Genomic DNA, 127,215 nt, shown 5'->3' with positions numbered 1-127,215 from the left:
TCTCCAGACTGAGGCTAGTGACTGTGGGGGGCTGGGGCTCAGAGGGAGCAGCTTGCCTGGAGGTATGCAATATGTGCATAATTAAAGTTAATTTAATTCAGTACATTTTCCTTTTAAAAAACTGGTTTCCCTCCCCGTTACAGGATATGCCCAAGCTGTATCTCCATTGCTGTGTCCATTGTCACTTCAATGTCTGTTGTTGTTGTTTAGTCGTTTAGTCGTGTCCGACTCTTCATGACCCCCTGGACCAGAGCACACCAGGCACTCCTGTCTTTCACTGCCTCCCGCAGTTTGGTCAAACTCATGCTGGTAGCTTCGAGTCTAGATGACATCATTTCACTTGCCATTGTCGTTCATTCAGCTGCCCTTTTAATCACCTGACAAACAGCAACTTCTATTTAATCCTTAATACATATAATCCATGACACATGTGGTATGTTGTTACAAGTTCACTTCTTTGTCTGTTTAAGCACTCATAAATTGGGGTTGCTGAATTAGTAGAGATTGCTACAAAGGTATGGAGACAGAGAGATAATGTGGAAGTAAAGGAAGCAGAGAAAAGGCAGACGCACTTGGCGGCAGCGGCATTTCAAGACAAAGGATGTCGGGGGGGGGGGGGGCCTCAGCCCAAGGTTCACAATAGGCGACCCTCTCCATGAAAACCCCTAGGGCCCAAACGGTGTGCCTATAGTAAGGAGCAAGGGCACTGCAAAAAGAATTGTCCGCTCAGGAAAGGAATCCCAAGGTCTTGAGAGCAGTCAGGTTAGAAGAAGAGTTGGAGGAGTGATGGGGACCAGGGTCTGGCACCTCCCTATGGCAAAAATTTGCCAGGCCACAAAAAAGGAAAAAGAGATTCTCCCTCTAAGCGGGCCAGGAAGCTTGCTGAGGGGAGTCCGGCAGAGGACAAGAGGTGTGGGACCCGCCTTTTGCTTCCTGGTGTAGCAGGAACCCCCCCCCCCAATCATTCAGTTTGTACAAACTTCACACACACTCACACTCACACACTACATACGCTATGCTTCTGTTATAAATTCATAGAAAATCAACCATACATCGGATTTGCACTGTTCTACTTTTATTTTACTCCATGAAGGAAGGACTACAAAATGGGGAAGGTTTGATACAGGGCAGCCATAATCCCTTCACCATCCCAGCACATCCACAGGAGCCCTGCCCAGTTGCTATGCCAACCCTGATGGTCCTAGACAGAAGACCATCAAGATCACAAAGAACTTGCATATGGGAGTGGATTCAGCATGGACTGAAACAAAGGGCAATGATCAGATCTTCCCTCAGGGGGCAGGAAACTGCCAACTCCCCTTTGTCTCCTGGAAGTGACTCATGGGGAGGGGGAGAAGGGAACCAGCCAGGTGACAGGACACCCAGGTTGCCACCACAACTCCTCCCTCAACCCCTCCTTTCTGTAATGTATGCATGATGTTTCTGGGGGTGGGCTTGACCTAGAGGAGGGGAATTTCAAAAGTTTTTATAAGGCCTTGCACACCATTTTTCTGTGTCTTTCCTCTCACCTGCAAGTGAGGGGAGCACCCTGTTGCAACAGTCAATAAAGGCCAAGCCTACAGGCTGCTGATTTGCTCCCATTTACTCTGGTTGGTGTCTTTACTTTTTGTCCAAGGGAGCCCTCGGATTTTTCCGGTAACACTGGCAAGCAGTGGCGTAGCAAGGTCAGGTGGTACCTGGCGTGGAAAACTTCTTGTCACCCACCTAAACACACGCATATTGAAATTATTAAAAGAAGGAAACAGAAGATACTTCCTCAGTGGCGTAGCTAAGCTTTTGCTGCCCGGGGCAGTCACTGAGTTTGCTGCCCCTCTTGTTGTTCCTCATGCAGGATTTGTCACAGTCCTCCCCTTCCCTCCAACTGTACTTCCCTTCTCTTCCCCCCCCCCCCCCACTTCCCAAAGGTTGGGAAGGAACTCAGCTCCTGTCACCCCAGACTCCACCTCTTCTTTGTTTTACTTAATGCAGGCATGTCCCCAAAATCCGTTTAATCTGGCCCCTGTTGCAGTTAATTTCCTGGCGTAAAATCCTAAAAAACCCTCAACACCTTCAATCCTAAAAAAAAGGCTCAACAACTTTGGAGTTAAGTCATTAAAAAAGGTCAAGAAGTTTGGTCAGCCTCATCAAATCTGGCCCTCTTTGAAAAAACTTTGGACACCACTGATAATGCCTCATCATGTTCTTTGTTTCTCTTGCTTCAACCACAGACAGAGCTCAAGCGCCTATTCCTGCCTGGCAAAAGCACCCAAGAATAGTGCAAAGTAGGAACAATAAAGGAGGATGTAATCTCTCATACCTGCATGCTGCTTCTGTGAACAGCCATAAGTACGGTGCTCAAGTACAGGGGATTGAGGTGGTATCATAGGTGCCCCCCCATGCCTGCAACAAGTCCTGTTGGGCCTTTTTGTAGCCCCCCACAGGCATGGGAAAGCCCAATGGGGCTTGTCACAGGTGTGGGAAGGCCAGTTCTGGGCACCACAATATAAGAAGGACATTGACAAGCTGGAACATGTGCAGATGAGGGCAACCCAGATGATCAAGGGTCTGGAAAGCAAGCCTTATGAGGAGTGCTTGAAGGAGCTGGGTATGGAAATTAAGAAACTGAGAGGAAATAGGACAGCCATCTTCACATTTTTGAAGGGCTGACACATGGAAGATGGAACAAGCTTGTTTTCTCCCACTCTGGAGGGTAGGAGACAAAACAATGGCTTCAAGTTACATGAAAGGAGATTCTGACAAAACATCAGGAATAACTTTTCTGACAGCAAGAGCCTCTCAACAGTTCAACAGACTCCCTTGGGAGGTTTTGCACTCTCCTTCCTTGGAAGTTTGTAATTGGAGGTTGGATGGCCATCTGTCATGGATGTTTTAGCTGAGGTTCCTTCCTGCCTCACAGAGGGCTGGACTAGATGACCCTTGGGGTCCCTTCCAACTTTACAATTCTAAGATTTTATGAAAGGTCCTTACAACATAATGCAATTTAGTCCCATATGATTAAGCAATTATAAATAAATGAGTCCCCCCACCCTGAGAATAATGTACTCAGATAAACTGGTATGTGCAGATCTTTTTGGGTAAGATACTTTGGTCGTAATAAAAGGCTACATTCAATTAAATCCTAATTAGGGCAGACCCTTTGGTAATAATGTTTGGATTTTGAATTCATTTCAGTGAGTCTACTCTGAGTAGGACTAGCATCCGAGGCAACCGTGTGTGAGAGAGAGGGAGGGAGATATGTAAATTTACATACAAGAGGAGGGTAAACGAGGGCTGAGAGCAAATATAAAAAGGATGGGACAGTTGCATATTCCTGCATTGCAGAGGGTTGGACTAGATCAGGGATGTCCAACACGTCTAACGTGATAGACAGGTCGTGGTTGACCGTGGTCTCACTCTCAATCAGCAATATTGAAAAATAATGTATGAAATATACTCAGAGTCGAGAGTGGATTTCATGCTCTTTATTCAGCTCATAGAGGTGAGGAGGAATGGAAGTTCCCCCAGAATGTCTGTTTTATACACATTATTTACGCAATGGGCCCCACGTGACTGGCTAATTCTGGGATTCACCTGTAGGCCACTTTGGTTGCGGATTCACTTCCACCTGGAGATGGATTGGGTGGCTCCTGCGGACCAATCAGACTGCTGCATTCTGGATTCTATTGTTCTAGGACCAATCAGACTGCTGCCTTTTGGATCCTATTCAACTCAGTACATAACAATGTAGCAAAAGTCCCCCCTCTCCCCCCCCCCGTCGCTGTGTTCCTCCATTGTGTAAAATGGGCGGTCTTTAATAATATTTTGCCTACAAGTTAGAAAACGGAAGTAGTCGTTACCTCTGCATCATTGTTTTGTGTGTCCAGAATTTTTATATTGGGAGTAGAACACAGTCTCTTGTGAGTTGGATGTGCCTCGACTAGATGATCCTCAACCGGGTCCCTTCCAACTCTACAATACTATAATTCTAGGGAAAAGGATCCGAAAGGACAAAATTGCTGCCCAAAAGTGTCTTTCCATGTGGGAAAGGATTTAAAGTTAAGCAGGAAGATGTGGAAAGGTGGGAGGGGGCAGAGAGAGAGAGAGAGAGAGAGAGAGAGAGAGAGAGGAGGAAAGAGTCGCCCTGTTAATTTGTTTGTAATTTCAAAAACACAGCCCATTACTCAGGGAAAGAAACCCATGAATACTTGAGTGTAGGCAGGCACAGCGTGAAGACTTTACACAGAGAGGAACCCCACACGGTTTCCCCGCACGTAACGTAACAGGCAGGGAGCCAGCTCAGATAGGGAGAAAGGCAGCAACCATTTTATTCCCTTTTTAAGCGTCGCTTCCCTCACACTTCTCCTCCTGTGCCTTCCAGGGTTTGGGTCCTGAGTTGAGGGAGCTTTTGCTTCTCTCCTTCCAGGTCCCCAACACAATGGGACTTCCTTTTGAGAAGACAAGTCTAGACTTGCCCGATAAACTGCGTTCTCGGGAGTGGTGTCTTGTGTCTGTGTGAGAGAGAGAGAGAGAGAGAACGCATGTTACAATGGTGCAGCCAGCCGTGGTTATGTAGTGCCACAATTTCTTACAAGGGAGTATGAAATTCCAATTTCCAGTACGTGTCCTTTGTGCTTGGGGAATTAATCTGCCTTGAATATAGAAAATATTAATCTTTAGGTGGCTTCAATCAGATATAGGTACGCCTTCACTGAGGAGCGTTATTAAATCCAGTAGGTCTGCGTCAACATACTGCATTTGCAGCGCCACCCCCAAAGTGACCCTTTAAATCCACTTGACAGTCCAGCTGTAGGCGATCGTCTTCCAGGCAGAATGAAAGGTGCACCCACCGATCCCACTTCCTTCCTCTCCCCTTCTCACCTGCCTCCGTTGTTCGCTCGCCTGCCTCCTTCCTGTCCTCTCCCCTGCCTGCCTGTCTGCCTCCTCCAGTCGGGAGCAATGGTGCACCGAATGTCACCCCCCCTCAGGGATGACACCTGGGGCGGCCCACCCCCACTGCACGCCCCTTCCTCCGCCACTGCTGGCAAGGAGGCTGGCAAGGCAACCTGAAAGCCATCGGGAGAAGTGGCCCAGCCTAGCGGAAGGCCAACCCGAAAGGAAGAAGAGGAGGAAGGTCTTGCGGAGAGGGTCCTGTTTCCACCCTTTCCTGGCTCGCCTTCTGCAATAGGTGGACTCTCCCCAGGGAAGTTTAGAACATCAACTGGAAACATCAATTATTTGTGCTTAGTAACATTAATTAATCATGCTAAATATCTGCTTCTGTATATCATTGCTTGCTGCCTGCTTTTCTTAAGGTACATTTGTTGACAGGACACACAGAGGGAAGAATGTAAAGGAACTGAAGGAGACTGAGGTCAGATAAGATTGGTAATAGAAATGTAACAGTATGATGGACCAGTAAAAGCAGCATCGGCCTTTCATTATATTTAGTTTATTTGTCAAAAGGATTACATTGTTTTAAATGGGAAGATTGTTCCAAAAATGTTTAACTTTATAATGCCCTGAACATCTTGGTGAATCTTGGGTTAAAAAAGGTAAATCACTTAAAATACACAACAAGCCATGTGCACTTCAAAAATATTCTAGTTTTTCAAGCAAACAAGACTCAACAGAATGTATGGCTTTACAGTAACATCAATTTGTCAACTAAGTTGTAGCAATAAATACTTTAAATCTCTACCTACAGACTTACATTTTGATCTGGTTTAAACAGTACAGAAAACAAATAACAATTGAAAATCTGCTGAAAAATGCTGAACACTCAAAAATCTTTAAAAATCATTTTTCAAAAACTAAAACCAAAACATTTAAAGGGCATTACAGATGAACATGGAGAAACATGGAGTTCAGATATGTTTAGTGTGAAACTGGTAGGGGTTGGTAGTGGGGGCTGGGGGGAATTATTGGGGAATGGGGGGCTGGAAAGAAAGCATATAGCCAGCATGTTAGGAGGAGGGAAGGGGTTCAATGGCGGTTAGTTCTTTCTTCTTCTACTACTTTGTTGTTGTTGTTTTCCTTTTTCTTCCTTGGGTGGAAATCTGAAAGGCAAGCATGGGCATGACTCAGAATGACAATATAGCACTCTATATTGTTATGGGTTGCTGCTGCAAAGCAGCTTTGCTTTGAGATACATTGGGGTGACTACAAGAAAAGGGTTAAATCCTATCTGATTAAAAAACAAAACTTTGAATCACCATGTTCAATCAGAAAACCAAGATCTTTTACCCCTGTATATTGCATCCTAATCTTGGCTTTCTTCTGATAGCTTTCCTCTTGGCTCATTTGTCTCCAACGACTACATTCTCTGCTTTTTAAAATTTATGGTAGCAGAAGAACAATCCAGCATTCAAGGCTGGGTGATGCTGGGAGTGGGGGGAACTTCTGAGCATCAAGTTTGCAGTTATCTTGCAGGTAGTTGTGTAAGCCATAGCCAGGGGCAATAAAATGAAAACCCATGAATGCAACAGTCATTTTCTTCTGTAGATTTTACCATGTTTCTGCAGACAGTTTATTCTTCCCTCTTCTTTGGTTGTGCAAGTCTTTCCCAAAACGAGGGGTCAAATCTGCTTTTCGCCTTCTCTGGCAGAGGGGCTGTTGGAAACAAAATGGTGGGGGTAGAAGGAAGCATTATTTTGTCTTGCTTCAACACCAGATTGTGGCCCCTTCGGCTGGAGTGTTATGCACTAAGCTTGGATCCTAGAACAATAGGCAAGTAGGATCCTAGAATGCAACAACTGATTGGCTTGCAGGAAAAGACCAATTAGGCTCCAGGAGGACGTTAATCCGCCTATTAGGCTGGTAGGATCATATAATGCAACAACTGATTGGCCTGCAGGAAAAGACCAATCAGGCTCCAAGAGGGAAGCAGAATCAGCCAATCAGATGGCACTCATTGTGTAAATAATGTATATAAAAGCCTGAGGTTTGGGGGGCAACTCAATCACTGTTTTACAAGCTGCAATAAAGAGCATGACATCATGATAGGACTACATTTCATGAAGGCTTTTCTTCCAGTGCCAGAAAATATGTTTCTTAAAACACCAGTGGGGTACGAGGTATTTGTAGCAAATCAGTATTCCCAGACTGACTCAGTTCAATGCACCTTCTAGACCCCTGGAGCCTCTGGGTTGAGTTGGAATGAAATCACTCCACTCCTGACGGGGAAGAAGGCAGCTGGCCAGCCTGGTTGAGCTGGGAGATCACTACAGGGAAGGGCAGGAAAGGGTGACCAGTTTAGCGCAGCAGAAGAGCCCTCGGGATCTCCTCCTGCTAATCCCCTCTCGTCCTTCCCAAATGCAATCACACTGTGTTCAGCTAGCAAATGCTATGCAAGCTCTTCTGCAGATTAAACTGCCTGTTGATGGCGAAAGAGGAAAATGAATGAGACGCCCTACTTTAATGTGACCAGAGAGCTGCGGCCTGCTTTCTCTTCATTTGTGCAAGGAGATACAAAAAAGCATATTGCTGAAGTTCAAAGGTGAGTCACCATTGCCTCTAAAAGCTGACCTGCAGGTGTTGTCGCCCACTAGCCATGTTCGGTGAGCCAAAAGAGGATCAATCTACTTCCTTGTTTTGCAGCCTGTTTGGGAATGAAGGAGCTCCCCATGGGCCGCAAGGCAGAACTGATGGATTCCAGTCCACGTGGTGCATTGTAATTGGCACAGGCTTGCCTGAAAGGGAACCTTTGCATTTCCCAGGCACACCCACTCCTCTGCAATAAATGTGACCAACAGGCTGTTAGAGTGTGAAACTGCCCCCTGAGAGATTGTCAAGGTTGGTCCTTTGGCAGCAGAGACGCCACTGCAGATTCAGAAAAAAGCATGTACAGTGGAACCTCGGTTGTCAAACTTTGTGACGTTTGCCCGTTCATTTAGAGCTTGTATGTACAGGTGGAAAAGAAAGGGTTAAAAATGTAGACCAATAGGAAAGCTGGAGGCGGAGCCTACATGTGTATAAAAGGGCTTACCCCAAGGTTTGTTAGAGTTATTGGTGGGCAGTTGGTTGGTCTTAGTGGGTTGGCTGGGAAAGGCAGTTGAAGAAGTGGTTGGCAGGCAGTTGGGAATAGAGAGACAGTCAGGGCAGTGGGTTCTTGAGTGAGGGGAGGGAGAAGAGATAGAGAGAAGAAAATAAGACTAAGAAAGTAAAGAGTAACAACGTTTGGAATGCCGTAAAAGTTTGTGTCTGAAATAAAATACACTCATCTTTATTAACTTGAGAACCTGACTGAGACTGAAGTGATTTTACCAGGGAGGACCTGGTTGGTGTACTGGTCAATAGTCCCAACAAAATTGGTGGCAGCGGCGGGATAAATCAATACGCCCGTGATGGAATAAAAGAATACGCTCGTGGTGGGATAGATTTATACGCCCGTGGCGTAAATTCTTTTTTCTTCCCCCCGGCCCCGATAGCCAATTTTCATAACTTCATATTCAAAGATCCCAAAATTAAAACAGGCCTGCGCTTTCGGGGGGGAAACTACAATAACCAATATTATTTTAATTTTTAAGATGTACAACTTTGTTTCATTAATTTTTTTCTATTACAGCTATGGATTGTAGAAAAGTTGTACAAAAGGGCTGCCCAGTAGCCACCCCTCTCCGATGACCAAAATCGTAAAATTTTCGTTACAAGGACCCCCCCCCCAATAAATTTCATTCTTTGTCGAGGAACATGTCTTTGCAATAATTTTCAACATCAAAAACTTTTGCTTACATCATGCCTACACACTCTAAATTCAGGTTTTCTAAACCTAGTTTTTCCACCAAAAAAACTAGGCTACAAGTGCATTTATAATTTTTTTTTAGGCATTTATAAAATATTTTGAGTGTTGGTGTATTTTTTTCTGGAATCCTCATCATTTTATTGAGCTCTGTGTAAAAATTCAAAGAGATCTGATCATTGGTTATGGAGGAAAAAAATAAAGTGTACACAAGGGTATCTTGTCCCCAGGGTCTCAAGAGGGACAGACAACACAGATTTAACAAAACTTTGAAGTGCTATAAAATTAAAACTGTTTGAGATAGAGGGAAAAAAATTAAGGGGGTTTCTTTCAACCATATGGGAAGGGTGTACACCAAATTTCATCAACATTCGAGATGGAGGGTGACATGACCTAATTGAAATGACGTGGAATGCCCCAATTACAAACCATTTGTGCACTGGAAAAATCCCAGCTGGATTAATTTCTGTTGCATTAAAATATCAACAAACTGAATGAATCTCATAAGATATCACAGAGCCCCAAAGTGCCAACAAACAAAACAAATTCAGCCACCAAACTATCACAAAGCCCAGGCAAAACCTACTGACTACTGTAATTTGCTCTATGCGGGGCTGCCCTTGAAGCTGTCCCAGAAACTCCAGCGGGTGCAGAATGCTGCAGTGAGGCTCCTCATGGGGTCTCTGCCATGGGAGCATATTCACCCAGTGCTTTTCCAGCTACACTGGCTCCCGGTGGAGTACAGGGTCAGGTTGAAGGTGCTGGTTTTGACCTTTAAAGCCCTTCACGGCCTAGGACCCTCATACCTACGGGACCGCCTCTCCTGGTATGCCCCACGGAGAGCCTCAAGGTCCATAAATAGCAACACCCTAGTGGTCTCTGGCCCTAAGGAAGTTAGATTAGCCTCAACCAGAGCCAGGGCCTTTTCAACTCTGGCTCTGGCCTGGTGGAACTCTCTGCCTCATGAGACCAGGGCCCTGCAGGATCTGATTTCTTTCCGCAGGGCCTGTGAGACAGAGTTGTTCCGCCTGGCCTTTGGCTTGGAGCCAATTTGATTCCCTCCCTCCCTCTCTCTTTTTTTCTTTTCCTTCTCCTCCTGCGATGAGGCTACATTTAAATATTTTAATGTTCCATTATTTTAATGTTGTATTTTATTTTTGTTTTTAAGTTGTAATCATTCATCGTGTTTTTATTATTGCTTGTAAGCCGCTCTGAGCCCAGCCTTGCCTGGGGAGGGCGGGGTATAAACAAACAATTATTATTATTATTATTATTATTATTAATGCCCCCCTCTGGCGCGGCTCTCCTGCGGGTCGCTCCAGAGGCAGCTCCCGCCCGCCCGGTGCCGCCTTGGCTCCTCCCTGGGCCCGCCCTCTCCGGCGGTGGCTTGCCGGGCTGGTTGGGCGCCGGAGCGAGGAGGCGGAGAGCGCAGGGCAGGGAGGCAGAGGCGCAGGAGCGGCGCGCCCCTAGGCCCCAGCCCCACCCGCCGCCAGCAGCCCCGGGATCGCCCCTCAGCCGCCGCCATCATGGTGAAGGTGTCGTTCAACTCGGCGTTGGCGCAGAAGGACGCCGCGGGCCGCAAGGAGGAGGACGAGAGCAAGGAGGGCGGCTGCAGCCAAGTGCTGATCTTGCCCCCCGGCGCCAAGGTGAGCGAGGGGGCCGGGGCGGCGGCTCCGTCGCCAGGCCCCTTCGGGAGGGAGGCCTGCGGGGCCGAGAGCGGCGGCGGGTTCCCGGCCCAGCGCCTTGCCAGCGCCGCGGAGAGGCGAAGGAAGAGCTCGGGGCGGATCTAAAATGGCGGACTGGGGAAGAGCCGCCGAGCTTGGCCCCCTGCTCTTGGGCGGCCTCCTTTTCTCCGGGCCGCGCTGGGAGCTGCCGCCTCAGTCCGGGGGGCGGCGGGGCCCTTGGTTGGGGATGCCCACGAGGGGGCCTCGGTCCGCCCCGCCGCAGTTGCCTCGCTAGCCGGGAAGGAAAGACGGGCGCGGGCAGATCCGTCCTGCTGGGGTCGCCGCGTCTCTGGCAGCAGCAAGACGGAGGAAGGTGAAGCGTTTTTGTGCCAGGTTTCCAGACGGGTAGGATGTTGCCGCAAAAACAGCGAAGACAAACAGATCTATTATGTCGGAAGCTTCATGGCTGGCATTTCCTCCAAGCGCAGGGAGTGTCACCGGTTTTCTTTACACCTATATTTCTGCCCGCTGAAAAGCACACTGAATGTAGCTGATGAAGTAGTCTGTAATCAAGGAAAACCTATGTGAAAATTAATAATTGCTCTTCACATTGCCACGTGATAGTCATATTGTACCAAATTGTGATGACATCAAGTAAATCATTAGTTTTATGCAGTGAAGCAATGAATTTAATCTCCAATAAGTCAGTGGACGAGCCCTTTAATTTCCATAATCCCAGTCAAGTTAAAACTGTCTCGCAGCATTCTGATAAGTTTTAGGTTACCATTTTATAATGATGGTACATGGTAGTTAAAATAGTCTGGCATTTTCAGACTTTCTAAAGACTAAACAGTTCATATTTACACTTTATAGTTTTCTAAGCTGCAACTATACGTATATACATTACTACAGCAAAGAGGAAATAGGATTCATCAAGCTATTGAAACTTGCCATGGTTCCAAATTTGGCATTCCTGGGTTTAAGCAGTTTGGAAAACGGATACACAATTGTTCTTCAAAATGGAGGGGAAAATTAATTATGAGATTAGTGAGTTTTATTTTTTAAAAATGTTTTCACTATCAATTGGCACAGTTAGATCTGCTCAGTATGCTGTGTTAGATTCCAACTCTATCTTCAGTTCCTCTGATATTTTAGCTGCAGTAGACCAAAGATCTTTTGCAAAGTTGGTGCTGTCATTTGATGTGGAAATTTGGTCTTTGTAACAGCTGTTCAAGAAGCTGCTGCTTCCCCCCCACTGTTCCTTACTTGGGATCCAAGATCTAAAGAGTTTATTGTGGGGTTGAGATAGGGATGACCCTTTTTTATTTCCCTTGAGTTGCTGGTTTGTGTTATCCAGCAAGGGCCTAGTATTAAGGAAATTAAAGGAGGAAATCAAACATACAAATTTTCCTGGTATGTTGGTGTTGTTTCACTCTTCCTCTCTTGACTCAATTTTATCTTGATTCATAACAAGAGCTACAGAATCAGCTGGACTAAGCCAAAAGCAATCCCCCTTGCCCAACACTTTTCACTGTTTGCCTTGCCTGGAACATTACCTGGAAAATGAACAGATTTGATGCCTACACTTCTGTACAGTGGGCCTGCCACTTACACAAGAGTTCGGTTACAGGGGTCCGCGCACAAAGGCAAAATTGGGAACCTCCAGAACCGCCTTCCAGTGGGGTAGGGGGCTGCATACTGGGGTCCTGGGAGGGCCCTGAGCGCTTTCCAGGCCCCTCATGTGACTTTTCCAGACCCCAGTAAGTGAGGTGGTGCCTCCTTTACTGGGTTTTGGGACATTCCCAAAGCCCTCACTCTGCCTTCACCAAAGTCGGGTCACTGAGGGAAGGCGGCATGAGGGCTCCAGCCTTGTCCCACAGTCCTGGCACCTCATTTGCAAAGTCTGGAGACTGTTTACTTGGCTTTGGGAAGGTGGCTGAAGGATTTCTGCTCTCCATTCCACAACAATACTTTTTAAAATGTTCAGCTGTTTCAGAGATTTTTCCTGGGGGGTGGAGTCTAAGCTATGTAAAACTTAATTCAGATAACATGCTAACTGCAGAGAGAGGCTTGATTCATTAAAACATCAATCATAATCAATACCAAAATACATTTTTATTAGCACAAGCTAAATGATGGATTACCTTGACTGGGCACAAGTGACCCTATCATTGCCATAGCATGGCTCAGATTCGCTGGTCTCAATTAGGTATTTACATATGATTGCTGCCAGGAAATAGACTAGGAGTACAGTGGCATAGCAAGTAGATTTTGACCCATTTGCTGTTAATTTACTCAGTACAGTGGTACCTTGGTTCTCAGACTTAATCCGTTCCAGAAGTCCATTCCAAAACCAAGGCACACTTTCCCATAGGAAGTAATGCAAAATGGATTAATCCATTCCAGACTTTTAAAAACAACCCCTAAAACAGAAATTTAACATTAATTTTAGTATCTAACGAGACCATTCATCCATAAAATGAAAGCAGTAAACAATGTCAATGGTTTTCTTGCCTTTGCTGCTTTTATTCATTTCCGCAGTCGCACAATCAATCGATCAGTAGCTGAACAGGGTTCTACACAGTTACAAAAACAAAGTCACAAGTCAGCCACAAAAATGAAAAAGCCACACAAACAAAAATACAAAAAAGAGCAAAAACAAAAGCAGGAAATATAAGATCCAAATATCACTTCAGAACACCTCAGAAACAGAATACTTCTTTTGGAATGGTAGGGCGCAAATTAGCAGCACAATACTAAAACTGGAAGAGGAACTTTTCAATTACAATGGTAGGACACAAATTAGCAGCGCAACACTAAAAATGGACGCTCAGGACTCAAAGCGGAGCATGTTCGGCTTCCAAAACAAAGTTCGAAAACTGGAACACTCACTTCCGGGTTTTCAGCATTCGGGTTCCAAGTAGTTCAAGAACTAAGCTGTTCAAAAACCGAGGTACCACTGTATATGGGGTTAGGTAAAGAGACACGGGTGGCACTGTGGTCTAAACCACTGAGCCTCTTGGGTCAGCAGTTCAAATCTGCACAATGTAGTGAGCTCCTGTTGCTCTGTCCCAGCTGCTGCCAACCTAGCACTTCAAAAGCACGCCAGTGCTTCCCACTGCAGCGGGAAGGCAAATGACATTTCCGTATGCACTGGCTTCTGTCACAGTGTCCCGTTGTGCCAGAAGCGGTTTAATCATGCTGGCCACGTGACCCAGAAAGCTGTCTGTGGACAAACGCCAGCTTCTTTGGCCTGAAGCGATATGAGTCCCACAACCCCATAGTCGCTTTTGACTGGACTTAACCGTCCAGTGGTCCTTTACCTTCTTACCTTTACCTATCTGGGGTAATCCACATATCCTGACCTCCTTTAAAACAATCCTGCGGAATGCATGAATGTATATACTCTAAATGAAATATTGTATGAGAATAGTGACTTCATATATTTTTACATGCTCCAATTTAGGTTGCTGTCCTTATCTACCTGGCAGTGTAGACTCAGTACCATGCTAACAGTGCTGAAAACTTACTGGTCCACTTTCCATGTAACACACTAAGCCAATTTAATGAGTTAGTGTGAATGTACTCAGCAAAATTTACAGCTGCTTCACTTTTCTTGCAATCCTGCTGCTGCCATGTTATGAATGGGGCAAGACAAAGAGAGAAGCAAAGCAGCTTTAACCTTTGCTGCTGTGCCTGCACTCTTTCTCATTCACACTTAGCTATGGTTTGATTTAGCAGAAAATGCAGATGAGGCCACAGACCTAAGTCATGCTTAGAACAGGCTGTTTGAAATTGCTAACTTATGAGTGTAACATGTTGGGCACGATGCACTGGATCCCAACACCTTTCCATTATCTGAATAATATATGTTGGTGATGCAGTTCCATTCAGGTGTACCTTTTGGAAAAAAGTTATGTGTAGAACTATAATAACCATTGAGACATCACTACCTGTGCTAGGCTACAGCCCAGTGAAGTAGATGCAATCCATCTTCCTTGTGTTGAGGATTCTTTCAGGAAACAATCCCCAAAGAATACGAGAAAGCTTGGGTACAGCTTGTGGTTAGTGAGCAGTTTCACCAAGAGTCCTGGCTTGAATAGCTCAGTTGGTAGAGCATGAGATCCAGCTGAATTTCCCAGTAGAGGACGGCAAACTGCAACATGGTACTTGCTTTGTGGATATGGAGATCTGCACAGTGTACCTAACCAAGGATCCTGTGGAGACAGAGACTATCAGCCTACGTTTTGGAAACATCCCGGCTCTCTAGGTGACTATGGTGAAAAGTGGGGAAGAAGAAGAGAAAGAGACATAAATATCCTGTGCTGGATGTTGGAAGCATCTGGGTCTGTCTGACTTGCAGGTATAGGGCGATATACCACTGCAGTAGTAAATAAACCGTTTTGACCTCTTGCATTTTCCTGCAGAGATGCTTTAAATTCAAATCAGGTTGAGCACCACTTTGGGAGATGTTTGTTTCTTTCAGTGTTAGTGTACATCAGGGGTGGCCAACTCCCAAGAGACTGCGATCTACTCACAGAGTTAAAAACTGGCAGTTCAGGTCAAACGGGGGGGTTTAGGTCAAAGTTGTTGAGCTTCTTTGGGGGGGAGCCACAGGCGTCCCAGTGATCTACCGGTAGATCGCAATCTGCCTCTTGGATGTGCCTGGTGTACAGTGGTGCCTCGGGTTACATACGCTTCAGGTTACAGACTCCGCTAACCCAGAAATAGTACCTCGGGTTAAGAACTTTGCTTCAGGATAAGAACAGAAATAGTGCTTTTTTGTGGTGGTAGCCTCTACAGTCGTACCTTGGAAGTCTATTTGACTTCCAAAACATTTGAAAACCAAAGTGCGACTTCTGATTGGCTGCAGGAGGCTACTGCAGCCAATCGGAAGCTGTGGAAGAAGCCCCGTCAGACGTTTGGCTTCCAAAAATAACTCACAAACTAACACTCTCTTCTGGGTTTGCAGCATTCAGGAGCCAAAATGTTTGAGAACTAAGCTGTTTGAAAACCAAGGTATGCCTGTACTCTTAAGAGAGGTTTATTTGGGTGGGGAGCAGTTTGAATGATGTTCTGTGCTCCTTCCAAACCTGTGATCCTATGTATGGGGCAGAATATATAAGAGGAAACAAGCCAAACCAGTTCCTTTGTTAAGGTAATGACTTTGGTTGCCTGTTTAAGTACTGCAATTTACCAGTCTAAAGAGGTTGCCATAGAAATAAATGGGTGGGTGTCAACACCCCACCTGGCTGGAAGATAAAAGTAGGTACAGTGGTACCTCTGGTTAATTTGTTCTTAATGTGAAACCGTACTTCTGGGTTAGTGGAGTCTGTAACCTGAAGTGTTTGTAACCTGAGGTTTTTGTGCTGGAGACAGAAAAATGTTTGCTCTGTGCTGGATTTTGGGGGCTCCCTTGGAAACGAATGGGGAAGCAAGAGCTAGGTAATTTTAATCTGCTTCACTATGTTAACTTCTGTTTGTTTTAAAGTAGGGTTGTGATTTTTTTCTTGATTTTACTGTGTTATCATTTTGTAAACCACTTTTAGGGTTTTACAATCAAGCAATGTATGAATTTTATGAAATAAGGGAATATAAATAAGATTTGCTGCAGAGCTAATGCTGACCTTCATTCAAAGAAAACCAAGCTTTGGGTAAGCGCAGGAACCCCTGGATTCTCTCACTGCTTAGAGATTGGAGTGGCACGTAACAGTACATTTCCCTCACTAAATTCAGATTTTCCCAGTCTGAAGATAATCTGATATGGGAAGAAAATCAAATATAAAGTTGAACGTTGTCTGATAGTAGACACCGTGGAACATATAGTATTGGCGGGTTCTTTTTCATATGTGGTGGCCTCACCCGCTCCTATTTGAGTTTCATCAACCCAACAGAAAGGATGCAGCTTTCTCTTTTTATACTGGCTGTTGCTGAAGGCGTATTCATAGTGATTGTTGTTGATTTTTAAAATCTCTTTTGCACAGAACTGCTCTTGCATGAAACAACTGTATTTTTTAATTTTAAAAATTGCAGGAAATGGAGTCAGGAAAGGAAAACAAGGGGTGCACGGAGGTGACAGACTATTCTGCAAGTAACTCCAAGTTCTTGGCTGCTTTGCAGTAACACACGTGCATGCACACACACACAGTGATGTTAAATTCTCAAGAATATTCTCAATTACTGAGAATATTAGAGAATTTTCATTTAAAATAGGAGAATTCACCTTTCTAACGTGATGGCACCGGTAATTGTCATGTTAAGGTTTGGTATAAGGAAACTCAGTAGTTAAATCATATTTTATTCTTCCATTAGAACGTGTACATGTTATAGGACAAGGCAAAAAATACAATTGGCATGTTAAGGTTTGATACAAGTAAATTCAGTAATAGGCTATCCTGTGCTTCTAATAGCTCTAACACTTAAGTGTTTTGGTGACTAAAACACAGCTTGATAAACAAAACTTTATGCATACATATAAAAAGAAACCATTAACATTAAATATATTATCATTATATGATAATATATTTCAGTATGTCACTCTCTTTTAAATGGCACTGCAGAAACCAGTTACTGGCACTAAATAATAATATAGAAATGAAAAGCTGTTTAAATCAAGGCCACCTCATATGCTGTTACACGTAATTTTATAGGCCTGGGTACTTTAAGTGTATAAAGCATTAAAGCTACTTTCTGTAAAAAAATCACACTGTATGGCCAGGGGTATGGAATTGCTAAGAATAAGGTCACACCAAAATAGAAAAAGGCTGTTACATATAGTTGAAATACATACGAATTCTAATGTTTATCAGATTAAATGAATAGCATTTTTAAAACTAAAAAAATGTTTTCTGTAGCTCAAATTTCAGAACTGTCAATGGTGAATGACACAATGCCAAACAATGTAACTGGATAAAAAAACCCCATTATTCATTACTTACACTGGCAATATCACAGCTTGAGTTATTATTTACTAGATTTTTAAAATGTGAGTTGTAAAACTGGTTCTTGCATCAGAATTTACAGTTTGTGGAGACTATTCTCCAGAGAATTTTCTAGCAGAGAATATTCTCACCTCGCCTCACTACACACACATACCTTTGCAAATCAGGTATATTGAAAAATGTGTATTAAAAAAAGGAAATGTTTGAGTGTACGCTTGCTTTCTAGCTAGATTTATCCCTACAGTGCCAGTGATGCAGCCAGCATAGCTTTGTGCATGTGAGCAAATGTCTAATCAGCACAAGCTTGGAAGTGGGGGATGGGCCAGCTTGGCAATGATTATACGCTTACAGAGTTGTGACCAATTTTCAGTTACTTGATGTTCAAGACAAAGCATCTTTCTCAGATACTTGCAAGCATGCCCAAAGTGCACCTCAGGTTTCTGGAATTTAAGGAGGGCAGGAAGGGCTAATTGAATGGAGGGGACAATAGCATACAGTGCAAGTACATCCCATAAAGCGTTGCCCACTAGTGTGGATGTTGAGATAAAAATTGCAAGCTGTCATGTGTGGATGAAAGTGTGCACATGGAAACAGTGACCCATGTACAATGAACAGCCTAATCTGGACACAACCCATGCCATTGCTTTTTCTGCACTAAATACACTTTATTATATGAACAGTGTGTGTTCATTATATAATAGTATTTGCTGTGATTTTCCACCCTAATTTAGAGGGGGAAATCCATTTCTGCTTCTTCTATTCTTCCCCCACCCCCCAAGAAAAGCACTTGAGGTTTGATAGCTGTTCCATCTGAGTTCACTCCAAATTGTACACAGAATCCTTTCTTTCTCAACACTCTTTCTGCCAATTTAGGATGTCTCTTGATCTCTCCGTCCATGGCCTTGTTGCACTCCTTGGCTGTTTCATTCCTCCTAGACACTGTGTGAAGGACCTTTCCATTTCACCATTATTGCTGTCAATTATACCATTTCACTCTCCTATTCTGGCAGTCATTTATCAGTCTTGTTTTCCATAGCCTTTGAGTCCTCTAATTCCATTTTCTATTTCATCCTGCTTTCATTTCCCATTTTATCATTTCAGCTCTAATTTCTCTTAATTGCTCATCCAATAATTGCTGTAAGATGCCAACAGTCATTGGAATGCCCAGCAATGTATTTGCCATACTGAATGTACTTGATCTTGTTAATGGTTCAACCCAGCCACTCCCTTAAGATATTCACAGTTTCTACCGTAAGAAATTCAATCTCCCACCTCCACCATAAGATCTTCACAGCATTCTCCCAAAATTCATTTCCCATGGGAGGAACTGTTAAGTAGAGAAATTACTTTCCATTTCAAGGCAAATCTTCTGTAGGGAAGTAGAAAATTAAAAACAGAACACTTAGAGCTCCTTTGCCCATTTAAAAACTTCATTGGATTAAAAAATTAAAGCATGCTTTTTGTTTTGTCTTTAGCCTTTTATAATTGACTCTTCTCAAAATCAGAAAGTAGCTTACACACCAGATGTAAATTTCCACTGACAGACAGCTAAACCTCTCAATTTCAGAGATAATTCATGATAATTAGGAAAAGGGAGGCTTTCTGACCTTAACTGCAAGTGACACCTCCGGACACAATGCTGGTGCCTCCCTCTTAAGTCCCCCCCCCCAAAGTCTGGGTTTCTAGGAGCTGGCAGCTTCTCAGTCTTCTGACTCAGGCAGCAGCTTTTTCAGGTTAACCCCCATTTACTCTTTATCTCTAGAGTGAATTTCAATAACCAGGATTGCTTTGGCTTTCATCATTCACCATGTAATTATCTCTGTTGGTGAGCTGTCGATAAAAGTTGGTCAATTTGCCATGACCCTCCCCAGAAGGCCATGACCCTCCCCAGAAGCCCCCCCCCCCCGGTTATACAGTGGTGCCTCGCAAGACGAAAAGAATCCGTTCCGCGAGTCTCTTCGTCTAGCGGTTTTTTCGTCTTGTGAAGCAAGCCCATTGACGGCTTAGCGGATTAGCGCTATTAGCGGCTTAGCGGATAAGCGGCTTAACGGCTTAGAAAAAGGGGGGGGAGGAAGTAAAACCCGCAGGAACTCGCAAGACATTTCCGTCTTGCGAAGCAAGCCCATAGGAAATTCATTTTGCGAAGCACCTCCAAAACGGAAAACTCTTTCGTCTAGCGAGTTTTCCATCTTGCGAGGCATTCGTCTTGTGGGGCACCACTGTATAGCAATTTCAATATTAAAAAATATACAAGATAACAATTCAAAGCTCTCATACTAATCACTTTTACTTAGAAGTAAACAGTGTATCTACTTTGATTTCAATGAGTGTACTCTCTGACTGTGATTTAGTTTGGTATCACCCTATGCCTTTACAAAGAACCACATATCCATGCATCTATATGGCCTTATAAAGCTTGATGGACACAACTGATTACTGTTTCCCTTTCTATATTTCTAGGATCCAGAGGGCGTGGTACCTATCGCACAAAGGAGGGCTTGGTGTTGGTGTATGTGTTTTGGATTAGCTTTTATGCTTGCTGTGGTGATACTTGGGGGTGCCTATCTATACAAGTATTTTGCATTCCAGGTAGGTTGAATATATTACTTAAATGAGTAAATACTTTAATTGTTCTCTTGCTACTATTTTGTCAATTTTCTGCTAGTTGCTCTTTAAAAAAAAAGGTGAAGGTAAAATCCCCAACATATTTTAACCGCTAGCCCTTGTATACTTAGAGCTAATTCACATGTTAATTTTAATCTTTTTGTAAGGAAAGTTCCTGCATTTAACATGTATGGCCAGGGATCATCAGTTTGGGGGGACTGGTTTTACTTGCCAGCCCCAAATCAGTTGTTGTTAGGACACTTCTTTCCCAAAGCTAGGTCTCTGAAACTTTGCATGAGCTCAGGGATAATAAATCTGCTCCTCTTTCCAGCTTCAAGCTTGGAATTGAGAGCTGAAACAAACCTTCCCCCAACAAATTAGAGATAGAGGGAGGATAGAGGCTTCTTCTGCATCTGCATCTAATGGCTGCTGCAAGCTCAGCTACAGATAGGTGCTTCAAGCTCAGAACTGGGAGAGTTGAGGCACTGTCAGGCACAGATGCAAGCCTGTGTAAGCTCTCTTCTTCCATTAAGCACCGAGCACAGATTGAGGCAGAGGCAAGATGGGAAGGCTTAAGGCATGGGTAGGCAAACTAAGGCCCAGGGGGCCCAATCGCCTTCTCAATCCAGCCCGCGGACGGTTCAGGAATCAGCGTGTTTTTACATGAGTAGAATGTGTGCTTTTATTTAAAATGCATCTGGGTTATTGGTGGGGTATAGGAATTCATTCATTCCCCCCCCCCTTCAAAATACAGTCCAGCCCCCCACAAGGTCTGAGGGACAGTGGACTGGCCCCCTGCTGACCCCTGGCTTAAGGGTATGAGGGAGTGGGGATTGGGAGGTGATCTGTTTCCCCCCCCCCCAATGAACTTTTCCATTAGAAAAATGAGAAAATTGAGAGAAAATAAAAAATAGTGCAAAAGTTTTTCAAAACTATATATGAAATCCTCTTTCAATCATTGTTTTGAAATATCTTTTCAGCCAACTCACTGCTTCAAAACAACTAGATACAAGCTTCAAAGGCAATAATGTTAGTGATTGGTGATTGAATTCTCTGAATTGCTAAGTAGGGATTCGGTGCTGGAAACTACTTTAAAAGCTTCAGAATGCAGAACACTTCAAGTATTTGATTAAAGGAGTAGTCTCATATCAACCATATGGCCCCTGCAACATGACTACAAACATATTTACACTATAGCCTATAACACCCTTCAGATTCCTCCATATTGTGCATCAAATGAAAAATGTGATGTATGTTTGAAAAATGCATATGTGCAATCAGGGAATAAACTTAACATGAAAAACTGGGTAACGTCTTTCTTTCTTTTTTTTTTCAAATCTTTGAAGCTCAAAGTTAAAGTTCAAAATCCAAAGCTATACATCTGAAAGATGATGATTGGATGAGACAAAATAAATGAGTTATTCTGTTATTTTCAATTCTATATTGAAAATTGATGGAGTAGGATATAAATAATTCAGGTTTCAAGATAACGAATCAATTATGTGCATACATGACATCAGCTTCCTGTTTATAATTATGCTATAGTAATATCCAAATTTATTGCAGTTCTTTCAATACATTGAGTTGAATCCAGACTTAGTCAAAACTGAATTAACATCTATTGATTTCATACTTGAAGCATGACTAATAGGAATATTTTTTCTATAGGAAAACACTTAAGTAAAAGAATATTTAGAATTTTCCCCTCTAAAAACCAAAGTTTCTTCAGCATAATGCTGGTCTAAATATTGGTTCCAAACCTTCATAATAAAACTTTTATTTATTTTCTACAGTGTTCATAGTTTCAATTTTAAACTGTTAAATTTTATTTTTAATCTAAATTTTCCTGATAAGAAAATAGGATATAATAAATATTTATAGCAAAGCTTCCAGGGCATTTTGCAAAAACACAGTAAGTTATATGTGATATTTTATTGCTTTTAAGAACATGCAATAATAATAATTTTACCCCACCCATTTGGCTGGGTTGCCCCAGCCACTCTGGGAGGCTTCCAATTCATAAAAGCATAATAAAAATCAAACATTAAAAATGTAAGCTTAGGAGATGTAAGTCTAGGTTTGAGAAGAGAATCCATAATGTATGTATTTCTGTTTTCCCAAACCACTCCCACAGTATTTTAATTGACTTTAAAACTTCCAGCTATTGTAATTTATTTCCCCCCAGAAATTTCCTGTCTCTAGCAGGACACATGGACCTGCCTGGGTTACACCTGCCCTTCATGCCCTGCTTTCCCTTCACTATGCTTCTTGAAACAGCTTTGAGATGAAAGAAAAAATAGCACTTTAGTGCATAAGGAAGGGGTCTGGTACATATTAATGGTTTAAGGGTGATTATAAGTGCCTGAAAGCTTGCATAATATTTGCTTCACTTTTAACTTTGCCCTTTAGGAAAATGGCGTTTACTTCTGTGGAATAAAGTATATTGAGGATGGCTTAACATTAAGTGAGCCAGATTCAGGCGCCCCAGCTCCCCGTTACCAGATCATTGAAGAGAACATTCAAATCCTCAAGGAGCAGGAGGTGGAGTTCATCAGTGTGCCTGTTCCAGAATTTGCTGACAGTGATCCAGCTGATATCGTTCATGACTTTCACCGGGTAAGGGGCAGTCTGTAATGCGAGTGAGAGTTTCTTGCCATATGCTTGTTTGTAGCCATGGATTGGTTGTGTTGACTTTCAAAAGCAGGCTGTAGGGCTGTAGTTCAGTCCCTGACAACTCTGACAGGGCTGGGAAACGCTTGTAGCTGAGACCTGGAGAGCTGCTGCCAGGTGGCATAGACTAGGGTAGGCAACGTATTTTCACCTGAGGATCTTATTTGTTCCTGACCAGTCTTCTGGAGGCTGCATGCCAGGAGAGGGCAGTGCCACCATGAATAAGGCCACTGCTCACATGCATCCACAAGTGACACAAAAGCAATGCACACACTCAAGCAACATACACATACCAGCTTCTCATGTGCCATGCCTTATGTAGCCTTTGGGAACTGGCACATCAAAGTGCTCCAGGAGCTTTGGGATGGCAGCTTCATGCCATGAGTTATTGCAAAACACTCCAGCTGTCTTCTCTACCCTTTCATGATGGAACTGCCACACTCCTGATGAGTTCATTGAAGATCCAGTGCTCAGGCTATATTGGAAATGATGCCCTTCTGCAGTAATGCTCAGATACTGACACTGATTGCTGAACGTTCTGGCACAGAGGTTGTATTGTGAAATTGGAGAGAGGCCAGCATGGGGCAGGTGAAGCCAGAGGAGGACCACTAGCCACTGACAGTTGACAGAACTTGTTGTATATTTGATTTTATTGCCAGTGCTACAACGCATTCAAAATCAGGGAGTGTCTCGAGCCCAGATAAAAACGCTCAGGCCGTTCATCATCCTTGTGTAGTAGAGAATATTTGAGCTAGCTGGACTGATGATATGATTCAGTTTAATACAGCTTCCTATGTTCCTGTGCAAGAACACAGTTGCAATAACTGCAACCACTGAACATGTTCTAAAGCCTGTGAACAACAGGCTTTTTTAGGAACCTGGAGTTTGGAATGTGGCAGGTATGGAAATGGGAATTTTCAGTACTTAACAAAAGTCCTGATTTTCTTCCCTAATTCATGTCCCAGACAAGGAAATGATGGATCCCCACCAGTGATTTTTGTAAAAAAAAATTATGATGTGAGTACAAGGGGGCCCTGCAGCAAAAAGTTGCAGTGCATCTTACTCATATAATCATAGAGTTGGAAGAGACCACAAGGGCCATCAAGTCCAACCCCCTGCCAAGCAGGAAACAACAGAAGTACTGTTCTAGGCTTCACCCAGCCTGAAACAGGAACCTTGCACTGCTTGGAATTTACCATGGGCACTTCCCACTTTTTCCTTCCTGTGCAAAAGTGCTTCAGATTGGTGTGGAACAACATTTTATTGCTGCATAGTGTAGTGAGGAGAGTAATTCACTGCTTGCCATGATGCTTTTAAGGGCCTGTGCAGGTAACCATCCTCACCCCCTTTTTCATTATCTTTTCTGTTACTACCTTTTCAGCGTTCCATGGTTTATCTTCCCACAATCATCAGACTTGCATCATTTGCCCAAATTCCAGTTCTTTAATCTCCCTTGCAGTGGAAGTGAGAGCTGCCCAAAGAAAGCAGTTGGAAAGCAAATTATTTTAACATGGCTGTGATTGAGTAGCACTGTTTATATTGTCACCCACCCACATTGTTTAGGGAAGTTTTTAATGATTGATGTTTTAATGTACGGTACTTTTAATCTTTTGCTAGAAGCCGCCCAGAGTGGCTGGGGAAAAATAAATTATTATTATTATTACAGTGGTGCCTCGCAAGACGAAATTAATTCGTTCCGCGAGTTGCTTCGTCTTGCGATTTTTTCGTCTTGCGGAGCGCAGATTCCCCGGGTATTAACGGTTTTACAAAAAAGGAAGCAAACTCACAAGACGTTCCCTCCATACAATCAGTTACATCCAGCAGCTTCCTTCCTTCAGAATGGGAATGGGGATGCTGTGATCTTCAGGTGTTGCCCTCCAACTCCTATCAGCCTGAGCCAGCATTCTCAGTGGTTAGGGACCCTCACTGTGGCCTCAGTGTACTTTCAACTGATGGGATATGTGGCTATTTGAGTTTACTCTTAGATGAAATTTTCCCCCTTCTCTCTCTCTCTCTCCAATTCTTTTACTGCTCTAGAAAAAACCCTCAAATTCTGATTTGTCTACCTTGCATAAATTGGGTTGTCTTACTGTAGTAACTGAAATTCCAACACATAATTATAGAACCCTGCATATTAATCTGATATTTATTTTAGAGTGTTGAATAAGGAAAATCACATTAAGCATACTTTGAGTGTCATCTACCATTTTGGATAGTTTGCCTATGACTTGAGATGCCTGGAACTTGGGGGTTGTACTGTATAATAACAATTCTCCTCCAAATAGTTTAAATCACATGCCCAGAAAACCATCACATTTACAATTTGAAAACATTTAGTGCATAAAAAGTACTAGGTTTTATTGTGTTTTGCACTTCTTAAATTAGGCCTGGGATATTCATGCAGCAAAATGGGGTGGTGGGAACCTCAGTTGGCAGAATGGTTTGTGCCACTTCAGGTAATTGGATCACATTTTTTTTAGTGCTTCCCAATGTGGAAGACACTGCTCTCTCCCCCCCCCCCCCGCCCCTGCAAAAGGAAGAAACAACCACAGAAAACTAGCACAGAAGGCTGGACTTTTCTTAGTGCTGGTTTTGTTTTATCTGAAAGGACATTACAAATAATATCTGCAAAGGCAGGCAGGCATAATAATAATAATAATGATAATAATAAATTTTATTTATATCCCGCCCTCCCCAGCTGAAGCCAGGCTCAGAGCGGCTAACATCAAATGTATAATACATTAACATAAAATCAGACAATCAATTAAAATACATCCTCAAATCAGATCAGGATCAGAATAAAATCCAATCAGATGGCAACTCGCAGATTAGGGTTGGGGATCTTCAATGCTCACCAGGCCCAAGTGTTTGTGCTGAACTTATATGGGCCTGTGAGAAAAATTGGGAGGCCACTTTCATGCAAGTTCTTATGAAAGGGGAGGGGGAGTCAGACTGAACCCCGACCAAAGGCCTGGCAGAACAGCTCCGTCTTGCAGGCCCTGCGGAAAGATGTCAAGTCCCGCAAGCCCTAGTCTCTTGTGACAGAGCGTTCCACCAGATTGGAGCCACAGCCGAAAAAGCCCTGGCTCTAGTTGAGGCCAGCCTAACCTCTCTGTGGCCTGGGACCTTCAAGATGTTTTTGTTTGACGACCAGGAAATTTTCAGCAGGAAAATGAAGTAGCAATTACTCATACATAATTTTGTATGTTTACAATTACTAACATGCTATTTGTGACATCTTCTCATCAGAGACTTACAGCTTACCTTGACCTCAGCCTGGATAAATGCTATGTTATTCCTCTAAACACATCAGTTGTTATGCCGCCTAAAAACTTTTTGGAGTTGTTGATCAACATCAAGGTATGATTAAAATTCACGTTTCTTTTTGAATATATTCAAGCTAGATCATTAAACTTTCATACTGGAGATATAAGTGTATGTAAACATGAAAGAGCAGCAGAATGTTGTAACTTCATTAGCTAATTTTTTATTTATAAGTCATTTTAAGAATTTAAAAAATAATAATTACACTACACAATTCAAAAGCATAACTTACATTGTTTGAAGAATGTGGTTTAAGTCTACCTTGTCTATAATCAGTTAATTTTTACATTATAGCATATACATAAAACTTGTTTACGCATTCAAACAACTTCTCAACAAGAATGCTGTTTCACAGAATAGGGGAAGTCACGCTGAAAGCGATGCTTGGAGCTGGGGTTGACAAGGCTTCTGATACTTTTGATATATCAAGGATAAACTGTCCAGCAGAACACAGTGACTTACTGAGTAGATAAGAGTTAAGGGGGTCTCTGAAGTAACCTGGTCCTAATCAGTTGTTTTGAAGAATCTTAATACAAATTATTAATATTCATTTTTTAAAGTAATTTTGTCTTGAGGGCCATTTTTGCTAGTAGCCCAAACCTTTCAGTTTAAATTTGAGTTCCCCATTATGTCCAAATTGAGAGAACTGCAGTTAACTTTAGTTATGGAAGGGTTGCCATACGTCCGGAATTTCCTGGACACATCCAGAATACTCCTGTCTCTAGCTGTGTCTGGGCGGAAATCGGTCAAATGTCCGGGAAAATCCGGATGTATGGCAGTGCCTTATCGGTAGTGCCGTTTTTGCTTATTTTCCTTAAAAAAATTGGCCAAAAAGCTCAACAAGTTTGGCCCAAAAAAAGTATAACAACATTTCTGTCTGGATTTTTACTGTTTGAAATATGGCAACCCCAGCTATGGTTATTTTAAAAAATAGTGTTATAGTGGTAGCATTAAGCCAAAAACCTTTCGGCAGCTTTGAGTAATCTTAAAACTGCCCTACATTAGCCTTGGCAGAAATATATGATTCAATAGTTATCTATTATTATTTATATCAACTGTCCATCAAAATGTGGTTCACCATTTCTCCTCTATTATGTTTTATTGTTTTCTAAAGTTTGCAAAATTGATAGAGTATTTTTAAAAAGCAGTTTCCTTCTACCTTCTGCAAAAAGTCCCTCCCCTCCAACACACATTTTGCAGAACTGAACTTTTTTTTCCGCAGAACAATTGTAAAAACGACCCACCTGACATCATTAACATTATTGAGACTATACTGTTGCACTTTTATTTGGGTTGATGCAGGCTGGAACATACTTGCCTCAGTCCTACTTGATTCATGAGCAGATGATAGTTACTGATCGTATAGAAAATGTGGATCAGCTGGGCTTCTTCATCTATCGCCTCTGTCGTGGCAAAGAGACCTACAAATTGCAGCGCAAGGAAATGCTGAAAGGTATGGTTGGCATGTGGATGGGAAAAAGAAAGGTACCTCAACTCTGTTGAGGGTGATGGCCCTCCTGTTAAGTGCCATATAAAATAGTTCCAGTTACAGATAGGTAGCCGTGTTGGTCTGCCATGGTCAAAACAAAATAAAAAAATTCCTTCCAGTAGCACCTTAAAGACCAACTGAGTTAGTTCTAGGTATGAGCTTTCGTGTGTGTATCTGAAGAAGTGTGCATGCACACGAAAGCTCATACCTAGAACTAACTCAGTTGGTCTTTAAGGTGCTACTGGAAGGAATTTTTTTATTTTATATAAAATAGTGAAAGTGTAGCATCCCAGTGCTCTGTATTCATATTGTGACAGCCTGAGACTTTGCAACTTTGCTGCAGTTCAGGTGTAATCGCATGCGTTTGTTGGCCCTCATGCTAAATAGTTACATTCTCACATGGCAACTCTTAGCATTCAGGACAGTTTTTTGTGCCATTGAATTTTTTTTGTGTGTGATTTGTACACTGTTGCGATATCAGTAATTGCATGTTTAGCACTGTGATCTGATTCGGAGAATATACTTCACTAAGAACTGTAATAATAAACGTATAAATGGAATGGTGAACTCATGGACAAAATACATAAAACGTATTTCATGTGGTACTTCATTATTTAGTTTAACCAGTTTGCCAGTTTGAATCATGCTACTTTTATGCATCAAGCACTTTGCATAAGATTTAACAACAGTGCAGTGGGCACCAGTCAGATGTAAGCCAAGTCACCATTATTTTCAATGGGTGACAGGCATGAGCTTAAACATTTACCATTCAAATCAGGGGACTAAAAATTGCTTAACTTGGGCTGAATCATGAGTTGTAGCATCTCGTGGTATGTTGGAACAGAATTGACTAATTTTGCTGGAGCATTGTTTGGGACACAGAACAATGAAGACTAAACTTGATGTGGATCTGAAGAAGTGTGCATGTACATGAAAGCTTATACCCAGAACAAACTTAGTTGGTCTCTAAGGTGCTACTGGATGATTTATTATTTTTTAAATTTCGACTGCATCAGACCAACATGGCTACTTATCTGAATCTTGATTACTGCTTGCTTTAAAGGAACCAACCGGACAGGAGCCACTTACACTCGTGTAAGCGGCTCCTCTCCCCTCCCGCTTTGCTCCTTTAAAGAAGCAGGCTCTCTGTCCCTCTCTTCTCCCCACTCAGCGGCTCTTCTCCCGCTTTGCTGATTCAAAGCGAGCCACGGAGGAGGGAAGGAAGGGGAACCATGGATCCTTTGCTCACGACTGCAGCAGATCCCCCTCCCCCCGCCACCCTTAGGCATTCCCTCCATAACACGCACAAACATTTTCCCTTACTTTCTAGGAGGAAAAAAGTGAGTGTTATGGTGCAAAAAATACAGTAACTGTTGAGGCTTTCACCACAGCTCTTCAGTTGGGTAGGAAGAATATGACAGGGATGGCTGATCTGTGGCTCTTCAGACATTGTTAGACTCCAGCTCCCGTCAGCCAGAACCAGCATGGCCAATGGTCAGGGATGATGGGAGTTGTAGTCCAGCAATATCTGGAGAGCCAGTGTTAGCTACCCCTGGTATAAGGTGGCATTTCTTGCATTTGCCTGCCTTTGGCAGCAGAAACTGGGGCAAAACTGAATTTAGGGGTAGCCTGTTCTAGAGCCTAGATTTGTTATACTTGGTATGGCGATCCTGATTAAAGGACAACAATATCAGATGCATCAAGATGGTTCAACAAGAACTGTACATATGAGCAACTCTCTTGCGATAAGACTGCTCAGAGCAAGTCTTGAGAGAGCCGCTGTGTCTGCTTTTTAGTTCATTAAATGTCTGCAGCTCCCTGCATCATCCAACAACCGTAGATTTGCAGAGAGATTTGCAGCCTCCAGCCTTCACAACCTTCCTATCTTGACTCTCCTATGTAGTTTATATGTGTCTTGCAGGTGCTCATCAATGCCCTAGTGCAGCTGAGGGGCCTGAAGGAAGGTGGTGGTTTGAATTCTTGAATTTAAGTCATTTTCTCAGGGAAAACAACCCCCCCCTCCAATTAAAAACAGAACTTTTATTTTTAGAAAAGCAGTTTGCATTCAAAACATTTTCACCAGCACTTTGAATAGTTTCTGCCTATAACTGACCTATCAGGTAATAAAAAGTCACAGGGAATCTCTTTGAAGGCCCAGCACCCATCAGCTGGGAGCAGCTCTAAAGGAAGTTGCTGTAACAGTTCCAGTCACCTCCTTTAAACTTTGGCATACACCAGGCACACGTCATTGTGATGCCAGCCTATTGATGGGTGGGTGGTCAAAGCTGGGGGTGGGGGAGATACGGAGCTGGCTTGTTGGCCTGACCCAGTTCCCTATTAATGACCTACAGAGTCTCCAGTTTGACAGAATCCCTCACAACAGTTTTCACAGGAAATAAAAGGCAACTATCATTTTTTTTTAATCTTTATATTCTATTCACTTTCCCACAACAGGAATACAGAAGCGTGAAGCAAGTAATTGCCGAAAGATTCGACACTTTGAGAACAGGTTTGTCATGGAAACACTCATCTGTGAAGAATAGACATACTGTTGTGACTGAAAATACACACATTGGCCCCGCCCTTTATATTATGTGCAGTGATCTTTATTTTAAGTCATTTATGTAAGTAGTGGACAAGGCTTTATAGCTGAATGCCAACACTTTTTATCTTACAATAAACCTTTTTAACGTTTTCCCATATTTTGAAGCATGGTGCCCTTTTTATATGTTTGAATAGCTGCTATATAAAGTCTTAGTTGTTAGTACATTTCATGTAATGAACCTTTAAGTAATACCAGGTCAATAATTTATCCCATTTTAGAGTAAAATTGGAGAATAATTCATCTGAATTTATTATAAAGAATACATGCACAAATGGACTGCAACTCTTGAGATTTTTAATAGCATATTACTTGCAACATTGGGGAAGCATTGGGAAAACAATTTGTAATAAAAGTGCAATTCATTTTCTTCTTTTAATACAGTCTCATTTAAGTTTGATTTCCAAGTCGCTGTTCTAGTATAAGCATCTGCTGTAACAAAGTTAAGCAGTAACAGAATGTTACTGACGTGTATATATGCTATGTATGTGCATTGAAAATAAATATTACAAACCTGTTTGTCTAAATGTTTTTGTAACTTTTCTTTGAGCAATTTTCTTTATGTGCACAGTATCTCTGGGAATGTTTGAATTACTGGATTTTAATGCTAATAATATTTTAGAGCAGACTTGACACTAAAATACTACAAATCACCTTTATGGATTAAACAATAGAAACCATTATTAAATGGGAAATCCTAACAAGTAAACAGAGAAAAGTGCTTCATGTTCTCAATTTTGGTTGTCCTTTTTCTACCACAGTTAGTTGCCCCAGTTGCCCCAGTGAAAGGGCCTTGCTGGGTTGCCAGTTGTGTTGCTAGAATGTGCCCCAAAATCATCCAAGTGACCTCAGTGAGCATTTTCAATGTCAAATACTCAAATACTCAGATTATTTCTACTTTTTATTTAGTATTTTTATTTATTTACTTGATTGGGGAGGGCAGCTGTCCTCTTGGCTATGCCCATGTCAATGTATTTATGTCCACAGCAAACTTGTAATTATCCAAAAAAGAAACGAGATTTGTCTGGCATGGCTTGTTTTCAAGAAACCCATGCTGGGTCTTAGTAATTGCCACATCCTTTTCTAAAGTGCCCACAGACTAACTGTTGAGATTAGCTAGGTTTTTCCTTACTACCTCATTCCCTGTCTTGGGCTGCAGCTCCCTTCTGTTATCATTTATTATGTTATCACCAGATTGGGCATTATTTTCTTTTTGGATGAAGATGGAGGCAAAGTAGGGTGGAATCTACACACATATAAAAATTGCTCTGAGAATGCTTTTTTATTTTTTTAAGTGTTCTTAAAAATACAGTACATTGAATTTTCCATAAGGCTCATGATCGCCATCTAGTGTCTCATCATATATCGCATTTAAAACACACTTAAATTTTTTTTTATTTGCAGCTGTATAGCTGTCCTAAGTGTTGAGGAGTTTTGCCTTCCAATAGCATTTCTTTGTCTTCTCCACACAAATGACTTACCACTTGCTTGTTCTTCCTCTTGCTTCAAACACAGGCAAAGAAACCTTTATTATTTAAACATCTCTTTCAAGCCTGAGCTCATTCTGAGCTTTAGCCTGGCTGACCCTGCAACTGTTGGCTTCTCATGTGATTTCCCCTTTTTTCCATTTTTATACACGCCCTTCTTAAATCTCAGCTCATCTGTAAGCATTCTTTAGATGCCTCCCACTTTCTTGTTGCAATTGTCTGCATTTGGGCCTTCAGTATTTCACCTTTAAGAAACTCCCATCCTTCTTGGACTCCCTTCTCTTTGAGTATTTCTGACCATGAGATCTCACCCAGTAGCTACTTAAGCTTTTTGAAATTGGCCGCCTTAAAGTGCAGATCACATGTGTGACTAAATGCAGCTCCCCCTTGCTTCTGAATCATGAAACCCAGGAGGACTTGATCATTCCCTTCTAAGTTTCTGAATACAGGTGGTGACTATTTTGTGCATGGGTTCTGCTCCTGGTCCCTGCATGCTCCACCCTGCTCCCGTTCTGGCTTCTTCCTGGTCCAAAAGGACCTACGTTGGTGGTCACACATCAATGGGGTGCACACAATATGGTTGCCATCTTTACTTCCACTTTGTCAGTTCCTCCCTATTGGTGAGTACAAAGAGGGACCGAAGGGTTCAAAAATTTATTTCTCCAAAGTGAGTGACGGGGTGGTAAAATTTCAAACAAGTGCAAAATGATGCATTTGGGGGGGGTATTTTTTGGGGATGCAGGTGGTGCTGTGGTCTAAACCAGAGCCTAGGTCACTTGCTGATCAGAAGGTCGGCAGTTTGAATCCCCGTGACGGGGTGAGCTCCTGTTGCTCAGTCCCAGCGTCTGCCAACCTAGCAGTTCAAAAGCACATCAAGTACAAGTAGATAAATAGGTACCACTCCAGCGGGAAGGTGAACGATGTTTCCGTGCGCTGCTCTGGTTCGCCAAAAGCAACTTAGTCATGCTGGCCACATGACCCGGAAGCTGTACGCCGACAAATGCCGGCTCCCTTGGCCTATAGAGCGAGATGAGCACTGCAACCCCAGTCGCCCGCGACTGGACCTAACTGTCAGGGTTGCCTTTTTATTAATTTCACAGATGTGATGGTGTTTGAACTGGTGGCGTTGGACCAGGAATGAGACCTTGGAGTGGTGGTGGATAGCTTGATGTTCACCGTTAGCAGCAGCAGCAGCTGTTAAAAAGGCAAATTCCATGTTTGTGAGCAAGGAGTTGAGAATAAAACTGGTGCCCAGTCACATTCTTTCACCTTTGGTGGACATGCCCAAAGATTAAGACCTTCTGGGAGATGATCTATAATGAAATGAAAAAGGTATTTAAATATACCTTCCAGAAGAAACCAGAGGCCTTTCTCTTGGGCATGGTCGGCCAATTGGTGCGAAAGGAGGATAGAACTTTTTTTATGTACGCCACAACAGCAGCAAGAATACTTATTGCAAAGTATTGGAAATCACAAGATCTACCCACCCGGGAAGAATGGCAGACGAAGGTGATGGAATATATGGAACTGGCTGAGATGACTGGCAGAATCCGGGACCAAGGAGAAGAGTCGGTGGAAGAAGATTGGAAAAAATTTAAAGCTTATCTTCAAAAATATTGTAAAATTAAGGATTGTTAGAAAGATGTTGGAAAAAGAAAATTATGTGGTTTTGGCAGAAATGACATAAAGGATTAAGTAAAAATGAATTGATGAAAGAGAACGTAAAATTATAGTATATTAAAACAAATTATTAAGATAAAAACAAGGTTGGAAGGATTTGCTGAAATAACAATTTGAACTAGAATACAAAAATGGGAGGTGTGAGGAGGTCAAGGAAATAAGTAAAGGAAAGAAAGCTATGTAAAGGTTTGATTTGTTCTTTTTTTTTTTTAATTGATTGTATTTTTTCTGTCTTTTTTATTTTTCTTTTTTCTCTTTTTTCTTTTTGTAACCTTTAAAATTTTGAATAAATATTATTTTTTTTTTAAAAAAAAAAGGGAATAAAACTGGTGCCCAGTTCTGGCCCCACCTCACTTGGAAAGGGTCGGGGCAGAAGGAATAAAGTGCCTCTGGGCGCACCGTCCCACTCGAGGCCCCGCTTCTACGGGAGCAGCGCTGCGCTCCCTCTGGCCACAGGCACGCAGCACCAGCCTCTGCCCCGCTCCGAGCCCGCCGCCGCCCCGGCATGCTTTGCGAGCGGCAGCGCCTGGGCGGTGTCCCTCTGCCCCGGAAGTGACGCAGGGGGCGGGAATCTGCCGGAAGGAGCCGCGGGCGCCGGTCGGAGGCTCGTCCGCGCTGGTCCGGCTGTGGCGGCGGCGCCCGGGATGGCGACCCCCAGGAAGACGGAGGCGCCGCCCGCCGGCCAGGCGACGCCGGAGCGGGACAGGTGAGGCTCGCTGGGAGGGCGCGGGAGGGAGGCGCGTCCCGCTCGGCCAGGTCTCTCCGAGGCGGGGGGGGGGGCGGGCGGCGCGGCGTTTTCTCTCCTCTGTGGCGAAGGGTCCCTTCCGGCGGGGCTGCGCGGGGTCCGGAGGGTCCGGGGCAGCCGGGGCGGGGCGTGGAGGATGCCCGCCCGCCGGTCTCCCTCCCTCGCCCGCCCGCCCGTTGCTCTGGCGGGACTCGCGGCGCCTCACCTGCCACCAGGAGAGAGACCGGGCAGCGTTGTCCGTCCCGTCCCCCCCCGTAACTCCCCTGCAGCCTGAGCAGGTATTCCGAAAAGGAGGACGGTGTATGTGAAGCAGAGAGAAAGGAAACGGCACCAGGGACACCAGGCAGCAGGAACCTGGCAAGGGAACAGAGATCCCGAAATGGATCTCCTCTCTCTCTCTCTGCCCGGCAAGGAACTTTTATTCTGACCCAGTCCTGTCATGGGAGTGAGGTGAGGATCCCCCTGGCATCCCTGCTCCCTCCAGCTCCCACTTCCGCCTCCACCAGACTCCAGATGTCTCTTCCTAGGGCCCCAGCTGCTGCTGCTGCTGCTGCTGCCATCCTGCCAACTACGGCAGTACCTCGGGTTACATACGCTTCAGGTTACAGACACTTCAGGTTACAGACTCCGCTAACCCAGAAATAGTACCTCGGGTTAAGAACTTTGCTTCAGGATGAGAACAGAAATCGTGCTCCGGCGGTGCAGTGGCAGCAGAAGGCCCCAGTAGCTAAAGTGGTGCTTCAGGTTAAGAACAGTTTCAGGTCAAGAACGGACCTCCGGAACCAATTAAGTACTTAACCCAAGGTACCACTGTATAGCTAACACATCTGCATTCCAGCACACTTTTGATCCTGGTGACGTCCGGAATGTCATAGAGATAGGTTAGAAAATGAATACAGTGGTACCTCGGGTTATGTACTTAATTCGTTCCGGAGGTCCGTTCTTAACCTGAAACTGTTCTTAACCTGAAGCACCACTTTAGCTAATGGGGCCTCCTGCTGCCGCCGCGCTGCCGGAACCCGATTTCCATTCTTATCCTGAAGCAAAGTTCTTAACCTGAAGCACTATTTCTGGGTTAGCGGAGTGTGTAACCTGAAGCTTGTGTAACCTGAAGCGTATGTAACCTGAAGCGTATGTAACCCGAAGTACCATTGTGGAGTTCCCTTGCTCCATGTCATGCTCTATCACTAGAGGTTTAGTTATAGGAAGATGGGACGTACGGTTGGCCAGAAATTCAGATCTTATGGATGCCGTCTCATGCCTTTCTCCTGCCAAATGGAAATGGATAAAATTAGTGTCTAATCAGAAAAGCTTGTTCTGGCCCAAGGCAACACATGTAGTGCTTCAGGGGGAGTCCAACATGGCAGCCATATTTTGGTCACGATCCACCTTGGGTACCAGCCCACTGGTTGAGGATCTGTGCCTTGTCCTGAGCATAACCTCTAGGACTTGTGTCTATTTCTACCGTTCTCCCTTGGCTAGGTTTAATCAGACATGAAGGGCAAGGCTTGCAGCAGCACATTGTTAGGTGCATAGTCACAAGTACCTTGTCAAAAATAAAAGGCTGCAAAAACTGAAATGAATCCCATAAAGCATGATTTGATGAATCATTGGAAATCTCACTTGGAGCTGCATCAGTCATTCATACAACCAGCTTTAAAATCTAAATCTCAAAAATTATTTCTGTCGGGTTGGAACTTTTCTTGTGAGCCAATAGTACTGTTTGTTTACTATAGCTATCATTTTGCACAAAAGTTACTAATTTGGTTTTGGAATCACTGAGACCTCAATTCCATCTGCAAATGTTTACAAGGAATTTGCACGTTTAATGGCAGCTCTCAGTGCAAGACTTTTCTTTAGATGACTGCTTGTTCTATTCATGGAAAGATTTTACAAATTGAGTAGAGTGTTGTCCCAATAAAACACACCAAAAACCCCCCAAAAAGCATCCAAAAACTAATTATAATCAAATGGGTTCTGATATTTGTAGATTTTAATAAACTGCAGCTGATGTTCTTTAATGTATTTACCAATAAATGTATTTGATCAAAATTGTTGTCCATATTTTGTAATATTGGTTCAGGAAAGCAATGGGTTAATAATACTCTATTCTAGAGAAATAGTGGTTCTTTTTTGTTTTACCACCTGTTTGACTTAATCTCTTTTTGAGGGGGAAATATTGCATTACTTAATTTATTTCTTCTAACAAATTATATGCTAATCCCTTAATAAATGTTTTGTAATATTCTTCTGTAAAACCATCTGGCCCTGGTACGGTGCAATAACTTGATAACATTCAGTAATAGTTCCCAGGTTTCAGTATCTGTTGCAGGCCCATCTGCACTGTACATTTAAAGCAGTATCATACCACTTTAAACAGGTATGGTGTCTCCCAAAGAATCCTGTACTGTATACCTGAAAGAGCATTTCCACCACCAGCTCCGAGGGCCTTCTGGCGGTTCCCTCATTGCAAGAAGTGAGGTTACAGGGAAGTGAGGTTGCAGAGGGCCTTCTTGGTAGTGGCACCCTCCCTGTGGGACACGCTGCAAGGAAATAAACAACTATCTGACTTTTTAGAAGACCTCTGAAGGCAGCCCAGTATAGGGAAACTTTTAATGTGTGGTGTTTTACCATGGTTTTATCATTTGTTGGAAGTCGTCTAGAGTAGCTGGGGCAACCCAGCCAGATGGGCGGCATATAAATGATTAAATAAATCATCCTCATCATCCTGGGAATTGTAGTGGTTTAACATTTAATCCTTCCCACGGAACTCTTGAAACCGTAGCTCTAAACAATAGTGCAGTGCAGCTGCAGTATATAATTTGTGTTTCTTGTTTTGGTGTAGAGTATGAATACTGTTGATAAAAGCTGGTTCATTATGTGCTGATGTTGCTGCAATACTACGTGGTCTGAAGAATGAACTTTATGATTGCCCAAAGAATCCTGATACTCTTCATCCTGATAAATAAAGAATAATCCATAACCCACCTTAAATTTAGGTTATGGTCATTCCCCCCCTACAAGATTACAAAGCAAATGGAGGCAAGATGGGGGATCTAGCGGAAGATGGAATGAATGCTGTGCACAAAAGAAAAGTTCTTTAGAACACAGAAGCAGTCAAGTGGGAAAGCAGCCTAGAAGAGATGGGACTGCAGTTCCATTCTAGCAAATGTAAAAACCAAACATCTCTTACTCCGTTAGAAGGAGTAGTTTGGCAAAACCTGTATCTCTATAAATTTGTGAACAACTTTGCATAGCCAACTTATTTGGTTCTTTTTGAAATCTGTGGTATTTGAAGGATTGTAACCAGCCATAGTAAAACAGTTCATACAGAGAGCAGAGGGGGACTTTAATATAGGAATGTATAAGACAGTAACACCCAGTGAACTTCAAGGCTGAGTGGGGATTTGAACCCACGTCTCCCAGGTCCTAGTCCTACAGACCCTCTAACCGCTCGCTGGGGAGAACCTTTTTCTTTCAGTTTGCAAAGTCACAGCTTCTGTGATAGGTGGAGCTGCCAGTGAGGGACGTTGACTCATTCTGTACATTCATACCCGCATAGCATGATTATTTAAAAATTTTAATGTTTTTATTTCTGTAAACTTCCCTGTAAATGGTACAGGAGCAGTGGTGTAGTTGAGGGGTGTGGAGCTGGGGGAGCATGGCCCCCAGGCACATTTTTTGGAAGGGAACTCCCCACCCCTGCAAAAATCCTAATCCTTTTTGTCATAGTTTCCCATCTGCCCCCCATGCTAACCTGCATTCCTAGAATGAAAAGATGCAACAGTTCCAAATAAAGGGAGCAAACCTTTATTCTTCCAAGCAAGCCAGTAAAAATAATATTATGAGACGAAATGAAAGGCAAAGCAAGAGGGATTGCTTTACTGCTAGAACCATTTATTTTTGAGAAATAAGATCACCATTAGAAGCCCCTTAAATCATCAGCCAGCACAGGAATCAGCAGCAGAAGCCCCACAAGCTTGTTTGCAAACCACAGCATGTCTCAGCGAAAGATTGGAGAGGACGGGTGAAAATCAGTCAGATTTTGATACATTTTTCTTCCTTAGGCTTCCATTTGCTGAAAAAGCATTTTTTGCCCTATGTGATGCCTTGCATGTGACGGACAGTGTGCGAGTAACCGCTTGGAAGACTTATGAAAAAGTGTCTCTGGATGGAGTTGTAGTAAGTATATGATTTGTTTCTTAACAGATCAATGGCCATTTATGTTAGAATGTGCTCAAGATATAAAATAGTTATGAAGACTGAGACAATAACACTAAACCAAAAACTTTACTAGCCTCTCTTTATACTCAAAACATTTTTTTTCTGCCTCTGTTTCTATTTCATCTTATGTAGTTGAGGTGGTTTGCGAACAAACAGTATTGGTAGAAATCATGCATATGTAATGGTCTTCTAAAAAATGATAAATTTAGTGTGAACCTTAGATATTTCTGAAATTGCATTAATCAAATGTAGGCATTTATGACCAGTAACTTTGAAACGGGGTTCACTTCTTTCCTGTATAAGCACAACACTCATGTGCATAAAGACCATTTCCCCTCCCCACTTGCCGTGTGCAGCTGGGCCCTCACCATACCAAGCAGGTCTGGGAATGGGAATCCTAGGCCTCCTGCCGTTCCCATGCAGATGTTCCAAGCTCACATTGTTGAATAAGGTGGAGAGGAGAAGCTGTATGGGCATGTGGGAAATGTTTTTGTTCCTCACCATGTCTAGATATGTCCTGCGCATGTGTCTACAGGTACCATGAGGAGGGAAACCTGGGCTCTGGTGTGCTCTGTTGGGCCACACGCATGGGACACAATCCCCTTCTGAAGTGTTGCCCTGCCAGTTAGACTGCTTCTGTTTCCTATTGATGTCCATGGGAGAGCCTGGGATGTGCTTAATTTTTTCACATTGACATGAATGGAGTTTCAGTATCCGAATCTTAAAATCTATCTTAAAAACCAATTCCACTGATTCTGAGGGGGTGCAGGAGAACCTCAGCTATTTGTATATCAATCATATCCATTTGACATTTGCTTCTTGGTATCATTTGCCAAATCATACTAGCATATGCATATTCCTAAGAAAACGCTTTGTCTTAAGAAACAACATTGACTACTCAGTTCTACTTCTGATTTACAATGAGCATGAAAACTACTCTTTGTTTTTTCTAGGAGAGCCACCTTAAAAAAGAATGGTGGGGGATCTGTATTTTTACAGCAGCCATTGACCTGGACGAGGTGACATTCACTTTTACAGAGCTCCTGAAATGCCTAGGTATTAGGTAGGTTTGTTGTATCAGCTGAGTTTGATACAATTCAACAGGTATGGAATAATTTGTGTGTGTATTTTGTCGGAGGCTTATTTCCCGACTACTGTGAATGGGTCTGTTGCTGTGGTTTTGCCTAAAGCAATGTCTAACCAGGGTCTAGGATTTAACAAGATAAATGTTTCCTCATTTCACTTGCATGAAGAGGGGTCTGAGATCAGTTTTTGTCAGATTGTACTTGAGACTGTTAACCTCCCTCCCTATTTTCCATATTGAATCCTACCCTGCTGTGGAAGAATACAAATCCCGGCATTTCCTCCCGGCTGCAAAGCTTAATAGCAGCTTGGTGGGTCTGCACTTTTGGTCAGGGAAGTGCTGTGCTACTACCCTGATAACTTTTATCAAGCCCTCCATGCATTGCAGCTGCATTTAAATAACGGCTGGTGGAGTAGGGAATCGTGATAGCAGCTTTGCCATCTCATGTCTGTTTTAGGCCAGGGAAAGAGAGTGGTGTGAATTGGCTGAAGGCTGAATTGCGATGAGATACAGGTTTTTTTCTTTGGGACTCCAGGGTGAGGTGCTGGATAGGCTGCCTGGGGCCAGGCTTGGGGAGAAAGCAAATATTTAAAAGGCCCTAGAGAGCTTCACTGCTCTTTTAGCCGAGCAAAGCTTAAACCCTGTAGCATTGCTCAAGGAAAGTTTGGTCCTTTTTGAGAAATTGGCTTTTAATATGTGCTTTGAGCCTTATGGAAATATTTGATTATTGACTGTTACGTTTTCCTTGCAGCGTTTGCAAATTTGTGTACATGATTAAAGAAATGGATGTCAACATGGACACCATTAGTACTAAAGTGGAAAGTACTATATCACACCTAAAGAAAAAATACGATGTCCTGCTTGCACTATACCACAAGTTGGAAAGGTAAAATGCTTATTGTTTGCTGCGTTCTAAAACCTAGTTTAAATTTAAATTTACTGTTTTGAGGGAATTACAGCATTAAAATGAACATTGTATTTGGGGATTAAGAATGGTGTAGTGGCTGGAATGTTGGTCTGTGACCTGGGAGACTGACGTTCTAGTCCCTACTCAGCCATGAAGCTCGTTGGGTGACCTTGGACCTGTCACTGTCTCTCAGGAATGATAGGTCAAGATATCCCTGCAACCTCCAGCTTAGTCTTTCTATTATTGATTGACATATCCCCCCCAAGGTTCAAAGAATTGACAATCTTTCTGTTTAAAACAGCACAATCCCAAATCACACAGATAAATGAACAGAATATGGTTTATTGGGCTTTCTGACCGTCTCACTTACCATGCCAAAATTATTCAAGCCACTGCTAAGAAAGATTGTTTTGAGTCTGTCTGGTTCCCCTTTTAAGTTAAGATAATAACAACCTAAATGTTAAACCTACAATTGCTCAAATCTTACTGTGGAGAGGTTTAGTTTCTCATAAACCAAGAGGCTTGACACAGGTAACATGTTTATGATCTTAGCTTAGTTTATCTCTTTTATTTCATTGTAAAGGCAATAAAAACAATTTGGGGAAAAATCTCTTTATTATCCTGTGTTTGACTGTAACACAGTATGCATTGATGATATGATAAAACAGAAAAGCAAATAAAAATTGATTTTTTAAAAAAGAAAAAAAGTTCACAATTCAGCCAAATTAATTCAAAATTACACAAACACACACAATGTACAGTGGTGCCCCGCAAGACGAACGCCTCACAAGACGGAAAACCCGCTGGATGAAAGGGTTTTCCGTTTTGGAGGCGCTTCGCTAAACAAATTTCTCTATGGGATTTGCTTCGCAAGATAAAAAAATCTTGCGAGTTCCCGCGGTTTTTTTCCGCTCCCCCCCCCTTTTCCTAAGCTGCTAAGCCGCTTAGCAGCTGATCCGCTGATAAGCCGCTTAACAGCTGATCGCTAAAAGCCGCTAGACCGCTAATAGCGCTAATCCGCTAAGCTGTCAATGGGCTTGCTTCGCAAGACGAAAAAACCGCTAGACGAAGAGAATCGCGGAACGGATTCTTTTCGTCTTGCGAGGCACCACTGTATTTTGAAAATTGATAGTACAACAATGCTTGTCTGGATCATGTACTACTACTACTACTATCAAATTTTTATTTGTATCCTGCTGTCTCCAGTCGAGGCCGGGCTCAGAGCGGCTAACATTATAAAAACAACACAATATGCATAAAAACAGACATCAATTAATTAAAATACATCTTAAAATTAATTCAGACAAGTTAAAATCTGGGCAGGTGGCAATTATCAGGTTAGAATTGAGAGTGGTTAATACTTGCCAGGACCAACTGTTTCCACTGAGCACACAAGGACCTGTGAGCAGGTTGGGGGCCTCCTTTGGGCTTGTTTTTATACAAAGGAAAGTAAGTCTGACCTATAATTATGTAAATTATTGTGCTACATTTGAACTTGCATGTTTAAATTTGTTCATACAATAAAGATACTGGTACCATACTTAAGATTTCAAAATAGTCTACTCTTTATTGCTCTTGGATGGCCATCTGTCGATCCCTTCCAGCTCTGCAATTCTGTGTTTCTAATACATCCTTTAGCAACATCATTCCACCACAAATTTGCAGCATTGAAATCCTCCGGGCTGGGAGGGGGTGTTTGAATGGTGTGAAAGGGAACAAGGAGGAGAAGTTTAAAACTTCCTGTTAAGTCTCCCTGTAAAATACTGCAGGGAGTATCAGCATCCAGTGGTACCTCTGGATGCGAACGGGATCCGTTCCAGAGCCATGTTCACATTCTGAAGCCATGTGTGCACAGGTCACGATTTGCCGCTTCCGCACATGCGCGCGACGTCATTTTGAGTGTCTGCACATGCGCGAGCAGCGAAACCCGGAAGTAACACATTTCGTTACTTCTGGGTCGCTGCGGAACGCAACCTGAAAATGCTCAACCTGAAGCTACTTTAACCCAAGGTATGACTGTACTACAGTACATAAAGGGAACAGAACAGTTCCCTCGAGCTGCCAGTTACTAGCATGTCTCTCAAGCTGAGTTAAAGAGTTTGGATAAGGGAGAAGAATGAGCAACTCTACTACACAAACACAAAGTAAAAACAAAAACCTGGTATCATTCCTATTTGGGGCTTTCACAACTAAGCGGTGTTGTCCAAGAATATCCAGGTAACTCTGAAAAGGCGCACCCCAAGTTACTGGACATGTTTTGCTTTGTGTGCAAGGGATCTCCCTCCTTCCACAGCCCAGAAGGGCTGCATATCCACACTGAGCTCTTCCTCGGGGGGGGGGGTTCCTGGACCCTCACAAAGCTCTTCCTGCTCGCCTGCACCTCCTCTGCCCCACTCAGCCTGAGGGGACGTAATCAGGGCACTTCTCGCAGCCTCACACAGGAGAGATCCGTTCCCTGGTCTGCTTGCCTTCCCCGGCTCCCTCCAGCCTTGGGAGGCCTTTCTCCCCCCACGGCCTCAGCGCCTGCAGCCACAAGTTGGATCTGAAATCTTAGGCGAGGCACAATGCGACAAGACTTCAGAAACTGCTCACAATCATAAAATTTCTTGTTGCAGAATGTGCCTGCCGCCATGGGCTTTTCAGGTGCTTGTTAATTGGTACATATATTATGTATAAAATTATAGTGTATAGTATAATACTATATAGTATAGAAATAATAGTAGACAGATTTTAGCATTCATATGATAGTATAAGTTTCAGCATAATTGGAAAAACCGCTGCAGAATTTCATTTTGCATCCCTTTGGCTCCTGCTAAAAACCATCTAGGATCCAACCCTCTCCCAGCAAACACATTTTCTTCAATACCCTGGGTGTGCTGAGTTGAAATCTTAAGTTTTAGAGTGCACTGATACGCCTTTTTTCTTTTTCTTTTTAAAAGAACTTGTGGACTTATCTATGTTGAGCATCCTGATGATCAGTAAGTTTGTCTGTTTTCATAAAATCAAAGAAATGTTGATGTGTGAGCTGCTGGATAGTGCATAGGTTCACAAGATAGCAGTTGGCAAAGGGTAGGAGTATGTTTCCTATGTTAGGTATTTTTATATTGTAAACTGCCCTGTCATCCTCGGATGAAGGGTGGTATAGAATTATTATTATTATTATTATTATTATTATTATTATTATTATACAGTAACTGTATTTTTTGGCTTAAAAAATCACAGCCACACAGAGCATTAAACCTTTGGTTTAAATCACTTAGCTGCATACCTTTTAAAAAGTGTTTTAAAGCAGGAAATGTAGAATCGTCACTGTAATGTTTTTCTCTTCTATTTGTAGAGTTTGTGCTGAACTAAGTTCTTCACTAGTTCTAAAACTATGCTGGATCATGTTTCTTTTGGCAAAAGGTAAGTAGTAGTATCCTTCCGTGTTTAAAAGAAAAAAGAACCCCCCAAAATTGGTTTGACTATTTTGACTCTTAAGCTTTGCATTAATATTATAAGCCACCTGGAGAATGCTGTTACTGGGACCATATAAATGCTGTAGGTAGATCAGTCAATCAGTAAAATAATTTGAAATCTGAGAAAAGCAAGCATAGGGCTGGTTCCTTCTGTGTGTGTGTGTGTGTGTGTGAGAGAGAGAGAGAGAGAGAGAGAGAGAATTGGGTGATATTCAGCTGATAAAGTGATGACAGCTTATCTCAGGAATACAACTGAAAGAAAGAAAAGCAGAGGAAGATACTTATTAACTATCATCTGAAATTTTTTTCTAGGTATGTTTGGCTTAGTTAGAGAATCTTCCTGTCATCTTTACCATATAGTTGCCAAGCTAAGCAGTCATATTACCAAGCTGAATTCAGTGCTGCATTTGTGCCAAAAGGGATCACCTGAAATAAACCACCTGATCATGTATAGTGGAGCCCTTTGTGTAATACCTTGGTGTGCTACTGTTGTTTAGCGTGGGCATATCCTAAAGCAGCAGGGGCCATTTTGGATAAACCGTGATGACCTGCCAGTGACCTGATGTCAGGCGCAAGAGAGTTAAGGGGATCTCTTATTTCAAATCTACATAAGCACCATAGCACTAAGGTTGGAGGAAAAGGTAGCAATGAGATCTCTTATCTCTTCTAAGCACCACAGTGGTCAGATCAGAGAGAAGCTGTCAGCTTAAGGGAGAGGTTTGTGGAAATGCTGCATTTTGCTGTCGTTCTTATCCCTGTGGTGCTCAGTCCTCTGGAAAAAGCAAGCAGAGGAATGGAAGTGGAAATGCTAAACGTGTGTGTGTGCGCGCGCGCGCGCGCGTGTGTGTGTATGTGCGCCTGTCTGGCTGCTTGCAGGTCTGGTGTGTGGGAGAGGGAGAGAAATGTGTGCTTAGTGCGCATGTGTGGGACAATGGAAGAGGGAAAAGGCACATACATTTTTCTTGTTTTTGCCTCCTTGTCTTTGCCTTGCCAAGTTTTGCCCTGCCCACCATGGGAACGTGCCCCTCAGAAGGTTGGATAAGCTCTGATCTGGCCCTCAGGCTGAAATAGGTGCTCAGTTCCTGTCTTAAAACTTTATTTGAGCAAGGTCTTGAATACTAGGCACTGAAAATTGTTCATGATTATAAAGTGTTTGGCAACCTAGATAATTTGCTGAAGAGGCATAAGATACAAAGTGTTGCATCCAGATTGTCTCTTCTGCAAAAGGAAGAGCTCCTTTCATTCACAGAAGGAGCTGAGCTCCAACAGAGGCCTCTGCTGGAGGGAGGGGAGTCAATGTCTGCTGATTCCCCCAGTCACCCACCCACCTTTCGCTGTTCTGGAATGTCCCCAAACTCTCCCTTGTAGCTTTTCAGGAAGCAAAAAGGGCTGCAAGGGAACATTGTTGTGCAACAATGGCCACCCTCTCTTCATTCAGTGTCCCATGAGCTCTAAATCTACGCCTAGAGGGCGGATTCAGCCACCTAGATCCATTTGCAGAAGCCAGCCCAAGGGCTCCTGCTAACCCAGTAGGGTTTTGCCTCATGCCCAGATCTGCTCTGGAGGATTGGGAGAACCCTCCGGAAGAGCAGGAAAGGGGAGATCCTTATGCTGAGCAGGCAGAAATGCTTGCACTGACAGAACACTCTCCTTAGTCCTCTCTTGAATTCCACCCTATGTATTTCCAGCCTAGTTTTCCCAAATGTGAAACATGATACATTTTTCACTTATGGTTTGAAGAGGTGTTGATTGAAAATGTTCTCTCATATTTCTAATGTTTTCAGGAAAAATACTACAGATGGAAGAAGATTTGGTTATTTCCTTCCAGTTGCTGCTTTGTGTCCTTGATTATTTTATCAAACTGGTGCCTCCAGCAGTGCTCAATGAACCATACAGTAAGGATTTAAGCTTTTCATTGCACACAACAGTAAACATGTTTGTAGTCCACATAAGAGATTGTGTGTTCTGTCCTGAAAAGATAAAGAGAACTGTATAAGTCGTTTAAACTGACCCCACTTTCATTTATTGTGTTGCTTATATTTGTGCCCCTTAGTGCATTCTGTACCAGAGCGACTGTTCAGCCCTGCAGATATATGTTGCTACAAGGAGCAGCAAAAAAGTAAAAGCTTACACTTAATAATATTTGGGAATCATGTTTGAGTATTGAAAACAATAACTGCAATATTTGCATTTTATAATACAATACTTGCATAACTTTTGTATTGCTGCAATGCCCTTTAGAATCATTTCCCCATATTCTCTACATCTCTGAAAGACTTGCCGTGGTCACGGACAGGACTTTCAAAAAGAAATGCATAAAGTACATTGTAATTGTACATTCCAAATCCAAAGAGGGTTTTTACTGAAAATGACACAAAGAAAATTGAAACGTCTGTTTTAATCTGAGTTTTGTTCTTGTATTTTTGCATGCTGCTTAAAAATATTAAAATATTGTTTACAAATCCTTTTTTTAAGGTAAATAATAAATATTTACCTATGAAAGTTTTATTTGTAATTTACTGACTGGCCTGGTGGATGCTTGAATATATATTAGATTTTGGTTTAAAGCATCCCTGAAATCTTTCAGAGAGCTATGTCATGTTTAAAAAGGTTTTTTAAATAAAATTGTTTTGTGAATTTGCCCTAGAGCTCTGTATAAACTGATATTCTGGCATCAAAAATATATGGTGATACATACACTGTGAGTGCACATGTCACGTGAATGTGTGCTCTGAATTTTGTGCTGATCCGAGTCAGACTCCATAGGAAGCCAACCTTTTTGGACCAGTGGGCACATTGCAGGTTTTGAAAGAGTTCTGTTTTGCAGTAACAAAATGGCTACCATGGGGGAGTGGCATAACATTGCAGCTCACTTCAGAAAGTCAGCCAAAGTAATTGCTGCCCAATTACAACAGAAAGCCTTTCCCAGTACCAGGAAAAATGTACACAGTAGCCACAATCACTTCTCTCCCTCGCACACATGCCACATATGCAGACCACAGACACACAGGCCTCTCTCTCTCTCTTGCGTTCACACCCCCTTCAGGTACACAGCCACACGTGCCACCCTTCCTCTCTCTCTCTCTCTCTGGCCAAGTGCATCTCCTTTGTCTCTCTTTCTCTCTCTTGACCACGCAGTCATGCACCCCCCCCCCATCTCACACTGCACACATATCTCTCCCCTGCCTCTTCTCCCCCACCCCAAATCTTTCCAAACCAGCCAGAATGCAGTGGGGGGGGGGCTTCCAGTTCTAGCAACCACTCCACACTTCTGCCATTCCCGGTTATTTAATTTTTTGTGGGTTACCTGGACTGGGCGCCTTTGAGCACAGGGGCCTGGGGATGCCAGGGAAGGCCTTTGTGAGAGCCATGGAACCCAAGGGCACCAAACTGGTGATCCTCACAGTAGGCAACAGGCCCCAGTCTATAAGGCTATTGTTTCATGCTGTTCTTCATTACTGTTGAAAGAAAATCCTGAAATAGTGCCAGTTGCAGAATCATTTTAGATTTCAAGATGAGGCAAAATTGTTTTGGTTGGTGGCTGAAAAACCAGGCACATTTGATTCAGAAATACTAAATTCTATTAATTCCTAAGTGTGAGACTAAAATAGTGTTCCTATTCGTAGAATGACATAGAAAGAAACACAATGATGAGTTCTAGAACTAACTATCTAAAATGCATCACAGATATTTCTAATACTGTTTTTATGTTTAAATATTTATTGCAAAACCCCTAAAAGGGACAAAAAAGATAGATATCCATATTTTAGGGGTTTTGCAAGAAATATTAAAACATAAAACCAGTATTAGAAATATCTGTGTTGCATTTTAGATAGATCTCGAACTTATCATTGTGTTTTTTTCTATGTGATTCATAGAGAGAGAGAGAAGGAAGAAAAGCTGAGGGATGGATGTGAATGCAGTTGAGTGTAGAGGATTAAGGGCTTGTGCCAAAGTTTCAAGGATATTTTAAGAAAGCAGGAGTCTTCGGAGGGTTATGCATAGTGAGAGTTACTTCTTGTTTAATAGGTGTTCTCATTTCCTTTTCAGATATACAGATATAGTTTTTAAAAACTTATTTTCATATGCTTAAAATATTGCTTTTTTGCATTTTGCTTTGACTTAATGATGTATGATTAACAAATACTTGCCTTCTTCCCATAGAATCCCTGAGTGCAATGTCTGTTAATAGCTCAGCTCGAACTTACAGGAGAACTCAGAACAGGAGTATACGTACTTCAAAAACAGATACAGAAATAAAGGTTATCGAAGAGCTTTGTAAAGAACATGATTGTAATTTGGATGAGGTAAAACCAAATTAGTGTTGTTGTTGTTGTTGTTGTTGTTGTTGTTGTTGTTGTTTGTTTTATAAAAAAAGAAAACAGTTTTCTGCAATGTCCTCCCCTGCCCCCCCCCAGGTGACCCACTCCCTTCCTCAATTGCCTACGACCCCCCACTTCTCCTCTTAGTTTCTCAGCCTGTTATGGCTTGTGTCCCTCTCCCTGCGATCTAATGCCTTCTGAGCCCTTTTATGTTTGTCCTGGTAAAACGGATTTCTCCCACCGCTTAGAGAAGCTGCCCTGCCCTGTTGCCGGCACACCACGGACGTCTCTTCTCCCTCACATCTTGACCTCAGCAGTTAAATATATGTGAATGTCCCATAACCTCATAGCCCCACAGTCAGTGTATAAGAATGAGTTGAAGTCCAAGAGCAACAATCTGTTATTTATCTATTACAGTTTCATCTGATGTATCTACTCCTAACATCAATGACATAATAGCATTTGGCACTGAAGGATTCCCTTTCTTTCCTCTTTGGAGATTGAAACCTTTGCCTTGTTTTCAGTGTGGTGGGGTCAGGAAGAAGTGCTGTTGAACAGTGTCTTGAATTTAGCTCTCAAAAGTTAAAGCAATTGAAGATACTTAAAGTAATTTAAAAATCTAATGTCTGGATGTGGGCAACTGCTCAGACCTGGAAATACCAGCAGATACCGGTACATCATAGTTTTTCAATAAGCTTGTTTTGCTATATTATGCATGAAACTAAGACACCACCTAATAGTGACACTTTTATATTTTTTTTTTACCTTTTTAAGGTGAAAAATGTTTACTTTACTAGTTTTATTCCATTCCTGAACTCTTTGGGTATTACACCTTCCAGTGGACTTCCAGAGGTAACATTAGTTTAATTTTAAAATCTTTAATTCAGGGTTGTCACAGTGAATTCTAGTTATGTTTTTGTTAGTTTTATTCTGTCTAATTCTTAGTTTATATAGGAGTAGCTATTTCACAGCTTTTTGATATGATAGGTCCTTGGAACTGTCAGATTAAAGAGATTAAGAAGAACTTTAAACTGACTATCAAAGGGTGGTCATATAGATGATGGAGCAAATTTATTTCCTCTTGTGCTCAAACCAGTGAGTTCAGTTACAGGAAAAAGGACTTAGACTACACATCAGGAAGAACCTCCCGATTATATACACCAGCAGAATACCTTGCAAAGAGCTAGACTATTGAAAGTTTTGAAGTACAGTGGTACTTTGGTTCTCAAACGCCTTGGTACTCAAACAACTTGGAACCCAAACACTGCAAACCCGGAAGTAAGTGTTCCAGTTTGCGAACCTTTTTTGGAAGCCAAACGTGCTCCATTTTGAGTGTTACGCTTCCGATTTGCGTGCCACGCTTCCGTTTTGAGTGTTATACTGAGGTCTGTCTGTTTTTGTTATTTATTTTGCATTTTTTGGTAGCTCTTTTTGTTTTGTTTTTGTGACTGTGTAGAACACAGTTCAGGTACTGATTAATTGGTTGTGTGACTGCAGTACATTGTTTATTGCTTTCATTTTATGGATCAATGGTCTAGTTAGATAGTAAAATGCATGTTAAATTGCTGTTTTAGTGGTTGTTTTTAAAAGTCTGGAACGGATTAATCCATTTTGCATTACTTTCTATGGCAAAGCGTGCCTTGGGTTTGGAATGGACTTGCGGAACGAATTGAGTTTGAGAACCAAGGTACCACTGTATAGGCTTTGTATGCTGTAACAGTAGATTTTGTTCATCAGTAGCAGGTTGGTGGAGTACATTAATTTGGAAGTCTCTTCCAACTGCACAGTCCTCTAATTACTTTCAGGAATGAATTGAATTGCAAATAAATAGCTTGCATATGAATAGTTAGACAATTGTGAGCCTAGGTCTCAGTCTTAGTTTTTTCCTTTTGTCCCCTTTTTGTTGAAACCCAAGGTTGAGAATATGTCGAGCAAATATGAAGAAATGTATCTGAAAAACAAGGATATTGATGCCAGATTATTTTTAGAGAAAGATGAAACTTTGCAATATGATCACACTGAATGGTAATTTTTTTAATTGCTTTTTTTTTCTGCATTGTAGTAAATTCTACTAATTCTTGAAGCAAAATGGAAACTTGGGGGGAATGCTTCTTAACTAATCTATCTTGCAGGATTTTTCCAATGATAAATAAGAGCTGTAAAATTCTATGAGAAGCGCTATGTGAGAACAAATAGTAAGGCTTTAAAACCGCTGCTTTAGAATATGACTTCTATGGATAATAATATTTGTATGAGTTCTTTCTAATCATCCTCCTTCTCCCAAAATGTCCTGTCATCTTTCCACTTGCTTTAATTAATACATTTAGAGCTGAGATTCTCAAATATTGATAACAAGCTTCTCTTCACTGAGTTGTCATCGTGGACCTCAGCTGGAGGCCTGATGTTTCTTTCTTGGAGTTGCAGCTGGAGTCTGGCATGGCAGCAAGTGAGCGCTCCATCCCTGTGTGCCCGAGGAAACTGGCCTTTTCCCAGCACTGGCCAGCAGGGGAAAGCCTTCTCTTCCCCTGTGGACGGATTGCTTGAAGTCCCACCTGGCTTGACTTTCAGGGGAGTTAAGGCTTTCAAAAGATTTCATGTCGGCGACACACTTTTTAGATATGCATCATTTTGCAACACAGTAATTGAGTTTGTACTTTGTAGTTCCGCTAGAAGTGGAAAGGCCACTTTTTAAGAAATATTCCCTGGGTCCCGAAGACTTAAATAACTATCACCAAGTTGCAAATGTCCCCTTCCTAGGCAAGGTTTTTGAGCAGGCAGTTGCTAACCAGCTCCAGGCTCTCTTGGGAGAGACTGATTTTCTAGATCCATGGCAGTTGAAGTTTAGGCCTTGTTTTGGCATGGAAACTGCCTCTCCCGTCTCTTGGGGAGTGCAACCCACCCACCCACCCATCCCTTCATCCAGGGCAGTTTACAATATAAAAAGACAAAAATACACACTGTAATAACAGACAACAACACCCCCCCACACACACACTCACAGTTTAAAAGGGCATAGATTAGATAAATTAGATGAAGGCCTGGGAGAAGAGGAACATTTTTGCCTGGTGCCTAAAGGAGTCTAATGAAGGTGTCACACAAACCTGCCTCAGGAGAGCCTTCCACAAACAGGGAGCCACCTCTTCACTGGAGCAGAAGTGAGCAAACCACAAGCTCATGTATGATTCAATGAAACCATGGCTTCATATCCTGGCTTGTTTGGATATTTCCTGGTTTGAACAAAATGGGAGAGCATAGTTAATGAGAAGACTTCCTGGTTTGTTTGCTCATGGACATAAAGGGTAAAGCAAGGAGGTTTTGTGCAAGATCAAAGTGCTCATTCATACCTACCTACCAAGCCAAGAGTTTGTTGTCCAAATGCAGGCATCTTGGCTGGAATACATCAGGCTTTTATGCAGACAAGTTAACATTTTTCTCATGTTAAGTTTACAGTTGGAGAGAACACCAACCAAGAATAACCCAGGTTATGATCCTCTTGTTGTGCTTCCACAGACCCCGGTTCGGTAAGAATAATTGTCCTAATTTTGAATTTAGTTGAAAAGGTTTAGAAAATTATTTCTACGGGTACAGGAAATACGGTGAGTTTATCTGAAATTCTGTTTGTCCTGCAAGTGCTTCAATTCTGATTTAATGCTTCTGCATAAAAAAGCATTTGCAGAGACCCTACAGACAGGCTGAATGGTATCAGTGGTCTTTCCATCAAAACCAGCCTTCAAGTTCAGCTCACAAAAGTAGACAGTAGTCAATGTCTTCTCTCCACAGTTAGAATGTGTGTCAATATTGCAGGTCTTTAAATCAGTTCAGCCACTGCTCCCCAGAAGCTTAATCAGAACTTCCACAACTGCCGCAAAATTAAGTTCATAGACTGTATAAAATGTTGCTGAAAATACTAGTGATATGAATGTAAGGAAGTACCAGCCCTGTTTTTAATCATGTTCCAAAGAAGGTTATTTTTGGTAGTTGTGTTCAGCTGATCAAATCTTGGCTTACTAACCTCTGGGTCAGTAAATTGTGTGGAACACCTCGCTACCAGGAAAATACCAAACTCTGCCTCCATTTTCTGCCATTTGGTGACTTCTGCCTCTGCAGCACCATTTTGTGATTAATGAGTTTCAGTGAGTTAGTGTGTCCTGGAGGTAGAATTTTTGAGAAGCCCTCTTTTAATCTGTCCTCATGCAGGAGTTGCTCCAGCCCCCTGATCATTTGGGTGGCTCTACTCTGAAACTTGCCCAGATCTACAGTATCCACATTGAGCTGAGGCATTTTCATATTAGCAGATCTATTTTAGATCCCTTTTCTAGTATGATCCCTAGGATGGATTTTGGTGTGGGCAAAGCACAGTGCATTACTCAATGCTGCCCTTCGCATTTTATTTATATTATTGTGATTTTATTGTTATATTGCTTTATTTATCACTTTAATCTCCTGGTTTTTAGTGTATCTCTGGTTTTTATGGAAGCCGCCCAGAGTGGCTGGGGAAACCCAGCCAGATGGGCGGGGTACAAATAATAAATTATTATTATTATTATTATATGGTTATAATAGGCATTATATACCGTAACTAATTTAATAAATAAATAAATAATGCCCTTGCACACAAGCTAGGAAGCTATGGTGAATGACTTCCAAACAAGCCTGAATATAAAGGGATAGTTTGACATTGGTTGCATCTCTTGGTTTGTTTAGAAGCCATTAACCGTAGTTTCCAATGTTGATGTAACAGGAAACTACTGTCACGGCTCTGTCAGACAAAAATGTCCAGAGTGAGGAATTAACTCTTTATTGTCAAAAGTACACTTGCAAGTTAGGGGAAGGCAGGTCTATCGGTCCACGTCTCAGCCGCTACAAGGTGTGCACCGCATGAGGCAGTTGCCGCAACAGAGAGTCCTGGCCCCCGACCTCAGCTTATGTATCTCCCCGATCTGAGCTGTGTGTAAGCAGGTGCAGACTTGGCCTGTGTGAACCTGCTTCTGCTCCTCCCTCTGCAGTCCTCTTCTGGACCTGGGGAGCTGGGGGCAGGAGGAAGCGGTGTGGAAGCCCTGGGCTCTCCACCAGCCTCTTCCTTCTCTCCCTACATGCTCCCTCAGATCACTGATCCCTTCTTCCAAGTCAGTCCCAACCCCCCTCCTCCCAGTGCCCACTCTTCAGCGTCTAGCCAGTCCCAACAACTACAATTTCTCCTGCTTTCCAGGTCCCTTCCTTGCGGAAGGAAGGAAGGAAGGAACTAAGCATGCAGGTGTAGGAAGCCTGTTCATATTGCTGTTCGTTATGTAGTTATTTGATGTCCAAATGTGGCCGATGTATCATTTTATGTGGTGATTTTTTTCTGTTCGAAGGCAGTTTTTCATTTCAGAAAATAGTAATAAAAATACTTTCCCCCTCTGTAGTGCTGCGATGAATACTATCCAACAGTTAATGATGATTTTAAACTCTGCAAGTGATAAACCATCAGATAACCTTATCTCATATTTTAACGTAAGTAACATCATTTTAACCAAAGGGACTGGTTTGAATGCAGTATAAAAAAATCAGAATTTAATGTTATTTTATGCTTCACAAATGTTTCATGTTCTAACATGCCCTTTTCATGCTACTTCCCCACCCCACCCCGGCTTCAGGTATTATAGCCCTATTTATCTCCAGGTCTCCAGAGGCGGAGCTAGCTGTGCCGCCGGGGGCAGGGCGAACTGCCTGCGGGGGCGCGTGGCGCAGTGATGTTCCCCCCCCCCCAGGGTTGACACCCAGGGCGGGCCGCACTCACCGCACCCCCCTTCCTCCGCCAGTGCCAGTCTCTATAGCTTTTTCTAACTCAGAATATTCTAAAGTAGTAGAAGGAATAGGTGATAACTTTTAAGTATCATATTAAAGCTCTACTAAGTATGCTAGTACGTTTGTTTTGCCAGCAATGTAACTTTAATTCCTTGGCAGGACATACAGATTTGGGTAAGAGAGGAATGGGGCAGGGGTAGTGGTTGTTCCCAGAGATGATAGAATGATCCCATCACAAACACGCTTACTAAGTAGACTTTAATGTCTTTTGAATAATGGAGAGGCATTTGTGAATCTAGATATGGTAGTGAGAAAACCCTTTTTTGCAGTGTTTTATTTAGAACCTCCTTGTTAGGTGGTAGTCTCCTGAATTGTGGTAAAGTAATTGGATGTACGTATTTAGACTTTTGAGGATTTCATAGAAGCCTTTTTTGCTGCCAGGAAAGATATTAGCCCATTTTCCGCTCTCAGACTTCTTTGATAGTTGGCTTTCTTTCTTTCTTTCTTTCTTTCTTTCTTTCTTTCTTTCTTTCTTTCTCTCTCTCTCTCTCTCTCTCTCTCCCTCTCTCCCTGACCTCCCAGTATTCTCACTGACCTCCCAGTATTCTCACTGAAAATCAGTTCTTCATGACATAGTAATTCCATAAAGCATGAGCACTAGCAGAGGATAGTTCTTGTTTATCCAATATATTATATCTGTTCATCTAAGGGAAAGCTTCCCCCATCTCATTACAGAACTGCACTGCAAATCCTATGCAAAGCATATTGGAAAGAACAGAAAACCTGAGCCATGTCTTCAGAGAGAAATTTGCTGAAGCAGTTGGGCAAGGATGTGCTGAAATTGGATCACAGGTGGGGGTTCTCTGTGGCTGTGCAGGCATCATCCCAGCCTGTATTTGAACGCACATTCAAACTGCCCGTTTTGCAGGACTCAAGGAGGCTCTGCCACTGCTGCTGGTCTCACAGCCCAAATGTAGAGCGCTTTTGCTTTCGCTCTTTACACACAGCTGAGATAGACCAATGCCTGGCCTATGCAGGCTGTGCTGATTTAATTTCTCCAGGACCCGTGCCACTCTCTGGACTGTACATTTGGTATCCAGCAGGAAGCTTCTATCTGAATATCCCAGGGCTGGGGTGGGGAGTGTACACTCTAGACTGGACAGTACAGTTTACTGCAATTATGAGGCAAACTCACGACTTTTCATTTCAGATTCTTTCTTGATGTATCATTTGCTTCTAATTCTGTGACTAGGAATGCTTAATTGAATGGATATTATGCAAAAATATTACATTAGGCTTAGTGAGCCATACAAGTCCATGCAGAGCTTGCTTGAGTCTTGTTACAATAAAGTTATGAACTCAGACAAAAAAGCAGCTGTTCCCTGGAGGGCCCCCGCTTACCTCTGCAAGGTCTGGGGCAAGTGGTGTACCCCCCCCCCCGCCCCATACAGGCCTGGAGCCATAAGGTGGGCTGAGTTGCAGGGCCATAATGTCTTGCCACTTGGCATCTAGCACCCTTTCTCCTGAGAGTTTGCTTTGATTTCCAAATAGTGTGTTCCAAAAAAACCATGCAACAAAAACATTTGTTGGGGATGGATTTCTACAAATATCCTAGTCTTGGATATGCCTTTTTCTTCTTTTCTGGGGTGCGCGTGTGTCTGATGTAGTAGAGCAGTTCTCTCTAAATAGCCACATTAAACCCATTAATCACAAATAATCTGAAGTGTATTACAGAAGGTTATTCTCTTAAAGCAAAGTATTGTTACAACTTATTACATCAGCTTTTAAATTGTTTTCCCCCTAGAGGTATAGGCTTGGTGTACGGTTATACTACAGGGTGATGGAAGCCATCTTAAAGTCGGTAGGTGTTCAACATACAGAATTTTTAATATTTATATTCCCTTTTTAATGGGCTAAAGTATATCTTCATTTATTCATTTATCTTAGGAAGAAAAACGCCTATCAATTCATAATTTTAGGTATGTTTGGCAAACCTACTTCAAAGTTATATTTTAAATACATCTAAAAAATGTTAATGTTGAAATGCTGAAAGACTGTCTTTTTTCTCTTTTTTATAGCAAACTTTTGAATAACAACATCTTTCATACATCTCTGTTGGCCTGTGCTCTTGAAGTTGTCATAGCTACTTATGGCAGTAAGTTGTATATCTATGCCATATTATGGAAGGGGCTGTTTCATCCATAGTGATCAGTCATGATCCTTCCCCCCTCCCTTGCCTTTTCCCACACAGCCTAGACTTCCCTAGTATTTACTTTGTTTCACCTAATGCTGGTAAGAGTCTGTTGTGGTGTTTTGTGTGTGAGTTTTATCCTTGCGACAATGCTTTTAATATCAAATTATTAAAACTGAGTCATTTACATTTGAAATACTGATTACTACATTATTTGCAAAAGGAACACCAGACAGATTAATGCCAGAAGGCTGGGGGGGGGTTAATGTACCCAATTTCCAAAACTGTTATAAAATTGCCACCTTTTGTATAGCATTCCTTCCCCAGTCTCAAGTTAACAGACTTCCAGTTTCCTTCAGAAACACTGAACCATTAGGGCATGTTGAATTTTTCAGATTCCTTAGAATGAGAGGTGCTGAAACACGGCTTGGGAATTCAAAAGATATTTCAGTTAAATTAATATAATTTAGTTTTGCTTGGTAAGTAAAATGTGTGTAAAATTGTGGGTGGCGCTGTGGGTTAAACCACAGAGCCTAGGACTTGCCGATCAGAAGGTTGGCAGTTCGAATCCCCGCAATGACGGGGTGAGCTCCCGTTGCTCGGTCCCAGCCCCTGCCAACCTAGCAGTTCGCGTTTCCGTATGCTGCTCTGGTTCACCAGAAGCAGCTTAGTCATGCTGGCCACATGACTCAGAAGCTGTACGCCGGCTCCCTCGGCCAGTAATGTGAGATGAGCACTGCAACCCCAGAGTCGGTCACGACTGGACTTAACTGTCAGGGGTCCCTTTACCTTTTACATAAAAAATGATTGCCAAGCACTTGCAATAATATTCTATATTTTTTATTAATAATAATATTTAATATCATTTGGCATTGTGCTATATTTTCAGAAGGTAAAATTAAAATTATTAGATTTTCTGAAAACAGTAAATGTAGACTTACCAAGCTAAATGTGGTCCAGTTACCAAAAAATAGCAGATTTGAATTCCTCAAACCCCAAAATTATTTTTAAGACCAGACCACTCACTGAATTTCCCCCGAAATAAGTAAGTTTAACCTCCTAAAATGACATGCTCTAGAACCATAGTTTCTTTGGGAATTTGTTGTCTGATCTCAGATCTTAAATGCTGGAGCAAAACCTGTTTTCAACAGGACTTCCTTGCATCTGGAACTTTGAGAATAGGGACATGATAAATGGCACATCTCAGTGTGTAGGAACAATTTATTGAGGACTTGCGTTATTCAACAAAAGAATAATCAGTTGTGTTCTCTTTAGCCTCAAGCAATGCTTCACAAAGTGAAAGTATGAATATGGAAACAGATTTATCTTTCCCATGGATTATCAACATATTTGACTTAAAAGCCTTTGACTTATACAAGGTTATTGAAAGCTTCATTAAAGCAGAACCAAACTTGACAAGAGAGATGATAAAACACCTGGAATGCTGTGAACACCGTATAATGGAATCCCTGGCATGGCAATCAGTAAGTTGTCTTCTCCATTCAAATACTAGCAAGGTCTAAACCTGCTTAGCTTGTGACCTCAGGCAACATCAGGTGTGTTCAGGGGTCTATGGCCTTAGGCACTGGTAAGTTGCTTTCTAAACATAAAAATGTAGTGTATGACAGGAGTATAGATACATAAAATATATGTTATTTAAGAAATACCACCATTTTATCTCTGTCCTATATTTGCACTTGTCTGTCATCTCACTGGCAATGTAGTGCCCTCTCAAGTTAAAGCCCAAGAACCCCTTGGCCACCCTGGTGCCCAAGGCTCGTTGGCTTACAGTTGGGTGAGGGGAGCAGCCGCTGGCAGTAGTGGTGGTTGGAACTCCAAAGGGTAGGGACATTGTGTACCTGGCTTCTGACACTAAGCACTAATTCTTGCCAGATGGGTAGCGGGGAGGTACAGGGACCTCAGTTTCATGCAGGCACGGCAGCAGAACCAATCTGGTTGTCCTGCTGCCGCCCCCACACCACGTGGATCTCCCTGTGCCTTGCCCACTCCCTCTTGGTATGCAGCAGCCCCATCTTCACCAACCTCCTGGTTGTTTCTGCTAAGTGACCTCTTCTCTGGGGGGGGGGGGTGAGGAGGAAGAGGAGGCTCCTCTGGGCAGCCACTCCTGGCCATCAGTTGGGCTGGGCCATACCAGCTTTTCAACATTACGGTATATTGCCAGCCAAACATTGCAGTTTGGTCATATTCCACGATGTTGAGAAAACAAGCTGCATTGGCCTTTTCCCATGAGGCACCTGGAGAAACTGCCCCTGCTCTCACCTTGGGAACTGTGGTGGTTTCACCCAGGCGCTCACAGGCTGGAAAATTGCAGCTTGTTTGCACAGCTCAGCTGGGAATCAAGAAGGTTCCCCCTCCCCAGCTGAGTCAGCCCTGGTGCTCCCCCCGCTCCCCTAAGCTGAACAGTTTCACGGAGCCCCCACCCCGCTCCTGGGTCCTGGGAGCTCATTTAAGTGCTTGGCTGTTTGTTGCTGCTGTGCTTACAGCACCACCCGGCTCCAGTTCATTCTCCACCAAACTTTGATATAGATATGAACTGTGGAAAGGCTTTCTGCCTCAACTTCAGTGTTTCTTTGTGGTCACACACCATTCTAAGTATGCCTGTTGGTGGAATATTTCTTTGATTTCTATTAGTTTGTTAAACTACAGAGCCTAAGACTTGCCGATCAGAAGGTTGGCGGTTCGAATCCCCGCGACAGGGTGAGCTCCCGTTGCTCGGTCCCAGCTCCTGCCAACCTAGCAGCTCGAAAGCCCGTCAAAGTACAAGTAGATAAATAGGTACCGCTGCAGCGGAAAGGTAAATGACGTTTCCGTGCGCTGCTCTGGTTCGCCAGAAGCGGCTTAGTCATGCTGGCCACATGAGCTGGAAGCTGTAAGCCGGCTCCCTCGGCCAATAAAGCGAGATAAGCGCCGCAACCCCAGAGTCGGTCACGACTGGACCTAATGGTCAGGGGTCCCTTTACCTTTACCTATTAGTTTGTGACTTCTTCCACATATTATATGGCTTTTGTTTATGAATTAAGAAACAATTGATCATTTCATCAATATTGCCAATACATTATTAGCCCACGTGTTGCCTTTTGTTGATCAGATCATCCAGCTGCACACTCCTCAGTCAAGGAGGTTAAAGATCCCTCTGCATCATAGGAGGACAGAGTGCGATGGCAGTTTCACTCCCCATTATATTGCTGATGAAACTGCTACCGCTCCCGAGTCCCTCTGCTAGCAGCGCCACTGGAGGAAGGAACTCTAGCAGAGGGACCCAGGAACAGCAGCAGTTTCACCATCAATATACCGCTGAGTGAAGCCGACACCACGGTCTGCTCCTCCTCCTGGACCTGGGCAATAGATTGATATGTCGCCCAGGCCTAGCCATCAGTCGCACCTTCTCTAGAGCCGCAAAAGTAGCAGGCCTCCTTTCCACTCTCTGTGCTGCTTCCAGATGGGCCTTCTCTTCAGGATATATGAATTTTTGTTGCTAAGATGGGCTTCCTCACAGTTGGTTATTTTGCAGTAGTGTGGGGAGCAAAAGGAAATTCTATCAAAATCATTACAGATGGAAGGAATTAGGACTGTTATTCTTAAAATTAATTCCTGTAAAGCACTGGGGCCAGATTGTTTTCCTGTGGGTGGTACGATTCATATCTAGATTTCTTGCACGCTAAGCTTCTTTCTGTTTATGAAAATGCCTTTGAGGCAGGTACCTGTCAACTTCAGTGTCAATGTATGAAGCACATATGTCTCTGAAACCTGGCAGAGTGCACACTAATGGTGAAAATATAGACCAACCTCTTTAATTAATGTTGGTGTTAAAATGCCAGCAGCAGTTCTGGCTAATATATTGATCAGTGATTTCAACAGTGTGTTTCATTCAGCAGAGAGCTGACCATCTAAGATGGGAAACCAATTTCGTGGCTATATGTAGTCTTTGAATGGTTCTGGCTGCACTTACTTCTTTGGGTGCTATAAAAGCATTTGACAAAGTATATTGGCAGTTTATGTTTGTTACTTTGGAAAAGTTTGGATTTCCTCAAGAACTTATAAAGTGGATTAGAATTTTATACCAAGCTCCTAAATCTTAAGTAAGGACAAATGGAATTATTTTTGATCCGTTATTTGGAGAAAGTTACAAGTCAGTGTTCTCCTCTGTCTCCAATGATATTTCCAACCCTACAATTCTGTGTTTCTGTTATGTATCAGTCCACATTTATCCAATGTTGTAGAACATTGAGTTAATCAAAAGTTGCTTACAGGATCATCTTCATCCTCCCAAAATAAAAACAAAACCTGTTCTGTAGTATATTACCTGTACTGTATTGTTTAAGTTGGCTTCTCTTGACTGCAAAATTATTCTGCCCAGTAGATGTCAGGCTTTTCCATCTTACACTTTATAGTTTCAGGCATGAAAAACACTCTTTCTCTCTTCCTTTGTAGACATTACAGCTAACCTTGGTTGTATCCTTCCTTCTCCACATGGCAGATGCGATACAGCTGTGATACCTTACATCTTGCTTTCACTTGCTTTCTCCTTTACTGACTGTTTCTTTGATCTTTTCTATTATTATTTTTTCTACAACAAACCTGTGAGGTCGTTGAGCTAAAAACAAGTTCTTTGCACAAGGCTTTCCTGGGAGCCTCACGGCTGGGAATGAATTTGGCCTTACATTGTTTTTCACTGCCCTCATTCACTGCCCTCTTGGATTGCATACCACCCCCCACCCCCCACTGTCCTTGGCTTGAGAGCCTTGGGATATGGAAAAGTATGAGTTTCTTTCTTTCTTTCTTTCTTTCTTTTTTAAACTTGGGGTTGCGTAACTGGCTGTGCTGGTGAGGCACTCTGTCTCGCCCTTAAACAAAGGGGCGTGCCATTAAGAATGAAGCTTCTTGCAAAGGGACATGTTCTGGGAAGTTCATATGCAGCTATTAAATTAGCCATGGTTAAAAAAACATGGTGGTTTGGTAGATGAGCATGTTGCAATAAAATTCTCCTAACTTCAGCCTTGGTATCTTTTGATAAATATTCTGGGTCATAACATAGCTTGCAAATGGAAAATAAAACTGAGGCCTTGAAATAAAAGTCAGTATTAAAATGTATGTGTGTTAGTGGTACATGATTCAGAATGTGGAGGCCACTAGTAACGTACGTTATAATCAAATGTCAACTTTTTGCGCAGGGGGGAAAGGCTAGGCAGGAGAACAAATACTGTTCTGTTGAGCACCGGCTCCTATGGGAAGCATCATTTGTTCATTTCCCACATCCACTCTTTCCTGAGAGATGTTAGCAAACCTTGCAGCTTGAGTGAATTAGATTGGAATAATCACTTAACATTTATCGAGTTCAGAGTCTTTTTTCACTCAGGAACTTTTTACAGAATGAGTGGAGAGGAATAGCAGTCATTTTGTTTGACAAGAACAACAAAATGGCTCAGCATTTAGGGATGGAGTTAACTTACAAACAAACCATGTCCTCCTGCTACTAACTCAAGAGAAAGAAATGTATTTGCTTTTCTCCAACTAGGGAAAGTCTAAAAGGAAGCATGTGCTAATAGCCACTAATTTAGTGTACTCCACACACCTCCAGAAGGCATTGCCAGACTCTCTCTCTTCCCCAGTTGTCCTGTCTGAGGGTAAAGGCTGGAAGGGAAGAAGGTGTAACTTCTAGCTACCTTTGCTCTTCTGGCCTTGCCTGTGTGAAGTACCAGATGGTGGCTGGCAAAACCAAACTTCACTGAGCTAACTGTAATCGTTGTAATAGAAGGCTATGTGTTTGTAGCATACATTCTGAAATGCTTATATTTCTCAGCTTCGCTCTAAAAACGTTTACAAACAGTTATTGTACCCAGTGCACTGTTTTCTGTTGAGGCCAATTAACAGAGCTTTCTCAATGGAAGTACACAATGTAAACAGCAAACTGTTTGCATTACATGGGTGAATTCATAGAATGACTCTCACGGGGCTAAAGTATCAACATTTCCCCTTCTCTGCCTACATAATGCAAGGGGGGATTTATGGCAAATTTACTTTCAGTTTCAGTGAACTGCTTGCTTGTGAACCAGAAATTGTGTTTTAAAGTAAACGATTACCTGCTAACAAACCAACTTTATGCCGTGAATTACATGAAGCTGCTTTCTTTGATTTATATGAACCTAACAGTTTGCTCCAGGTTGCTGAGACTCAAGCTCCATTTGTTCTCTGTTCAGCATGTAAAAATAAATTCTGAACCAAAGCAGCAAGTTCCTTGACTAGCAGAAGCATACATTTCAAGCAACATTAATCTGTACACTTAATTACAAGTGTAATTAAATGTTGTTTGCAAAGAAGTGAAGACTAACCTGGATAATTAATTTAGCATTAGATCGCTTGTGATCAGGCCATTCCCCGTCAGAAGGATCAGTCTTTTTGTGTCTGGGGGTCTTACAATAGGTAGGATTATTGTAGGTATTAATCTTCAGAAGATTCTTTGAGCCTCTGGTGTACACAAATTTGCTACAAGAATATTGAAAATAAATGGGATTGATTATCTTGCCAAGTTAGGTTTTAAACTTGCAGTGCAGCCAGTGTTATGGTACAGTCACCTTTTCTGACGTAGAAAATAGAAAAAATAATGCAAGGTGAGTGAGAATCACTTTTCATGTTCGTTATTCCAATAGGGATAATATTTGAAGCTTTTTCTCATTAGAACATAATTTATAAATTGTGAGAGGCTAGTTTTAAATAATTGCTTTAATCAATATAATCTTCATTGTTATATGTACAAGCAACTCCTTATACAAAGAAACAAAATACCTACAGTTTTTTTTAAAGGTTCATTCTGTCTCTCCCATTCTCTCGTGTCCATTTATATTGCAGATTCACTGTCAAATATTCTTGTTTTTATGGTCTGGAGGCCATGTTGAACCAATTTGTCAGAACCCTTAGTTTCAGGGAATCTGTTATCATATCTTCTAGTCGACCAGCTCTTCATTTTTATTGAATTTTGAATAGTCTCTGAAGTAAAATAATAAACTATGGGGTCAAAGCAACAGTTTGAAACTGCAATACATAGAGTGATTGGATACATAGTCCTGACAGCAGCAACTACTGAACAGTTAATCCACGTTTGTGTTCTGATCAGGGAATAGAGTATTAGGGTGATGTTATATGGCACAAAACAGAAGCAGAAAATCAGCAAATGAACAAAAATCATTTTAAGGACTTTTTTTTTGCTTAATTTATTCCGACTTAGTGTAGCTGGCTTATTTAAAGTTCTTAAAACCATTGTGGAGCAAGTAACATTCAGTATCAGTGGAATTAAAAATCCTACAATTTCAATGAAAATTATAATCCTTGAAAGATAGGTTTTCCAAATTTTTTCAGGAAAGTTTTCAAAACATGTCCTTTGGGGGAGTCCTTCCATGCTGACATGAACATTGGTGGATTGGAAAAAGCTCGCTGGGATGCTCCCTCCTATCACAATTATCCAGACAGCAGCGCAGATGATCTTGGCATTTCTTCTTGTTCGAATAGCCTTCGATCGAAAGGGGTGTACGATAGCTAAAAAACGGTCAATGCTTATGCTAGTCAAAAAGAAAATGCTTCCATACATGTTTATATAGAAGAGTGTGACCGAAATCTTGCAAAGTATGTCTCCAAATGGCCAGTCTTTGGATGCAAAGTAATAAATCCTGAAGGGTAAGGTGAAAACGAAAAGTAGGTCTGATATTGCTAAGTTAAGCATATAAGTGGTTGTTTCATTTCGTACTTTCAATACGCAGGTGAAAATGTATATAGCAACGCAATTGGATATTAAACCAAGAACAAATACCATACTAAACATGCATCCGTACAAAGTATACTTGAAGGAGTCTTCAGCAGAACAGTTAGAGCTTAGCATTGTCATGCAATGAACTGCTAAAACTAGCTGCTTCTTCAGTCAAGCCGTACCTTGTATTTTGTTGTAGTCTCCGTGAAATCCTCAGATGGTGCGTAAAACCAGTCCTTGAGTGATTTCATATGGGTCCAGCTTGACTTTGAAACTTCACAGCTGAATTTCAGTATTAAACAGAGAAGATACCATTCTGCTGGTCACTGGCAAATAATTATTTTCTTCCAAATGCCGTAGTAGTTCTGGATGATAGGGAGCATCTCCTCATCCACAATGAAGGTGTAATTAAGCTTAACTTCTTCACATATTTCTGTAGAGGTTGATCCTTCCTGTGGTGCTGTAGAAAGCACTTCAGATAAATCCGTTTCAAAGTTACGTTCTGAGTTAGGTGGGAACAGACTTCTTGTGTTAGCACTATGCTAGCATTTTTCTTTCCTTCATGCTGTTGAGTAAGTTCTGACCCCACAGGGTAGAAAGCAAGCCAGAGAATAAAATTCCTAAGCAAGTATTTTCTTGCTGATCTTAAGCTCTCCCCGCAGCTGCCAATTAAATGGTGTCTTTGCTTGTTCAGAGAAGGCAAACTAAAGAGCACGCAAACCCAAGCCCCACCCATGCTTACTCAGCTTGGTAAATGACATGGCAGGAAGAGGAGGCTGGGCTTCAGAAAGGAAGGGTTCAACTGCAAATTCTTAAGGAAAAGTATTTTTTTTTAACCTTCCATGCTAGAAATATATTTGAACTGAGAGCCATGCAAACGATGACTACCTGGCTCAGAGTGGTAGACCAAAACCTTATTAATACTTTTAAAAGTTAGGTGTGCCTTAGGAAGTATAATTAAGTAAGCAGTTTTTAGTTACATTTCATTTTTATTTCTATGGCTGTCTATCATTTTAATTAATCATTCTGTTGATTGATCTGTTATTAGGTTTAAATACAGTGGTGCCTCGCAAGACGAAAAGAATCCGTTCCGCAATTCTCTTCGTCTAGCGAAGCAAGCCCATTGACGGCTTAGCGGATTAGCGCTATTAGCGGCTTTTAGCGGCTTAGCGGATAAGCAGATAAGCAGCTTAGCGGCTTAGAAAAGGGGGGGAGGGGGAAAAAGTTGGAAAAACTCGCAAGACATTTTCGTCTTGCGAAGCAAGCCCATAGGAAATTTGTTTTGCGAAGCACCTCCAAAACGGAAAACCCTTTCATCTAGCGGGTTTTTCGTCTTGCGAGGCATTCGTCTTGCGGGGCACCACTGTATAAGTGAATTTCCATTTTAAATGCTCAGTGTAGGTGTTCGGGGACATTGCAAGAAATGTAAGAACTTGCAAAGTTGCTTAGAAGTCATCTTTAATGTTTTCTTTTTCCGTTCTCTGTTATAGTAACTCAAAAATCAAAATAGTAATTTTCTCTCTCTATTTTTAGATTACACTGAAATGCCATATCTTTTTTTACCTCTTGAAAGTAAAGTGAATCACAGCGTTTCCTTTCAGAGGAAACGCCCAGTAGTAGAGAAATGAAACAGAAAGCGCTGTATTCCTCTGAGGTGTCCAGCTGTTCCACATGCTTTCAGGCCCTTGCTACCAGAGAGTGCATTCATAAAATGAATCAGGCCAGCATAGGTAACCCTCCGTAATCCAAAGTGCAAAGCAAGCATTAGAAGGTAGTTTAGAAAGCATCTACTTTTGAGAAGAGATCACTCTGAGGTTCTGGTCCTAAAGACAAGTTGTCAGTGCTTGATGGAACACAGTTACAAAGCTACATAAATGTATGTTACTACAATATGCAATGGACCTTTAGAAAGCATCTTCCCACTGTGAACTCACCCATCCCTTAAATACCTTTCTCACCACTATGTATGTATGCGTCTCCTAAATTAATGGATGGTTTGACAAGTATAGAAATGCTCATAATAGACAAATATCTCTGCTGCTTTACACCCTAATTTCAAGTATGATTTCTTGGGAAATGATTCCTGTTTCTGGGATATGTCAAATCTAAAAAGGGCATGTGTGAAAGGCTAGCTAAATTTAACCCTCTATATGTTATTGTGATTTTAATGTGCTGTGTTAATCTTCCAGTGAAATTAATCTTGGGTGACTCTAAAAACAGATTGCATTAGTGAAAATTGATGATGATATTTGAATGGAATGTTTAATAAGAGAACGACTTCATCAGTATTATCCCTCCAATGTAATTTAGCAGCAACTGTTCTACAGACTTCAGCAAAGAAGTGGGACTACAGAGCTTCTTCATCGGCTAACCTAAGAGGCCAGCAACTTTTGGCTCTTCTGCTCTTTGATTTCTTTCTTTCTGTCTGTCTGTCTGTCTGTCATAAATTTATGCCCCAGTCTTCCTCCCAGGCTAGCCCAGGGTGGCAAACCACAAAATCGAGCTCTACAACAGCCTATTTAGAAAGACCTAAAAGCAACCCCAAACCCTCACAGTTGCTAATTTCAAGGCTGTCAACCATCTAATGGCAAGGTGATAAAAAATGTTTTTAAATTTCTTCTAAAAATCTCCACACCTCACCAGGGAGGTCATTACGCAAACAGGGAACCACTACAGAGAAGGTTGTGCCATGGGTCAGTCCAGCTGGACAACAATCAGAGGTGGCACCACCAAGAGGGCCTCCCCTGCCAACCATGGGGCCCAAGATGGTTGGTTTTGGGGGAGTCCTTAAGTCCTTGGTCCCAAACCATTTGGCATTGCAGCACCTTGAATTGGACTAGTGTGGGGCCTGGTGGCTGGTGGCTCCATCAGGCTGCCCCGTTTACCAGCCTGGCAGCCACATGCTGCACTAGCTGTGTCTTCAATGGCAGCCCCCCCCCCCCTCTGGAGCACATTGTAGGCTCAATGGGAGGCCCCTAGACCAGTGTTTCCCAACCTTGGACCTCCAGCTGTTTTTGGACTACAATTCCCATCATCCCTTGCCACTGGTCTTTCTAGTCAGGGATGATGGGAGTTGTAGTTCAAAAACAGCTGGATGCCCAAGGTTGGGAAACACTGTCCTAGACCATGAGCACCAGAGGTCAAGCTGTCTCGGTCCAGGAGTGGCTAGAGCTGGCAAACCAGCCTGAGCTGGGCCTAAGCACTCCCAGCCACAGAAGACTCAAGTGACAAGTTGGAACCCTGGACTACTAATAGTAGTAGCAAACTATTTTGAAAGCATTTTTTCAGCTGAGAGGGGTGCAAAAATTGTTTAAATTGTGTTCTTGGTCCTTCTAATCCTACTTCCATAACTCCTTGTTGGTGTGAAGAGAGTAAGAATGTCCTCAGAACACAGGACTTAGTGATGTACCTTTTTAAAACAAAAACCAAAAACTTTGGGGGATTTTATTTTTGTGAGGAGTTTGACTTGTATCTTAAGATAAATTTCTGAAATAAGTGCCTTGAGCTCAGTTCACGGAAAGACAGTTCATCTTTCCTTCTATGAACTGCCTTAATGGTGTAATCTTTTGTGCCTACTCAGAAGGAAATGCCAAGAGTTCTGTGGGATTTATTGCCACGTAAATGTGCATATGATTGCAATCTTAAGACTATACCCGCTGACCTTTGAGTGACATTTTTTTTATGGGTGGACATTCACAGACTGATTGGGCTGTCCACTTGTGCTGTGTGAGAGACAGACAAGGGCTTGCATTTCAGCATCAGAAAAATGTAAAGTATGCAAAATATAGTGATCATTTATTTCTTTTTGTATTTTCTTCCTGAACCTAATTGGAAAGACTATTCCTGATGTTCTCAGCTGACATCCCGAGGCTTTTATTTCAGTAGGAATTGTTTGATTTAGAGGACAGAATAATATTCAGTCTTGTGTTTTGTGGCCAAGCTACCTTGGGCCTTAGAAACTGAACATTTCTTTTAAAATTATCAACAATTTGGCAATCTTACTTGCAAGCATAGGTAGTGGTTAAAGTGCCTTGTTAGGATTCTTTTTGTCTTTTGACTTCATGGGTTAGAAGAGTGAAGAAGAGAGGCATGCAAGTAAGATGTGGGTTTTCCAACTCCTGTGTGTGCGTTCTGGAGCAAGCCACTTACTAATCTGTAGTTTCCTTATCTATTAACTCTGACTATATTTACCTAACTGAGCTGAGGCTTAGAGGTTGACTCAAGTGGAACTTTGAATTGGACTACTTTGCAGTCAAATGTTGTCCTGTAACAGAAGGTTTAGCAAAAATATTCCATAACTTAAACAATTTCTTTAAAATAAATCATGTTTAAAATAATGTGTAATTTGGCACCCTAAAGTGTCACTAAAAAGCTTTGAAAAGGAATTTAAGATAATGAAGTTTACACAAAAACCCCAATCAAGTAATATTTTCTGTAGTTAGAAGTGCATAGAATGGGTGTACAAAGTCCTGTTTTGTGGGCGTGATAGTGGACTCTGCGTTATTCCTCTAAAAGGCTTTTCTACAAACTGCAAAAGGTCTCTGGTTCAGTCCCTTTTGTCTCTAGGTAGCTGAGAGGGTTTCTGTCTGCAACCCTTGGTGGAATTATTTACCAACTTAACTAAATACTTCAGCCTTATTAGTAGGAAGAAATCATATTTCAATGGAAGTTACTTCCAGGTAACATTAGAGGCTGCATGGAGAGGCAGCACTTTCACTGTTGAACCTCTCTGACTGCTACCATGAAGTGAGCCTGGCTTGTGATTTCCTTCCAGAAGTTCCTGCTTCAAACACGAGGAACTTGAACAGTTCCTCATTTAACAGGAAGTTAATGGTGCATTTTAAAACAGCTAAAACATTGAGCCCAGTTCTTTTCAGATACAGCATTCTTCTGTCTTTGTCACATACTGGTTACCTACATTGAACTGTCAGTCCACCATTACAGAGAAATAAAGAATTGTTTGAAAATAGTTTTTAGTATTTACCTGTATGGATTCTTAACTGAAAGGTTGGAAGGGAGCAGCTTGAGAAAACTGGAATGCTTCTGGTAATTCTGTATTTCTGATGGGCAGCCAGACCAGTTAGAGTTTAGTGAAATCGCCAAGTTCTGTCAGGTTCCAAGTTCATAAGGGTATTGTTCTAGCCAAAGGCCGTGACAAACCTGTAGCAATAATACAGAACATACAGCCATAATAGAGAGAAGGTACCTAAGACACAAACAAGATTAAATCTAGGTTGATTTCAGATCAACCCCCCAATCACCCAAACAACATACAGCTATTTTATCTAAAGCTTTTTCCCTGATTTGTTTTGCAGCTCGTGCATAGACAGCTGCTCTGTGTATTACAAAGCTATTATTGTCACTCAAACTCAACCGTTTATGCAGAGGTGCACCTGCTTGCTTATGCAAATAATGATTTCAGAAAGCGATATAAGGGCGAGGCTAACAGATAAGGAGTGATTGCTTCCACCTGAGATTACAATCTAAATACAGGCCTACTATTGTAGTAGACTTTTTCTTTTCTAGTTATTTTCAGCAATTAAAAAACTTAAGAGAACTCCAGTACAGTAACTAATCAGATTCTTATGTTGCTGGCATTTGTTTTAGGATTCACCATTATTTGAGCTCATAAAGCAGTCTAAGGAGCGAGGTGGGCAGGCTGACCAACCTGACCCTCCCAACTGTTTCACTCAGCCTCTTCAGCATAACCACACTGCTGCAGACCTGTAAGTAAAATTATGGGCAGAGCCCTATGAGACTGTAAAGATACTCACTTGGTCCATTGACTCTTTGCCTACTCTGACTGGAAGCAAGTCATCTACTCCATTTAAGTTCACAGGCATAGGCAGTGATCACATATGAGATAGCATCTCCATGGGGTTCCCACGGGGCGCACCTTTTCCCAACTGAGCTGGCCAACCTGCCACTACTGTTTGACCAAGGGGTTCCACACACCGGCAACCTTGAGATTGCATTACTGCAGCGGTAGGGCATGTTGAATTTTTCAACTTTCAAAGCTCAAAATTGAGGGGTGCTAAAAAGTTGTAACGTGACTTGGGAATTCAAAAGATATGTTGGTTAAATTAATATAATTTAGTTTTGCTCAGTAAGTAAAATTGTGTGTGTAAAATTGCATAGAAATAATAAAAATGACTGCCAAGTGCTTGCAGTTACAGGTGAGATCCGGGGTACCTTATTGTATTGTGAAAGAGCTTTAATACAATTTTATGGAGAGAGTCCCTCACTCGTTCTGTTAGTGCCTCATTGGCCCAGGGCGTGGGTTCTCTGAGAGCCTCCCTTGAGCAGTGTCTCCAGGGCTTCCTCTGTCTTCAGGCAGGAGGAGGGAAGCTCCTCCAGTTGCTTCAGTCCAGGGTGTCTGTCTGGCCTCAGTGTCCACCCACATGTCAAAGATTTCTTGGAGAAACTACACTTATTTCTCCACTAAGAGTACACAGATCCCCTAAATGGGAATTACACACAATACTCAACACTTTCACAATACTCAACACTTTCACCATGGGTGTAGCCAGGATTGGGGGGGGGCAGGCATTATTGGGGGGGGAGAGCAGAACTGAGTTATCTGTGATAGAATCTGTCAGTTAATTATTTTTATTTATTTGCTTGACTCAGAGGGGCTGCCTCTCTGGCTATGTCCATGTATTTCACTAAACTTATTTGAGTCACTGTGTGGAACTGCTCTGCTTCTGTCCTTCAAGACACCTTTTCTGAGTGCTATGGCATTGGCGCAAGGAGCCTCTGCAATCAGTGCGTTATCCATCAGTAAAGATCTATGTACAGTCCACAGTGACTGTGACTCTAAGGATTTGCTTCAAGATAATAATAATATACCGTATTTTTCGCTCTATAGGACGCACTTTTTCCCCTTCAAAAATGAAGGGGAAATGTGTGTGTGTCCTATGGAGCGAAGATGCCATAGTCCCGCGACCCTCTCCCGGCTGGAGAGGTGACGCGCGGCTATGGCAGGAGCCTCTATAGCCGCGCGTTACCTCTCCAGCTGGGAGAGCGCGTGCGGGGCTAAAGCAGCCCCCTGCGACCCTCTCCCAGCTGGAGAGGTGACGCGCAGCTATGGCAGGAGCCTCTATAGTCGCATGTCACCTCTCCAGCTGGGAGAGTGCGCGGGGGGCTAAAGAAGCACCCCGCGACCCTCTCCTGGCTGGAGAGGTGACGCGTGGCTATGGCAGCAGCCTCTCCGCTGCGCCTTTCCGCTGCTCCCTGACCTGCTGTTTGGGGCTGGTGGTGGGCTTCCCCCGCTAGCCCCAAAGAGCAGGTCGAAAGGAACCTGAAGCCTGGAGAGCGAGAGGGGTCGTTGCGCACCGACCCCTCTCGCTCTCCAGGCTTCCAAGGTAGCCGCCTGAACGCACCTTAAAGGGCACCTTGTTTTAGAGCGGGAAAACAAGAGGGGGAAAATGCTCCCCCTCTCTGCGCAGCACCTCCTGCCGCTTCGCTGAAGGGGCGCTGGGCAGAGAGGGGGAGATTTATTTTTTTCTTGTTCTCCCCCCTCTAAAACAAGGTGCGTCCTATTGTCCAGTGCGTCCTATGGTGCGGAAAATACAGTATTCCTGTTTTCCACAGAGAACAGGAGCCAGTGCTCCCTTCCTGATATCTCCATGCTCTCTCCCCTGAGCAGGCAAGGGGCACCATAGATGTCTGTAGAACTCTGTGTGCACACAGGCACAGAATCATTTCACATTTTGCTCCTCGCTCTGAGGCAAAGGCCTTGAAGGGGCTGCTTGGGAAGCTGTGGCGTGCCAGGCTCCTTATCCTGTGGGGCTCACAGCACATTCCACAAAGCAGCAGCTGCAACTGCAGCCTTCATTACCAACACCACTATTCAGGACATTTTCAGGGCAGCTCTCTGGGGCTCCAGTGCCCACATTTACGAGACAGTACAGAGTGGATCTACATGCATCAGGTGTGGTGGTCTTTGTTTTTCTGCCTCAGGGAGTGGTGTTTTGATTCCCACCCTTTGTCCCTACAGGCCCTGGTACATTGCACAGTCGCATTTTGCTAGGAAAATGCAACACTGACCATGCACTCACCAAATGGTACTTACCATGCAAGGGGGCCAACTTGAATAAAATTTTGGGACACTCAGGGAAGCCCCACCCTCCGTAACTGATCACAAGACATGGTGTATGCACACCATTTGAATAGTGATGCCCATCAACTTTGGGGGAGCTTATCCCCCTCAAATATTTTAGGGGGGGGCTGAAGGGACCTTGGCCCCTAGGAGTTGGCTCCCAAGTTACTGTGAATGTAACTTAACCAGCAGAATAAGTGTGATAACAACCAGCAGACCCTGCATACAAACAGCTCCAAGCCTCATGCAGCAATCACTGAAGGATGGGGCATTCCTACCCTCAACAGAGTTACATTAGAGGCCCTGTTTTTTTACTAGTTTTTCCATGCTATATTCTGTATATGTATTATTTCCACACGTTATCTGTGATCTTGGAGGAGCTTCCATCTAGGTTTGGGCGTGACAGTAAGCCTGGGGAGGAGCAATGGAGGAAGTGGTGAAGTTTAGCCACATGTTTCCTGCCTGGAGCAAGTGGGAGGATATAGTTAGCCCCCAGCAGACTCACTTGCTTATTCTGCAAGAAATGTTCCATTCATGGTTAGCATCCAGTGTTCCATTTTTGTTGGTTTTGTGTTGTTTCCATAGGTACCTGTCCCCAACAAAATCTCCCAAGCAAAAGGTGTCTTCCGCTTCAGTATATCCTCCTCCAGATGGTCAGCACGCATTGGCAAACCATCCTCAAAAACCTTATAAATCTACTTCTCTCTCACTGTTTTACAAAAAAGGTTGGTGTTGTGTGACACTTTTTTATTTTCAGGCAGTGGGCAGAATCCACTGTGACAGGATTCCACCTTTCTCTCCCTCCCATGACGTCCACCTTTGCACCCCAAAAAGCTGCTCCAGAAGGTCTTCCTTCCATGAGCTTGTAAAGGGCTGCAAGGGGAGGGCAAGAAAGCGGCAGGAGTGGAATTCTGTTCTGCTCACACAAGGGCAGCAGCAATGGCTGCCTCACTTGGATCGTCTGTTACAGACATAATCATTACAGACATAATCAAGAGAAAGGGAAGGAATGCAGTCAGGAGCAGGGAGGGGAGGGAATGAGTTTCAGGCCTGAACATTTGAGGAAGATTGGCAATTCATAATAATGGAGAAATAAATACTGTTGCTTGCAAAGAACCGCATGCAGTGTTCTGCAGATCTTTTGGCAGCAGCAACTTGTGTTCCTCAAAGCTACCTAGGAGTGAAAGGATGTGGTAGATCTGTAGCTCCTATCAGTAAGCAGAAATTCTTTTTGTTTATGCAGTGGGCACTCATGATGCAAGCATATATATTTGGAAACTGCAGGACACTGATCCTTATCTCTCTTTTATTGCAGTTTTAAAATAGTCCTGATGGATATTTATCTTTTAGCATTCTTTTATTAAAAGAATGCTGTTGTAGTGCAGTTAATTTTGAATCATCTTGTAGCTAGTGCAAACAGGACAGAACTCCTATAGCAGAATATTAATACATTAGAATAGATTTAAAGAATAGAATTTAAAATCTAAATTTAAAATCTAAAGAATAGATTTAAAGAATAGAATAGAATAGAATAGAAAAGAATAGAATAGAATAGAATAGAATAGAATAGAATAGAATAGAATAGATTTTCACCTTCTCACCCCTTGCTTTTTCCTGTTAGACCTATTGCAGTCGTTAAGAGTCGTCAACAGGCTCATCGCAGCTATCTGCCAATCACCCATTCCCACCACCCTTCTGAGTAATACCCCTCCCCACCTTCTCACTATATAGAAAGGTCCGGTGACTTCTGTTTCAGTGTATCTGAAGAAGTGTGCATGCACACGAAAGCTCATACCTAGAACTAACTCAGTTGGTCTTTAAGGTGCTACTGGAAGGATTTTTTTTATTTTGTTTTGACCATGGCAGACCAACACGGCTACCTATCTGTAAATAGATTTAAAGGTTATCAAAGAAAGAAACTGAGCAAGAATCAAAGTTATTGTATGTTAAAATACCTTTATTATTCAGATTCATACAGTATCTTAGGCTTCACTTGTCCCCATTAACATTAGTAGCATAAAAAACAGCAACAAGGAAAGACTCAGCAAACTATTGGGGAGACTTTTTTATGTAAACAAAATCTAATGGAAAATATCCAAGACCTAATAGTTGGATAACCATGTAATGGTTAGTATGGCAGACGTGAGACTGTCTCTGTTCCATTTCCTTCAAATCAGACACAGCTTAAGATCTCTTGAGCAAAAACGTTAATCAGAATTTAAACTTGCATAAGAGGTTCTTCACAGAACCTTATTAGCAAATTTCACCATTTATTAAAAACTGAGCAGCTTTCTTTTCATTTAGAAAGAAATGGAATAAAGACTTTGTTCAAGATATAGACTGGATATCAGTATTTAAACATATTCCAACAAATTTAACCCATGCCTATCAAAGGAAAAAGTTAATGCAGTATACCAAAGGCATCTAAATCTGCATAAATTCAGTATGGTTTATACTTCTGACATTTGCTAATTATTATGTCCATTCATGAACATTTTGGCTCCTGAATGACGAAAACCCGGGAGTAAGTGCTCCGGTTTTCGAACATTACTCAGAACACAAACGTTCAACACGGCTTCCGCTGTGCAGAAACCTAGCTGTCAGGCAATCAGAAGCCATGTCTCTGAAGCCGAACGGACTTCCAGAACGGATTATATTCAAGTTCCAAGGTACCACTGGACTGGACTGATACTTGGCAAATTATATAATACCACCTTCCCTCTGTATCTGAAAGAAATCCTGATGGGTAATTTAAAAGGAGAAATAGAATTAAATGATTTATAGCTAGTTCTTACATTATTTTCAGGGCAAAAACATATTGCCAAATACTGGAAATTAGATTTAAACCTGCAAATATCAAATATCCGACTGGCTGGTTAATAGCTGGGAAACAACCATTTTAATGAACTCTATAACACACATGCATTATAATACAGTAAATATTCTTAAACCCAAAGCCGCATAATTTCTTTAAAACAAGAGTAGATGCATCAAAAGCAGATCTGTTTTTCTGAGCAGTTCACTTCTGTACATACCACGCTCCGCTCAAAAGTGTAAAATGCAACAATGCATTTGAGAAATGCTGTAGGGTTGGCAAATAGGCTGTTGGCTGGAACTTGGTTCCATTTAAAATCACAGTGCTTTGCTTTAAATTTCTGCAACACTAAATATTATGTGACAAGCAGTGATTTGAAGATGATTCTCCTCTCTCCTCTCTAGTGCATTGGCTGGCTTATATGCGATTGAAAAACTTATGTTCGCGTCTTCTATCTGATCACCCTGAACTTGAACATTTGATCTGGACACTCTTTCATCACACACTGCAAAATGAATATGAACTTATGAAAGACCGGCACTTAGACCAGGTAATGAGTCTGGCGGGTGTGAGCTGATTTCAGTCTTGTGTAGCTTATGCTTCTTTCTTTTTTTAGCTTCTCCATGGTTCAGAAACGTTGCGTGAAATTTGCAAAGTGAATTTGCAAAGTAAGTGAAAAACCCAGTAGTGTTTCTCAATCTTCTTCACACAGAGGACTGACCAGTTGCTTGTTCTTCCTCTTGCTTCAGACATAGCTGAAGATACATTTATTATTATTTTTAACTTCCCTTGCAAGTCTGAGCTCATTCTGAGTTTTAGCCTGACCGTCACCCTACAACTGTTAGCTACTCATGTATACTCCTCCTTAGTGATTTCCTCTTTCTTCCACTTCTTATACACGCCCTTCTTAAATCTTAGCTCATCTGCAAGCTCCTTTTGCAACCACACACTTCTGTTTCCTTGTGGTACTGATGTAAAAGAGATGGATTCATTCAGCATCTGGATGGCACCCCCCTCCCCCAACAGCTTCATGCAGTTGTTGAATAGCATTGGTTAGAAACAGAGCACTGTGGAACATCATGGTACATATACCTTAAATGCCTTAAGCTGAGTGTGCCCCTCAGCACTATCCTCTAGGATTTAACTCCTAGGTAAGAGCAGAGCCTCTGTAATAAATGCCATCATCCCAGACAGGAAATCCAGAAGGATACCAAAGCAATAGATTGTCCCCCCTCCACATATTTTGCCGTTTGTAGGTTGTCCACCTTGGAATTTGGAAGTTTCATTGGGAAACCTTCACCTTAAAATAGATTTGAAGGGGTCCAGATAATTACTTTCTTTCAATAGTGGTTTTTTTTCAGTTTTTTAAAATTAATGCTGTATTGCAGACATGCCCAATGCATCGATTGCAATCGACCAACCAGTCAATCGGTCGATCACACGTGTGTGGCCCTCCTGCCCTTGTTCCGTGCGTCCGTCATTGGGAGAGGGGTGGGATCTTTGCAATGGATGAGGGCTTGGTTGGCTGCCTCAGGATTTGCACCTCTCTTTGGGTTGTGCAGTCAGGCGGCGGGTGTGGAAGAGAGGGAGCCTGGCAGGTCTCTGCCCACTGCCCCCCCCCCCCGCCTGAGCGCTGGTGACTCTGAGGCGGCAGCCATTAGAGCAAGAGCAGATGCCTCAGGGAGGTGGTGGCCTTTGCTGCTGCTGTTGCTGCTGCTGCCACGCTGGAGAGAGCGAGGCAGAGAGGGTTCCCCCACCCTCCCTTCCCCAGCCATGTGCCCTTGTTCGGGGTCCCCACATTCGCCGCCGCTCCCCATCGCCTGCCCTGTTATTCCCAGTTACTCCAGGTTGGCAGCCTGTTTTCCCCACCATGTATGATTTTTGTCCCCCTTCTTCTCTCCCTCAGTCTACCCCAACAGCCCGTAGCCTGGCCCACCCCCCTCCATTGCCCATGGCCAGCGACCTGGAGTGTGTGCCGGGAGCTCTTTGTCAGCGGCTGTGATTCCTTAAAAAAATATATTTTAATGCTGGTTTTCTGGCACGAAAAGCGGTGCCTTTGATTTCGTCTCCTGCTCTGATCCTTTTGACTCCTCTTATTGAATATCTTATTGAATATATATAGATATAGATATATATATACACACACACACACACACACCGACCGTATTTTTCGCCCTATAGGACGCACTTTTCCCCCTCAAAAAATGAAGGGGAAATGTCTGTGCGTCCTATGGGGCGAATGCAGGCTTTCGGTGAAGCCTGGAGAGCGAGAGGGGTCAGTGCACACCGACCCCTCTCGCTCTCCAGGCTTCGCGGACCTCTCCGCAAGCGGCGGGAGCGCTCCCTCCGCTTGCGGAGAGGTGCCTGCATGCGGAAGCCTGCGCGCGCTGAGCTCAGCACGTCCAGGCTTTGCGGACCTCTCCGCAAGCGGCGGGAGCCAGCCCTGGGCTCCCACGGCTTGCAGAGAGCTGCCTGTTTGGGGACTGGGGTCGGGGGAAGCTCGGGCCTCCCCCGCCCCAGCCCCGCGCCTGGGGGGGGGGAATAATTTTTTCCCTTTATTTCCCCCCCAAAAAACTAGGTGCGCCTTATGGGACGGTGCGCCCTATAGGGCGAAAAATACGGGGTGTGTGTGTGTGTGTGTGTGTGTGTGTATTGCAGGGGGGGGAATGGTGTGTGGGGTGATGAGCGGGCCCTCCTTGGGGGGAGGGGAGAGAGTGATAGATCACTGCCAGTATTTTATACTGGATGGTATCGCAGACTCCTTGAAGTTGGACATGCCTGTAGCCAAGACCATTATACACCAAACACCCTTGCTTCTGAAGAAATGGGAAACACATGACATAGAATATGGGGGGGGGGAGGAACAAAGCGACAACATAGCAAAACACTCTATAGTGCAGTTTTCTATGGTGCAGTTTTTCCAAAATTTTGTTGCATGTTAAAATTGATATCTCCCCCCCTTTTTTTACAAGTGGAGTATTCAAGTGCTTGCTGGTTTTTGTGTTATAATTTTGTTTGTGTGTTTTTTATTATTTGTACAGCTGCTTTTAATAGAAAAGCAACATAGGAATCTTAAATAAAATTAATTAAACTTTTAGGTAATTCCAAATAGTGTGTAGTTCCATTTGTTGAGTGGTTGCTTAGAGTTCATCTTTTCTAACCTCTGTGAAGGAGCAAAATGGAAGTGAGGGGCTTCACTTATGTCCAGTTCTGACAGGCACTCTCTGTTTTCCCATAGATAATGATGTGCTCCATGTATGGCATCTGCAAGGTGAAGAACATTGATCTCAGGTTTAAAACTATTGTGACAGCATATAAGGAACTCACTAATGCAAATCAAGAGGTATGGGAAATCTTTCAGCATCAGTTTTATATGGCTATTTTAATTATGGCTGCTAGTTGGGTTTAACATTTATTTGAAACATTATGGCACTATGAAAATGTGTTGCCATCCCATTTTCCTTTTTCTTTTGTCTCCTTTCCATTTTTTATTTAGATTAGTTTGTTTTTAATTGTACTGTATGTGGGGAAAGTATCAATAAAAAAAGGGGGGGGGAGAAAATGATAGAATATGCTGAACAGTGTGGATGCATTAGTTCCTTAAAGGATGTCTTGAACTTTTGCAGTTCCTGAGTTAGATCCAGGAATGTCCTATCTAAAGGCAATTTTAAACCAATCCAACCTCAGGATGGGAACCATAGAGGGACACCCTTCTATTAGGACTGTGCTATGTAGAAGAATAGAAGAAAATGCAAATACTCAAGAGAGCTTATATATAACTTTCTAATCCTGTCCAGACTTTCAAGTGTGTTTTGATTGGGGAAGGAAGATATGATTCCATAATAGTCTTCTACAACTCAATATTCATGCAGAAGCTGAAAACTAACATTTTACAATATGCTTCCAATAAGGTAAGTAGTTGTGCTCCTGTCCTGAGTCTAGTCCTGAGTCTAGCAAAAATTAATTGGATGGATTACAGGGTGCCTATCCTGATATGAAACTACATTAGCTCTTCATCTCATGCCTTTCTCCAAGTCCCTTCTGGCAGTGAGGCTCTGAGGACCGGGGGGGGGGGGCTTTTCAGCTGGGGATCCTCATTTGGGGGGGATGCTCTCCGCAGGTTGGTCTGCCTGGCACCTTTGCTGACATCATCTTTTTGGTGCCAGATAAAAACGTCCTCTTTCCTCCAGGCTTTTGATGGACTGTGATGCTGATGTTTCACTACTGATGCTCTGTCAAAGCTTTCTGCTGCTGTTAGGTAGATTATTTTGTGCATTTTTAAACCAAGGACTTGAGTTTTTATGTGAATGGATCTATATTATAAACTGACACACTGTTAAGACCATATTCATGGAAGACAATCTTTCTTGGCTACGAGTGCTCACCAAAGAATAAAGTTATAATCTAGTCTTACTTACCCTTATGTTTTTAAATATGCTGCAAGTAGCTTGGAGGCCTTTTTTGTGTAACAAGGAACTAGCCTGTTTAATTGATTATGATGTTGTTAATAATCATATGTTTTCATGTTAACAGCCTCCAATATTATCGTCTCTGCCACACCTTCCTCACAGCCCTTACAAGTTTTCTCATTCCCCTTTGCGTGTCCCTGCGGGAAACAACATCTATATCTCACCTTTGAAGAGTCCCTACAAATTCTCTGAGGGGCTGTTGTCACCCACTAAAATGACACCCAGGTCAAAGTAGGTAACCTGTTTCTTTAAGCAAATAACTGAATCAAACACAAAAACAAGCTAGATAGAATGTTTCTGGGCTGAAAAGATCAGACTCTTGCTATACCTTCATTATGTGAATGCTTAGGGGGCTCTGTCATCTCGTCCCCCTTCCCCATATCTGCTACAGGAGATAGGGGGATTATATTATATTATATTATATTATATTATATTATATTATATTATATTAATTGTTCGGTGCTACTAGTAACTAGTAAACTAACTACAAGAATACTTGCTTTTGCTATGTCATATTCCTTACTGATTTATATGAAAACTTTTTCAAGATAATGTGGAAGTATTATTGATAACCTTAAAAAGTATTAAGGATTAAGTCTGATGTTTTTAACCTGGATTTTCAATTTCTACTTTAGCTATGTCATGACTATCTCATCTAAAACTTGTTTAGCCAAATGAAGCCTCTGACTGAAGAAAAGAGGCTGGAGGAGAGCAGGGGAAGCAAGAAAATTAGTTTAGTTGGGTCAAATAAATGAACCACCTCCAAACAACCTATAGCATCATGCCCAGACTAGGAAATTCACTCTGACTGGTTGAACATATGGATATCATTGGTTATCAGTCCTTGTCTGTAGCATTCTCTCCCCTCCCCCTCAGGAGTAGCTTGTGTTGTAGTTTAGGGGGTTAAGAAAATGGGTTTTGATTTCTTTCCTTTGAACAGGATATGTCTAGCTGATAAGACACCTAAATCTGGGTGAAAAGGAGGAAGTTGAGCGTTATGGGGAGCATTGTGCAACTTCCTCTTGCAAACGTGACAGTTTTCACATGTCATGCCTTGTATATGAGGTACCTCTCATCTTATGCGAGAGTTTGGTTAAACATGTGAAGCCAGGAGCCCCCGTAAGCGCTCCCCTGCTGGTGCCTTCTCAAAGCCCAAGTCTGGCTTCAGGAGAGAGGCGTAAGAGCTCAGGCAGGGTCCTAGAGTCCTTGTGCCTCCCAAACTTCCTTTTCTGAGTATGCTGTAATGTTTCACTCTTGCCATGGCCATTGGCTAATGTGAATAAAGTTCTATCTATCTATCTTTGTGCCTCCTTCCTAAAGGCGGGCAAGCGCTTGCCCAGTTTTAGGGAGGAAGTGGGAGGGCTCTAGGACCCTGCCACAGCCCTGGTGCCTCCTTCCCAAAGCTTTAGGCAGGTGGGGAAGATGAAAATAAATGGAAAGTGGGTTTCCTTCAGTTTCCATTTATTCATTTATTTATTTCCCACCCATCCACGCAAAGCTGCCATCGCAGAAGTAAAATAATCAGAAGATGCAAGTTACCTGTAATTTTTTGGCATCAGTTTAATAGAAAAATGAGTTATGTTTTTATCCCGTTCTTGTTTTTGCAGAATATTGGTCTCAATAGGAGAATCGTTTGGGGTGAGTTTTGTGTTTGAAATGATAATTGCTTTAAAAAGGATTTAGAGAATTATGGTCAAGATGCACATTACAGAGCTACAACCTGTCCCTTACATCTTTTTAAATAAAGAACATCTGCTGGACACACCGGAAAGAGTGCGTGACGCAATTTTGTGGTTGGTTCTTTCCCCTCACAATTTGCACCCATCAAGCTACATGTCTTCCTTCAGGCGAAAAGATACAAGAATCTGTTTTTCTTCCCCTATACTGAGGTGAGACAGGAGCAGCCTGAGGAGGGCAATTTTGAGAGGAAATTTACCAACAAGGAAAGGGTTAAACACTCCCCCCCCCAGTCATCTTCCAGCCCTTCTGATTTCAGCTCCATCATTAAAAGCGAACTAAAGTGGTTGAATTCCAGTTACCGTATTTTTTGCCCCATAGGGCGCATTGGCCCATAGGGCGCATCTAGGTTTTTTTTTGGGGGGGGGATAAAGAAAAAAAATATTCCCCCCCCCCCAGGCACGGGGCTGGGGCGGGGGAAACCCGAGCTTCCCCCGACTCCAGCCCCCAGAACAGGCTGCTATCCGCAAGCCTAGGGAGCCCGGCGGGAAGTCACGCCTGTCTCCCCAGGCTTGTGGATATCTGCCCGAAGCCCGGGACGCACTTCTCAGCATTCCCCGGGCTTCGGGATGCAGGCAGCTCTCCGCAAGCCTTGGGAGACCGGCGCAACCTCGTGCCGGGCTCCCACGGCTTGCGGAGAGCTTCCTGAAGCCTGGAGAGCGAGAGGGGTTGGTGCGTACCGGCCCCTCTCGCTCTCCAGGCTTCAGCGAAAGCCTGCATTCGCCCCATAGGACGCACACACATTTCCCCTTCATTTTTGGAGGGGGAAAAAGTGCGTCCTATAGGGCGAAAAATAAGGTAGTTTAGAAGTGAGCAGAGCCACACAAAAATGAGATACAGTCATACCTTGGTTTTTGAATGGAATGTGTTCCAAAAGTCAATTCGACTTCTGAAACGTTCGAAAACCGAGGCACGGCTTCTGATTGGCTCCTGATTGCGCAGGCGCACCGGAAACAATAGCGGAAGCCATATTGGATGTTTGGCTTCCAAAATAACGTTTGAAAACCGGAACACTCACTTCCGGGTTTCGATCGTTTGGGAGCTGAAACGTACGAGTACCAAGGTGTTTGACTTTAGTGGTTTCTACATACTGAGTGGAGCATCTGGGTTGCAGCCCTCTTTCATCCTGACATCTGGATTCCCTCATGGGCAGCCTTCCAAGGGCCACACGCCAGGGGTGAGTGGGGCTAGAAGCAAATGGACAGGGCTGCATTCCAACCATGCAAAGGTGGGATCACAGGAATCTGCCTTCCAGCCAGTCAGACTACTGGCCCCTCTATCCCAGTGAGTGGTTGCAGGTTTCAAGGGACTCCTCCAGGGATCTGCCACCTCACATCCTACCTGAACCTTTTAGCATAGTGAAGGGTGGCTAGGAAGAGTGGCCTCCCTGCCCCCGGGGCTAAGCTTGAACAGGTTTGGGCTCAGGGTTTTTTGTGTTTCCTCCCTCCATTAACACTCAGCCGCTTATAGCACAGTATCCCAGAAGGAGTGATAGTTAGAGTTTGGAGAGTAAGTGCTATGATATTAAAAAATAAAAACAAATAAACACCAGCTCCCTATCCTAATCTATGTGACGTTGTATCGAGAATAAGGAAAGGAAAAAAGATGGATTTTCCCTGCTGAGACTTTGATGACTTTGAATCCAGTCTTGTGCTTGGTAGAGGTCTATTCCTGCGATGTTCGACTGGAGGAAGGGAAGGGGAAGCGATCTACCCCTGTTTCTCCTTTGCCCTCTGAAAGGTAGAAAGACCTCTGGAGCACCATGGGAGGTTGTGATGGATCTGTTCCCTCCACAAACAGAAGGGCAACTCTGGATCAAACCCATAGTACTGTATTTCTAAGATAAATGGATGGATTTCAACTTTTGTGTGGTTTTCTGGCATTCTAGACTTCTGAAAAGTTTCAGAAGATAAACCAGATGGTGTGCAACAGAGATCATAATCTAAAACGCCATGCTGAAGTGAGCACAGCGCCCAAACCTCTGAAGAAGCTGCACTTTGATATTGGACAAGATGAAGCAGATGGAAGGTGAGCTTGTTTTTAAAGTGGCTGAATTCAGTTGTCTTCATTGATATAAAATACTTTCTAAAAGGAGAATGGAATGTTCGGTTAAGTGTATGTATGTAGAATTATGTCAATTAACATGTTTTATTTTTATACAAAGTGATAAGGCAGTTTCTGAATTTTCCAAAACAGCTCTTAAGTCTTGCTGTATTTTATATTGAAATGTGGCTTGTTTCTTCTACAGTACAAATGACGACACTGGAAATTTTGGTGAAGCCTCTGTTTCAATGGTTATATAACTGGTTTCATACAGTAAATGAAATTATGCAAATGCCTAAAGTGCAGTGTACTGTTTATTTCTCTCTGTGTGTGTGTGCGCACACACATTAAGTTTGAATGAGAAACTCTGTCTGCTTTAAATGATTAAATTATGTTCTGATCTGCCGAAGGAGATTCCTTCACTCCCTTGGAAATTCCACACAGAGATTAGGTGCAATGTACACTGAAAGTCATTCGGTGCCGTTTGCCAAACATGTATCCATGTTCTCATCTGGTTTGCAGTGGGAAAGCACATACGCATTTGCTGCCCTGGGGCACTAGCCAACCAACCATGCTTTCTTTTCTCTCTCTACAGGGAACACCTCTCTGGAGATTCCAAGTTCCAACAAAAGCTTGCAGAAATGAGTAAGTTCTTGTCTCCAGGGAAAAATAGTTCTCAATATAACAGAGAGCGACATTCTCAGGAAAGGAGGAAGAGGGGAACAATCCCTTAGAAGGACCCTTTCCCTGAGGCATGAGCAATTGTCCTCTCAGGCCAAAGCTACTCCTCTGGGGGAGTGGAGGGATCTTGGTCGTGGGTCAGTCAGTCATTAGGAACAAGAAAGCTGCGTGTGATGGGGATACAAGACTGGTGCAAAGGTTGTGGACGCAGCCTGTTGCCTACGTAACCTTGTCGATAGTGCTGGAGAGGAATCAGTGCTCATGGTGCACATTGGCGCCAATGACAAAGGGAAATGTAGCTGTGAGGTCCTAGAAGTGAATTTTAGCTTGGTAGGATGTTGAGTCAGGACTCTCAAGGTAACTGCCTCTGAGGTGCCGACAGTTCCAAGCCCAGAGACAGCTTGACAGCAGATTGGTCTCTGTGTGTGGATGAGACTGTATTGTGAGGAGGAGGCCTGGACTTATTTGGCACTGGGGAATGTTTTGGGACAAGCCAAGCCTGTACAAGAGAGGCAAGCTGCCCTTGAACCAGCATGGAACCAAACTATTGACACTTAAAATATAAAGGTGGCAAAGCAGCTTTAAAACAGATTGCAGAGGGAAAGTTGATAGGAACTGAGGAGGGTCCAGTTCAGAATAAATCTTTGCCCAGAGATGAAGGTGAAATTTTGTTCAAATGTCTTTGGCACTTGGTTTTAGTCTGTGGTGCTTTGACTTCTTTGAACTGCTGTCATGCACCACTACACATTCAATGCCTAGATTCCGTCTCTCCTTTATAAGGAGAGAAGCTGTGTATAAATTTATATGCCAATGCTAGACGCCTCTGAGTCCGTAAGTGTGAGCTTACGTGCTTGGTCTTAAGAGGAGAGCATTGATATAAGGGGCATATGGAGAACATGGTAGACTGGAGAAAACCAGTGGGATGCAGTTAGCTCTGAATACAAAATCCATAGTAAAGGCAGGGAAGGAAGCACTGGAGGGGGCATCATTCGGTATGTCAAATAGGGCAGAGTCCAGCAAGCTAGAAATCCCCAAAGGGCAAGATTTCTCCATAGGAATGCTGCACATGGTGATACTGCGTCCCAAAGCTAATTTAGTGCTTGGGGTGGGGGTGTGCCATCAGCCCCCTGACCAAATTGCTCAGGGCGATACTGGGAAAGGCTGTCCTAATAGCCGATTTCATGTAGACAGGGTATATGTCAAGACGAAGAGGTAGAATTTTTGATGCACTGAATGACTCTGCCTTAGTTGTTCATGGAACTGACCAGAGGACTTAATCTTAAGTGGTACCCAGGATGCCTTTTCCCCTGAAAGGGAATCAAGGCAGCTTACAGATAAAATAGAAATAGCTTAAAACACTTGGGGGGTGTCATTAAAAACAGTTAAACATTAATAGAATTAAAAGGTGTGCATGTATATAAGATCTATTAAAACACAGAGATCATTACAATAAAAGCAGCATAGCACCAGCCTTTTCCTTAAAAACGGTCAGTTCCCAAAAGCCTGTTGGAATTCACCTGCTGGCAGAAGGAAGGCAGTTTAGCCTGTATAGGGAGGGAGATTCAAAGTCTGGGAGTAGTTTAAAGCAAAACATTCACACCAATGGGGTGTTGGCCATGCACAAACAGCTGTGCAGTTTTCTAAGTCTGGGTTTCTTGATTTTGACTGTGATAGTCTCCGGTGCTGGTGTTCTTGGACTCAGTTGGGTTTCGTGCCCCCTTGTGCTCTTAAGTCAGGTCCTTTTAATAACTGATGCAGTCCCAGGTTTTTCTGTGCCAAGTTTTCATTATTCCTCTTGATACTGTTTTTATTCATTCTCTTCACATGTCCATTGTAATGAGCACCACATTTGTAGAACAAAGGCCAGATTAGCTGCTTATTTGCCTTCCGCTTATTTTTCCTATTTAATGCCCAATGTAAAACTGTCATGCTTGTTTTTTAGCATCTACTCGAACCAGAATACAAAACCAGAAACTGAATGATGGAGCTGATACTTCAACCACTGATCAAAAGTGAACTTCCACATTATGTGAATTGTATGTTTTGCTGTATCTTTATTGTCTACATTATCTTGTCATTTGCTAATTTGAAATAGTTGGGCTTTATAGCCAATGTTTTATAGCAGTATGCAATATTAGCTACTTAATTGCCCATATATGGGTTTTTTAAGTAAAAATTTCTTTGCTTCCAAATGCAGCATTGGTGGTTTAATACTCTTTCATTTTATTTATACAAATTCCTTAGAGCAAAGGCACCTGAGATTTAAGTAGACAGTCAAAATGCACTTGTGTTTTAAGAAATGTCATTTCAGTTTTAGACTTGCATGCACTATTTACCTTTTATGCATTAGAAACAAACAAGCAAACAAAAAAGCAGTTCATACATAATTTAATTACACATGCAAGGACTAAGATCTACAATAATGTGTATAACTTGAACATGAGGTGTAAAAGCTGATTGTACTTGAGTAGGACTGGATCCAGCTCACTGTGTAGCCATACTACTGAAAGAAAGATGCTGTACCTCATTAATATTTCCACCTTCATTCCTTTTGTTTTCAAGCACTTATTTGCTTTTTGTAATCTGGTGGGCTTCTTGAATTTTACTGAAATGTACTGATAGGCATATTCACCATTTTCTTTTCTGCAGTACAAAATACTAAATGTGCTCTTTTCCATCCATATCTTGAACAAAAATGATGTTAAAAGCTTTCATGCAAATAGGTGGTTGAATTTTAAAGCTTAACTAGGCTATGAAAATGAAACCTTGGGGTTTTACTAGCAATAAGTTAAAATTTTGGCTACTAAAGTTTAACTATCCTATTATAATTATGTATTGAAGCAAAGGTGACTACTGTCCATTGGAAGTATTATTCTTTATACAGATAAATATTACTGCTTCAAGGATTAATTTCACCTTTTCATGTAAGAAGGGATAGTCTTCATGTAAGCAGCAATATATAGTTTTCCTTGTAGTTATGACCTTGAATTCTCATAACCCTGTGCATTTGATTTTGGTCCTAGGATGGCTTAGAGGTGAACTATAAAAATGGATTTTTTTCTCACCTTTGTCTCCAAGTATGGATTATTTTCATGCTGCATTATTTATGATTTAGAGAAAAAAACTACATTCTTGAAATGTTTATTTCAGTACAATACACATTTACAAACATTGGTAGTATAACGTTAATAGTGATTTCAATGCAGTCAGATTGCTAGCAAAATACTAGTGTGTAACTATTTTTAGGGCTTTTTCACCTTTAGTTTATTTGGGTTTTTGTATTACTACAATACAGTTTCATATTCGCCTGCCATCCCTCCCTCTGCACTCATGCCCTTTTGTTGTTGTTGTTGTTGTTACATTTTCTCTTCAGGTGTTCAGGTTCACATGCTCAGATAAGGGTTAGGGCAAAAGAGTGTCAGTGCTCTGAGTTCCAGATACAAATAGGCTGGAGAGGTTTGCAGCCCTCTCTTCTGCCTCCTCCTAGCTGTGGCTTTTGGGTTTCTGTGCGAGAGAGCAGTGTCTTCCTCCGTTTCTCATGCTCTGCCAAGCTCTCGCCAGCGCTGGAAAGGAGGGTGGAGGAGCACTCAGCTGGTGAACAGGGGCAGGGAGGGCAAATGCACTAGCTCCTTTGGGTCACTTTCCCATGGTTGCTGGCCAGCCAGCAGGTCCCTTTTTGGCCCTAGAGACACTGGATCTCCAAGGTTGGTCTGGTCAGGGCAGTTGTGGCAGAAGCAGGACCAAGGATCTCTTCATCCTCAGAAAGGGAGAGCTGATGCATTCTGTGGCCACGGGATGTCTTTCCAAGGATCGCAAAAACTCCTTAATTTGGTTTGAATGGCCCACAAGGATGCTGATTTTCAGCAATAAGGATTAAACAAGCAACTTTTATATCTTTATCTTACACAAGGTTTACTTGGCAGTAACACTTGTGTCATGCTGTCACTGGGTTGGGTGGAGTTGTCCTGGTGAGGAAGGCAGGAGCAGTAAGCTCTTCAAGAAGTGGTGGCTCCCCCATTTCCTGCTCTTGCCTGCGCTTTGGTCCCCTTTTGCTCCTTCTACAGTCAGCAGTACTTTCTACAGCAGAACTTGAGCTTGGTGAGTCTGGGGGGGACACCCACTGAGGGAAGAGCTTATCGCTCCTGCCTTCCTCACCAGGACAACTCCCCCCAACCCAGTGACAGCATGACACCCTTACAAATCTACTTTTCAGGTAAATACCAGTTGTACTTTCTACCAATGGGAAGTTTAAAAGCTCTTATAATTTACCTTATAGACTAGAAACACCAATTTTCTTCCCCATTTTTCTTTGCACCCCATTTCACTTTGGTGACAAAGACAAAACAGTACTGTGGCCTTTCTCTGACCTAAAATATGCATCAGATTTTGAAGCAGTTTTCAAGTTCCCACATACATGGAAGAGCTTTAGAAGACTAGTTCTAAAAATACACCTTAGTCAAACACACGAGTATTTTCTACCAGTTTTAACAGTGAAGGAACTAGCTCCTGTTGAGATTTCCCTGTAAGAGCGTGTGACTAGAGAAGGTTAAATTTAGATATCTGAAGCTGTAGAAGTGGGAGTGGAGGAAGAAGAGTTAAGCAAAGTTTAGTAGTTAAGGGGAAGAGCTCAGTGGCCCCCAAGATCTGCAGAATAAATTATACATAATTTATACAGGTTGGCAGAATTTAAAACCAGAGTTAAAAAAGGTAAGTGAACACAATCTCTTCAAAAATCCACTTGTTTTGTCCCCCAGCCAACCTCTTTTCCATAGAGCAGCTCCACTGCTCCTCCTTCTTTTATTAATGTTCTAACATATTAATGTAAACTATTTATCTGTCCTCCATCACCCACCCTTGGGTAGATGGAAGTAGAGAAGTAATTTCTGCTGCAAAAGGCACTCACTGAAAGATGACTTTGTAGCTTGGAGTACAAAAGAGGTTTACGATGCTGCTACCTGCTCCTCTTGCCTCTGAGGATTATAGTGTGTGACAGCCTAGAAATGACAACCACAGCAGAGGCTGGTATAATAACCAAATTTACCTGCAAATGAGGAAAACACCAGTTGCTGCTTGTTTGTTTGTTTTTAAAAAAGGAAAGCAACCTGCAGAAAAAATACTGTCAGTTCTGGTTGCTGAGCGCATCTCAATCCCGGTCATGAGGTTATGTGCCACTGCAGTCTCTTTTGTAGACGGCTGATAATGCTGGAGCTTTTATGACACTTGCTTTTAAGTGGGTTTAGATTTCTGAAAACTAGCCTAGACTTAAACCAGGGAGTAATTTAATTCCTTGTCAAAAGCCCACAAAAGCTTGCACTATTGTTGCAGCAGAGAGACTGATAGAGTGACACCATTTGAATTTCACTTAGGATAATATGTTGCTCTGAAGGGTTCAGCAAACAGTACAGATACAATTTTAGAGAGGTCCGCTGAATTCTACAATACGTGTTTGGAACACAAGCATAGGTTACTTAGTCCCTCAAACTGAAGACGACATGAATTCTGTCCATGCCCAAGCTAAAGCCAAGAGGTGGCATCCTCTGCAAACAGAGTAGAACACGAAGTGAATAGACGAAGTGAAATGTCCTTTCCTAGGTTTTCACCCACCAGAAGTACTAAGAGGGGGAGTTTTCCCTTACTAGAGCAGCACACTGATTCCTGAATGCTGCCAATGCAAACTGCCAAACAGCATTTCTGCAAGGTTTTTCAAAGCTGAACAAGTGACATAAAGGAAGACGCAGCAATATCTTGGAGGCGGGGGAGTGGCTATGAGAGTCCCGCAGCCTTTTTTGCTCCAATGAAGTTAGTGGCTATGTTTTGCGAGCCAAACTACATTCATGAGACGTACTCTTTTTTCAGCACTTACTTCGTGAGTATCCCTTCTGAAAATACCTTGATTTTCTGCAACTGCCCTTCCTTCAGTTTTTAAATGCTCCCACTTGGCTGGCTTTGCTAATGAAGTTCTTCAGAAGGTCATGGTCCATTTCTGCAAAGCCTGATGTCTGAGTAACTACAGTCAAGTGGTTTATGCAAAACCGAAAGCAAAATTCCTCTAATTCCTAGGAAGGAAATAAGTATTACATATGTTAGCGGAAATGGGACCACCCAAAGTGAAGCGACATGGCGGATACATTTTCCAGGCACAGCTGCAGCCCCTGCGCTGACGTTTGCCGAAATTCAAAGTAAACTCTGACAGCAGCTGCCACCCATGGGCTGGTAACTCCAATTGCAGGTCATTCTGTATCAAGTGATCCAGTTTTTTTTACCTCATGGAATTCAATTTTCTTAATATTTTGTACACTTGTTGAATGATCAAAACTAAGTTTAAATCTGAAATTTTATTTTTTTACCTCATCCCAATTTTGAGTTATGCGGGTTTGAAATTTTAAAAAAAGACAATTTTGGCCTTGCCAGACTACCCAAAAACCTTGAAAGCTCAGCCAAGAATTGAGATATTTCAAAACTAAAAATGCCAATCTCTTCAGAACCTTTAATATGTTATTGTCACATGATGGGCTTACTTTAAAATTTAAAGTTAAGATACAAAATTTTAATTTTTAAAAAGTGATTTAAAAATTAATATGATTTAAAAATTGCCAGATATGTATTATTTAATATTTCTAAGAGTTACTTGCAAAATTTCATCTTGGAATCTCAATGGGATCACATTTTAAAAAATATTTTGTACATACATGTCTGCCTTATTGGGTTCTATTTAGGATAAATGGGTTGCCTTGGAGTAAAATATAGCAGAATAAACAAGACTTCAAACTGTAATATCAGTTACTTCAGGAATTTCTTTAGAAAGTTATTTAGTTAAAAGGTACCTGAAAAGCTAGTAAGGATTTTTTTTAAAAAAAAAAAATGTGTTCCAAAGCCGAGTGATAGTTTGCTGTTGCATGATAGAATTAACGCTTTGAAAGAATCCTTGTTGGTACTTCATTTCAAAGAGTCACTGGATCAAAGGACTGCAGAGTTGGAAGAGACCCTGTGGGGCATCTAGTCCAACTGCAATGCCGAAATCTCAATTAAAGCATCTGAGCCCATTAGCACTAAGCCACAGTTCAGCATCTGCAAATGCAGCCAATATTGAAAATAAAGTTGGCTCCAGTAATATGAACCATACTCAGCAACCTGAATAAGAGAAGAAAAAGCATTTGAAAAGAAATTGTTACAATAGAACTATGAAGGCTGGATCCTGGCCACCCAGGAGCTGAACTCTTCCTGCTAAAAGGCAGGAGAGAAGTGAGTTTCTCTGACTGTCCCTTCCCCCAGAAGTCGGGGGGGGGGCATTCAGTACAGCAAAGAAGGTCGAGCTGGGAGCAGCAGGAAGAAGGGGGAATGGGTGAAAATTGCCTCCATGCAGAAGGAAGGAACTTGCTCCTCTCTGTAAATGGAAGGAGTCCATCCATCCCTTAGTTAAGGAGAGTAAATATAGATCCAACCCTTGCTTTTTTAGAATCATCACTTAAAGTTCTTCAATAATAATGTACCATGCACCATGAATACACAAAAACAGCTCTCACAAAGGGAGTGTTCAAGATATTTTAAAGTGTACAAGTTCTGCTGAAAATGCAACTTTGTGGCTGAGCTACGGATTTTGTTTATTTTTTTCCTTTACTCGATATAGTATATTTCAGTGCAGACAATCTGTTGTGGTGGCTATGAACAGAAAGGGCAGGTCACTAGTGCCTGGTCCCATGAAGACATCCACGATAGCAAGTCTAGAAGGCAGAGGGGAAGGGGAAAGTCTGCAGCTCTCTTTGGATAGCTATTTGATAACTTGTAAACCCTTCATGGATCACTGCCTTGCTGTGGCGAAGGGGCTTGAATAACTCAGAGAAGCTATGAGCTATGCCGTGCAGGGCCACCCAAGATGGACAGGTCGTAGTGGAGAGTTTTGACCAAACGTGATCCACCTGGAGCAGGAACTGGCAAGCCACTCCAGTATCCCTGCCAAGAAAACTCCATGGACAAACTCGAAGCTACAAACATGAGTCTGACCAAACTGCGGGAGGCAGTGGAAGACAGGAGTGCCTGGCATGCTCTGGTCCAGGAGGTCACGAAGAGTCGGACACGACTAAATGACTAAACAACAACAAACCAGAAAAAACTGTGACCTTCAGATTTATATTTGTGCTGTACTTTCAAATGTTCAAACTTCTTTGCATCCTGTGTCTTGTCATCCTTAGAACAGCCAAGGAAGATAGGCCAGGAGTATTCTCTATAGATGGGAAGCCGAGGCTCAGAAAATGGCCCTTTGCCCCTGGCAGGACGCAGATAAGTGTGCCCTGCTGGAAGGGGGCTGCCATCTGACTGGGGAGAGGAGTGCAGTGGTTTGTGGGTACCTGTACCAACCAGGAGGTAGGACTCATAGGCAGGAGAAGCTTCAGAGCTGGAGGAAGAACAGGCAATTGCTCCCTGCCCAGAACCAGGAGAGGATGGAAGGGGGGAGGACAGAGGGGTCTTCGTGCAGGTGCCAGCTATGTGTGCACAGGCTGTGGGGAGAAGGGGCAGAACCTGGTGGAGGCAGAGTGCTCTGCAGTTGCTGCAACTGCTCCATAGAGTCCAGACCTGGGAACAGCTGCCTAGACACTAGAGACATGTGCTTAGGCATCCCGAGCTGTAGAGGCGACTAAAGAGTTAGCTCTGCCATGTGTATTCCTTGGACTGGGAAGCACCCCTGACAGCCACCTGGAAGGTATATTACAAAAGCAAAATTCAAACTGGGCCCCTCCTGATTCATAATCATCATTTAAATTTTAATAATAATAATCTTATTATTTATGCCCCGCCCATCTGGCGGGGTTTCCCAGCTTAGTCTCTTAGTTACCAGATTATTTCCAATACCAAGGGGTCTCAAACATCACAAGCATCTCTGCAGGAAACTATTAAGCCTCATTGGTAAGCCTCATTCCTACCTTTGCTTCATACTTGACTGCGGCAGAAAGAAGGGCGATTGCATTCTCCTCAGAAATTCCCTGCTTGATTGTTTGCTGGCAAAGCTTTTTCAGTCTATTTTCTCGGTAGAAGGTTGCGAGGTCCAGGAGACCTGCCAGGAGAAAAGAGGGGGCAGGGGATATACGTGGCCACACAGGTTAGAAGGAAAGGAAACATTTAAGAGTTCATATTTTCAGTGGCACACAAACATTTAGGGATGTTTTGCATATACAACATGCTTGCTATTTGCATTCCACAATTTTAACTCATCCCTATTTTTCTAAGGTTTCCCTGAAACAGAAACTCTGGATCTTAATATAACTGCCCAGAAGGGGAATAAGGCAGGAAAAATGCATTCACTATAGTCCTGTATTTCATGGATCAAAATTGGTAGACCACAGCTTTATAGCTTAACAAGCTGCACGGTTGCTTCTTGGGGGCACTATTTAACATGCTTCCAGTTTCCCACTGGATCGGGAATCCTGGTTGTCCAGGCATTCAGCTGAATGTGCAACAGTTGCCCCCTTCAGACCTTCCTACTCAGTGGGTGAAGACCTGAGGTTGCAGCCAGGACAAGCTTGGCTTGGTCTGCCTGTGATCAGTCAGGACTGAGCAACCCCCATCCTGATTCCTGAGGCCCTAAGAGCCTGTAGTAGAAAAAGTAAGGCGGACTATATGTGTTATGAAAGCAACCATTTCCTCATTCCCTTTTCTTCACACTGACTTTCGTGACAATGGCCTGCACTTCCCACCCCAAACAGAGTCTGGCAACTGCTATGGACTGCATGTTCCCGTTATATAAATTCTTTGTTGTGGGGAGTTATGTGATGTAATGCTTATGCAGTGTTCCTTTTTGAAAATGAAAAGGGAAATAATTGAGATTTCACTTCTTCTTTTACGGAAGATGTGAAATACTATTGGGTCTTCAATGTCAAAGGTCATATTATCAATTGAGCAATTATGCTGAACGCCAGCATAACTGTGATAATTTTTTATCAAAACTGCAGCCTGGGGAGAAGCAGTGATTTAATTTTGCTCAAGTATGCAAATGGTACATTAGGAAAATTAGGGATGCTGAAAATAATCAAATAGGGGCAAAGCCTCTTAGATTACCTGCAGGTTAGTTGAGCAGTGCCCCTGGGGCTCCTCCTGCCACCACCTGGGGCAGGTGGCCCTCTGGCTCCCTCATCTGGAGGGCAGGAATTCTGTACTGCTAAAGCTAATAAAGATAAGGCTACTTAAGGTCTACTGCTCAGCTCCTTCCAATAAGCCAGGATCACTTGCTTAGAGAACTTTAAAACAAGACTGGACATTTGTTAAAAGCAAAACCAGAATTCACACCCTGTTTTATTGGGGGAAAATACCACGGGTGACCAGATTATCATCAGGCAATTGCTCTTTCTGCCATGTCCCGCTTACATCACATAAAATCCAATCAGATATATCTTGAAAGGCTGTATGAGTGCTGAACTAAGGGGGCCTCCAAAGGAATCCAACAAAGGTTTTGCTTATTTTATCATTTATTCAAAATGTCCTGTGACACCTACAGGTCTATCCAACTACATGCACACAAAATTATAATTTACCCACTTTACCGCTAATTAAGGCCTTTCTCAAAGGCTACAAGCTGGACAAATACATGCTGATTGCTCCAGTGCATTGACTCATAAATGCATCCAATGTACTGACCCATGAATTCTCAAATACACAGTAAGGATGCTGCATGCTGGAAGTGGAAAGTTAGTGCAGCAGATTCCATTCTGAAATTCAATGTACAGGCATCCTACCACTTGCCTGGGGGCCCCATGTGCATAACTGAAATCATGTGAAGAAATCATGTAAAAAGCTTCCAAACCCTCTTTTTTCCTGCTCACTAGCTCTCTCCCACTCTCTCCCCAATCCAGACTACAATATCTGGAGTTGAAGGTCTGGGGCTGGCAGCTGCTGCGCTACCCCATGCATCAGCTGTTAGGCGGGGAAGTTAAGCAGCTGTAAAAAGCCCTGCTGCGCCTCAGGTCTCTTCAGGGCTTCCTCTGTCTTCACTGATGCCCTCTTCCAGCTCCAGCTACAAGGACTCTCTAGCTCTCTCACACCATTTCCAAGTTTAAATTAAATTATTTCCCAATGCCACGTGTATACATGATGGTGCACAAATTGATCGCACATAAGTGGGGGGACACCTATATAAACAAATGAATAATCAGAATAAAAAAGGGCTGTTCTCAAAATATATGAAGTATTAAAGAGTATCACATGCTTTTCAATACATTCAACTACTTTACATTTTAAGCCTGCTGAAATGAACTTCAGCTCTTCTAAATGAACCCATTTCTTCCAATTACCTACTGCATCTTCAGGAGGAAGACTGATGCTGTCCGTGTACAGGTATTCTAGAAAGGCTCGGTAAACGGGATAGGAGAATTCACTTATTTCTATAATTTCATCGTTATTGTTGTTTAGTACTGAACGGAAGTGCTCACACCTGAAGAATTACATACAAAAGGAAAATAAGTTACGTCACTGGCAAGCAGCTTGATTCTGGTTGTAAAACAGAACAACAAAAAGGGAGAAAAAAGGGTGGGAATATTAGTTCCATACCTAATTTTGAGAAGGACTTTATGAACATGAATGTATTTTCCATCCACTTGAAATCTCACATCTGCATTATCTGGACTGTCAAATTCCTTCTTTATTGACTGAGCTACTGTTAAGTGGTCATCAGGCTCTAAACAAGACACCAATGAATACATTTAAAACCCACTGCCTCTCCCTTCGGCCCTCTCTTCACATGAACCAATGCAAAAGAAGCAGGCAAGAGCATTTCAAGGAAAGGGAAACTGACAATCATGCACGCAACCAGGGGAGAGAGGGGACAGCCTTTCAGCCATTCTTCTCTTTAGAACATGACACCCGGCCTGGCCACATCGGGAGTTCTTTGCGTAACAGGAATTGTCTATCTTGGCTTGTGACCGAGTGGTAACCACATCCTCATTTGTCACATAAGCTACTGAAGTTCCCACAGTTTACACCCAGGCCCCAACCTAAAAAGCTGAAGAGCAGAATGGAGCAGACTCCAGCACAACCAGGGGTCTAAGGCCCCCACCCCCAGCCAGGGGCAGGCAGTTAAGGGACCAAGGACCTGCAGGGCAGTTCCTCCAGCTCTGCCGCCAGCTCTGAGCCCTGGCTGAGCTGAATACCAGCTATGATGGATCTGATTATAAATACAAAACCAACGTGCTAACACAGAACAGCATTGAGCAAAGAAGGAAAGCGACTCCATCCCTTGTGGGGGTTATGGCCCTCATCTGTTGCCTTGGATTTAAACTGCAAGCCCACATTGCTCTGAGCTCCGCCCCCGCCCCCCAATTTTTCAATTTGATGTCACTCACAAACTACCATTATGGTTTTTCCCCCTACCCCTTGGGCTCTGGGTAGTTAGCAGAAGACAGTGCAAGAATTTCAAGGGTGGAGTTTCAGGTTTGGAGCTTGCCTGGTATAAGCTAGAGGAAAAAGCATAGTGGCAGTTTAAATCGAAGGTGACGGCCATGGGAGAAAAATAACCGTGTATTGCTGTGAGCCCCTCCATCATAGGCTCAAGTTGTGTGTGTGTGTGTGTGTGTGTGTGCGCGCGCGCTAATAAACCATGTATCTTAAAGACACCACAGTCTCTTCTGTGCCTCATTTCTACAAACACAGGCTAAGTGGCAGGACTCTTGGAATGCCGCAGTGCTGTGGAGTCTGGGGTACCATGTAACACTCGTTCTCTGGATGGTGTTGACCAAAGGTCAATCACAACCGGGGTGGGGTGGGGTGGAGAGAGAGCAGTTCAGAAACCGGGAAGAACCTTTTGAAGCACCCCTTGCCCCAAAGCTGCCTTGGCTAAGTGCCTGCTCTAAGTAGAAGGAGCAGCACCAGTATCTGCCCCACACAGTTTTAGCATTCAAGGAAAATGTGCTTGAGGTACCTGCAGCCACTGAGGGGCAAAGGGAGCTGCTTAGCCTCAAATGAAATAGCCATGCAGCCTCCAAACCACCTAGAAAACATAGAATGGGACACCCTTCCCCACAAAGCTATGGGGTGAAACAATATCAACAGTTTAAACAAAAAAAATGGCCCATAGCTATGGGGGCAAGGAAAGGTTTCCCCCATCTCTTAATCTTTTTTAAAAATAATTTTTATTAACCAGCCAATCAAATCAAATCAAATCACATCACATAAATTCCGAATTACAAAGCCGAATTTTAAATTTTGTTGAGGGGACCCATATTTCAAGATCCGAAGATCTCTTTATCTAGGTGGCTCAGAGCCTGCAAAGCCCCACTCCTGGTACTCTTTATGCCAGTGTTATGGGTGAAAGAAAAAGGAAATCAAACAGCATGAAATGTCAGCAAATGGATTTTTCTGAAAACAGTCTAATTTTAAACAGAAAGCTGGAACTTAAGAAACAGGAGGGATGTCCCTGGGGGGGGGGAGGTCTACCTGCTCAGGAGATTTGCTGTGCTGACATTGTCTCAGCTTGTTAAAGGTAAGGTAAAGGACCCCTGGACAGTTAAGCCCAGTCAAAGCCGGCGATGGGGTTGCGGCGCTCATCTCACTTTCAGGCCAAGGAAGCCGGCGTTTGTCCACAGACAGCTTTCCGGGTCATGTGGCCAGCAGGACTAAACTGCTTCTGGTGCAACAGAACACCGTGAAGGAAACCAGAGTGCACGGAAACACTGTTTAACTTCCTGCTACAGCAATACCTATTTATCTACTTGCACGGATATGCTTTTGAACTGCTAGGTTGGCAGAAGCTGGGACACAGCAATGGGAGCTCACCCCATCATGCGGATTTGAACCGCCAACCTTCTGATTGGCAATTGGTGGAACCTCCAATAAGGGACATGGGTGGCTCTGTGGTCTAAACCTCGGCCTCTACAGAGGCTTCCCCAAGAGAGTCAGAGGCATTCTGCCTGAGGCAGGTTCCAGGCACCATCTGGTGGCCTGTGTTCATAACTGTTTTACTCAAAATGGTGCCTGCTTTGTTGCATACCCAGAGATTGGTGGGTCATTGAGGGAGCAGTTTCACTTTGGGCAGCAAGGCCAAGACTGTCTGATGTGGAGGGCAATCGAGTGGGACTGGCAATAAATTCCTCCTTGCAGCTACAGCAACTTGACTGTCCCAAATGTTAGCTCACCAGTCTAGGAAGATGAAGCAAAGAGGCATTTGCCAACTGCTACCACGGAATATGCCCATTTTCTTAAGGACCTGGCAGCATTTGCTGCTGCCACAAGTCTTACGGGTTGATCCTTTCTAAGATGGAGTTATTGGGACAGGGAGAAAAGGAGGCAAAGTAAAAAGGGAAAGCTGCACCAGGGAGCTGGGCAAATAAACATGTGCTTTTTTTAAAACAAAGGAAAAGCAAAGAGGAGAGCAGTAAAAGACAGAAGGCTAAACTAGGCTAAAGAGAAGAGGAGACAGAAATAGGAGGCAGAATGAGCTGAGCTTGTAGGAGAATCGGTGGAGAATCAGCAGACCCTGAGCGAAGGCAGGAAACAAACTGAGAGACCGACAGGAATTTTAGGATTGCATTTCCTGCCTTCTGAGCAGTAGGAGGCATCTGTGTATGCAACACATATATTGTTTTTCAAGCTGACCTCAATCAGTTCACAAAATATTTTTACAATGATAAGGATTACTTTTTAAAAATTACAACAAAATGGGAAAAGCAAAAGCGCTTGTGACTGCTTCTCTTGGGGCAGGATGGTTCTGCAGAAGCGCTGTGGGAGCTGGCCGGTGACAGTTCACCAAGCTGCTTGTCTTTCTTTTCTACTTCCGGTTGGAACTTTGGTTAAAACGTAGTGGGAAGCTAACCATATCCCAGGATATTCTGTTTCTCACTCTGACTGATGAGGTCACTGCAGACATACGGTGCCATATGAAGGGAGCAGCAGATCGGACGGAAGAGGCAACCTGCCAGAGCTGACATACTGCAGGTGGGCAGGGCTACCAGCAAAAGGGGGCAGGCCAACTAATGTAAATTTTACTGATGCACAGGAGGCTAATTTCTACACACACTGACACCCCACCTCTGTCCTCCAGCCAGGCACACTAGAGTGCAGGGACATATTCCAGCCAGGCAGGAAAACTCCAGGACAGCCTTTCTCACCTCGGGCCCCAAGATGTTCTTGAATGGCATAATCCCTGACTGGCCATGCTGCTAGGAATGATGGGGGTTGTAGTCCAACAACACACAGGGACCCAGGGTTGAGGAAGGCGGCTCTAGGACGATGTGCAGAGAGCGGGGTGGCCTGGGGGGAATCCCAGGAGTCTGGGATTGTGCATTTTGGCCCCAGGCTCCCTACTCCTGGCCTACGGCTGAGCTTCTTGCAAATTCTCCTTTGTGGTTCTGCAGTTGCTCAGACCTGCAACACAGTTAGGGAAGGGCTTTCCACAGCTCTCAGAATTGTCAGGCCTGTGCCATTCAGATGCTTTCCAACTGCTATCATAGCAGCGGTGTTTGGAGCTTTCCTCTCCTCCTGGGAAGATTTAAGAGCACATTCAGCAGAACACCAGACGGAAAGGAGCCTTCAGCAGTCCAAGTTAAGGGGGCAGATGCCCCTTAGGACCAATATGGCAGAAGGCCTGCCTTTCACCTAAAGAGAAGCCATGTCAGAGGAGATAGAGCCAACCCTGACAAGGACTTGGGGCTTATTTCTTCCACCAAGCTGTGATCCAAACTATACCACTGAAAAGAATGCTATTTACATATCTTCAAGAACTAAGTAAGATACAGCAACGCAAACAGAAAAAAAATTGTCTGAAGCTCACCCACTGAGAGGAGACGCCAAGTCACTGCAGGAGTAGCAAAACAAGCAAACACATCATCCGTGCAGACAAAGTGGGTGAGATGCGGCAGAGTGAGAGACTGTCCCCGGCACTGACCCCACATGTACACTTGGCCACCCTGGGTTTTAGCAGCAGAAGTGTGAGCAGAGTGACATGCAGCAATCTCTACGACTCTATATTTAAAAGCAAACGTAAAAAAACAACACAGTGGCATAAGGACAACATGCAGTGACAAAGCTCAGAAGTCCTAGCTGCAGGTGGCCATTGTTCCAGGACCACTTCGGTGGATAAAATGCATATTTGTAACCTAACGGCCTTTCCTATCCCTTGCCTCGACTGTAATTCTGATGGCTAGACTTGCATTTCTAGGCACATTTATCAGTTATAAACAAACTCTCTTTAGACTCTTTGGTCAGGCTGCATAAACACTGCACATTGCTTTTAGCAATTCTTGTTTTTATCTGTAAGCAACCTTTAGCCCTGTCAGGGGAAAAAGTGGGGTATAAATAAATATATAGTAAGAATAGTAAGAATCCTAGGAACAGTAGTTTGTTAAGGGTGCTGGGAAGTATTATTATTATTATTATTATTATTATTATTATTATTATTATTTATTATTTCTACCCCACCCATCTGGCTGGGTTTCCCCAGCCACTCTGGGTGGCTCCCAACCAAATATCAAAAAAATGATACAGCATTAAACACTAAAAACTTCCCTAAACAGGGCTGCCTTCAGGTGTCTTCTAGAAGTCGGGATAGTTATTCTCTTGACATTTGATGGGAGGGGGTTCCACAGAGCAGGGGCCACTACCGAGAAGGCCCTCTGCCTGGTTACCTGTAACCTCACTTCTCACAGTGAGGGAACCACCAGAAGGCCCTCGAAGCTGGACTCAGTGTCCAGGCTGGATGATGGGGTGGAGACACTCCTTCAGGTATACAGGACCGAGGCCGTTTAGCTTTGTGAGGGGTAAACTACAGTTCCCAGAATCTTTTTTTTTTGTTTGTTTTTGCGGGAGGCAGGTCATGTGCTATAAATTTTTTATGTGCTCTTCTGTGCCCAACTCGTATGTTTTCTAGGACCTATAAAGCATTTCAGTAGTCCTGGCTTCCACTGTTCCTGGGTCCTCAAAGTCTACAGCTATTATGGTGTTTGCTCCTCCCTCTCCCTGGCAGTGGGATACCACACCCTGTTGCTTGCAGGAATTGCCTTAAGGAATCAGGTACTCTGTAATCTGCCATTCTCAAGAAAGCACGACACACCTCTGCCTCTCAAATAAAAAGGTCTAGTCTCCATTCAAACATAACATGACACCAGATTGTGTTAGGCCAAATTAACACTTTAGTTGTTTGAGCTTCCAAACAGACAATACTCAAACCATGTTTTCAATATTTTTATATGCTTTTATTTCACAACTGAGGACTGTACTTCATAATTTCATGAAGTCATTCGTCTCCATGGTGCAGGAACCTCTTTATGCAAAACAATTGCCCTGTTTTTTTTTAATGGACTTTGAACTCAGACATAGCAAACCAGCCAGTACTACAACTTCAAGCTATGATTTCAGATTCTAGGTTGTCAGCTTCATACAAACCACAGTTTGTGGGCAAACATGAATTCTCTCTTTCTTTTTTTAAATAATATGAATTAAAGTTTCAAAAAAGTTACAAGAAAAAAAGAAAAAAATACAAAATACAAAAAAGTAAAAAACAATTAAAAACAAATCAACCTTTCCATATCTTGACTTTCATTTACTTGTTTCCCTGACCTCCTCACACCTCCCTTTTTTGTATTCTAGTTCAATTAGTTATTTCAGCAAATCCTTTCCATTTTTGCTTTTATCTTAATAATTTATCTTAATATATTATAACTTTACATTCTCACCTGTTAACAATCCATCTTTAAATACTCCTTTATAACATTACTGCTAAAACCACATAACTTCATTCCAACATCCTTCTAACATTCCTTAATTTTACAATATTTCTGTAAATAGTCTTTAAGGGCAAACATGAATTCAGGCAATGAGAAACCATGGTCTATCCTGATGGCAACAAGTTCAGGCACTGCCAACTACAGTTAGGGCACAGCAACAAGTTTGGAAAATTTCCCTTCTGTTTTTAATGAATTGCAGGTTGTTGTTTTCTCTAAACCTGACATATGACACACACACACACATAGCCTTTCTGCCAAATCATGCTTTGTTTTAAAGAAGCCAACTTTAAATCATGGGTTATGAAGACAGCAGAGGTAGACAGCCTGGAGGAGCTGTGCTGCTCACCTGACCTCACTCTGGCTGAACTGCTGCTGCATACCAGGACAGGGACAGGTGAAGCAGTGGCAAGGAGGCTGGACTGATACTGACAGTGTGCTTGTACCACACTGACCTCACCCCCCATGGGCCTCCTCCATCCCAAGATGCAGCAGTGTCTTAGCCCCAGGGAGGTCAGGCGAGTGATGCAACCCACCCAGTGATGCCATCTGAGACTATAAGAGAGAAGAAGAGAAGAAGAGGAGTTTGGATTTGATATCCCGCCTTTCACTCCCCTTCAGGTGTCTCAAAGCGGCTAACATTCTCCTTTCCCTTCCTCCCCGACAACAAACACTCTGTGAGTGGGGCTGAGAGACTTCAGAAAAGTGTGACTGGCCCAAGGTCACCCAGCAGCTGCATGTGGAGGAGCGGAGACTCAAACCCAATTCCCCAGATTACAAGACTACTGCTCTTAACCACTACACCACACTGGCTCTCACAGAGCTTATTTCAATACCATAAACCAATTGGAGATTTTTTACAATCAAGCACTGCATAAATTTTATGAAATAAATACCGTATTGGTACTTATTTTTTCAAATTCCAACTGTGAAAAGTTAAAGTGCGACTTAAATTCACGACCTTACAAAAATTGGCTGAAACAGACATGCCGTGAACACCCACCCCCTTAACTCTAACTCCGGCTGGAGCCCTGGCAAGCAGGGGTGGCAGGTGGCTGGCTGGTGGCTGCCATTTCCCGCCTCTGCTGACTTGGGGGGGGGGTGCCCAGGAGTGGCAGGCGGTGGGATGGCAAGTGCCGACAGGGGCTGCCACAGCAGTGCCCACCATGCAGTTCCCCTCTGCCTGCCCCGCCACTGTTAATGGAGCAGGGGGGTGCCTGTCTGGTGCCAGGAGCGGTGGGATTATCAGCAGCGGGGCAGGCAAAGGAGGAATGCATGGTGGCGGCGCAGCAGCTCCCGCCGTCCCACCCCACCTGCCGTGGTTTGAGGTGTCTCTCCTTGTCCAGCTGGCCCCCGCTGCTGTTTCTTTTTCTTTCCAGTTTTTAATTGGATTTTAAAGGTGCGGCTTATTTGCAGGTGTGGCTTATATTATATTTGTCTACACAAACCACAGCACACCTGCCTGAAAGCAAAACATCACTCTCCTGGATGTGATTATAAAAGCATACAGCAAGTGCCCAAAGGCATCTGATAACTGTGATCCGTATCCAAGTACAAATTGAGATCTCATTTGTTAAATACGGTATTAGAAGCAAATTATGGAAAAAGGAAAGTCTCCAGCCAACACCTCTTGTCTGGGTTTACCAAGCACCTCACATTTCCAACAGGCAAACTGCTTCTTCTCTATTGCAGAACAGCATTGGGAAGGGGGATTGGCAAGCAACCGGGAAGCATATCTTTGCAGAAAAGGGAACTGTTGGGGATTCCCCTGCCCACTGCTTCTCTTCTGCAGATGTCTCCACCTCATTCTGGCAGGGAAGCAGAGAAGGAGCAGCCAGTGTTTGGAAATGGGAAGTGGACTAGTAATGCGTAGTCCTAGCTTGATAAGTTGTAAGTGCAGCTCTAATATCCACACTCTTAAAGCCTTGCACTTCTCATACTGGGAAACAACAGCTTAAAAGCACACACACACACAAAACTACTGTTTCCAAGAAAGACAGAACATGATACTGCCATTTCCAGCTACCAAGTTGCTCTTTCCCAATTATTCTCTTATTGCCAAAGCACCTTTGTATAGATCTATAGGCTTTATATTCAGAAATGTAAACAGTCTAATAATTTTACTATCTTCCTTACTTATGGATAATGTCTATGGGGAAAAAATCCCCCAGTTGCTGCAGTACAGGCTACAAATTCTGCTTATTGCATGATTATTAGCAGGATCCTACCTGTCTTTATCCACAGGAACAGGTGCAGGATAGGACTGGTTCCCTCTATTCCCAGTGCCTAACTGGCCATAGGAATTTGCTCCCCAGGCATACAGCTGACCTTCGTCCGTTAGCACTAAGGTATGTGCATAGCCACAGGCAACCTAGAAAAGAAAAGCACCTAAAATAATTTTTATTCTTACATTTTTGCATTTTGCATCCAAGAAGATTTATTAAAGCTTTTAAAAACATTTCTGGAGAAGTATTTATTTAAAAAACCAAATGCAAAAGACAGTTGAATCATTTATCACCATTCAAGATTCACAAACAGAATTTGAGAAGCTCATCTCTCTTGGATTTTGTGAGAAATACTGAAATACCAGCTTCCAACATATCATAGAGTCTTTTGTCTGCATGTGGCAGGACATAGAGTGTATACAGATTGACACTTAGGCAATGTGTAAATTCAGAACTGACAGGAGGCTATCATGACCTTATGCAGGATTAGGAAGAGCCAAGGAAACAGGAAAAGGCAGAAGGTGGGCTATCTCAAACCAGTTGTCCCTGCAATCACAACACATCTACAAATACTCAGTTAAGTGTCTTGGGCCAGCATTGCTCAGATTAACTTACATTATGGAACAGGTAAAAAAAACAAAACTGAAATAAGGCTAATTCATCCCAAGTTATTGGGAAATAAGTCTTTTCTCATTGAAATTTAGGTTTCTTTTTTATTACACTAATGAATGGGACATTTGCAGCTTGCAAAAGTCTCCCCAGCTTCCCCCTCCCCACAAAACCCTTCACTCAAGGATGTGTGTGAGTCTTTTTATTTCTGCAGGAGAGAAGGGAAGGCTGAGAGGAGATATGCTAGCCACCTTCCAATATTTGAAGGGCTGTCACAAGGAAGATGGAACAAGCTCGTTCTCTGCTGCTCTGGAGAGTAGGACCCAAACCAATGGCTTCAAGTTACATGAAAGGAGATTCTGACTAAAGATCAGGAAGAATTTTATGACACTAAGAGCTACACTACCTAATTGAACCTTGTTCCTCCACATATCCACTTCCCCATACATGCCCACTTGACAACTTCTGCCTGCAGAACGGACCCTGTACCAGGTGCCACACACTATTCATTCAGCACTTGTAAGAAATGAGTCTTTTAGCATGGCAGCACCCACCCTTTGGAACTCTGTCTATTGACACCTGTCAGGTATCTGCATTGTACTCTACCCAGACATGTAGACTTGTGTTTTAATCTGTTTTGAGCTTGACCGTTGATTCTGGGGATGCTCCCATTTTCAGCTGTCTCATGTTGAATACTTGCCCAGTCCCTAATACAGTGGTGCCTCGCAAGACAAAATTAATCCGTTCCGTGAGGCTCTTCGTATAGCGGTTTTTTCGTCTTGCGAAGCAAGCCCATTGACAGCTTAGCGGATTAGCGCTATTAGCGGTTTAGCGGGTTTTAGCGGATCAGCTGATAAGCGGCTTAGGGCTTAGGAAAAGGGGGGGAAAGGGGGAAAAACCCCGCAGGAACTCGCAAGACATTTTCGTCTTGCGAAGCAAGCCCATAGGGAAATTCGTTTTGCGAAGCGCCTCCAAAACAGAAAACCCTTTTGTCTAGCGGGTTTTCCGTCTTGCAAGGCGTTCGTCTTGCGGGGCACCACTGTATTTACCCATCTAGAAAATCCATTTCAGGATAATGGCACTGTACTGATAACTCAAGTCACTTTCGACAGTATCTCTGATAAAACTTTAATTTCTTTGACGATATAAGATAGTGCAGAGTGCTCCTTTTCGAAACTCCAGTTAAGCAGACTCTCTTCCAAATACTTTGCTCATTCTCTGTCTCCCACACACCAGTTCAGCCCATCAAAAGCCAATCAGCACTAAATGTCAACTGAGCATGGCTCACAGAGCTATTTTTGGGGTCCTTCCCCCTTTGAATGTTTTTCCTAAATATATTTTGGGCTTCTGTAAACCTGCAGCTTCCCCCAGGCATGTTGCCACCTTCCCTCCTGTATGGGATAGCGCTGTTTTGGCTGCATCAGTATCCACACTTGGGAGGATAGGCTTGCTATCAGTATATAAGATGAAATACATAGCCCAGTAGGGTAAGCTTTTAACCAAGGCCTGGCAACAAACAAAACCTACCCGCTGCACACGGATGCCTTGCAGAGCTGCTATTCTGCAAGGTGTTGGTTGATTGCCACTATTGCCCAATCCAAGCTGACCATTGCCATTGTATCCCCAGACGTAAACCTTAGAAAGGAAGATAATTCCAGTTAGTTTGCAGGAATAAGAGTAAAGAAGAGGGAAAACAGGAGTCCCCTATAATCTTTGTGTAATTCACTATGACACTTTTTTGAGGGGGGAAAACCCCTTTAGTTTCCTTAAGCGTTAGAACCAGTTCTGTACTCCATGGGACCTTAGCATTCACCTGAGAAGCATCTAACAAGAAAAGATCCTGCCCAGTCCAATATATCTATGTGTACAGGGGTGATGAAATGACCTGCTTGATCAGGGAAACATCTGAATGCCCCAATTTGCTTGGGTAGCTGCTGCCTTAGTATTAGGTTAGACACACACTAGCTAGACTTCTCAGGTTGCAGAGGCAGCGCTGTCCAATGGTTTCCTGCATTTGCCCCTAAACTGATCCCATGAGCAGCTAAAGCCCCTGGCTTTTCTTTTCATCTCACTTCTAATTTGTATGCCACCTTTCTATAAGGCAGGTTATAAGCTGTAGAAATAACAACAACAAAATATACATCAAAAATCACAATCCATATAACAATCCAATCCAATGCAAATGAGCCATGATAAAGAATATGACCTTAAAATAAATAACATATAAAATAAAGCAATATGCAATGATCCATTTAGGGTATATTACACTATTAAATTTACTCCCTACATATCAGCAAATAATAATCAAACAGAAATGCACTCTCAAACAATAACAATAAATCATTACTAGACTATAATCAATAAAAATAAAAGCGAAGTCAGAAAAATTAGAATACTACAATGCATAAATGACTACGTAAAAAGATCAAACTAAAGCAACAAAGTCACATAGCTTATAAAAGTAACCGGTCCCTTGGTCCACACCCAGTTCCTGGTTCAGAACGTTTGGCGAGTCTCCCAGGGGGTCTCAAGGAAGGAAAAAGGACACTGCTCCGCTCACAGTTCTTATTCCAGACTCTGCCCACTTCCCCTTCAGCAGCTTTCAACTTATCATGCCCTTTAATGCTTATGTGTTGTGGATGGGAAATTACCTGAGGAATTGCCCCCAAACTAGACCTAAACAAAATCTGCAATTTTAGGACTCCCTTTCACCCACAAATTTGATTTTTAGGGCAAAGAGGATGATGGCCAGGGGTGGCATTTCCTCTACTTTACCATGCAGGCAGCAGTGGAGGGGTGGCACTCAACCATGCGCTGTTACAATGGTTCCATCAGCGCAAGCATTTCTTGCCAGACAGAACAATCTCCGCTCCCTCCCTCCATATGTTGACGTGACACATGGACCCCAGAGCTGATTTGGAGGAGCGAATGTGTGGTGCCAGGAGGTGGGGAAGCCTCACCCTTTTAGTGGGACTCATTGTGCTGCCTCCAGCTGCTGCAACTATTTTGTTGGATCTGGCCCACAGAGTAAATGAAGACATGGGGAGGTGGATTTGCAGTTATTAAAAGCTCAAGGGAACAAAAAAGCCTTGACTAACTTGGACACTCAGAAAAGACCCAGTCAGAGAGGTTCCCTTGGAAGAATATTTCAAAGTTGTGACAGAAGGTAGCCCAAATCTATGTAGCTACCAATCTGGTACTGACAAACATCCTATCCCCCAGTTTAACCATTGAAATCTGTTTTCTGGATTCAACTTTCAGCCTGTTGACAGTCTCTAGACAGCTGTTAACAGACTTCATGAGGAGCATAAAAAATAGAGCTGCACTTTGTCCATATACAGACCTAACACTCCAAACTTCCAATACAGAATTGCTCCTTTGATCCATTTTGTCACCTAAGGTGAAATGGTAAAGGTGACAGAAGCAGCTTCCGGTGAGATCTCACCAGAAGCTGTCATTGTGTGATTCTGCTACCTGAGATTCTGCTACCTGAGATGGCTGCTTCAGTTCACCTCATGGGCAGACTGGCCTGCCATCTGCACTGCCTCTTGGGCACCTCCAATGCAGAGTCTCTAATAACTGAGATTGGTGCTTCCTTGTGAAGATGGGGGCAGAGCATTCTGACAGCTCTGCCGCACAACCATACTGCAACATGCTTGCACTACCTAGCATCGGGGAAGGAGAATGGATACCCAATTATCTTCACTGGGGCCTCTCCTCAGACCTTCTGAAATACTCTTCTTTGCAGAACAATAGACTTTCATTCAAATGCTTTGTAAGAGGAGGCACAGAGGACAAGAAGGACTCACAAGCTTCTATGCTCAAAACTGTGCCCAGCTTGGAGGGAGGAGTTTACCCTGGTGAAATCAGAAATTGAGCCTTAATGACAGGAGGAAGCACTATTCTGAATGTTAAGAGACAGTTGTTCTCCAGACACCAGGAGAGAATATTCGGTCAGAATCTATCTAACCAGATTTATTATAATTAAAGATCTGCCTTAATTAGCAGCATTGTCTACTGTAGGGAGACACAGTCAACAACTTAAACCACAAGATTACACACCATAAAGAAAAACGGCCTTTTTAATTCTGAAGAAATCTCTTACCTCGCCATTTTCTACCACTGCCATTGAGCACATCTGGCCACAAGCAATGTTAATTGCAATCTTGCTTTGTAAGCAGCTAGTGACTCTCCGTGGAATTGGCTGGTTGGCTGTTGAGCCAGATCCAACTTGCCCTGAATTGTTGTAGCCCCATGTATAAACCTGTAAAGAAACAAACTATATTATATGGTTATAATCCCATATTGAGAGAAATGCCAGGTCCATTTAATTCAATGGTAAAGGTAAAGGGACCCCTGACAGTTAGGTCCAGTTGTCGACGACTCTGGGATTGAGGTGCTCATCTCACTTTACTGGCCAAGGGAGCCAGCGTACAGCTTCCAGGTCATGTGGCCAGCATGACTAAGCCCTTCTGGCGAACCAGAGCAGCGCACGGAAACACCGTTTACCTTCCCGCCAGAGCAATACCTATTTATCTACTTGCACTTCGTTGCTGGGTTGGCAGGAGCAGGGACCGAGCAACGGGAGCTCACCCCGTCGCAGGGATTTGAACCGCAGACCTTCTGATCAGCAAGCCCTAGGCTCTGTGGTTTAACCTACAGAGGTTTAACTACCCTTAGTTCAATGGTACTTACTTCCAATAAACATGTTTAAGATTACACTTATGTCAAAGACAAATGCTAAATTAAAATCTCAGTTGATTTAGGCCAATGGAAATTTTTGTGACTCAAAATTTTCTGGAAAATTCATGTCACTGATAGGTCTGTGAAGACATCATCCCAAAAGCAAACAAACAGAAGCAAATATTATTTGGAAGTTACATCTCAAAAAGAGTTCTTTCTTTTCTGGGTTCTTGATACTAGATAAGATTGCCTCTTGTTTGTGGAAACAGTTACTAGGACAGCAGTGTGAGTATTCATGTATCTGAGCTAGTATCCCAGCATATCTGGGATAATATAGTACATTTAAAAACAACACACAACCCCTTGTCTAACCTCAGAAACTAAGGAAAGAGACATTATTTTTGCAGTGGTTATGTAGCCCAAAAGTAGCCCAATGTAGCCCAGTGAACTTTCAGATGGCTATCAGCATACAATTTACACCCCAGTTTTATCCAATCCAGAGGGCTTGCCCCTTTTTGTTTCAGATATAAAATTCCAAAGTTACTTGAACAAGATTCTGATAGATTTTCTTACCTCTCCATCAGATGTTAAAACCATTGAATGATGTGAGCCACAGGCAACTTCAACCACTTTTTTGTTTAACAAGTTGGTGGAGATTTGGCAAGGAACTAAACTATGGTTGGTTGTTCCATTGCCCAGTTGACTATAAGCATTATGTCCCCACGTATATACTTCTCCTTCTACAATATAAAAAGAAAATAACTTTGAAAACATTACAAGCTATCTTTTTCCCAACTAAAGAGAAAAAATAAACAATGGCTGAAGCTTTTTGTTCCATATATTGTCCTCTGCTGTGATTTAACCACTATGTAGACCCTGATGTTGGGAAAGAAGGAGGGCACAAGGAGAAGGGGACGACAGAGGACGAGATGGTTGGATAGTGTTCTCGAAGCTACCAGCATGAGTTTGACCAAACTGCGGAAGGCAGTGGAAGACAGGAGTGCCTGGCGTGCTCTGGTCCAGGGGGTCATGAAGAGTCGGACACAACTAAACAACAACAACACATAGAACATGATTAAGGGCAAATGTCAATTTAAGCATTAGCAAGCATTAATGGAGACAATAATGGTTCAAAAAAGTAAAAGGGATGGGTTGTGCTCTATTAGCAATCCATATATTGTCAAGCCTTCAAATGAAACCATTTAAATCTTGAGGAGAATGTGCGAAGTTATATAACCCCCTCCTCTTTTTGGCAAAGTAAAATCTCCATGCTTACTATGCATCTCAAAGTATAATATTCTCTCCTACTGGAACTTTATCCTGCAAGGGGACACATGAGACAGATCTTTTAGGTTTAGTGTTGCAATCTCTCATTGCTTAAAAAAAAGGGGGGGAAAGACCCCAATCAGCTATCCCATTTATCTCTACAGTGCATTGATCCAGATTCACATCCTCTCTACGACCCAACCTTGTAGAACTGAATCAACAGGGAAAGGCCTGCTGAAACAAGTTCGGTCTGGGATTGGAGGCAGCAACTACAAAAAGCTTTTCAACTTTGCTTTAGTCGTTTAATTGTGTCCGACTCTTCATGACCCCATGGACCAGAGCATGCCAGGCACTCCTGTCTTCCACTGCCTCCCGCAGTTTGGTCAAACTCATGTTTGTTGCTTCGAGAACACTGTCCAACCATCTCGTCCTCTGTCGTCCCCTTCTCCTTGTGCCCTCAATCTTTCCCAACATCAGGGTCTTTTCCAGGGAGTCTTCTCTTCTCATAAGGTGGCTAAAGTATTGGAGCCTCAGCTTCAGGATCTGTCCTTCCAGTGAGCACTCAGGGCTGATTTCCTTCAGAATGGATAGGTTTCATCTTCTTGCAGTTCATGAGAAACGTGCCCCATAGCCTTTACAGGCTTGAGAGTACTGAATCAAGAACACAGAAAGTGTAACATGGATATATTCTAAGAGTTAGGAAAGCCTTGCTCTTTCCTTAGTGTTTCTACATGTTGTCTCTTGGTGTTTCTGAATCTGAGCTTGGCTTCACCAGCAAAATATGACTGTTCCTTCATTATCTGCTTTTGAATCTCTAATAGTGAAAACATTATTAACAGATCATTTTCATTTATTATCATAAGAGTCCCAAGATCTGGACCATCCAGGTGGTAACACAAGTATTCCCATGAAAAAATAAGGAACTAGACTCAATAATCACCCCAGAATTGAAAACTTAATATGTTCTTCCTTATCAGTGTAAAGAGTAGATACTGCTTTTCTCTTACAGTTAAAAATTAAATATCCCTGTCAAAGTAGACTAATAGAGTAGACTAACCACACTGAAAAGCACACAACATACCAGTGGTAGCAGCAACAACATGGGGGCCACTTCCATAGCTGAGGCAGGCTAGTTTTTTGCCACATAAAGTATCTAACCTTCGAGGTTCAATGCTGCTCTGTGTGTCACCGATTCCCAAACAACCACTGCAGTTAGTGCCAAGCGCAAAAACCTGTCACACAGTGATACTGTTAGTACAGAAAATATTTACTATCATAGCATTTCAGACTGAAAGTTTAATAAAATAGTTACAGTTTTTTAAGATTTTGTCAGATATTTTAATCAGAACTATATCTTTGTTAAAGAAAATCAGAATTCTGCAGCGAGGATAACTATTTTGGCACAGTAAAAAATTGTGCAAGGCAAGTTGACATCCACTCCTTGTGTACCATTTACTGTGCTTGCAATCGCCTTGAAGTTCTGTGTCCTGGAAGTCTTAATCCAATGCGTGCTTAGACAAACATGATGTAGAAGCAAACAGTTATTAATTGTTATATCTGCAAAAGTTACCTCATCATTTTCAGTTGCATAAAGTACTTCATTGCCTGCACTGCCAAATACACAGGCCTGGCGAATTAACTTCAACTCCTCTTGAGAGCGGAGAGCAAATATTGGCCATTTCCCAACATCCAACATCTGTTCCAATAAAAACAATATATTGTAGATTGGTCTATATAGGTTAAATGCTTCTTTTCATACTGTTTTTTTTAAAAATCACCACAAGTATTACATTGTTTTGAAACAGTTGTCCTGTCCATTTCACTAAAGATAAATGTGAATATAAACTAAGTAAGAAAAGGCAACCGAATGACAAATGAAAAACAAATAGGACAGCAAATTATGAACCTAATCCCAACTACACATATCACTTTAAAACTACTTCTTCCCACTTTATATTTTTTTAAATACATGTATCTGCTATAGTGTTACCTCAGTTGTTGAACGCTTCGGAAGCCAAACGTTTTGATTTTCGAACACCGAAAACCCGGAAGTGAATGCTTCTGTTTTTGAACACGCCTCAGAAGTCGAACGGCTTCCGAGGTGCATTTCTCCATTTTCTCAATGGAATTTGCCAACCGCCCATTGCGCCTCGGTTGCTGAACATTTTGGATGTTGAACGGTCTTCTGAAACGGATTACGTTCAACAACCGAGGTTCCACTGTATTATGATCTGTAGGTTCTCCTTTAGCAACACAGTAGCACCTCGGGTTACGAACTTAATTTGTTCTTAACCCGAAACCATTCTTAACTTTTGCTAATTAATTAATTACACTAATTAGCTTTCGCTGATGGGGCCTCCTGTTGCTGCTGTGCCACTGCTGCGTGATTTCCATTCTCATCCTGGGGCAAAGTTCTCAACTCGAGGCACTACTTCCGGGTTAGCGGAGTTTGCAACCTGAAGTGTTTGTAACCCAAAGCGTTTGTAACCCGAGGTATCACGGTACATACTTTGTCCACATAATCAACTCCTTGGGAGCCAGCTCCTGTTTATTGCATGTCAGTCACCACACACAGAGAAAAGCATTCATTTTCAACCCTACAAAACGTCACAACACTTTATTGCAGGGCAGTCCAACCCACAGCCCATTGAATGAGGTTCTTATAAGCACATTGCACATAATTTAGAGTTCCTTTTTGAGCTGAGCAGAAGATTCACAAAACAGAGACTGAAGTCTGGGTTTTTTGTTGCCAGAGTTCTGTTGGGACTGCAGCAGCACAAATATACTTAGAGATCGTTTCTCTCGTGGACTCCCTGTTATGTAGGCATACTAGAGACCAAATTGCTATGGCCTGTGAAGGATGGCATTTCCCCTCTTCCCCTTTCTAGCACAGTGTTGTATAACAACCAAGGTTCCTTGTATATGACTCACACCACAGTAGACTTCACTCATGGCTCCGTGACGGGTGGTTTCTTGGCAATTTTCATCTTTGAATCCAGGGAGGCTCAGCTAAGTACCGAGAGCCTTGGCTTGAGGTTTGCGTCACGGCATCCATCCTGCACTGAGGCAGCCTTTGGGAGGGGGAAGGGGGAATGGATGTCCCAAGCTGCCTGTTCTCTTCACGCTTCTGCTGCTCAGACTCCATCCTCTGGCTCCTTCTCATTCCAAGGGTCCTAGTTGCACTGCACACAACTAAGTATAGCTGTCGCATGTCCTTCGCAGCCACAAGGGGCAGCTGACAGTGCAGCTTAAAAAAAAAGGCAGGCAGGCAAGTTGGCTGTTTGGGCTCACACAGACGTTCAGGCTGCTTCTCGAACGCCATGTACCATAGTGTACCATGTATGTTATAGGCACACAGGCTGCAATCCGAGGCACCATTACTCTGGAGTAAGAACCACTGGAATAAATGGGACTTACTCTGGAGGAAATGTGCACAAGTTCAATAAGTAACCTTTACAACAAGGAGAAGGAATCTGTGGCCCTCCAAATGTTGATGCTCTGTCACCCCTACCTATGGTCTGTGCTTGTTGTGGAAGTTGGGGGGTTTAGGTTGGATGAGGCAAGGGGTGAGCTGCAGGCCACACTGTCCACAGCGCCCTTGATGGGGGGCGTGTGTGTGAAGTTAACTGTGGGGCAGCTGCCACTGCTGCTGGTTCCCCTTCTAGCCTTTCCATAATGGCCACATGTACAGTGGTGGCACCGGTGATCCTATGAGGAGGGGAGAATGGGGAGGTGGCTCATAGCCTTCTACAATAATGTTTGCATAATATTTTGTGTAATAAATTAATATATTAAATGTGTTTTAATGATATATTTTAAAATTAAATATATTAATAATGTATATTCAATACTATTTATTGCAAACACTTTAATCTATGATATGGAAATTTAATTCAGTTCAGTTTGTGGCTCACAGGTTCTGTGTCACAGAACTCTTGCAGGCCACTTGGTCTGGGGTTGGACCACCCGGCTTTGCTGTGAAGAACCAATCTTACCTTTTCAACATCAACAAGTCTTAGTTTAGCTCATTTAGAGATGAAAGTCTATGCCATTTCTGTAGCCTAGAAAAATAAGAGGAAGAGGTGATTAGGGCAATCTCTGAAGCTCTGTCTGACAACATCTCAAGATTAAAGCCACCATCTGGGACATTTTCCCCATTATAGCTGTGAACAATCCCCTGTGCATGTAGTTTTTGAAATGCTGTTTTTAAAGTCCATACAGGACTGTGGCTTTATGCAGCAAACATATTTCCAGTGTTCCAGTGTTCTCTCAATGAATGCTCTGTGCACCATCAGATAACTAATTGGCTGTAGTTCTTTAGTGCACAACCAGTGCCTCTCAGCAGATGCATGAACATCTTAAACAGTTCTGATGTTCATAGACATAATGAGCAGACCCATCAAAATTCCTCTCTATCCTGCCCATCTCCAAGAGCTCAGACTGGCTTACAGTTGACACAAACCAGCAACTCTAAGAACAAACAAAAGCTGAAATATTACTTATAATATTTCTTATTATAAAACTTATAAAACTTATGCACATATAAAACACACCAACGCCAACATTGCATAGGAATAAAATAGTACAAATAAAATTTTAGATACAGCTTCTTTGTCCTGAGTGCTGCGCATAGGCAAAACAATCTTGCAGAAATCTACAGTTCTGCTTTGACTCTGTGCCTTATGGACCCGACGGAGAGCCAAGGCAGCTGCTGAAATTCTATTCTTCTCCTTTGTGTCCTGCTGGCCCCGTGGAAAAGCTGTTTGGGGACCAAGGCCGGCGGCTCCCTCGGCCTGGAAGCCAGAGTCGCCTCGGACTGCCTTAAGCGTCCAGGGGGCCTTTACCTCCTCCCCCCAGGGGCTCCCTGTGAAGGCAGCGTGGTTGGGGCCTCCTCCTCCCCAAGCGAGGGGCCCATTTCCCGGCCGGCCGCCGAGCCCAGAGCCGGGGGAGCAGGCCGCCTTTCCCCGCGGAGCTGAGGGTCTGGCCGGCTTCCAAGTGCGGCATCCATCGAGGGCTCTCCCTGGATGGGACTCTTCTCGGCCTGACGGGCCGCTTTCGGGGGCGCCGGAAGGAAGGCGCCGCTGACAAGGGAGGCCTCGCCGCCGGGCGCCGCCACCTGCGCGCCTCCCTCGTCCCGGGCGCAGTTTGCGCGCAGCCCCGTCCCCCCCCCCCCGGGGCGCAGAGGGACCACCCGCACCTCAGGGCGCCGCGCGCCCCCGCCTGAGCCCCCCGCGCGCCCCCGCCGCCTCACCGTCCTCCCTCCGCCGCCCGCCCGGCCTGCCTCGCCCTCGGGCGCCGGCCCCGTCCCTCCGCGCCGCCTCGCCCCCCAAGCCGGGCGCCGGGCTCTTCCGCGCTCTGGGCCTCCGCGTCCGTCCCCTGGAGCCGGGCTCCTCTCTGGCGGCCCCGGAGCCCCGTGTCCGGCCGGGGAGGAGGAGGAGGAGGAAGAGGCGTCCGGCCGAGGAAGTCAGGGATCCAGAGATTCTTCGACCGTGCTTGCAATTCTCCTTCCTCGACAAAGAAATTGCCACGCTGTGGAAATGCAGGCTAGAAATAAATGTAGAGAGGATTTTCAACCTCAGGACTTTGAAGCTCATAAATTGATAAAATAAAGCCTAACTTTTTATCAACCAATTATAAAACAATTTCACAGTAATCCTTGTAAAGGTAGCCACGAAACATTCCAAAATGCACAGTGACCAAAAATGGGGAAAGTGGTGGCCATCTTCTAGGATAGAGACCAAGGACTAAGCAAAACAATTGGCAACTTAGATATTTTAATTCAGCCCATGTCTGAGGCTGCTTTGCTGTATTACTAAGAATATTTTACCTCCATTAATTTATTGCAGTTGCTTAAAGGAAAATGCATTTTTGAGACCTAGGAAGCTGTAAGTAAAGAATGTTAAACTTACTTTGCACTGTGTGGTCTTTTTTATATTTTGAAAAAATGGTAAATGGGGTTCAGCTGCTTCTTGCAGCTGAACAAAATAAATAAGACTTAATAGCATATTCCTAGGCTTCCTTAATCAGCCTAATGATGGGACTTTGTACCCTGCTATTGGGGCTGTGTGTTAGTCCCACGTTTTAAAAACACACACCAGTCCCCCCCCCACACACTTTGTTAAACCACACACGGGTCTCTAGAGGATTAAACATAATTAGTATACCCTCATACCAATTTCCATAATAAAAGTGAATTAATGACTTAAGTTATAGGTGGTTTGGCAGTCCTATACCTAGCATGCCTCTTTGGTTCATTTTCTAAGTAAAATTCGCAAATCAGTGTCACTGGATAGTGACTTGGATGTTATTGGCAGGAAAGTTCAGCTTCAATGGAAGGTAGAGAATAGGTGAAAATCATTTCTATACATGTGTAGGAGGAAGAAAAGGACAAAAGGTCTGGAATTTTCCATACCCCTGACCTGTTTTTGAATAAATGGCAACTCCCATTAGATGAAGGTTGTAGGAAAAGAAAGCAATCAAGACCAGGTAAAGCCACTTTATTGTCCTCCTTCTTGGCACAGTAAACACTTACATAGATTACTGTACTTGCATCTGCTGCCGCTGGAAAGATCTCACTAATTCTCTCTACCCGAAGCTGGTGCAACAGGGTTGGGCAGTTGGATTTAGATAAGGAAAGTAAAAGCTCAAGGGTAGAAATACAAACAAAGTCTCTGAAATTGGATACCAATTTATTGAAGGGATAAAACGGTTCTTGCACCTGCATCTCAACTGTCTTAATGATTCCCCGTACGGACATCGAGATGAGATACTTTTGAATTGTGCCCTGAAACTGGTTAATTAGTGGCATTTTGATTCAGATTGTTGTTAAACCAAAAAAGTACAGAACTAGCTTCCTATTGTTATTTATTTGTAATATTCCTCACCCACCCATCACCAAGCAGGCTACAGAAGTTCAGCATCCAGTCATAAAAACAGAAAAGCCTATTGCGATTAAAAAACACGTGAAATTATTCCAAATGTACGAGAGCAGTAAAAATTCAGCCAAAGAGATTTTATTATTATTTATTACATTTATATACCACCTTCATCTTCTAAGGATCTCAAGGTGTTGCACATGATTCTCCTCCTCGGCTCCTCCCCATTTCACCCTTACAACAACCCTGTGAGGTAGGTTAGGCTAAGAGATGAGGACTGAGTGGTCCAAGGCCCCCTAGTGAGCTTCACGGCTGAGTGGGGATTCAAACCTTGCGCTCCCAGGTCCTAGTCCAGCACTTGATGAACATTATGCTACACTGGGTCCCACCAAACAAAATGCCTTAGCTGTCAGGCTAAGATGAAGAGGTCTGTCTTCAGCATGTGGCAAAAACTCAGGTGCTAGGTGCATTTCTGGGGGGATGGAGTCCCATAATTTAGGGGCTGCCACAAAGAAAGGACCCCCATTCTCTGCACTTCCAAGAGTGGCTTTAGTATGCAAGAAGGTCAGTAGGGAAGGAGACTGTTTTTCAGATATTTGGGGCCTAAGTTATTAACGGCATTAAATACTAATGTGCTCATGAATCTCTCGTGCTTGTTCATCTCACAATCCCATCTCATTTCCACTTTAAGCTACAGTGTTTCATTTTAAACTGTATGAAAATTAGTATTCAAATATATATAAATCAGAACTGCACAACTTTTAAATAAGTATTTAATCTGCGTGTACATATAATTTCTACTGGAAGAGCCTCAGCACACAAATGGTTCTACCGATCTGTTCCTCAACATGACAAATTTCCCTCATGGAATAGATGACTGCTCAACTGAGCACAAAGAGGACAAAAAAAGATAAGTTTCACAAACAGTGTTTCTGTTTTATCGTCTATGCAGATAATCAAGACTCCAGTTTAGCTCTGCCAGATATTTGTGGGATAAAATATAGCTAAATTACATGTCCTAAATAAATCTAGGACATTAATAATTGATGGCTCTGGAGGCACCTTAGTCATCATATGATGTTATATTGTGTTGTTACTGTATTGTGGAAATATATATATATAATATATTTTTAAAAAGAATGTACCTGTATTTATCTTAAAATACACATGTTAATGCATTTTGGTAATTTTTAATGCCAAGAACAATTCAAGGAGGTGTGAAATCTGAATCTGGATTGTATTGCAATCAGGACGTTTGAATTGGATTCCTTTGCTTAAAAATGTAAATAAAGCAGAATTCTCCTGTAACCAAGAGGTAAAGTAAAATGTGCTAGCGTCCATGAGAATAACATATGCCAGGCACTGGAATATGAAAAGTCTCTTTAAGGGAAGAGATTTAACACATCTAGTTAAACACGCCTAGTTTCTCTAGGCCCACCTTCTGTTACGGAAAGTAGTCCAGAATCATAGAATTGTAGAGATGGAAGGGACCCCGAGGGTCATTCTTCCAATGGAGGAAGCAGGATGGGACCAAATATAATTAGCACACTTTCAATTTTATATAGTGACCTGGAATTGCTACAGCAGTTTTCTCTGTTATAGTAGACATTCATAGCTACATACCTACATTTTCAGCTCCTTGTAATGGTGAACTATTCATTGGAAATAATAATTAAAACTTCTTGCAAGGAAAGAGAGAATGCAAAATCTGAAGGGATTTACTATATTTCATAACTCTTAAGTAGATGAAAAGGTTCTCTCAAGATGTGCTGCTTCAGTTATGAGCATCATAGGAGACTTTGCTGTCCTCACTCCAGTGCTTGCCTGTCCTCTTCTTTCTGTTCCTTTCAGCCATGACAATGGCAGCTACCACAGTAACAAAGACTGTGAAAGTTATTACAAGAACCGTCACTGTCTCTGCAATGCACAGCTGGGTGTCCACAGATGACAGAGGGCGGTTTCTCAGGATATGGGGCTCCATGCATGTCACATTGTGATAGTCATCTAGGATCAGCCTTCTGACACTGTGCAGTTTAGCAAAAACCCTCTGAAGGTCACAGTCACAAAACCATGGGTTGTCCGAGAGCAAGATGTGAGTTCCAGAGGTCTGGAGAGATAATAATGTCTTGAATCGAATATGTTCAATTTGGTTGTGCACCAGGTTAAGTATTGTGAGGCTGCTTAAAGAAGTAAAGACTCCAGGGCCAATGGTTTTGATTCTGTTGCCCTCCAAGTTCAAAACTTCTAAGTGTTGCAGCATAGAAAAATCTCCATTGTTGAGGTTATGAAGGTGATTATTCTGAAGACAAAGTTGCCTCAAGCAGGTGAGACTGCGAAACGCACCCGCTTCTATCAATGATATATTATTATTTTGCAAATTGAGCTTCTGAAGACTTTCAAAGTGCTTGAAGTTCTTGTACTGTAGCTCCTGCAGCCTATTGTAGGCCAAAGTGAGTTCGTAGAGAGTAACAAGACCCAATGAAAAGCTGTTTCCAAGAAAGGAGATCTCATTTCTACCAATATCAAGCTTATGGAGTCTTTCCAGGGAGATGAATGCTCTCTCTTCAACTCTCCTGATGTAGTTGTCACTCAGAAGGAGAACCCGTAACTTCCACAGGGATCTGAGACCTTTGCTTGGAACAGAATGCAACTGACTGTTTGACAGATCCAAGTGTTCTGTCTCCGGAGGGAAAATGAGATCGGAGCTGACATTGACTCCTGAACAGTTCACAAACATTGCCCCTTCTGTGCAGAAGCAGATTTTATGGCATGGGTTATGGGTTTCAGAGACACTAAAGGAGAGGGGAATCCAGAGGCAGATTAAGTAATGAAAATACATCTTCAGTCTTGTTCTGTATGTTCTTTAGTTCCTGTTGTACAACAGAAATATTTTTTTAAAGCACATTTTTAAAAAAATACCTAGAATTTTTTGTATATAATAATAATAATAATAATAATAATAATAATAATAATAATAATAATAATTTATACCCTGCCCATCTGGCTGGGCTTCCCCAGCCACTCTGGGCGGCTTCCCAAAAAATATTAAAATACTGTAATACATCAAACATTAAAAGCTTCCCTGAACAGGGCTGCCTTCAGATGTCTTCTAAAAGTCTGGTAGTTGTTGTTCTCTTTGACATCTGGTGGGAGGGCGTTCCACAAGGAGGGTGCCACTACCGAGAAGGCCCTCTGCCTGGTTCCCTGTAACTTGGCTTCTCACAGTGAGGGAACTGCCAGAAGGCCCTCGGTGCTGGACCTCAGTGTCCGGGTAGAACGATGGGGGTGGAGATATGATAGAAACACAAATGAATGATTAACCTTGAAAACTTGGTTTAGGAATGACACAAGTGAGAAAAGGTTGGCTTTCTGGTTTGTACACACACTAGGGCTTCAGCCACGACCCTGCCTGACTCTTTAAGTCCAGTTACCAGCTCTCTTCTCGGATTCTCATGTGATGAAATCATTGAGTCTAACACACAACTTTCTGACTGTGTACTTATTGGAAGATATAAAGCCACTTCATTCTATGCATAATTTTCATGCTAGGATAAAAAGAAAGTAAAAACATTTGACTAAATTTGAAACCGGAGGTGGCTAACCTGTGGCCCTTCAGATATTGTTGAAGTACAACTCCTATCATCCCTGACCAGGCTGTGTGGGGCAGAGGACAACTCAGCAACATCTGAAGGGGCCAAGGTTCAGGTATCTCTGTTTCAAATAACGCCTGGTTTGGAAGTAATGGCAAATGATGATTTAGGCAAAAGAGGAAGTGCTGGAGTGTGTGAAACTGACGCTCACGCAGGTAAAGGTAAAGGTAAAGGACCCCTGGATGGTTAAGCCCAGTCAAACGATAGTCAAAGGGGACTATGGGGTTGCAGCGCTCATCTCGCTCTCAGGCCAAAGAAGCCGGCGTTTGTCCACAGGCAGCTTTCTGGGTCATGTGGCCAGCAGGTCTAAACCACTTCTGGTGCAACAGAACACTGTGACAGAAACCAGAGTGCACAGAAACACTGTTTACCTTCCCGCTACAGCGATACCTATTTATCTACATTTACTGGTATGCTTTTGAACTGCTAGGTTGTGGCAGAAGCTGGGACAGGGCATCGGGAGCTCACCCCATCACGCAGACTTGAACTGCTGACCTTACAATCAGGAAGCCTTCCTTGGATGGCCATCTGTTGCGGGTGCTTTAGCTGAGATTCCTGCATTGCAGGGGGTTGGACTAGATGACCCTTGGGTCCCTTCCAGCTCTAAGATTCTATGATTCTAAGCCCAAGAGGCTCAGTGGTTTAGACCACAGTGCCACCCGTGTCCACGCATGTAACAGCAAATAACAGTTTAGTGTGATGTCCTAACTCAGCTCAACATTTTCTATGAACATTCAGAGTGATTTGCATATCCTGTTCTGGCCTTTTAGGCAAAAAATAAAATAAAATAAAATAAATAAAAATGGCCTTCCTAATCAATAGCACACTTATATTCACAGAAATTTATGAACCCTCACATTTTACTGAATGACTACATATTTGTTCAACAAATTTTCAAATAAAAAAGATTAAGGCATACCCTCCAACATTTTTCTGATAGGGAAATAGGGAAGTTATATTCCATAATAATAATTTTACTATTTCAGGGGGATACTGTAGATAGTTATGCAAATGAAGGATCGAAAGTGACGTTCAGTGATTGGCTAGTTACAGAAAATGGTTACTGTTGCATTCTAGTGGAGCTCTATATAAGCAGGCTGACTGAGCTCCTCAGTTCAGTTCTGTTCTAGCTTACAAATAAAGAGCTGCTTTGGAAGAATCGCTGTGTTGTCTGATATGTTCGCCCACAACTTAACAGGGAAGTTATATTCCATAATAATAATTTTACTATTTATACCCCACACGTCTTACTGGGTTGCCCCAGCCACTGTGGGTGGCTTCCAATATATATAAAAGCATAATAAAACATTAAACGTTTAAAAAACCTTCCCTATACAACACTGCCTTCAGATGGCTTGGGGGATGGATAATTCCATACCCTCCAAAATTTCTCCAATGAAAACAGGGACATCCTAAAGGAAAGTGGGACATTTTGGAATCAAAGAAACTGGGGCGGCTTCTCTAAATCAAGGATGTCCCTGGAAAATAGGGACACTTGGAGGGTCTGTAAAGAGTGGGATCCAATTATCATTCTGCCAATGCAAGGATTTTTGCTTGCTCAGTGAAACATTCTCCCTCCCTTCTCCCACATATTCCCTAAACCTTTTCTGGGTGTTTCCCCAGCCCTTGGGAGCAAGAGCACTGACTTCTCCCCACCATTGAGGGGGCTGAGGCCTTCCAACATACTGACATCACTCATGCTTGCACATGAGACGTGTGCACACCACGTGGCGTGCAAGAGTCACACAAGCACACCATGTGGCGTGCATGCACAAGGTGCACGCGGCTGCCACAGAATTTTGATGCCCCCCCCCCCCCGGCTTCCCCTACACGGAGTCCCTGCTCGAGAGTAGATTTGGGGAGGGTGTACAGCACAAAGGAAGGAGAAGGAGAACTCACGTTCTCTTGCATAAGCAGACATCCTAGCACTCCCCAGAGCATCTAAAACAATATAAGAGAAAATGTGCTTTGTCCCAAGACCATGGGTCTTATATAAAGCAGATACATATCTGAGAGCAGCCTGGTTGTGTGATTATTCACTTGTGGCGACACAGAGGCAGCCTTTTCCCTGCTGGCACCACGGGTGTGCGATGTACCCCTGTGGAAATTCACGAGGCCTCACCTGTTCCTGCATTTTGCCAACTTTTGAAGGCACACTCGTTTACGCAAGCATTTCCTTGATTTCGTGACCTGTCTTCTGTTTCAATTGCTATGTTGTTCTAATGGGATTGTTTTATTGCATATTTTTTATTGTAGACGTTTATATTTTAAGGTTTGTGTAATTGGCTTTTATACGGCTCAGAAGCTTATTTTGGAATTAAACTGTTGTAATAAACAGTGATGATGAGGATGTAGCTTAAAAGGATGAATGATCCACCTTAAGAGAGAAAGCTAGTTGGGGATAATGTGTAGAGTTTTGGATTTTGAACAGTGAGATCAGGGTTCAAATCCCTGCGTCATGTATGGAGCTCCCTGGATGACCTTGGGCTAGCCCCAACACCATCTCCTTCAAGCCCCATAAAAGATCACTGAAAATTAAACCAAGTTGCAGCATAAATGGAGTTTAATACCATTGTTTAAACTTATTTACAATCCCACTGTGGATGGGGTCTTATTTCTAAAACGACAAGTTATTTAATTCTTGCTGTTCCATGTTTCTTGCTATTGACAGCCATGGTGGGTATTTTTCCAGACTTTCTGGAAGGATTATTGTTATGCTACTGTGAAACTTGTTTGGTTAGAAATGTACTGGTTAAATGTAAGTGAATTCTGGAATACTTGAAAGCAAAACTGCAGAGCACATTTCAAAGTTTTCTGATTTTAAATAAATTTACAAAGGCTCCTCACTCTTATTTCTGCTGCCTCACACCATAAAGATCAAGGCTGCAATTCCATGCACACATATCTGGAAGTCCCATTGACCCTAGTGGGATTTACTTCTGAGTAAAACGTCTGAGCTGCATGGCTATTAATCTGATTTCCCAAACTCTCATAGCTCCAGTTCTTTAGAAAAAGTGAGATATATGTTTGTTTTATACATTCTGTGAAAGCAATAGCTCCATGTACCCTTTCAACTGTAGAGTACCCTTTTGGTGCACTCTCTTATTTACAACAACAATAAAAGCAACAACCATGCTACTGCAGATTGTAATGCCACCCTTTTACATGGCTAGACATAATACTTTGGTACTGACAGCTGCTTCAAAATAAATTTAATATATCTCTGGTCAACTTTAGAAAATGAGCGCTGTCACTGCCAAGACCACAGAGCCCACCTGAGAGTGGCAGGAGGGGGAGGAATGTAATAAAACTGCAAGTTCTTTAGGCATGTGTTTCTTACTATATAAAACTCAGTGGGAGTAGACAGTAGTTGCAATAATGTCTGCAAGTGTCCTTAAAAGTCGAAATATTTCCCAGTTGGCCAAAACCATAATATCCATGCTGAACACAAGAAACTCTTCACAAAGCAGAAACAAATATGTATGTTGATTCTTTAAAATGTTTTAGTAACTACTAACTGCTCCAGCACAGGTGAAAATATCTGTTATCTGAAGGAACAATCATGTGTGTGTGTTTATCTAATTGCCTGTATGTGCCTTTCGGCAACATTCACTCAGATCACCCTTACCTTTGCTGCAGCCCAATGCTCTTGCCAGGGTTCCTCCTTCAAATGTCCTTTGGACATGGATAGTGGCAGATGGAAAAGTACGGAGATGAAAGGGTTGGCTGTCAATGTGCTGAGAAAGACAGGTTGAAAGCTTCATGCAAGGCAGAAGGATAGGGAGCGAGAAAGCATTAATAATGGAAGCAGTTGCAAAATTAAGCTGGCCACCTGCTTATAGCTGCAGTCACTTTGAAAGAGTGTTGAGATCTGAAATGTGTATAATGAGGCACATTTGGGTCAAACCATAGTGTGACATCTAACTCTTAAGAAACTGGAGTACAGAAAAATCAGAGGTAAACCTGCATACATATATTGGCATATGTACAGTGGTACCTCGGGTTACATACGCTTCAGGTTACATATGCTTCAGGTTACACACTCCACTAAGCCAGAAATAGTGCTTCAGGTTAAGAACTTTGCTTCAGGATGAGAACAGAAATTGTGCTCCGGCGGCGCGGCAGCAGGAGGAGGCCCCATTAGCTAAACTAATTAAGTACTTAACCCGAGGTACCACTGTACTGGGGATTCTTGGTTGCGACTCTTTGTAGTTACTCAAATGGGTATATTGATGTAAAGGGTTAGCTGAGATAGCAAAGAATTGCACGTGGGCTTAAATTTAGGGTTTTTGTTCTCACAGATGTATCTTTGCTTATACTATTCATGCTTTGCAGGTGGGATGCCAGGACCCAGACATTTAATCTTGGCTACACAGAATAAGATTCCACATAAGACAGGATGTTAGCAATACTGCTTATAAGCATTTCTGGCTGTTTGTTCTCCCCCCCAACTCTTTTCAATACAGTGGTACCTCAGGTTAAGTACTTAATTCATTCCGGAGGTCCGTTCTTAACCTGAAACTGTTATTCACCTGAGGTACCACTTTAGCTAATGGGGCCTCCTGCTGCCGCCATGGCGCTGGAGCACGATTTCTGTTCTCATCCTGAAGCAAAGTTCTTAACCCGAGGTACTATTTCTGGGTTAGTGGTGTCTGTAACCTGAAGCGTATGTAACCCGAGGTACCACTGTATTGCCTTTTAGAAAGTGAACCTATGAACAGGGACTGCCTTGTATATGAAGGATGAGGAGGAGTCCTTCTTCATAACTCTGTGAATAGAAATAAGACACAATCCAGTGTTGCCGAGGCCCTAACCCTTTGCAGGGAGCAGGACATAGCAGGAGTCCTTGCTCCTGCCCCTTGATCTCTCACCGACATTTGATACCATCAACCAGGGCTTCCTCCTGGTCTGCCTCTGGGAAATGGGAATTAGGGCACCATATTAGAGTGGTTCCAAGCCTTCCTTCACGACTGAGTGCAGCCAGTCCCATGGGGAGTGCCTTTCAGCCCCCTGGCTGCTATGATGTGGGGTGCTGCAGGGGACTATCTTATCTCCTATTTAATATCTACATGTAGCCGTTGGGAATGGTCATTACAGGCACGCCATCTCCAGGGGACCCAGGGGACCCAAGCACCCACAAAAATTTCACTGGTGGTGGGGGAAAAAAAATGGACTATATGGAACTGGCGGAAATGACTGGCAGGATCCGAGACCAGGGAGAAGAGTTGGTGGAAGAAGATTGGAAGAAATTTAAGATCTATTTACAGAAACATTGTAAAATTTTTGAATGTTGATGACATTGAAATGAATTGAAGTGGTTCTAGTAACAAGATAAAATAAGAATATGCAAGAATGGATTGATGTTAGATGAAAATTTGAAGATATAATATGTGAGGATAAATAATTAAGGATAAATTAAGAGGTATGAATTTGCTGAACCATTTTTTTTAATTGGAATACAAAAAAGGGAGGTGTGAGGAAGTCAAGAAAATAAGTTAATGAATGGTGAGAAATTAAAAAGAGGGACTTTTTATTTTTATTTTTTATTTTTTCCTTTATGTTAAATTTAAATTTTTGCATTTTTGTATTTTTGTATCTCTCTTGTTTTTTTTGTTTATTGTCTTGTAACTTTCTTTTTGTTAAAACTTAATAAAATATCATAAAAAAAAATAAAATTTCACTGGTGGTGGGAGGCTGCCGCCTCTGTGGCCCAGTGCTGCATCTTCCCACCATCTTCACTGAGCTGGGCGGGGGGGGGGGGAGGCTGCAGCCGAGCACCACCTTACCTCTGGTGCTCTGCGCCATGGCGCCATGGCAGGGCAGGGCGTGCTGGGCACCCACAATGTGGGACCCAAGCTGGCTCACCTGGGTCATTAGGAGTTGGGGGGGGCAAGGTGCTATCAGTATGCTGCTGACAATCTGCTCTGTGGGCGAGTTGCTCCTGAGAATTTGGTCAGTTGCCAGCTGTGTATGGGGTTGCACTCACTCTAAAGGAGGAGGCTCACAGTCTGAGGGTGCTTCTGGGTCCAACACTGTCTATGGAGGCTGTGGGAGCCTTAATGGCCAGAAGTGCCTTTGAGCAACTGTGGCTGGTTTGACAGCTACGGCCACTCCAGGGCTGAGAGAGCCTGGCCACTGGAGTTCTTACATGAAGACTGAATTACTGCAAGGTGCGCCATGTGGGACTTCCCTTGCCCTTGATCCAGAGGCTGCAGTGAGTGCACAACTGTAGCACCCTGCTTGTGGTTAACGCTTAGCTGGAATGAAATATTCAACGCAGCAATAGAGAAATTAAAATAGTAATTTATTTGTCAGACAAATAAATAAGAGGCACAGTGGTACATGGTTACCAAGCTCTGGCCTGGCCTCCTGCCATTCTGGCCAGCACTTATATTCCCTTAATCCAGCCCCCTTTGCTCCTCCTGTGGCTGCCTCTGTCCAATCAGCCTGGTTGAAATTCCTATTGGCTGTTTGGTAGAACCAATCACAAAAGATACACCCACAAAAGATACACCCACTTCCTTGCCCTTATAAGGGAGACAAAGAGCTATATATATGACATATAAGTAATAATATATCTTACATGGAATCTTAATTACCAGCTCACCTCTTGCCCTTCTTGCCCTATTGCCTTCTAAAACAAATGTTTAATCTTACATTTTTATGTTCAACAGATGTCAAGGATCTTGA

The 127,215-nt window shown here is 42.9% G+C and overlaps 5 protein-coding genes across 18 annotated transcripts; 2 read left to right on the top strand and 3 right to left on the bottom strand.

The window, feature by feature from the left end:
* The first annotated feature begins 10,224 nt into the window (after positions 1–10,224).
* Positions 10,225–30,558, top strand: ITM2B (integral membrane protein 2B). Its single transcript, XM_081849609.1, has 6 exons — positions 10,225–10,383; positions 19,803–19,931; positions 22,356–22,562; positions 25,866–25,976; positions 27,243–27,393; positions 29,884–30,558. Exons 1-6 carry the CDS (start codon positions 10,264–10,266, stop codon positions 29,970–29,972), a joined length of 807 nt encoding a protein of 268 aa, XP_081705735.1. The 5' UTR covers positions 10,225–10,263; the 3' UTR covers positions 29,973–30,558.
* Positions 30,559–33,785: 3,227 nt separating this feature from the next.
* Positions 33,786–86,585, top strand: RB1 (RB transcriptional corepressor 1). Of its 3 annotated transcripts, none has more exons than XM_081868786.1 (27): positions 33,786–33,904; positions 38,011–38,125; positions 39,121–39,230; positions 40,003–40,137; positions 43,098–43,136; positions 43,496–43,563; positions 45,401–45,511; positions 47,781–47,923; positions 48,713–48,790; positions 49,854–49,963; positions 51,382–51,459; positions 53,344–53,431; positions 54,461–54,577; positions 55,530–55,586; positions 55,673–55,704; positions 55,804–55,880; positions 57,192–57,400; positions 69,283–69,401; positions 72,362–72,501; positions 74,996–75,141; positions 77,830–77,934; positions 78,389–78,502; positions 79,125–79,291; positions 80,668–80,698; positions 82,686–82,825; positions 83,436–83,485; positions 85,464–86,585. In XM_081868786.1, exons 1-27 carry the CDS (start codon positions 33,843–33,845, stop codon positions 85,535–85,537), a joined length of 2,715 nt encoding a protein of 904 aa, XP_081724912.1. In that variant the 5' UTR covers positions 33,786–33,842; the 3' UTR covers positions 85,538–86,585. The 3 variants fall into 3 exon arrangements, with proteins under 3 accessions (XP_081724912.1, XP_081724913.1, XP_081724914.1); XM_081868787.1 differs by lacking the exon at positions 33,786–33,904 and adding an exon at positions 37,095–37,114; XM_081868788.1 differs by lacking the exons at positions 33,786–33,904; positions 38,011–38,125 and having other exon boundaries at positions 39,141–39,271.
* LPAR6 (lysophosphatidic acid receptor 6) lies at positions 62,640–64,575 on the bottom strand. Its single transcript, XM_081849098.1, has one exon. The coding sequence runs from the start codon at positions 63,811–63,813 to the stop codon at positions 62,773–62,775; it is 1,041 nt and encodes a 346-aa protein (XP_081705224.1). The 5' UTR covers positions 63,814–64,575; the 3' UTR covers positions 62,640–62,772.
* A 753-nt stretch (positions 86,586–87,338) lies between the features above and the next one.
* LOC309327148 (RCC1 and BTB domain-containing protein 2) lies at positions 87,339–114,487 on the bottom strand. Of its 11 annotated transcripts, none has more exons than XR_014150427.1 (13): positions 113,996–114,482; positions 111,571–111,696; positions 111,082–111,232; positions 109,308–109,474; positions 108,157–108,315; positions 105,579–105,686; positions 103,446–103,588; positions 99,270–99,460; positions 95,057–95,183; positions 94,801–94,940; positions 92,440–92,570; positions 89,385–89,577; positions 87,339–88,562 (listed from the first exon to the last, which is right to left on the bottom strand). XR_014150427.1 is itself a non-coding variant. In XM_081836239.1 (13 exons), exons 2-12 carry the CDS (start codon positions 111,694–111,696, stop codon positions 89,437–89,439), a joined length of 1,584 nt encoding a protein of 527 aa, XP_081692365.1. In that variant the 5' UTR covers positions 113,996–114,483; the 3' UTR covers positions 87,339–88,562; positions 89,411–89,436. The 11 variants fall into 11 exon arrangements, 7 of the variants coding, with proteins under 7 accessions (XP_081692365.1, XP_081692366.1, XP_081692362.1 ...); XR_014150428.1 differs by having other exon boundaries at positions 87,339–87,888; XM_081836239.1 differs by having other exon boundaries at positions 89,411–89,577; positions 113,996–114,483.
* Positions 114,488–117,428: 2,941 nt separating this feature from the next.
* LOC309349364 (uncharacterized protein) lies at positions 117,429–124,513 on the bottom strand. Of its 2 annotated transcripts, none has more exons than XM_081875196.1 (2): positions 124,154–124,513; positions 117,429–119,745 (listed from the first exon to the last, which is right to left on the bottom strand). In XM_081875196.1, the coding sequence occupies exon 2, from the start codon at positions 119,712–119,714 to the stop codon at positions 118,650–118,652; it is 1,065 nt and encodes a 354-aa protein (XP_081731322.1). In that variant the 5' UTR covers positions 119,715–119,745; positions 124,154–124,513; the 3' UTR covers positions 117,429–118,649. The 2 variants fall into 2 exon arrangements, with proteins under 2 accessions (XP_081731322.1, XP_081731323.1); XM_081875197.1 differs by lacking the exon at positions 124,154–124,513 and adding an exon at positions 122,648–123,173.
* Between the last annotated feature and the right edge of the window lie 2,702 nt (positions 124,514–127,215).

The sequence above is a fragment of the Podarcis erhardii genome (genome assembly GCF_964252035.2).
Source record: "Podarcis erhardii genome assembly, chromosome: 1".
Lineage (NCBI taxonomy): Eukaryota > Metazoa > Chordata > Lepidosauria > Squamata > Lacertidae > Podarcis > Podarcis erhardii.
The sequence above is the reverse complement of the archived record's forward strand: the minus strand, read 5'-3'. Positions and strand labels throughout refer to the sequence as shown.

Bases quoted from the DNA above. Each gene is read 5' to 3' on its own strand.
- RB1 (XM_081868786.1), top strand. From the start codon at position 33,843: ATGGCGACCCCCAGGAAGACGGAGGCGCCGCCCGCCGGCCAGGCGACG. The intron at 45,512-47,780 runs GTAAGGATTTAA...TTCTTCCCATAG, and splicing joins AGTGCTCAATGAACCATACA to AATCCCTGAGTGCAATGTCT. The intron at 69,402-72,361 runs GTAAGTAAAATT...TTGTTTCCATAG, and splicing joins AACCACACTGCTGCAGACCT to GTACCTGTCCCCAACAAAAT.
- LOC309327148 (XM_081836239.1), bottom strand. From the start codon at position 111,696: ATGTTGGATGTTGGGAAATGGCCAATATTTGCTCTCCGCTCTCAAGAG. The intron at 99,461-103,445 runs GTAGGATCCTGC...TTTTAAATATAG, and splicing joins GTTCCTGTGGATAAAGACAG to AGTCGTAGAGATTGCTGCAT. The intron at 89,578-92,439 runs GTAGGAATGAGG...TTTCCTTCCTAG, and splicing joins CAGTCAAGTATGAAGCAAAG to GAATTAGAGGAATTTTGCTT.
- LOC309349364 (XM_081875196.1), bottom strand. From the start codon at position 119,714: ATGTATTTTCATTACTTAATCTGCCTCTGGATTCCCCTCTCCTTTAGT.
- ITM2B (XM_081849609.1), top strand. From the start codon at position 10,264: ATGGTGAAGGTGTCGTTCAACTCGGCGTTGGCGCAGAAGGACGCCGCG. The intron at 10,384-19,802 runs GTGAGCGAGGGG...CTATATTTCTAG, and splicing joins TCTTGCCCCCCGGCGCCAAG to GATCCAGAGGGCGTGGTACC. The intron at 22,563-25,865 runs GTAAGGGGCAGT...TCTTCTCATCAG, and splicing joins TCGTTCATGACTTTCACCGG to AGACTTACAGCTTACCTTGA.
- LPAR6 (XM_081849098.1), bottom strand. From the start codon at position 63,813: ATGACAATGCTAAGCTCTAACTGTTCTGCTGAAGACTCCTTCAAGTAT.